The following is a 144179-nucleotide window of genomic DNA, read 5'->3' as shown; positions in this document are numbered from 1 at the left end:
GGTAGGAGTTTGAATCCTGCAAGTGCTCAGTGTGTGTGTGTATGTGTGACTGTGGGGGGGGAGTAGTGTGTGTGCAATTCCATGTGTAAGAGAAGTGTCCCTTTTGGCAACTAGTACAACACAACACATGCTGCATATTCCACTGTCTAAACACTGATGATGTCAGCACCCTATAAGTACAGCAGGAGAAAGCAAGCCTCTTTGTAATGTAAATAGCGAGCTCTGCTACTGCGTCTCACACAAGTGTCATAACATAGTTAGGTAGAGGTTTGAATCCTGCAAGTGCTCAGTGTGTGTGTGACTGTGTGGGGGGGAGTAGTGTGTGTGCAATTCTACGTGTAAGAAAAATGCCCCTTTTGGCAACTAGTACAACACATGCTGCATATTCCACTGTCTAAACACTGATGATGTCAGCACCCTATAAGTACAGCAGGAGAATGCAAGCCTCCCAGTAATGCAAAAAAGCGCGCTCTGCTATTGCGTCTCTCACAAGTGTCATAACATAGTTAGGTAGGGGGTTGAATCCTGCAAGTGCTTAGTGTGTGTGTGACTGTGTGGGGGGGAGTAGTGTGTGTGCAATTCTGTGTGTAACAGAAATGTCCCTTTTGGCAACTAGTACAACACAACACATGCTGCATATTCCACCGTCTAAACACTGATGATGTCACCACCCTATAAGTACAGCAGGAGAAAACAAGCCTCCTAGTAATGCACATAGCGCGCTCTGCTACTGTGTCTCTCACAAATGTCATAACATAGTTAGGTAGGGGTTTAAATCCTGCAAGTGCTCAGTGTGTGTGTGACTGTGTGGGGGGTAGTAGTGTGTGTGTAAGAGAAATGTCCCTTTTGGCAACTAGTATAACACAACACATGCTGCATATTCCACTGTCTAAACACTGATGATGTCAGCACCCTATAAGTATAGCAGGAGAAAGCAAGCCTCCCAGTAATGAAAATAGTGCACTCTGCTACTGCGTCTCTCACAAGTGTCAGTTTTGTACCTACCATAAATGTAGATGTCCGAACAGGATAGCATCTGCAGTCATAACAAATGGGTTGTCCTGTCGTCAGGCAGCCCTTGATCGGGATTCCAAAGTCTGGGTCCGGCTGATGTCGCACTTCACCCGACGTCATCTCTGTTGGTCTTCGGGTATAAAGGCATCAGCCGACGCCATTTTCCTCAGTGTTTCTTGCCCCAGATGCCAGTTGCCCTCTTGGAAAGCTAAATTTGGATAAATGCCAATGTTTCCAAAATGGTAGAAGGCAAACACAAAAAATAAGCATGTATGTACATATATACAAACAAATACACCATAAGAGACTCCCCCCCAGCTAGCTATTAGGAGGGTACATACCCTAGGAGTACCACAGAGGGAAGGAGGGTGGGTAATCCTGACTGCAGATGCTATCCTGTTCGGACATCTACATTTATGGTAGGTACAAAACTGTACTATGTCCTTCAAGGATGCATCTGCAGTCATAACAAATGGGTAGAATACCATAGCCAAACTAGGGGAGGAGGAAGAAGAATTATGGTGTAGTTAGGATCCCTTGCAATACAGCAGTGGCAAACCCTGCTCGGGATCTAGAGTATAGAGGTAAATTGTAATGCTTGGCAAATGTATGCACGGAGGTCCAAGTAGTCGCCTCAATAATGTCCTTGGTTGCCACTCCTCGTAAGAAAGCTGTGGTAGTGGCTGTAGCCCTTGTAGAATGAGGTCTTATGTTCTGTGGAATTGGTTTTCCATGGTAGGAGTAACAGAATCTTATGCAATTTCCTATCCATTTGGAGATTGTCTGTTTGGAAATTGCTTTTCCTTCCCTTCCTGTTGCATAGGCTACTAAAAGCTGGTCAGCTTTTCTGTTACTTTTGGTTCTGTCCAGGTAGTAGCGTAACTGTCTATGTACATCCAAGGTATGCAGCAGTCTTTCCCCCCTGTTCTGTGGATTGGGAAAGAAGGTTGGTAGGTGGATTGCCTGGTTTAAAGACACTCTGGATACCACCTTAGGCATAAATGTAGGATTAGTTCTCATGGACACTCTATCTTGATGGAAGATTAGGAAGGGCTGTACTGCCATTAAGGCCTGTAGTTCCGAAACCCTCCTTGCTGAAGTAATTGCCAGTAGGAAAGCAGTTTTCCATGATAGGTGTTGAAGATCTGCTGTTGCTGCTGGTTCAAATGGAGGAAGTGTCAATTTTTCTAGCACAAAGTTCAAGTCCCATGCTGGTAATGGTGGTTTCCTAGGAGGTTTTACATTCTTGATCCCTCTGAGGAACTGCCTGAGTAGAGGATGCGAAAAGACAGGTTGATCAAGGCTGTATTCTGCGGAAATAGCTGATTCATGTATCTTGATGGAGGAATAGGACAGGCCTGTATGTAGAAGCTCTGCCAAGTACTCCAGGATGTTAGCAATATCTATGTTCGACACATCTTTTCCTCTTTCAGTACTCCAAATGACAAACCTTTTCCATTTTCCTGCATAGTTCCTTCTTGTTGAAGGTCTGCGGGCTTCAAGGATAATGTCTTTAACCCTTTGGGATAAGTCTGGGTTAGTTGCTGTTATGTGATGTTCCAGGCAGTCAGTTGCAAGGTTTTTAGGTTTGGGTGCATGATGTTGTAATTGTTCTGCGTTAACATCAAAGGCATCAGGGGTAAGGACCACATTCTCCCCTGAGACATGCTCCTCAGCAATGGATACCAGTGTTGTCTTGGCCAATTCGGAGCTATCAGAATTATCCTTGACGTTCCTCTTTGATTTTCAGTAGTACCTTGTGCATCAAAGGAAGAGGTGGGAATGCATATGCTGTCAGGCCTTTCCAACTGAAGGATAGAGAGTCCACCTTCCATGCAAGTGGGTGGTATGTCCTTGTGCAGAATTTTTTGAGCTGGTGATTGAGTGGGGATGCGAATAGGTCTATTTGTGGCATTCCCCATTTCTTTGTGATGGCCTTGAAGCTGTCCTGTAGCATCCATTCGTGAGCATCCGAGGTGGTTCTGCTTAACATGTCTGCTAGGGTGGTTTCTTTTCCCGCACAAATATTGCCTGTAACTGGATGTTGTAGCTCAGAGCCATATTCCAAAGGTCCAGAGTCATTCTGCATAGGGGTATGAATGAGTGCCTCCCTGTTTGTTGATGTACCACATGACTGTGGTGTTGTCTGTCCTTATCATTAAATGGCCTTCTTTGAGGAATGGTCTGAATTTCTGGATTGCTAGTTTTACTGCCAGCATTTCTTTTTGGTTTATGTGCAGGTGCAGCTGGTCTGGAGTCCACAATCCTTGTATGCATTTGTCCAACATGTGCGCCCCCCAGCCTAGGTCTGAGGTGTCCGTTGTGATGGTTTGGTTTGCTTGAAAGTTGTGGAAGGGCAAGCCTGGGTTTGACTGGCATGCTTGAGCCCACCATAGGAACTCTTGTTTCAGGCATGGGATTAGTGGGATTTCGGTTTCTAAGCTGTGCCTGTGTTGAGACCATAAATTCTTTAGGTACCACTGTAGCTTTCTCATATGCAGTCTGGCATGGGGGACCAGGATTATGCATGATGCCATGAAGCCCAAGGCCTGCAGTACTTTTCTTGCTGTTAGTTTGTTCTGCTTTGTTAATGCCATGAAGTAAAGAGGGAGTTGTTCTTGTTTTTCTGCAGTTAGGAATGCCATTTGTTTTACTGTGTCCAATTCCGCTCCCAAGAATGTTCTTGTCTGGGATGGTATCAGTCTTGACTTTTTTAAATTGACTGTGTATCCCAGGGCTTGTAGTAAGCAAATGACTCTTTGTAAATCTGTTGTCAGCTTGCTTTTGTTGTCCGCTTGTAACAGGCAGTCATCCAGGTATGGATAAATTTGGATTCCCTGTAGCCTGCAATGAGCGATTACTGATGCCAGGCATTTTGTGAATACTCTGGGCGCAGTAGATAAGCCAAAGGGCAATGCTGAGAATTGATAATGCTCTGATCCTGCAAGAAATCTGAGGTATCTTCTGCAATTTGGTCGTATGGGGACGTGCAGGTATGCCTCCTTGAGATCTAGAGTTACCAGCCAACACTCCTTGCCCAGCATGGGAAGAAGTTGCTGTAGGGTCAGCATTTTGAATTTTGGGACAATGATGTATGTGTTTAAGACAGACAGGTCGAGAATAGGTCTCCAACTTTTCTCTTTTCTTGGTACTAGGAAGAGTCTGGAGTAGAATCCTTTGCCCTGTTCTGTTATTGGTACTCTTTCCACAGCTCTCATCTTTGTTAATTGAGCTATCTGCTTTAGAGCTTCTGTTTTTTGATTTGGAGGTAGGTTTGGCATTCCTCTTTTTACTGGTAAGGTGTGGAAGTGAAACCTGTAGCCTTGGTCTATGGTTTGCAAAATCCACTTGTCTTTTGTGATATAGTGCCAATTTTTCGGAAATAAGGCTAACTTTCCGCCTAAAGGGGCTGCTATTTGCTCCCTGGTAGGTGGTGTCAGAGCCAAGTCACTGTGATTGTCCTGATGCAGTGGCAGTGGTTGTGTCTGTGCCTCGCTGGTTATTGCCTTGCCACTGGCGTCCTCTGTAGGCACCTCCTCTGGATTGATTTCTGCCCCTAGAGCGTCTATTCCTGCCTCTTTGAGATTTTGAGGTGTCTGGAAAGGACCAATTTTTGGCAGGCCAGTTCCTGCTAAACCTTGGGGGCAGAACCTGTAAGAAATCCTTAACTGTTTGTACAGATTTTGCCTTCTCTTCCATTTTCTTCATTACTTGCTGAGCAGGGGTACCAAATAGACTGGCCTTATCCATAGGAGCATCTAACAGCTTTGCTTTAACATGATCCGGCAAGACCTGTTCTTTCAACCATGCATGCCTTCTTATCACTGTGCCAGTCATGACTGATCTAAATGAAGCCTCCAGTGCATCATAGCCACATTTTAAAGAATGGTTACTAACCTGCTGAATGTTATTCACCATTTCTAAAACATATTTCTTATCTAAGTAGTCATCAGAGGACAGCTTCTTAGTTAACTGATCAAGCATAAACTCTTGGTATTGGATCATATGAAACTGACAGTTTAAAGCTCTAGCTGAGAGAGTAGCAGAGGTGTAAACTTTTTTCCCCCATCTCTAAGGACCTGGATTCCCTTTCAGAAGGGAGAGGGTTTTTGCTGAGGTCGAAGCTACTGCCTTAGGCCCCTGGGATATAGTCTCAGGATCTGCAAGTGGGGCCTTGTATAGGTGGTGATGAGTGTCTGGCACCCTGTAAAATCTATCTGGTTTGGCAGGGGTTGGAGGTAAAGTATCAGGAGCAGTGCAAACATCATTAAATGCATCATCCACAACAGGCAGAACTGGAGGTATAGCTAAGGGCCTATGTTGTGGTAAGTGCAGAAAGGTCCTAAGCCTTTTCTTGAATCTGAGAAATCTTGTCCCTGCCATTGGAATTGTTCTCTCATGGCATGTAAGGTTTTCCCAAAGGAAAATTCCTCTGGTGGAGAGGCAGATGGAATGGATTCTTCAGCATCGGAATCTTCATAAGTAGAAAAAGGAGCCTCTGGCTGATCTGTAATGTCTGAGTCATCCGAAGAATCATCAGAGGACACTGGCTCGGGGCTCTGCTCTAGGTCTCTTTTCTGGAGGCTGAGAGGCCCTGTCTGGGTGAGATTGGGATCCCCTAATTAAGGAGATTAAATCCTCTGCCAGAGTAAGCATTTGTGAACTAGAAGTGGGCCTGTGTGAGGGGGGCTTAACAGGCACTGATTTAACAGTTTTAGCTGCTTTAGCCCTGGCAAAGGCCTTTATAGACATGGCTGCAGGAGGCCTAGCAGCACCACGTGCTGGGGTAGAGACATCCAAAGGGATGGTGTCTGATAATTCACTAGGAACCACAGTAGTAGGCAAAACTTCAGAGGCCGATTCAACTAAGGTAGCAGGAGCCTCGGTAGTAGTCATGGATTCGGCTGAAGATTGACCCGTTTTCTCGGTTTCGGCCGAAACCGAGACACTCGCGGCTTGCTTAACCGTGGTTTTGGCCGAAACCGCAGACCACGAGTGTCGGTCTTTTTCTTTGCGTTTTTTTAACAATTTGGGTAGTCTGAGGATCCGACGGCATAATGTACGCAAAATCTGAGCCGAAAAACTGTTCAGCAAACTCCGACTGACGCCTAAGCGTTCGTCGGTTGAAGGAAGCACAGGCTAAACAGGCTGCTACGTTGTGGTCTGGGCCTAAACAAGGTAGGCAGTAAGAGTGGAAATCTTTATGAGGTATTTGTTTCCCACAAGTTAAACAGTTATTTACTTTTTCTGACATCGGCTGAGGCAAGAAAGAGTCCGCAACGGGTACTTAGCTTTTAGAAGTCTTGTAGTATTCGGTAGTAGTAATCTCTGGATCTGACCGACTGGCACTTGCGAACAGCTTCTGCTTCACGCCACGGCAAGAAAGACGGAGGAAAATGGCGGCTGATGCCTTTATACCAAGACCAGCAGAGATGACGTCGGGTGAAGTGCGACATCAGAAGCGGACCCAGACTTTGGAATCCGGCCGACCGAAGGGCTGCCTGACGACAGGACAACCCATTTGTTATGACTGCAGATGCATCCTTGAAGGACATCATAGTTAGGTAGGGGTTTGAATCCTGCAAGTGCTCAGTGTGTGTGTGAATGTGTGGGAGAGAGTAGTGTGTGTGTGCAATTCCACATGTAAGAAAAATGTCCCCTTTGGCAACTACTACAACACAACACATGCTGCATATTCCACTGTCTAAACACTGACGATGTAAACACCCTATAAGTACAGCAGGAGAAAGCAAGCCTCCCAGTAATGCAAATAGCACACTCTGCTACTGCGTCTCTCACAAGTGACATAACATAGTTAGGTAGGGGTTTGTATCCTACAAACGCCATGTGTGTTTTTGTTACACAGTTTGTCCATGTGTGTGGGGTGTTGTTCCCAATATTGCACGACATACATTATATCAGTAATGTCAATGCACACATGATGTATGTGTGTGCCACCTACACATATGTACCTGTGAACTTCAATAGTTCCCATGTCCGAAGCCTGCCTCATGTGAATACATGGAATATGCATTAGACAACTGTATGACTGTGGTGTTCTGTGCAGGGGCTGCATGTGGTATGTGAATATACAGTGTGAGTTGTAGATGGTGTCATCCCACCAGCGAGGGATACACGACTGGTCTGGAGCATATAGTCCACATGTTGGTGATGAACAGGTGCAGCATGTTTTCACCTCTTGTGGGAGTGGTAGCAAGTTGTTCCATAGCAATGCAGGGAATGAATGCTAGGAACCCTTCAGATACGATCTTGGAGCTCGAGTAATGCTCACACTCTATGTTTGGGTAGTTGCAGTCCACCCATATAATGGTGTTTGTAGAGGCCGTCATATTCCCAGTGTTGTCAGGTAGGCAAAGTGGGTTTCCTGGGTATGGGAGGGTGGTGTGTGCCAGGCTATGAACCTGAAGGCAGTCTAACCCACTGTTAGTTGCACATGGATAGGCTCTGATGCTTTGTGCTGTGCCACCAACCTGGGGTGTGTGTATCTGAGGTGCCTTTGGATACATCCACCCTGTTCTGGTTTGGTGCATGTGTAGGGGATGACAAGCATGGTATGAGGTATGACCTGGCAGTGATGGTGTGCACCTGGGAGCCTTGTACCAGGAGTCTGTTACTGCACGGATATTGCTGTACCCCATGCTAAGGACAGTTTCCACGGCATGCATCTTGAGGTTTACACTGCTGCTGTTGAGTAGCATTACTATTAGTGTCCTATCCCGTGTGATACCTGTGTAGGTGGCTATGTAATGTCAGCCTTGCATACAAAGGCACTATGTGTGTAGCAAGAGCCTCTGCCAATATACAACGGCCCATGGGTGACAGGTGCAAGCTGTCCCTAGCAAAGCAATGTGGCTTGTCCAGCATGTAATCCCACACTGACAGGCATTGGATCCCCTTTGAATGTCACCGAAACATACGGTAATTGTAGAAACTGATCATCCTGTCTACATATTGTGGCAGCATTCTTGGTGAGGGTAAGATGCTACTCAAGGTCAGGGTCATACCAGCCTGTGCCACAAGCTCAGAGAGCCCCTCTATGTCCCCTAACATGTAGTCCAGGGAGGTGCGTCACAGGTCATACACACTGGCACAGACAATGACTGAGTCATATTTCTACATGCCTTGGAGTGACCTGTATGCTTGTGTTATGTGGTGGATCATAGTGCCCGACGGGCATCTCAGCATGACCTTCACCTTGTTCAGCCTGGTGAGCAGGACCTCAGTGTACCTGACGATAGAGGTACCTATTACAACTGTAGCAGGTGTGTTGTCAAGCCGTATGGCCTGTGACTGTTTGGCACACAGGCTTTGTGAGCTAAGTGTTGCACGTGCTCTGCTCTGGCTTAACATTTGCTTGTATGTCTGCTTTGCAGGTGTCAGCTGCTCAGGCAGGATGCTATTCTGAGAGTCCAAGAATGTACCTATGTGTTTCTGTGTTTGGATTGCGGTCGTGGCAGGTATATGTGAGACTGGTACTGTATTCACTGTAGTATCCCACTCCACCTGACAGGGTATGCCAGTACTGAGTTAAGAGAGCTTAGCCCCCAGTTTGGCTATGTGGTTGCATCTCTCACATGTGTTCTAAGTGTATGGGAGGGGGAGAGGGCTGTCTGTGTACATGAGGCAGCTGTAACATTGCCACATGACTCACAGATTCACCAACTGGACCAGAGAGTAGATTGACAGGTGACCTTTGCACATGCTACCATAGCATTGTGAATCCCATACTAATTAACGACACATAGGGCCAATGGGGAACAAGGTACTCAAGGTGAGTATGTGAGGGTGTAGTGCTCCTGATTTGTTAGTGCTGGCATATATGAATGCTGTCTTGAGCAAATGCGAGGTAAGTCATATGCAATGTGTTACAGGCAACCTACATGCAAACAGGACAAACAGTGACGTTCTGTCAAGTGAGACATGGACATCAGTATAGTAAGCAATGCAGATGTCACTAGGGATCCACAGAGGCACTGTAAATCTGCACTGCAAGTGGAATCAGTGTTTCAGGAACATAACAAGCAAAAATGCATACAAACAAAGCTACAGTCAGCAGGCCTGTAAGTAGACTATGCTACAACAAACAAGGTGTACGACTTCCAGTAGGTAACAGTGCATATATGCAGGCATTATAAGCCTGTACCCAGACATTCACAGGACAGACGGGCTGGGTCCAGCCCCACCCCCCACAAGTGTATAGAGCATGTACCTTCGTAATGTTGAATAACTGGCCTGATACCCAAGTGCTCATACCTGTAATAATACACATTTCAAATAACAGACACTGAGCCCTCACTTAGCAGTTCCAGACTTAGTATGATGTATGCTACCTGTCCTGGCACCACAGTATCCGTGACATGTATGGAGACTCTCCCTCCTGTCATAGTTAGTTCTGTGTTTTGGGGCTGTCATGCATGGTATGAGGTGTGACCTTGTAGTGCTAGTGTGCTCTTGTGAGTCTTGAACCTGTTGTGTATTACTGCACAGATATCAACATCCTCAAACATCCTCATTGCAGAGTCGAGTTTGGACAGCATGCAACTCGCAGTTGACATGACCATCATTGAGTATCAATATGTACATTTTCGTATCCCCTGTGCTACCTATGTAGGTGGCCATCTCTTGACAGCCTCACCACCAGTATGCAAAGATGTGCAGACAGTACACTATGGTAATTACTATGGGTGTACAAAACAATACAATGACATTCATACTGTAACTGCATCAGGCATGCTGGGATATACCCACAATGATATCATTACACTGTACTGTTGTCAACATTATACTATTACAACACTTCTATGTAGTCACCCTGTGCATCAGCACCATGTTAACCTGTTCCTGCACCAATGTTACAGATTGCAGGAGGTGGCACAGTTTCATCATATGCACAGGGTGTGTACTTGGTATGCCTGAGTCTGCCACTGATACAACCAATTGACATGTCTGTGTGTGTGTGTTGGTGAGGGACAGCAGTACAGATGGGGCAATGTTGATGCAGTGTGTGCATGTATACGGTAGCCCTAGGTGTTATCAATTTGCATGTGTGTATGCATGCACACAGTCCCACCTCATGGCTGCCATATGCAGGTGTTTGTGGACAGCCACAGACTGTACCTGCCAGGTCATACAGATCACTGTCTGTGGCCACGGACACGGTACCTGTTCCTGGCAGGGGTGCTACGGACCGTATCAGGTACTAAGCCAGACTGGGTACTGTCATCAGAAGCACGTGGTTGGTGACTGGAGACAGGTCCCTGTTGGGACTGTCCACAGCCACGTGCACGTGGTCTCCTGGGGCGGTCTGATGACAGCACAGACCCAGCATTGCTGTGGCTGCTGCTGGCACTATGGGAGCGGCCGCTGACCTGTTGTCGTCCGCGACGGCTGCCAGCTGCTGCTGTTGCTGGCATACGGCCATGTCGACGCCTCAACCACCCACCATTGCCCTGGCTCATGGACATGTAGTTGTGGAACAGATCTAATGTGTCCCCCCAACGTCTGTCAATGACCTTGGTGAAGTTACGGATGGCAGCCCAGCCGCAACATCACGCATACTGTCACTCATAGCTGTGCAACATGCTCTCAGCTCCCTCAGACCCTGTCTGGTGTACCGTTCCATACGTGACTGTGCCTGCATTACAGCCAGAAACATAGCTGAGGTTGAAAGACCTCTGTGGGCACGTCTGACAGAGGCGGTACACCCACGGATGCTCCCACGAGAACCCCTGGATGTCTGCCTGTGTGGTACCATGTCAGGACCCTGGCCATGGCTGCTGTGTGGGGATGGATGTGCCACTGATACCACATTACCCTGGTCAATGCCCACTGTATCCTGTCCATCACCTAGGGACATTGGTGACAAAGGATGTATTGGCAGGATGACTGTGCGCATTGATGGGGTCGATAGCTGTGTACTGTCAATTGGCTGACCAATGACGGACCCTGGCACACTTCCCTGTGCCATTACACAGGTATCATCATTATCACTATCCACAGCAGCTGATTCAGGTTCCCTGCTGCACAACACCAGAGCAGCACCAGAACCTTTGGGAGTAAGACAGGAAACACAGTTTACAATGTGTACACAATGTCACCACTGATACACACATGCACACATGGGCACATGCACACATGCACACGCACACATGGGCACATGCGTACATGCACACATGGGCACATGCACACATGCACACTCCTCAGTATATGAGATATCAACACACAGACACAAACACACCTGCAATCAAACACATAGCACTACTGCTTCAGCCTATTATTACTATTAGTATCAAGAGTATTGAAGGTAATGTTATTACACACTCACCAGCATGGATAGGCTGCCTTGCTGTGACACCAGAGGGACTTGCAGAAATGAGACAGTTATTGTCAGTGGGCACAACTGTGCCATTAATACTGTGAGTATGATGCAGTTCAGTAGTGCAACAGTTAGCTTCCACAGGTCTACTGCTGATATTGAGAATATCACTCTTGCACAATAATTACCAAGATTACAGATACAAACCGAGGACACACTTCACACATGCGTAAACTAACAGTGTACAGAACGGTCAACTATACACATGGCATGTTACCTGCAGACTCCGTGTCCTGCTGCTGGGTGGCTCCAGCCACCATCATTACACATGTATGCTGCTGCTGTTGCTGTTGGGCTGGAGCCACAACACTTAGGAGTAGTCCCTCCAGTCTGGTGAGGGGGGATGTCTAGCCACCCCACCACCTGTGGCAAGCTGCTGCCTGTGGATATCCGAAGCACGCTGACGGACATTTCTAATTAAATCACTGCAGTGATGGCATACCTGCTCATATGTCCGGTTATGTGTGCCTATGTCATTTACCCGACGGACCAGGTCTTGCCACAGTGCAGCCCTCTCCTGCTGGTTCTGGCTGGTGCGGGAAAAGAGTATTGTGAAATCCCGCACCAGGCTCTGGTGAATCTCTTCCTCCTCCGCAGCGAAGTACACAGGGTTTCGCTGGTGAACCATAGCCCTGAAAAGGAGAAGGAAAATATATCTGTCAGCAAACTATGGCACACATAATACACATAATACTCGACTGTAGTGATATAACTTAACCACCATATATGGCATCTGTCTGTCTATTGGGGGATACACATGTAAATGACCAGATATCAGTGGTCAGCCAACAACTGTGCAACAGTACCTGGCACACTCCATACGACAGACTAGTATACTGCAGCAGTCAGCACACTGGTTCAGGTCCAATGCACAACCTCACACTGGGGGTTTGTATCAAGGTACTGTATGGGGAACATTATCAACCTATGCACTTCATGCAATGGACGTTACATATTTCACTGGTAATGCACACTACTCTTACTTGCCATAACCCTACCTACACCACAGTCACATACAGGGTAACACAGCACAACATATGGCAATGTAGTATGTGTTGATCGCAATACCTCACACATCTGTCTCTGGCCTCACACCAAGGACACACACTACCATGACAGACAGACAGTCATGGTGAGCAATCACACTAGTACATAACATGCACCCAGTCACTGGCACACTCATTCCACCTCACATATTTGGTTTGCAATGGGTTCATGGGTGTGCATTGTGTCTTAGGTAGGTAGTATGCTATTGGCCCTGGGCCTACAGCAGCATACTGTTATGCTACCCTGCCCCTTGTGACACATGTGTTATGATCGTACCTGCTCCTTACCAACAGTTACACAGGGTGACTCATATGGCGTATTACCTATCTGCATAACATTCAGCAGGGGTATGTCTGACATCTACTCATGGGGAGCCTTGCTTCGTAATTCTGTGTGGTTTACTCCAGGGTATGTCGTATCTGTGGGCAGGGACCTGTACCTCCACCATGTGCTCTATACTGCGGTGACACAGACGACAGACATACGTAATTTGGGTTGTGGATGTTGGAGGTGTTACCATGGGTGTTGGACAACTGTCATGGGTGTGACGTAACTATGTATATCCAGCAATGGTAACCTCTATGTACGTAGTCTGTGTGTGCTCTGTGGTCTTGTCAGTCACTCTGCATAGGTAATGTGTTTGAGTGCATTGACACAGTTACTTGCGTATATCTGTGTCCTTCTCCATATCTGTAGCTGTCATGGGAGGTACATACTGTGTAGGACATTGTGGGGTGTAGAGGGGTACAGTAACCTACATGTCCATAGCTGACACACCATGTCCGCTGACACATTCCATGTACAGGTATTACAGGACTAGTGTGCCACTGTGTATATCAATGGGGAGCCTATTGTACACTTGTTGCCCCTGTTCCCCCCTGACACATGTAGTGGTGGGAAGGCATGCACATATGTGGTGGTTACTGGTGTCAGTGTTTTGGAATGGGGTATGGTACTCCAGTATCCACAATGGTGTTCACTCCATGCCTTTGTCACCAGGCACCTGTTGCAATACATCTGCACACATGCCTCACTCTATATATATATATATATATATATATATATCTATAGATATATATATATATATATATATATATATATATATATATATATATATATATATATATATATATATACTTATATATATATGTATATATATATATATATATATATATATATGTATATATCTGTGTATATATATATATATATATATATATATATATATGTATATATATATATATATATATATATATATATATATATATATAGATATATAGATATATACATATAGATGTGGGGAGAGAGAGAGAGACAGAGGGAGAGAGAGAGTGAGAGGGGGTGGGACAGAGAGAGAGAGATAGTCATATACAGACATATCTGTTGTCAGTCAGATCTGTCTGTCTATGTATATGTATCTACATATATCTATATATGTATGTGTGTATTACATATATCTGTACATACATATTCTATCAATCTCGATGTCTGTGCAGTAAGTGAAACCTGGTTCAAGGCTCCTGAGAGCACACCAGCGGTACCAGGCTATACCTCATATCCTGCTTTTTGGGCCCAAAACTCGGGCCAAAACAAAAAGGGAGGGGGAGTGTCCATATTCATCAAGGACACCCACACCTCCAGGTTAGTGGCAACACATGAAGCATCAGAGACCATCCAGGTGCAAATAACCATAGGCAAACCTGCTATACAACTGGTGGCATGTTACAGACCACCCTCACAATCTCAGGAACCACAGTCAGCCTTCCTGAAGACATTGGAGGCTATGAATGTCCCACCAAACACCATCATATTGGGAGACTTCAACTACCCTAACATACACTGGGTGCATTATTCTAGCCCAAATACCCTAGCCCAAAGGTTCCCGGAATTCATTAATTCAAATGCAATGGAACAGCTAGTCACCTCTCCCACAAGGGGAGATAATGTACTAGGCCTGATCATCACAAACATGGGGACAATGTGCTACACACTGGACGTATACCCCTCACTAGTCACATCTGACCACAAACTAATCACCCTGGATTTACATATCCCACCTCCACCCAGAACACAAAAGACTACAGTGAGAAACCTCTCAAAAGCCGACTTTACACTTCTTACAACTGAGTTGGTATCCTTTAAGCCCACTGGGCCAGTGGAAACCACATCCCACAATGCAGACTCCTTCACAAATGCTTTCTACGGACATCTCCAAGTATGCATGGATCATGCAATCCCAAATAAAACCAATACCCTCTCCACCAAGGGCAGGCGTCCTGTCTGGTGGACCCCAGCTGTGAACAAATTGTATAACAAAAGAAGGTAGCTACTGCACGACAGAGCAGAATTCCATAAAGATAAGGCATCTCTGATCAGCACTAGTAGAAAGCTACGTTCTCTCATACAAACATGCAAGGCCAACTTTGAGAGGAAAATCACTATGGACACTACAGATAACCACAAGCCCTTCTTCTACTATGTTAGACACCTGGGTGGAAACCCTCAGATATGTTCACAGTTAGTTCACAGTGACAAAAACTACACTGAACACAAAGATATTGCCAACATTCTGGCAGACAGGTTCAGTGCAGATTTCTCCCCTCCCTCACCCCCAAAAGAGGAATTACTTATCCCAGCTGAATGTAACCTCCCTGTCATCTCAGATGTCCAGCTGAGAACCACCCTCAGCAAAGCTATAAACACAGCATCAATGGGACCCGACGGTATCCCGGGTTGCGTGCTACGTGAACTCCAAGAGGAGCTAAACCCGCACATAAAATGCTATGTAACCATAGCCTTACTACAGCATATGTACCTGGACACTGGCATACAGCAACAGTAGTCCCACTCCACAAAGGAGGCACCTCTATAGACCCTGGTAACTACCGCCCCATAAGCTTAACCAGCCTGGTCTGCAACACTATGGAAAGACTCATTATGGAACTCATACACAGAGACATTGGGGACTTACAGACACTTGATCCCACCCAGTTCGGCTTTGTAAAGGGCAGATTCTGCCTTTTGAACCGGGTTGACCTTTTCAAAACAGTCACTAGAGCCAGTGACGAGGGCACAGCAGTCCATACAGCCTACCTGGACTTGGCTAAAGCTTTCGACATAATACCCCACTCTGGCATCATAGACATGCTCAACAGCTTAAATGTAAATCCATATGTCACGAGATGTGTTGCAAACGGCTAACGGATGGAAACCATAAAGTCAAAATCACTGGTGCCATGTCAGACTCAGAGCCAGTCACAAGTGGTGTCCCACAGGGCTCTGTCCTGGGACCCCTCATGTTCGGCATTTATTTCTCAGATGTGGAAGCAAACATGGGAGGGTAGTGGCTGACAATGTTCAAAGATGACTGCATACTAGGCGCCATAGTCGATACACCAGCTGACACATACATCCTACAGAAAGGCCTCACTGAAATGGACAACTGGTGCCGGAGTCATGGCCTTAAACTGAATGCCAAATAATGTATAGTCATACCCTTTGGGAAAGACAAAGTACCCACATATTATCACATAGACAGTGACCCACTGAGCACAGACAAAGTAATCAGAAATATGGGGACACAAATCGATACTGACCTCTCATTTGACACCCACGTTGCCAAAGTAGTTGGATAGACTTCCTATCTTGCCCACCTTATCATGAAGGGATTCACATCCAGATCAAAGGAGGTCATTGTACCCCTATACTCCTCCCTTATCAGGCCCATGAATGTGTACTATGCCCCATTTGGTATGTACCTCACCTGGCATTTGCAACAGCTAGGGGGACCCCATAAGTACCTCACCAAGAGGATCAAGGGTCTCCAACAAATGTCATATGCTGCCAGACTAAAGAAACTCCAGCTCTATTCCATAGCATACCGCCTACTTAGAGGTGATCTGTGCCTGACATACAAGGCCATGTCCAATCAGGAATAGATGGACATGTTCCACCTCGTAAAATCCAAATCCCTCAGAACCACAAGAGCTACAGATTTAAACCTCAGCACAAATATGAATAGGACATGCTGTATGGACAGATCCATAACTCAGAGATTTCCCATACGCTGGAACAGAATCCCAGTTCATGTTAGGCAGAGACCCTCACTGACTCTCTTCATGTGAATTCTTGACAAGTGGATGGGAGATCATAGGTTTACACCAGGGGTCATCTCTGTGTCACTACTAGACAGAGGCACAGTAAACTAATGCTATTATGTAAGGGGGTCTTCACTGTGTCACTACTATACAGAGGCACAGTTTTCTAAATCTATTCTGTACACTGTCTGCAGATAGCCTAGTACTAAACTACGACACTGTGAAACTATATATGTCTATGTATTTCTACATCCCTCTCTATCTATGTATACATATATGCATATTTTATATATATATATATATATATATATATATATATATATATATATATACACATATCTCGATATACATACGTATACACGATATATATATATATATATATATATATATATATACACACTCCTTTTTAGTTCCACATATGTATATACACAGTAACGTACTGATGAACATCCATTACTGTACAACCTACTTGTACATTGCACTACAACCTAAATTGCTATGTGAACATAGCTACCTTCACATACAAATGTATGTAGAGCCTTCAGTAACAGTTGCAGTATGTCCTCAGCCCTATGCACATCTTCATATACATAGATACAGACCAATAACACATATGGAGAGTTCACAGTATGTAGACTATTATATTAGTACTTTACATTACCTGTGTTTGTTGCAGCTGTTTGCGTAGGCTTGCAGTTACTTGGCCTGCTGTCAACTTGTTTGTTTTGTTGTTAGTGTTTTTTTTAATTTTTTTCTTTCTTTCTTTCTCTTTCTCTCTCTCTCTCTGTCTCTATCTCCAGAGGGTGCAATGAAAGTATTGCATGTGTGGACTGGGAGTACAGGATGCTTTTGTAGGTATCTGCACATGTCCATGTGATGGCCTCTGCACCAATTGTTAGCCAGCATTTACTAATTGCATGCAGCCTGTTGTGTAGTGATTGCAGTTCTCACTGTGATTTCAGGACAGTGCTATAAAAAGGTCTGTTAGGTAGGCGTAGCCCTTTCAGATTATCAGGGTGGGGACCATGCTGGTTTGCTGTGGACACTGTTCTGTGAGTGTAAGGGTTGGTATGTCTCTCATATTTCAGGCTGTGTTGTAGACAGGTATGTCTCTCATATTTCAGGCTGTGTTGTAGACACTGCAATGCATGTTGTTCTGTAAGCTGAGTATTCCTTCCTCCAGTGTCCTCTTCTCTGTGTGTATGTAAACTGACACCTACGACTAGTAATACTGTGTATATGGGTGTGTGTGCTTTCCTGTGGGGATTGTGGTGTAACTGGTATATAGCAGTGGCTCTTGCAATCTGTTGCTATGGCTTCAATATTTGCCCTTTACATTCACTCCTTGTATGGCTGCTAGGTGTCTTTCCTGTAATGTGTTGCTATGGCTTTCCTATTTTCCATTTACATTCACAGCTTGTAATGCTTGCTATATCTGTTTGGGCAGCAATTCCCTATGTGTTTGTTGTGGTAGGGTGTTACTGCATGCAGTGTGGTCTGGCCATGGTGTGGGCCTTGACACTTACAAGGGTATTTGATCATGCTGCTGAGCAGGTCTCAGATACTCTCAGGTGCATTTTTTATCAGCCTCATGGAATGGTACATATCAGTGGGATACTCCAATGAAATATTCTGATATTCTGCAGTTGTGACTGTGGTTTATTTCAAGCATAGGTATTACTACACCATTTGTGATGGGCAAGTGGTGCATAATTTCAGTAATTCATAGTTACCATTGCATGTGTAGTAACACCTTTAGTACATTTCACAGGGTGTCAGTGGGGCATAGTTGACATTTGTTTTCACATCAGGGACATCCCTGTAACTCAGTCACAGTTGCTATGTCTGGGCTCTTAACTATTCAACTATGGCAGTGTTTATCCTGCTCTGAGTATGTGTGTGGCTTGCCAGATGCTACTGTGACATTATTACCTACTAGCTACCAACTAGCATGGCTTTTTCTCATCACACAGTACTAATTTACAAATCCACTAGATTTGACAGTAAATATACATGACATGCGTTGTGTACTAGACTTGCTATATTCCCTTTACATTAATTCCTACTATTTTATGATGTATTTCTTTCAGCACAATTTTCTTGTATAGCAGTCATGGCTTAGTGGTAAGTCATGCAGACTAGTGTTCCAAGGTCCTGGGTTCGAGACTTACAGAGGTATTTTATTTTGCTGCTGAGAAAACTACAGGTCTTGTCATTCAGAGTGACTAAGGCACTTTTAAGCAGTTGTAAGCGGGTTAGCGCTGGTTTGCGCGGAGGTCACGCATGCGCACTGCCGCTTAGCTTCGCGCACACACGCTTAGCTAAGCGCACAGAGGTGCACTCCTGCTTACTACTGCTTAGAAGTGCTTACTCTTGCGCACACCTGCGCTATTTTCTTTTAAAGAAAAGAAAATGGGGAGATAGGAAATTGGTGAAAAAGGGGGCACAAAGAGAGTAGGAAAACAAGCTCGGGTTTTGCAGGAGGGATGTAGAAAAGGCCCTTAGCTGCCCATTTCTTCGTCAGCAACAGCTGTGCATATGTTTGTAATTTGGTGTGAAATTTGAAACCTTCCACCCCTGAGAGAGGTGTGAGGATAACAATATTTGTTGTACAGCCAACTGTAATTGCCAGTTTACATGTCCAGCAGACATGTGTGAAAAATGGGCAGCTATGTATGGGGCGTAATTTTTTGTGGGTACAGAGTGCCCTTTTTTTTTTTTCAGGTGAGAGTGGTATGTCAGGTACAGGAAGTTGGTATAGCTGGGGAGGTAGGTAGGGGAGGTTAACAGACAAGACAAACAAGACGCATACAGGGGTGGTGTATGACACATGTGGGGGGTTACACAATTGACGGGGATGGATGTTTGGATATCTCGAGCCCATGAGCCCACAGATGGCAACAGTGGAACTGAGATCCCCACCCATGGGCAGTTGCCACTGTGCCTTCACTGCCCAGGACGGGGCTGTGCTGGGGGCTGTGTAGGACGGGCAGCAGGCACGCCCGTGAGTTGTGCCACCCATGCCTCAAGCTGGCGTAGGGGCCCAAGCACAGCGTGCCTGATCTCCCTACGCACCACAGTCCGGACACTACGGAGGGTGAGTGGATGTTCTCCTCCAGCCACGCTTGCAGAGGGGGGATGACCCCATCCCCTGCAGCGCTCCACCTGCAGGTGGCACAGGGCCACCGGAGGAGGGTCCGGCCTGGGCACTACTGCCAGGTACACTCGCCAGCTGAGGTGGGAGACGTGGGTCCGCTGGAACCCGCCTCCCCTGTCGTCCTATGTTTTGCATTATTTAATGACAGTTTGGGTTAGTAACGTACAATACCAGTCACAATTAGTTGTAACAGCATGCATTAGTATTCCCATTAACCAAACACCCATAAATTCAAGCCATTGAACAGCAAGCATAACACATGCATAATTTGAACAACAATACACAAACCAACAACATGCAGGGTTGATTGATGGCAACAGGCCATCAGGTTTGGATGTATGAACAGGGCACATGCGTCAACGTACATGCAAATATGTATGAACCAACAGGACAAATGTCCAGGGGAGTTAATTGTGAATACACATACCCATTTCATGTGGAATGGATTATTTGTGGTTATAGGGTAGGGTGAAGAAATATTTCATTAACAACTTCAAATACCTATACATATGCTGTACATTTCTACTAGCTGCAGATATATACACACTACAGGTCTGACTACAGTTTCCTATGTGTAAACTTATGCATGTTGGTGATAGGAATGTTACTGCTACATTAATATACATTTCATTTTTATTCATACACATTCATATCTGGCTCTGTTCAGCTACATCATCCTGCTACATTTGCTTTATATGGCTCTAGACAACTGTGGATGTTTGGTATTTCATACAACCATACTATCTGCATATTGCAAACTGACAGCAACATATCCAAACTGTGGAACACACATTCCAGCTTCAGTACTTTATTCCACACATTTCGCTGTTTAGTTGTGCCTGTCACATTCATTTCATTCTGTACTGACTGCAGTATACTTTATTCAGGAGTTATTACAACTTTATTGGTGGATTCATACCTCTTTCTCACACTCTCACTTGTTTTATTTTTACAGTTCAGGATGGTACTTAATTCTAGGCTTTGTTGACATGTTTTACTTGGTTATAACAATCCTTTCCAACAGTCTCACTTGTGTCATATTTCAGAATTTAAACGGGGATATATTTCACACATGTGTTTTACTCAGCTTGTGTAGCTGTAATTTTCAGCCTGCTGCAGGTTATGTACTATTATATTACAGGTGTAACATCTTTATTTCAAACTTGCTTCATTTTTATTTTTGGATCACAGGCTGCATCACACTTATGTAATCACACAGTACTAGCAGAATCTCTCTTACACTGTTACTTGCACTTTATATTAATAGGTGACTACACTGCACTCTTTTGCAAGCTGTCATACTTATATTTTTTAACAGTTACAGGGAGAGAATTACTAACCTGCCTGGTGGCGCAACCGCACAAGCCTATCGGCATAGGCTCGACGATTCGCAGAACGACACCTGCAGCTGCAATATAAATGAGGTAATATTGGAATACACATCTCCATAATATCAGCTAGGTTAACTTTCTACATAAATAATTACATGTAACTTACTCAGTAGTGGGGCGTTGGGCATTTGCCGGGCCTCCTGGATCCAACGGTTCACTTGGTCCTGCTTCCATCTCTTCAGGTCCGCATGGTGGTGACGGACCTGTTCACCAGTCCTTGGTATTCCTGTGGCACTGGTGACATCATGTGCCAACCGGTCCCACGCCTCAGCCTTGTATGCTCCCCACAGGACCTGGCCCTGCATGAGTTGGGCCTCATGATCGTGGACGAGGAGCCAAACCATATATTTGGACTCCTCAATGCCCCACCTCTGTGCTCGGAAGCAACTACCCTCTCCTACACCTACCATCCTGACTGCAAATCCGTTCCACAATCAGTTATGCTGTGTATTCCCGCCTATGGGGCTTATATATGCCGATTTTCCCGCACTTATCTGTGATTGGCCATTTTGGAAATGTATCAGCTTCACAAAACCTGCTCTGTCATGCTTCTCTTTCCATTCATTCCTATATATATGCTATTACTGCATTTCTAAGAGCAACTGTCATGGCTTAGTGGTTCAGTACTTTGACTATGGTGCATGGTATCCTGAGTTCGAGCCTGGCCATTGCTTTTTATATTTTATAACTGTCTACACAGGCTAGGAGGTGTGTCTGTGTAAAGGCAGTTTTGATACAGCTTACTCAACGTTGCCCGTCGGTTAGCTTGTTGGCGCGGTGCGCAGCTCCACGCAAACGGGTCACGCTTGTTTACGCGTCATTTGGCTGTCAGCACGCTTATTATGCCCAGCTCAGCTACGGGCACACAGTTTTAGCGTGTTAGAACTCTGCTCAACCCCGGGCACTCATTTTATGCCTGTTAAACCACTGCTCACCTACGGGCACTCATTTTACATCTGTTAAACCACTACTCACCTACGAGCATATATACTCAGCTTGTTAGCGTGTAGCCCAGCTATAGGCACTTCTGACATTTGTTTTTTTTTATTATCACACATTTCTTCATAATACATGGCCCATTTCATTACATTTTACATAAAAATAATTTTATACATGTACATATATGTCAGGGAATTGTTTTGTGCTTATTTCACTAAAAATAAAAATTGATGTTATGGGGGCTCGAACCATGACTGCCTCCTCTTCAGCCGACGTCTCTACCGCTACGCTATTGCTTCTTGACTTATTTTGCATATTTAGATCTTATATGCTTTTCCACTGACTGCTAACTGTGGCTAAGCAATGGGCACGCCCGCGTAAACGAGCGCACTCACTGGCAAACATCTTTCAAACGTATAAAAAAAAAATATAACATATTCATTTTTACATTTTATGTTTATAGTCTGTGGGGGCATGTGTTGTGTTGTGTTTATTGACATTTACGCGGACTCTGTCGTGGGGGTTTACTTTCGGGACTGTTACTCTTCTGGGGGTGTGTCCGTTTGCAAGGCTCGCCCTACGGACACGCCCCCTACTTTCTTACACGGACTGTGTTAGCCTTGGGTGTGAGTCAGCATGCCCTCATGAATATGCATGGCATGCTGACGTCACACCGTTTAACTGCAGCCTCCGTGTAAGCCTTGTAACTCTTACACGGAGGCTTCGTGAATCCTGCCCAATCTGCATAAACATCACAATCAAATGAATTATTTCTAATGACTACTACACTGACTGGTATAAAATTTAAATAAATACAAATGAAATAAAGTCTGGCTTCTAAATTGATATAAAATAAAACTAAAATAAATATAAATCAAAATGTACCTATTAATTAACTAACTACTGAACTAATACAAAGTAAACTCAGTCACAGCTCACAGAGTTAAAATGAAACAAAAATGGCAACCAAATAAAAACTCCAATTTTATGAGAAACAGACCCATAGCAAAAAGCCAAAAGCTTAATTCCCTTCAGTAGTTTCAAGTATGCACAAGCACCAAAAGGAAATATTTCTCCCAGACCTCCACTAATCCCTTCAGCAGTATGTTTGCAAGTATGCACAAGCACCAAAATGAAACATTTCCCTAGGCTCGGTTTTGATCACTTTCCCCTTAATTCCCAATGTAAACTAAATTTTAATGTAGTCTCTCTCTGTTTGTTTATACACCTTTACTTAAGCATTCTGCATACCTCTGCCTTGGATAGTGTGATATTTAGCATTTTGTTTTGGTTTTGCCTTGTGTTGCCCTTGCCCTGCTTCTCTTGTGTACAGAACAAATTAGCCAACAAAACCAAACAATCTATGATCAAGGGAGCAGTGTCAGAAACTCCCGCAGACCTATCCCCTAGACAGTGTGTGTCTTCAACTCAGCAGCTGTGTAATATTTAAAACCGGGAACATTTTTGTCTCAGATAATAACAACTCAGTCACTATTAAGGCTGATTCCTGTTAAAATAATGTAGTTAATGTAACTGCTGGGCTTCAGTGAAACAGTGACCAGTGTTGTGTCTTGGTTTTATAAGCTAAATCTGTGCCCCAAAGATCAGATCCATAATCCATCCCTCGAGCAAGCTAACTATGCGAGTCTGCAGGGAAAATTATAGTGCTAATACAACAACAGTACCACCAAGGCATTGAACCAACCAAGAAAGACAAGTGTAAACTATCCACAGGAATGACAAACTAGTCTAGATAACCACAAAGACCCCCATGCATACTCCAACTGGACTTAATGTTCTAACTTTCTTATATTTGAAAATAAACATCAAACTGTTGTTTATGCGACTTTGTTATGGAAAACAAAAATAAATTAAGTGCTTTCATTCAATCCTTACATTTACAAACAGAAATTGTTCTGAAGAAGTTCCATTTGTAAATGTAATGAATGAAAGTGCTTAACTCTTTTTTGTCTTCAGTAATAAATTTGCATAAACAGCAGTTTGAAGTTTATTTTCAAATATAAGAATGTTAGAAGATTAAGTCCAATTGGAGTACAAGTGTAAACTACAAAAAGCACCATGCATGCAGCAATAATGTGCAAAATAATAAGTACAAATCAAGTGAAGTTACACAATCACGCAAACAAACCGCCCATCATCACTAGGACTAGAAGCACGACTCCGAGCACCTGAAAAAAAAAAAGAGATGCTACTTGGCCTGGTACTACGTAAAAGTTTGTAAAATTACACTGCTGCCTTGTCTCGTCTGTTTTTTCAATTTGTAATAGTTGCTGTCTCTCAACTCTCACAGCTCTAAACGGTTCAACCTCAAAAAAAAAAAAAAAAAAAAAACGCTAACAGCCACATTGCATTTTTTTTTTCTTAAGTCATTCTTTTATCTGGTGGTGTTGGTGTTCGACGACTGCTGCAGTGCTGGTGCTAGACTAAGTGCATTGTCTGAACTGAACATCTTCTTCAGCAGGTTTGATGTAGATAACAAAACGGTGGCAAATAAACTACCTGTTGACATGGATGAAGCAGTGCTGCACCTGAACACAACTGATGTCATCAAAAACTTGAAATGGGTCAACCCGAGGAAAGCAAATGGCTCCGATAACATCATGGGTAGGGTACTACGGGAATGTGCGGAAGATATGGCATCAGTACTCATGGACATCTTCAATACTTCTTTACAACTAGCCAGTGTACCAAAGTGCTTCAAGAAGATGACCATCATTCCCTTACACAAGAAACCACAGCCAACAACTCTAAATGACTACCAACCAGTGGCTTTAACCTCGACAGTGATTAAATGCTTTGACAGGCTGGTTAAAGATCACATAGCCTCAAGCATACCAGAGATTCTGGATACATTGCAGTTTGCATACAGGACGAACCATAGTACAGCGGATGCCATCTCCCTAGCAGTCCATGAAACGTTGACCCACATGGAAGGCAAGAACTGCTACGCAAGACCACTATTCATAGACTTCAGTTCTGTCTTCAATACTGTCATCCCTCAGAATCTGATAATGAAACTACAACAGTTGGGCATCAACTCCCACTTATGTAACAGAATTCTAAGCTTCCTCACGGAAAGGCCTCAAAGGGTTTGTGTGGTCAACAACAGTTCTGAAAGCATAACCCTGAATACAGGAGTACCACTGGGGTGTGTCTTAAGTCCTCTCCTATTCACCTTGCTGACACATGACTGCATGGCCAAACATGAGACCAATAAATTCATCAAATTTGCGATGACACCACAGTCATAGGTCTGGTCAGAGATGGAGAGGAGAGACAGCCTACAGGAATGAAACAGAACATGTGTTGGGCTGGTGTGACAAAAATAACTTAGAGCTGAATGTCAGCAAGACTAAGGAACTGACTGTGGATTTCAGAAGGTCTCAAGAACCACATCAACCTCTAGAGATGAAAGGGATGACAATGGAAAGGGTCAAAAGTACAAACTTTCTGGGAGTACATATCACTGAGAACCTGTCCTGGTCAGTCCCTGTATCATACACTGTCAACAAAAGCTCAGCAACGATTGCACTTCCTAAGGAAACTGAGGAAGGCAAAACTATCAAAGACAATCCTCCAAACTTTTTACAGGGGTGCTATCGAAAGTGCCTTTACCAACAGCATCACTATCTGGTATGGGGGCTGCAACACCTCCAATCGCAAGTCTCTTAGGAGCGTTGTAAGGGCTGCAGAGAAAATCATTGGTTCCTCTCTTGCACCCCTGGAAGACCTACATAAATCATGCTGCATCAGTGCAGCCAGGAAGATATCCAATGATCCTTCGCATCCTGCAAACGGTATGTTTTCCCGGCTCTCCTTGGGTAGGAGATACAGAAGTATGCACTGTAGAACTTCTAGACTTAACAATAGTTTCTTTCCTCTCAACATCAGACTACTGAACTCTTGTGAAAAATGAGCCAGGAGACTGTCAATGCATACTTCTCCTCCTACCACATAGTTATGCTATTTATCTCATTGTACAGATCCTTACATATCCAGGCTTTGTTGAACTATAAGTATTAAGCTTTTTCATGTGCAATAACTTACTGATGTGCATACTTAACGTTGGTTCACACCATACCTTACCGTAGGACTCTATGAAGTACAATATTAATCACACTGTGCAATATTCATGCTGACCATTCCATATGATGCTTAGTTTTTATGTTATAGGTCATGTGTTACTCAATTCTATTTACATGTAAAGTGTGTCTGGTCATTATCTCATTTTATTCTATTTTTACTTTTATGTCATTTATTATTATTATTATTATTATTATTATTATTATTATTATTTTTCTCTGTATGCATGTTTCTGCACTGGGAACGAAGCATTGTAATTTCGTTCAGCTACACTATGGTGTAGTTCTGAATGACAATAAAGTTTTCTTTGACTTTGCCTTGACTTGACTGTCTCTCTGCACTTAAACTAGATACTACTACTAGACTAACAAACCATGAACGGCTTGCCTGCTGCAACACGTGTTGGTTGGTAAAGATAAACACAAATACAGTAGTAAACACCCCCCACCCCAAGCTCACAGCTGTATTCCAACAGGCTGGCAGCCTTCTCACACAGCTGATGTCATGTGCACACCCTGCATGTGACAAGGTCAACAAAAAAATTCATTAAAAAAAAAAAAAAAGAAATTCAGAAATTAAATGGGCCGCTCGGGAATTCGTTCACCCCATTATTTTGACCTCAAAACTGGTCAATACGAGGAATGCGGAACGATTGAGAGGCATCTTTCACTAATCTTAATGTCTATCCATCTCTGTTAACTCAAGTAACTCTTCCCTTAGATCTTTGTTCTTCTAAACTGAGGGCACATTCTTTATTCTATGTTTCCTGTGAGCATTCTACAGAAAGTTCCAGAACATCTTCGTGTGGCATATTCTCTTCAGTTGCATCCTGCGTCATCTGTTGCTTCTTCGTATGGGAAATCACTGGCCTATCAATCTACAACATTGACTGCATCAGAGTTGCCACCATTTCCAGTTCCTTCCATTGCTGTGGAACTACAACTGAACTTTTGTATTGTTTCCTGATGAAGGCTCCAGAGTATCTTCATGTGGCAACTGATCAGATGCTTCCCATTCCACCTGTTTCTCCTTAATTTGGGGACTCACTCTTCCATCATGCTGAGACATTACCTTTGTTGGATTTTCTACACTAAATACTTCACTTCACAGGTAATCCATAAGGAATAGTTGTGTAAGAACGTAACATAACCTTAGATGTCCTTCTCTTCCATGTTGCAGTATTCATAACTGTAGGGAGGTTGCTGCCTGCAGCATCTGACATCCGGCCAGTATACCAAAGTCTTAGGAGCAGGGGGACATGTGACGTTTGATGTCAGAGTGATAAACCGATGTTGGCTATTGAGGTGACATCTGCCTGTACCCACTTCAGAATAGACTGCAGCATACAGTAGTACCCATGGTAAGCAAGAAAGTGGAAAGGGGGAAGCTTTTCAGACTCACATGTGAGACCAGGCCAGAGGGTGCCTTATGGAGGCAAGTGCCTGCTGCTGAGGTTTGATTTGATGGGGATAAAGAGAGAGAGAGAGAGAGAGAGACATTGAGAGCGATGTCCCATCAGGTAGATAAATAGGTAAAGCGGGGGTAGGAGGGTGGGTCTGAATACTGCAACATGGAAGAGAAGGACATCTAAGGTTATGGTAAGCTCTTATACAACTATTCTAAGTCCTTCTATTATTATGTTGCAGTATTCATAACTGTAGGGAGAGTATCAAAGCTTTTAGGTATGAGCCTGGGAGGAGGGATGAGGTCCCTGGTCATGAGAGCATGCAAGATAGATCTAGCAAACCCAGCTCTGGCTCTAGAAACCAAATCTAGTTTATAATGCCCAGTAAATGTATGGACTGATGACCAGGTAGCCGCTTCTAGGATAGAAGCGTAGTCTACCCTCCCAGAAGAAGGCCGCTGAAGAAACAGCTGCCCTGGTAGAATGAGCTGTCACATTTTTAGACAGAACTTTCCCATCAATGGAGTAACATGCAGAGACAGCCTTTGAAATCCACGAAGATACAATCTGTTTTGAGACTGCCTTCCCTAAGGCCCTTGGAAGGAAGTAGACAAACAGCTGGCCAAACATTCTAATGGGTTTACTTTTGCCCAGGTAATACCGAAGTTGTCTGTGGACATCTAAGAAATGTAGAGTTCTTTCAGAGGAATTTGAGGTTGAGGGAAGAAGACAGGAAGATTACTGGTCTGATTCAAAGATAGCTCATTAACCACCTTAGGCATGAAGGAAGGGTTAGTCCTGAGGGAAACCCTGTCTTTATGGAAGTTGAGGTAAGGAGGGACAGCCATCAGGGCTTGAAATTCTGATATCATCCTAGTGAATTATGAGAGCCACCACCAATACTGTTTTCCAGGTATGTAGCTTCAGTGATGCTGAGTGAGCTGGCTCAAATGGGGGTAAGGTGAGTATTTCAAAGACAAAATTTAAGTCCCATGTAGGAGGTATTGGCTTACAAGGGGGTCTGATATAGAGGACCCCTTTCAAAAAGAGCTTAACCTCTAGCCTGGATGCCAAAGGAGGTACCAAAGGAAGACAAGCAGAAATAGCAGACAAGTGGACCTTAACAGAAGATGTACGTCAGAGCTGACTGTAGAAGCTCACACAAGAAAGAAAGGACCATGGGTACAGGAATGAGCAAAGGGTCCTGGTTTTTCTTTTGACACCACCTGGAGAATCTTTTCCATTCTGCCACATAATTTCTCCTGGTACTAGGTTTCCTGGCCTCCTGCAGGACATTGAGTACGTCCTCTGAATATAGGTGTCTGAAGGGGATCAGAACCCTATCAGCCATAAAGTGAGTCTGAGATTGATCACCTGAGGGTGTATTAGGGACCCCCTGTCTTGTGTGAGTAGGTCGAAACGGTGGGGTAACCTGTGTTGACTGCCCTTGGCTAAAAGGTGAAGAAGGGGAAACCAATGCTGTCTTGGCCAAAAGGGAGTCAACAGCAAGGTGTTTGGTTTGTCCCTCTGGATCTTCAGAAGGACCTTCTGAATCAGTGTGAAGGGGAAAAGGCATAAAGATATATTCCCGCCCAAGAGAAAGAGAAGGCATCCACAAGGCATCCACTTTCTAAACCTGAGGATGTGGATCCCTTGTACAAGACAGAGGCATCTGCCTGTTCTGGGAGGAGGCAAACAGATCTGACTGAGGAATACCCCACTTATGTACAAGATCCAAAAACACCTCTCTGTGAAGCATCCATTTGTGAGAGGTTGCAGAAGTTCTGCTAAGAGTGTCTGCCATTGCAGTCTCTGCTGAAGGAATGTACACTGCTTGCAGGTGGATAAGAAGTATATGGCTAGGCTACAAAGTGGGTAAGACTTTGTCCCCCCTGCTTATGTACCACAGGACAATCATATTGTCTCTGATTACTTTCAAGGTGCCTGGTAGGAGGACGTGTTAGAAGATCTGTAATGCTAGGTGAAGGGCCCTCACCTCTTTGATATTGATGTGGTTCCCTTTGCCTGAGTGGAGACCACTCTCCCCTGCACTTTGCTTAGTTTGTGGTGGTGTTGTAGAACTGCCCCCCAACCCAGGTCTGAAGCATCTCTGAAGATTTGCTGTAAGGGTGGAGGTATCTGCAAGAGTATGCCCTAGTTGAGCTTGATGGCTGCAATCCACCATTCCAGTTCTTTTTTCAGGCATGGCAGGAAAGGAAGAGAGATATCCAGTGTGAGAATGTTGTTTCCAATGAGTCTTTAGCACCCACTGAAACTTTCTCATATGCAACCTTGCCAAAGGGAGCATGGGTATCAAGGATGCCATATGGCCCAGGGCTCACAGGAATTCTCTGGCTGATAATGTTTGAAGAGTGAAAAGATTTTTGAAGTAATGGGTAAGGTCTTTTATCTTCAGGCAGGGAATGAAGACTGCCATCTTGTCGGTTCTTATCTTGCACCCGAAGAAGACTAAGTCTTCGATAGAGGTCAGGTGGGACTTCTCCTGGTTCGCTGTGAACCACAAGTCTGCCAGGGTTTTGGTCACCAAGTGTAGGTGATGGTAAATAGTGTGACGGTCCTAGTGAAGTATTAACAGGTCGTCTAGGTATGGGTATATTTGAATACCCTGCATTCTGCAGTGGGCAAGCACTGGAGCTAGACACTTTGCGAACACCCTGGAAGCTGTGGAAAGCCCAAAAGGCAATGCAGGAAATTGAAAATGCAAGGAGCCTACTGAAAAATGTAGAAATTTCTTGTAGCAGGGGTGAATGGGAATGTGAAGGTAGGTGTCCTTCAAATCCAGGGATACCATGAAGGCCTGGTAGGGAATGAGGGACAAGAGCAGATGCAAGGTGAGCATTTTGAAGGTGGGAACCTTGAGACAAAGGCTGAGTACGGATAAATCCAGAATTGGTCTGCAAGGACCATCTTTTCTTGGAACCAAAAACATCCTTGAGTAAAATCCCTTGCTTGTCTGCTGTGGTGGTATCCTTTCGATGGTGCCCCGAGCCTGTAGTTGATCCAGAACAGTGGTGGAAAAGATGAAGCTGGCTTGTAGGAGGTTGGCATATCCCTGGAAGGGGGTAGTGTCCACCAAGTCATAAAATAACCTTTTTGAATGATGGAGAGGACCCAGGGCTCTGAGGTGATCTTCCAACACGAGGGTAGGAAGAGGTTGAGGCATAGGGACAGGAGGAAGGTAGTGGGTTTGAGTCACAGTGGAGAGGTTCTGTCCTGGTCAGGCTGCCTCTGAAAGGAAGTGGTATTTGTGGCGGAAGGAGATCTAGGAGTGGAATGTTATCTACAATGTCTCCATTCCCTTAGTCTGTGGTGAAGCAAAATGAGATGACTGTCTTCTAACAAAGGTTGTCTTTTGAGGGTAGTTTCTATGGTACCTAGGGATACGTGAAACCAGTAAATGTTTTAAATTTTGCAACTCCATTCCCTTTTCTTGTAGGGATTTGAGGAGTTCTGCAGAAGCTGCACCAAAAAGGGCCTTATTATCTAGTGGTGCATCCAACAACTTGGTTTGTACATCCATAGGAAGGGATTGGAGCCTCACCCAGTAGTATCATGTCAGGACAGAGCCTGAAGCTGCAGATTTTGAAGAGGCTGCACTTAACAGAGTGCCTTGTTACCTGTGAGGCGGCAGAGAGTAGGGAGGAAAGTTGGGTCTTAGCAGGCGAGTCTTGTACATCAAGTATGAGAGCTGAAGCATTAGAGAGGGTGTCTAAAACAAACCTGGCCATTTGGGTTTGATAATTTAGGGCTCTGATGGCAAGTATGGAAGAAGTATAGACCTTTTTTTGTAGCCTATCCATAAACTTGCTGTCCTTGTCAGTAAGGAATAGAGAGGTTGAAGGCAGCTGTCTAGAGGATTTGTCAGCCGGGACTGTTATGACTGCAGGGTCTTCAGGGGGGGGTTCTTGAACAGCTACTGTGTATCCTGAGGGACTTTATAGAACCTGTCTGGATGTTTGGAAGCTGGGGATGAGAGTCAAGGGCCTGTGAAGCAGCCAAAAAGGCATCTTGAAAGGCTGGAAGCAAGGAAGGGACTGCAGATGGGGAGGGCTGATCCATTTGTAATAATTCAAAATACCTCTTTTTCGTTTCTGAAACATCTGAGGCCTGCCATTTAAAATTTTCTCTCATGAGAGAGATGGCATCTCCAAAGGTAAATTCTTCCCCTGGAGATTCAGGACTGATTGAGTCCTCTTTCTCAGGGGTAATGAAGTTATTGGGGGATTCAATTTGAGAGCAGTAAGTAAGGGAATCTTCAGAGAAGGAGTATTTTCTCTGATTCTTCTAAGGCCTGCACTGTAGAAGGTGCATATTGAGGTACCTGCGAATGGAGGGCCCGGAATACTCTGAAAAGATTTTTGGGAAAAAACTTCCCATCTAGGTGCAGGTTGTGGTTCTGTATGTTTTAATTTCTGTTTCCTCTTCAGAGGCGTAGAAGGATGGGTCGATTTACAAGCCGATGTCTGGGAGGATGGCAGAGCAGGAGTAGGCCACTCCGACGCAATGAGCTGTGGTTCCCCCTCACCATTAGGAGCTGATGGCTGATCTACCTCAGTGGACGTACTTAGTGTTTCCGCTGAACCAGCTTCCATCATGGTTCCTGGTTCTAGCTGAGAAACAGACCTCCAATGGAAACCTGGGCTAACATCTGCCTTGAGAGTCTCACCAGACTCCTGAGGTGCAGCATGGGTGTCGGGCCTAACTTTTTTGGCCTTCTTCCTAGGCAGCTCGTTGGAAGTACTTACCCATCCTCCATATCTAATGCTAGACGCTGGAGTCTCTGGTTTTCGAGATAAAGTTTTAGTGCAGCCAGACAGCTGCAAAGTGTTTTAGGCACAAATGATTTACAAATATCACAAGACATATGGTCATGGGCCCCCCGAAACAGAATAAGCACTTATCATGCATGTCCTTGTGTGGAATTTGTCTACCACAAGCACACTTCCCCTTTCTAGTTGACATGTATGTCTGAAAAGCTAAAGAAGAGATAACAAACAACCCAAAGGGTACTTATCTGTAGAGGACAGCCGAGTCAAATGAGCAAACTGCTTCCCGAAGCTGGCAATGAGAGGTCCAAAGATCACTGTGGCAGAAAAGTTCTGAAGTGGGTACATGCAGACATCACCTTTATAGCCAATGTGGGTTTACACCTCTGACATCAAACATCGCACATACCCCTGCTCCTAAAACCTTGATATACTGGACGGATGTCTGGTGCTGTAGGTGGCAGCCTCCCAACTGTTATGAATACTGCAACATGAGAATAAAAGGACATCTTCAGTTTCTATTTCTTTAACACATCCATTACTAATCCTCTTTTCTACATTCCCCTTTGTTTTCTTATTTTCTGTATTGTAAAATGTTCCATATCTGGATGCCTTTGCCTGTATTTCTCTACAAATAGCTTTGGTGCTGCTTTTTTGCATTGATTAGTTTTGCTTTCTCCTTTTCATAAATACTGCATAATATTAAATCTTTTTCCTTCCCATTCCATATATTTTCTTCAGATGTTTCTCGCTCCATCTGTTTCTCCTTACTTTGGAGACTCATTGTTCCATCATGCTGTGACATAACCTGTGTTAAACTTTCTACACTAAATCCTTCCCTTAACAGGGCTTCCAGAACTTCAGCTTCATTTGTTTAACTTCTACTTTACTAATCTTCTGTTCTGTATTCCTCCCCCCTTGTGATCTTATTTTTTGTACTGTGAAATTTTCTATATCTGGTGCCTTGGTCTGCATTTTTCTTTAAATATCTTTTGAGCTGCTTTTCTGTATTGATTAGTTTGGCTTTCTCCTTTACAAAAATATTACACCATATCAGATCTCTCTTTCTTTCCCATGTCCATTTTTCTTCTTTACACCTTCAAACATTTCTAGGTTTTATTCTTTACATTTTCACACTTCTCTGTCACTTCTTTTTCTAAATGGCCCAAGGTTTCCTGGTGTATGTAATGTTTTCCATCAATCTGTTGTAATAATTAACACAACTTTGAACTTGAAGCTTTTGACAGTTTTTCTTGTGCAAGTATTTTTCTTTCCTCTAATTTGTCTCAATCATCTATCTGGAAATTCTGGGCTTCTAGCATAATATAAATAATACACAATTATGCCCGCGATGATGGTGTTGCGGTAGCGTTGTTGCCTCACAGTAAGACGCTGTCCGGTTTGATTCTCAGCTAGAGCATCTTCTGCGTGGAGACATGCGTGAATGGGTGTACCTTCATTGAAGGTTGTGCGTCGGCATGTAAAAATCAACTACCAATCATTAGCACACCGGAGTTCCGCTGTGGCGACCCCTAACCGGGAAAAGCCAAAAGACACAATAACTTTCTTATCTTCACTAGTCCATTTTATCATTTTTATGGCTCTTTTTTGGCCGATCAGGTTTTTGTGGACTACAACTTCCTTCTACAACAAGGGAGCCATCCTTTTCCTGACCCTGGCTTAATCCCATTGTAGAAATGTTTCTGCATCTTGAGGATTTTACACTATCATTTTTTTCCCCAGTTCTGGCACCAGTGCACCTACCAGGACTGGACACCTTTTTTATCCTAGAACTTGCGCACCCAGCTCTCATTTTTATTTTTTAACCTACATCTTTCCATGATATATGCGATAGAAAATGCAGTCTATATATCAGTGTTATCTTTGTGAGATTTTGTAAAAACATGGTCCATCTCGTGAAAGTACTCACCGAGACTTGAGAATGAATTAATTTCCAGCAATACTACTCTCCTTTGCTTGCTGATTTTATCAATTCTCCATCCGGACCCCCGTTTGCCTTGTAAGAAGTTGAAAACAATAACGTATATTCAGAGAGTACAACCATAGAACAGACAAGTACAGGAAAAGTGACAAAGACATACAATCAACTCAAATGTTATGGACAACCATAGAAAGATATTTTGCATGATTCTGCCTATTTATTTATGGACTTTTGTAGCTTGCCAAAAGAATACAACTTGAATATAAGCTCAGATGCAATGCCAGTAATATAAACTTTTCATCAGATGTCAGTAGAAATTACCAAGAATTAAAGCAAATTTAAGGCCTAAAAGTAATTAAGAAATAGAATTAATATAATACGTGCATATATTAAGGCCAATAAAGTCAAATCCCACTAGCTGTGGACATGCATGTTTCGGCCTTGTTATGACTTCATCAGCCCAGCTTGCCAGACACCTTAATGGTTACAAACATCAGCTGGGTGTAAAGACCCTGTGTTTCTAAAGTATAGCCAAACAGTCCACTTATGTTGTGCTGATGAGGTCATAAGAAAGCCAAAACATGCATATCAACAGTTAGTGGGGTTTGGATTTATTGGCTTGAATGTATCCACAAAGACTTAAAAAAGAAAAAAGTAAAAGTCATGAACATTCAGAAGCCATACAGCTGAAACATTTGCTGTCCTTAAGGGGTCATCTGCATATATCCCATGGGCCTCTATTACAAGAGGTTCAAGGTATCACACAGTGAAAATTCTAGCTTGGCTAGGTTTTTTTTTTTCTTGTAGTTTTTACTAGATGGATAGATATACAGATATGTGGAGAGAGATCAAAAGATATAATGTACACTTACACACAAAATCATTCCTTAAATTTTCCCTACAGAGTCACAACCTGGATCTACTATATTGTTTGTGGTTAAATAAAATTTTAGTTACATGCTTAAAAGACCATTTCACAAAGAAACTAATGTGTGTGGGATATGATAAGAATGATATAATACTGATAGTGTACAGAAAACATTATCCCCACACAAGAAACAGTGCTAACATTTGGTGAATAATTGTTTAGTTGAATCCAGCTCATGATCTCAACTCATCAAGTATGTTTCTCAAGAACTGCCTCTTTAAGATCTTGTAAATTCAGTCAGTGACATAGTAATGCTATCTGTTCATCTTAGCCTCTACTGCGTAAAGTCGGGATTTATTTCCACAAATAACTAATTTGATCTATTTGATGTCTTTATTTCCGGAAATGACTGATTTTATTTTCATGCAGTCCATAGAATTCTCAAAAATTTTCTCCAACATAGTTAAAAATCATTAATTTTCCATTCCACAGCCTTACTCACAGTCCAACTCCCACAGTCATATGTTATTACTAGGGAAAATCATAGCTTTGATTATACGGCCCTCTGTTAACTATCTGATGTCTTTCCTCTTTAAAATCTTAACCAGATTTGTTAAAACTTTCCTTCCACAAATCGCTGCATATAAAGCTCTTTGACATCTAGAAAATAAAATATGCCACTGCATTTGCTTTTTCCCCACTGATTTACAAAGATTTGATCGGGCTAGACGACAATTTCAGGGGGGTTTTTTTGTAACATTAAGCAACTCCCAGAATCTTATCTCCCTGACCCCAACTCACTCGGGTCGAACATCTGATATATTTTTAATTAGTTACTCTTTATTAATTACACCCTCTTGCAAAATGCATTGCACTCCACATGCATGGTTCTCTACTCTCTTCTGGTGGCTGGCTTGTTTTTTTTAAACATTATTTGCCAGTTTCTGACTGAACTTCACTATTCCCAAACTTACAGCAGGCTCAGTCTAATACCAGAAGTCACAATTTCTTTAATTTGCTGACTTCTTTTATTCAAAATTCACTACCTTTACATACAATACAGGTATTTCATTATACATAAAAAGCAGCTTAACCATTCAATTACCAACAAGCGTAAAATTATTCTTACCACCATATAAGTTTTATTCTCATCATTTGTCATGGTGTAACTAGAGTTAAAACCTTTTTCAGAAAATAAGTCACTAAATATAACAACTAAAGAAAGTCAACTTTAACAGATTTAACAGTTCAACCTTACAAACTATTTACAATGTCTGAAAATCATGCCCCTATTCTCTTCATTGTCTCATATGAGTCATCCCTGTATATTCTCTTTTTTGACACTGTACCCAAGTGTTTGTCTCCTGTTTTTTTTTTCTTTAGCTAAGTCATAGAGACGCCAATGATCTCCAAGCACCGGCTCCATTTTTCATGTGCATCACCCTTCCTTATTCTTTGGCTACACTCGCTCTTCCTTCTCTTCCAACCTTAACACTAGCTTTTGCAAACTCTCAATCTTAGTTGGGTCCCACTGCATTCATCTTTTTGTAATACCTTTTTTTAGCTAACAGTACTATACCCAAACTATCCCATGATACTTGCGTAGGATGTGTTCAACTCATGCTAGTATGAATACTTGCTTATTTATGAGCAGCTGAGATCTCATCACCTTCTGTATCAGCTACTATAATTCCCCCTAAATTTCTCAAGTATCTCACACTCCCAGAACACATGGACCCATGTTCCCCTCTGGCCTTCCTCACATCTCCAGTAAAGCCCAATTACTGCAAGGTGCACTCTTTGTATTCTGCTTGGTGTGTAAAAGTCGCAATATAGGCATCTCTATGCAAACATTTGAATCTCCTCTAAACTGTTGCATATTTCAGCAGCTTCTCCAAAACTAGTAATAACACCTCCGTTTGCAACTCTTTCTCACAGGACCTACTCATTTTATCTACTGTCTGTGTTTTTGTGTTGATTACTAATTTATGCATTTTAGATAGTAAACATTTAAGCAACCCATTCCCTAGCCTCCAATAATATACTTACTACTGGGGTAATCTTCTCCCTGTCACTGCAGAACCACAGCAGTTTTTTCAACAAAAGTTCTATTTTTCAGATAACTCCATTTCTCTTCTAAGCCATATCCTCTCCGATTTCTTGTCCTGTCTTTGCTCTATTACCTTTCAATTGATTCCAGAATACTACTTTATTTTCTTCTCTCCTCCCATCTCCGCTCTTGCATTTGCAACTCTCTGCCACTCTGTTTACTGCCGATACTGAGTTGTTTTTTTTTTTGCTGTCTAGCTCCCCTCTCCCCTTTTTCCTCAATATGTCCTTGGCCACTTTACTCATTTCTTCCAGAAATGTAATCTCCTTGCTCTCCTTTCTATTCCTCAGTAGCGTTATAACCAAATCCTTCTCTAGTCTTAGGTCTCCTTGTGCTTCCCAGATCATTTTGTTCCATTCAGGATTATATCCTTCTTGAGCTACTCTAATTACAAGTGCCCAATGACTCAGTTTCAATTATGTCTAAGTCTAGCACACCCAATCCTCCTTTGTCTTGGGGCATGGTTAGTTTTTCCCATTTCACCTGTGGTTTACGCCCATCCTCTAAGAATTGCCCCTGTTTCCATTTCTAAAGCATCTGCATTTGTAGCATCCACCAAAAGATTTGCCAAAGGTATAGCACAAAATACTGAAGTACCTGAAATCCTTTGGTGTAACGCCAGTGAAATCACCTGCTATCTCTTTAATAGTGCTCTAATTTTCTTCCATGTCTTATTATACCTCACCCTAAAAGATTATTTTTCTTTCCCTCCTAACCATACAGCATAGTCCTCCCCATATTCCCCACATTTAATGTTAGACTCTCGGGGCTTATGTTCAACAATTTGAATCGAGTCTTGTCCCCATTAACTTTATATCCAGTTCTTTTTCCAAAATCTCCAATTATTTCCCATAGCAACTCACTATCTTCCCTTGGTCTAATCAACATTGATAATACATCATATACAAATAAGGTTACTTTCTTTTGCCTCCAATGCTACATACAACCCTTACATCCGATATCCTTACTTGTATAGCTAACTGCTCCAGATAAATTGCAAATAATAACAGGGAGATACTGTTCCCTCTTGTCATTGTCCTCCCTCTCCAGTTGAAATTTGCCAAACAACTAAACTCTTATTTTAACCCTTGCCTCTGTGAGGGTTGCAGTAACTCAGTTATGTTCCTGAGGATACCGGATCTTCACATTAGTTCAAATAAATACTTCAACCTCACCCTGTCAAATGCCTTTTCAGCACCTAATGAAATCATCACCAATTTTTCTTTTAATTATTAAGCAACTTGCATTATTAACAATGCCTGATGTATATTATCTGATGTTTGTAGCCCCCTCCACAAATCCACATTGATCTCCATGATCTTGGGCCACACTGCCACAAACCTGTTTGCTAAAATTACCATAAACATATTACAATTGTGATTTAACACTGATATGAGCCTGTTAGGAGGATGGCATGTCGAGATAATTCCCCTTTCTACACTACTGAAATTACTGCCTCTATCCAGGACCTTGAAGAAGGGATCTGCCTCAATATACTATCAAACACAGAAGCCTAAACTTTCATTATTTGTGTTTTAACCACTGCCTATGCCTCTAAAGGTATGCCATATAACCATGGTGATTTGTTTGATGCCATTTAATTCCATGCAATTACTCTTACAGAGTGACTTTTTCCAATTCTTGCAACTCTTCCTCACCTAGCCTTAATAAACCCACGCTATCTCACCATGCAACATCTTCCCCTACACCTTCTTCATGATCCCTTTTTCTGTAAAAGTCCTCATAGTACTCAAAGTCTTTTAAAATACTTTCCTGCTTTCTCACCTCCTGCCCAGTTGACCTTCCCTTATTTTATAAATACATCCCTTAAATTATTTAGCGTAAATCTAACAGCCAAGGCACACAACATCTTAGAGTTGAAGCCAAAGTAAAGCTTTTCTGCATTTATCATTCTAAAATAAACATTTCTACCTTTCCGTTCTTGCAACATACCTTTAATTTCTCTTACCTATTTTTTTCACAATCCTCCCATCTTTTTTTTGTTTCTCTTGTAAACCTTCCAAGTTCTTGCATTAAAATCTTCACTCTCTCTGTCACTTCTCTTTAACCTTAGTTCTTTTGAAAGCCATGATTGTTACTGATCCATATTGTTTTGTTTAAAATTAATTCCCTCATCTTGTCCTACAACCATTCCTTTCCTTATCATGCTCTACCAAGTACCCAGAAATCTCCAAATGTCTATCAATTCTGTCCTGACCTTGCATTTTTATTTCCACTCTTACCATGGCATAGTCTATAAGTAGGATTGGTTTAGCTCCACTCTACCAAGCATTTCTGTCTCTTCCAAGTTAATATGAATCACATCTATTTCTTGACCACTCAGTGTCGAACAGAGTAAAAAATGCAATGCTGACTTCACTGATCTTTGACCCTACCTCCAACAATGCTAATATTTTACTACTGAGAAATAATTATACAAACATCTGTCCTCTTTGCTCAGTGTTTGCTTCCTGTGCCCCTCACAAGTCTCATGTTTCTCTAAAACAGTTTCAATCCCCCGTGTCCATACATAACCTCTCCTGCCTTGCTATTTGAAAAATTAAATTCAGATGTCTGTGCTGCTGCTGCCTGCTGAAACCGAAGTCTGATTAATGTATTGAACTTTGCAGACTATTAACCTTTTCAGCACTACATATTAACTTTGCGCAGTTACAAAATAAAAATAACTTGTCTATGCAACAGACATGTACAATACTGTACATTTTACCACTTTTAATGTCTCAGATTAAGCTTTTCAGACAGCACGAATAATGTTCTCCAGTATACAGATCTAACAATAAATCAGATCTAACATCATAATCTTTCAATGTTCTTTTTATACGTTTTTCATGAAAGCAGTCTTTTGATGTTGATGTAATGCAGTCTGAGGTAATCTTGTCATATGTTCTTCTGCTTCCCTAGGAATGGGATACTGTTTTTGAAAAGGAGGTATGTAATCTTGATCACTACCTACCCCCACTGGCATTTCCAGCTTCCCACAGTCAATGGGTCCCTTGGACCACAGGTTTGGAAATTGTTGTTGTAAATGTTGCCACACATCCTCACTGTCTGTACTTACATGTCCTGTAGGCTTATCAGGTTTTTCAGGTAGGAAGATTGCACAGCAAATTGCACTTACCTCTCCCTCCCTCGTTACTCTGTCTCCCATCCACAACATACTGTTAGGTAAATCGATTACTATGCCCAAAGGTCCTAAGATATCCATACCAATAATGGTAGCTGAACAAGATGGATGCATTAAAAATATACCTTTCCATGTCTGTCCTTCTTGGAGAAATTTTATGCTTACATCTTGACTACTTACTGCATAGCATCCTGCGCCATTAAATGCAGAAATGCAAACCTTTTTTGTAGGATTTACAGCTAACTGTCATACTGTTGCTTATGTGTCTAATAAGACATTTTGCCATAGTGACCCCTTCACCCAGATATCAAACAACGGTCGTCCATCTCAGCCCTTTTTAAAGGAAGTCAAGAAAGATACCAGGGTATTTTAAGAGAATCCACTCATCCTCACTTTTATTGTCAGCTGCAATCTGGCATACTGCATGCTTTTGTTTGTCATCTTCCTCTGTATTTGAGTGATCTACATATTTAGATTTTTACTGCCACCTAGCTATTTCCTCTACTTGCTCTTCCACGTATTTTGGATTTACAAGAGAAGCTGCCTGAAAATCTATGGGGCATACTTCCCCTTTTCCTGTGTACTGATGACCTTTATAGCTATTTTTACCAATGTAAGGTCTCTGCATTGACTCGTTTTTCTGACATGTCTTGTCTTGTGAATTTTTTGGCTCTGTTTTTGGAAACACACCCTGTTATTCCGTTCATTTACGCCAAGCCTTGTAATGATCACAATCTTGCTTAACATGCCCTATTTTTTTTACAGAGAAAAACATGTTGGCACCTTTTGTTCATTACCTGAATTTGATCCCAGTGCTAGGGATACAGAAGCAAGATCTGGTGGTGCTGATGCAGCTCTTTCTGCTGGTGGTTGGTCACACCACCATTGCCTTCCATGGCTTTTTACTTCACTGATTACCTTAAATGGCTCACCTCCTTCTCCTAGCCCCATCATCGGCCATAGTCCGTCCCCTCAGTTTTTGTACAAAATCCGTTATGGTATCTGAATTTTTCATAAATGCATTTAATATCCCCTGGGACCCCTTTTACTTGCTCTAAGAAGCAATGTATTAACTGTTTTTGTATTTCTGTTTTTGCATGTCTCTGACCTTTGATATATGATCTGAAATGCAAGCTTAAAGTGTTTGCTTTCTTCCATTAACTTATCTGAGAGACGGTGATTTTGAAATTATCTAACAGCTTAGCTGTGAGAGGCTGTCCTTGTATATATACCATTAGAATGGCTGTCATACATACTACTTTACTGTTTAACTGATAAGCAGCTTGCTTTAACTGAATGAAAGTTTCAAAACATTTGGGAATAATAGTCCAGAAACATCTCAGTAATGTATCTGTCCATACATCTGATCCTGCTGTGTATGCTACCCATTCTTCAAATGCAAGCATGCTATAAAATATGCTCTTTTTATCACGACAATGTGATAAACTTTGTAACAATCTAGACTGTGTATCCAGATCAGCTGTAGTTCCCTGTTCTATGATTTGAACTGGCTAGACTTTTTCCAGTTCTTCCTTAAGCTGAGGTATCAAAGTTGTGTTCTGTAAATTAGTTCCTGTCAGTTCAGCTAATTTATTCTCGTTATCTTGTAAACACTGCTTAAGGTTTGACATTTCTGTTTCTAATTGTTTACAGGCTTTATGATAATTGTCAAGAGACTTATTTTGATTGAGGGTCCCTATGCACTTTTGACACAGTTTTTTATGGCATCTTTGAACTCCCTGAACTCGCCCTGTCTGTCTCTTAGGAATTTATTAAACTCTTCTGTCAATTTATCATGAGCTTCGCTTCTGTCCTTGTCTGTTTTTTCTTGCCTAGTAGCTTCATTCCACTGTCCCATGTATTCTTTAAAAGGTGTAATAAGATCTACAGGAGATTCTACTAGTAAGTGATGACAGTTGTTTTAACTCTGAAATTAGCATAGTGACAGGACATAACTGTGTAGTGTCTGGATACAATATAAAAACATTACCCATTGCTTTTGTTTTATTATCAGAAGATGTTTCTTTGCAATTCAATTTGCTAACAATGGTCTGCACTGTACTTTTATAGCATTGTACACAGAAAGCAGTTTTATATGATTCACACAACAAACATTTACTGCCATACCAAACATTTGTTTTCTGAATGTACCAGTCAAATGTTACTACCCACTTACTCAGGGCGTGTATATCCATTTGCCCTAATAAAGTTTTACATTTACTAATATGTTGCCCATAAAATTTGGGAGAGATTACAGAATTTGTATCTGGTCTCTCTCATACATTAAGAGTAGAGTTCTGTTTACACTTTTTACTAGCCTGATTGATGGCATCCATACTGTCATGTAACACAAAAAAGATTTTTTTATCAAGTTCCACAGAGACACAGCTGACCACGCTGCTTACTGTAGATGGCTGGAAAACTTCTGTAGTTACTTAAAAAGCTGGTGAAACAAAGCTGGCAGTTGCAGATTTGAAACCTGAGAATTTACCAATCTGGAGAATTTATGGCACTGCTTCCTACCTGCATGGCAGTCTAACTCCGGATCCAGACATCGGGGAAACTGTACTGCTGCAAACTGGAAACTGAAGTGCTCCTATTTAGGACTCAATCACATACATAAATGTTAGTTACTGTGTCTTTACTGAAGGGACCTTATATAAGGCACCACTCCCCCTGTGTTCGAATACAGGCTAGGCTCGCCACTGAAAAAATTAAATGCAGATGTCTGTGCTGCTGCTGCTGCTTGCTGAAACCAAAGTCTGATTAATGCACTGAACTTTGCACACTATTAACCTTTTTGGCACTATATATTAACTTTGTTTGCAGTTACTCATAAAATAACTTGTCTATGCAACAGACAATATACAGTTTACTGCTTTTTTCAGAGAGCACAAATAATGTTCTCCAGTATACAGATCTAACATCATACTCTTTCAATGTTCTTTTTATATGTTTTTCATTAAAGCAGTCCTTTGATGTTGATGTAATGCAGTCCGTTGGGAACTTTCAAAGTCAGTACTTTGGTATTTTTCTGATGTCAAACAGTCAGTTCATTGTATTTTGTTTCAAGCTGAATAACTTTTAGGGAGTCATTCCTGTTTCCAACCCGGTAGGGAGTTGTTCATTTGTTGCACCTGGATCTCAGGAATTAAGGAGTTATCTTTATCAGCATTTCCTTGAAGTTGTACCAGACACAAAAATGTTTTGTATTACATACAGTTGGATGTCTTCATCTAAGAGCAGTTTAACCCTTCAATGTATATATGCTAGCAAACAAAAATGTACATGCATTTAACAGACTATTTTTCCTACATATATTCTAGCAAACAAAAGTGTACATGCATTTAATTAGCTGTACTTTCCTACATATATTCTAGCAAACAGAAGTGTGCATGCACTGTTGTATTGCACTACTTATATATTCTGATAAACAAAAATATATATGCATGTTATAAATATCTAAATATATATCTAACACTATTATCACTACCAACAGTACTGTCATTTTCTTAACATGAAATCTAAGATGGGATATAAATTCCCACTACTGTCATCTTTTCCCAAAAACTTCTGATAAAGTTTTAAATATTTTAACTCTGTACAATTATGCAAGGCTTTTTCACTTCTGCTATATATTTTTTTCTTTTTTGCTCACTACTGCGTAACATGAAGACTAAGGAAGGTATGGAGCCAAGCCCCCAGGAAATGTTACCTACAGTTATGACACGTGCGGCTTTCAGTTTTGACTTAAGCAATTTGCTGTCAGTTGTACAAGACTAAGGACTCATCAGACCCCATCCAAGATAAACATTTTCATGCATACAAAAAGTACCATACCAAAGAAGTTTGCTTTATAAACTTGTATTTCTAACACAACGTTATATATTGGCTTCTGCAGGCAGATCAGTGAATAAAGGCAGACTGAAAAAGGATTACCAGTATTTTTACCCCTTCAATTCAATACAGCTGAGAAGATTAAAAGACACACTTGTGGCAATATTTATATTGTCATATATTGTCAACAAGTGGCAATATTTTAAGTTATTTACATTTAAGGTCAAAGAAAAATGAAGTTGTGTAATTATGGGCCCTATATTTTGTTAATTTTGTAGGGATATCCCTTTTCATTTATCTTGTTAAGAGGACCCTGACTATGCTAACATTGTCACTGGCGCTAACAATTTTAAAGCCAGCTATGAATATTCTAGGTCATACAATAAACATTTTTTTTGTGTGAAATATACTTCGTCAACTTTTCATTTTATCCCAGTTTGAGATTTTCTACCATTTTTGCCAGCATACCAAAAAATTAAACTGAAAATGCTAAACAATCTGTAGAAACTGTAAATATTAACAAATCACAAAGACTATCCCAAACATTATTAAGAATCATTACCTGCTTCACATGGTTTGCATTTACCACTGTTTTCCTCATCTTGGTATAAACCAGATTCACAAGGCAAAGGTCTGGAACTTCCCCATGGACAGTAATGCCCTCTAAGGCAAGAAAAGACTCTACTCTGGCTCTGTCCAGGTGGGCAATAATAACCTTGGGACAAAAACAAAGACAAATTAAAACAGAATACGGGTGTAGTAGTAAACAAAAAATAAAACTTCAAAAATGTCAGTGCTCATGCCTCTACATAACCAGAAATGTACTGCAGAATTTCATAATGCACAAAAAATTATATGATTACGTCCAATAGAATGTTCTGTGTTTTTATAAACTTTTAATAATAGCAAATACCCCACAGTAAGATGGTGTTACTGTGATGTTTTAGTAACTACAGTTTTGTAAGATAAACTAGAAATAAAGTACAACTGTGCTGCACTTACCATAATTGCAGATGTTCAGTTAGACCAATGTTGCAGTACTGATTCTTTGGTCTTCCTGCTATGCAGAAGCCCGAGACTGACCTGATTTCCACAGTCTTTCCATCATCCCTAGCTGACAGACAGCTGGGTACTGAGGTCCGGTTGTCAGAGAATAAGAGCGGCATCCATTAGCACTATATGCAGGTCTCTCTAGGCTGTGTTAAGCAGTCTGATGGCTGAGGATAACACTACCTTTCCATCTGTCAAAGATTTAGAGAAAAAAGAAGATTTTAATCATGGACTATGAGTATATGGAGGAGATAATAATGAAGAATAAGAGATACCCATCAGAAAATTCCCAGATACGGGGCAGAGGCCAGCAGATAGACAGATGGGAGGGTGGTGGGAGTCTTTCTGTTTTATGTACAGTTTCCTTTGCTCTGGGGTCCACACACCCTGCACTTTCAGGGTCCTAAGTGTGCTCCCCAGGCTATTTCTGAACTGTCTGTGATGATGGCCTTTTCTGTCTCTTGTAGATAGAAGTTTGCCCCTGGATTCTGCATGATGGTATCTTTCCACCAAAGTAGCTCATTTTTTAAGCAAGAGAAAAGAGGCACCAGAGTTTCCAGAGGTTGACAGTGTTTTTCTCAAGTGATTTTAAGAACTACTAGAGTTTCTTCCACATGTAATTTTGCAAGGGAAATCATTCCCATGCAGGATTGTCATATATCTCAAGGTCCCTAGATATTCCCTTGCAGAAATTGCCTGCCTTGGCAGATAGTTTGCCAGAAAGGAAACCTTGTCTTGGGGTAGGATGGCCTTTTGTTGTATTGAATCTTATGAATGTGCCCAGAAAGAGAATTCTTGTCAGAGGCTGAAGCTGGAATGTGCACAGGTTGATAGTGAGGCCTATCTTCTGGAAGCAATCAGTGGTAGCTTGCAAGGCTACATGAAATTCCAGGGTGGATATTCTCTGGATGAGGCAGTCGTCCAGGTAAGGGTAAATGTGCACCCCTAAGATTCTGCAATGGACTTTAACCAGAACTAGACAGGTGAAAAATCTGGGAGAAGTGGATAAACCAAATGGCAAAGCACAGAACTGGTAGTGTAGTCCTGCTGCCACAAACCACAGATATCTTCTGTGCTGAAGGAGGATCTGGTGTAAACATACAGGCTCTTGGAAAGATTATTGGTAATATTTTTTGAAGGGATAACATTTTTGGATTTGAGAATATTTAGGAATTTGTTTAACTCTGACAGGTCTAAGACTGGTCTCCAGGTGTCTTCCTTTCTTGAGACTAGAAAGATCCTGCAGTAGAAACCTGTTGCCTTCTCCCCGGCAGGAGCTGGCCTTGTTGAAGAAGTTCTTACAAGATGGAGAGGAAAAGACCCACTTGGTCTTCTGGAGGCTTTGGCATCTCTAGGAATGGGGTGTTTCCCTGAACTGAATGGAATATCCCTTTTAAATGATGTTTAGGACCCACTGGTCCCTGGTGATGAGCTTCTGCTGATGAACAAAAGAAGAAAGTCTACCTGTTAGAGGGACAGGGGAATGGAGCTGAGCAAAGTCACAAATGCTCTCTGGAGGGGACAGATTCTTTAGATTCCACAGATCTAGAGTATTGATCAGGTTGCCATTTTCTAGACTGTCTTGGTCTCCTTGCTCTGGGAGGCTTCCTCTTATCTTGCTTAGGGGGCAGAGGCCAAGGACTGGAAGGGTGATTCATAAAACCTAAGTGTGAAAGACAAATAAAATTATTTCACTGTTTTGATTTGCTTCCTCCTTTTGTTACATTTCTCAAAACAATTTCTCTGCTGGGAGCCAAAAAAGGATCTCTTTAGCCAGTGGGGCATCCATGAGCTTGGATGGAACAGACTACCCATCCATGTGAAGCAGAGTTCCTCCCTAATCCAATTCAAGTACAACTTAGACAACTGGATGGGAAACTGGAAATCATCCTTAGTTTGGCATCTATGTCTCTAATGGACACAAGCAACCTGTAAATGGTTCATCTTCCAGGCCCATGCTTACATTTAACAAGGGTATCAGAACTTGTCAGACATCTGGGATGCATGGCTAGGCTTAAAAAGGTCCTTGTGGTCATCAGTCTAGTAAACACCTATGTTACTGAAGGATCAGCTTGTGGGTTTATGTTGAGGTGCTTGTGGGTGCCCATCAATCTATAGAAATAATATGCTTTCTTTGGGGAAGGTGGCAGAGAGTCTGGGTGTAGAGAGATATAATCAAAGACATCATCTAGTACCACATGAACTGGAGGAATAGCCATTGGTCTGGGAACTGGCAGACTAAGAAGCTGGCTGTAATGGGTTTGGGCCTGACAGAATTCAGTGACTCTCTTAATTCAAGGTCTCCATCTTATGCAAGGAATCCCCGAAGGATAAATCCTTAGGGAGAGAAGCATAAGACAGGGTATCATCTGAATCAGAATCAGGAAAGGATTGAAGGGGAGGTGTTCAGAATAAGACACTTCCTCCTCATCCTCAGATCCTAAGGTATCAGATTCCCTCTGAAAAGAAACATTCCTCTTTCTTTTACTGGGAGAAGCTTCAGGGGTAGGTAGTTGTGTCTGGCTGGTCTCCCTAGATTTAATAAAGACCACAAATTCCTGGACTATCTTAAGAAGGTCTTATATTTCAACCTGGGTTGCAGTGCCTGAAGTCTGGTTAGTGAGCTGAAGCAAGCTGACTGGTCTGTTTGGTTTAGGTGTCTTTTTAGAAAGGAAGACTGGATGACCATGACTTCAGTCTGATTTCCTGAAGTTTGTTCATGCACAACAGCTAGAAAAAAGAAACTATTTTCCTCAGTAAACAACACGTGGACATCAGAAGCCAAAGCCTGTGGAGTGGGTTCAGACCAAGCCACCAAGCCAAGAGTAACTACAACCAAATGGTCTGCTACCATGGTGGCTTCCAGAGGGGTTGCGCCACAGGGCTCTGGTCTTGTAGTCATCATCAGACCAGCACGCTGCAAAGGTGCCTCACCTGAGTCGCCAGCCAACTTGAACACAGAAGGATCACCGTCATGCGCTGAATCCTTTTTCTTCATCTATTTGCCTTTGTGTTTCTTGGTCAAGGTAGCATCTGAAGCCAAAGAATGAGAAGAGGAGGAACAAATAGGGTATACTCCACGTGGACTGCTAGGATTTCAGCCCTAAGCTTTAGTGCTTTAGCTTGAGACCTAGCACAATTCCAACCACTAGACATGTTGTAATAAGGTCCTAAACAAAACTGACTAAAAGAATGAAAGTCTTTATGCAGGACTTGTTTCCCACACTTCACGAAGTTACTGACCTTTTTAAAAATTAACCAGAAGAAAACTTTCCCCAGCAGGGTACCTATCTGAAAGGTTGTAAGATACTCTGTCAAAAATGAGCCAACCAATGGACTGCAAGCATCTGATGAAAACTTGATAGTGCATAGGACTGCATGGTTAGAAAGAAATGAAGATGGCGCAGAGGAATGCCCCTCTTACACCCTGATGTACAGATGTCAATCACAGGAGATCTGTCAGCTAGGGATGATACAACGTTTCTGGAAATCATGCTAGTCACTGGCTTCTGCATGGAAGGAAGATCCAAGAATCAGTATTGCAACACCGACTATGAAGAACATATGTTATTGTGTATAACGACAAGATTGGCATCATGGGTATTTACTGCCATCTGTTATTCAGATGAGACATTCACCTGAGGCTTTATCTGCCAGAGGTGGTGGTAATCATATTCACAAGGCAAATCTTTGACTGTTGGTGCAGAGGGTTAAGACTGGGAACTGTGGAGTAGGTTCAGGGTGGTACAGGGTTTGACTTCCCCACGCCTCATTTGTCTATCATGTTATTTAACCAGACATTGCTTTCAGGTTGTTTCTGAAAAGGAAAGGTCTATCCATTAAACCTACCTGTTAACAAATGGGTGTCATAAGGGTTTTTTGGGGGGAAGGGTTGGGATAATGGTTAAGATGTGAACTCACAGACACAAGGTACAGGCTTTGATTCTGACCTTTCTTTATTAGCTAGACTTATAAGAGTTTACAGACTGATAGCCTAGTATTTGCCTATGAACTTAGATGGGTATTAAAGACCCCATGAATTTAATAGAAAAAAAGAGCAGGGAAGTTTTATTTCACCAAGTCATTCAAAACAATGAAAAACATAATAAGAAATGGAAATGTACCTTTACACTATTTAAGGTGCATTCATTTTAGCCAAAAATGTTCTGCCTTAAACTTTAACCTTTTTAATTTTGTCTTTTCCAAGCTCTCCATCATACTTTTCTATATCCACAGCTGCAGCTATATTACTTCAAAAATTTCAAAATTCCATTCTTTATCATTTTTAAAATTCCCAGGCACGTGTCAGAATTTTTTACACATCTCATGTTACACAGGTTTTAATCAACTCTCAGACAGAAGCCTTTAACTGGTCCCTTAATGCAGAACTGGTACTGGAAGCTACAGGAAAGAAGCAAGGGAGACATCTTCAGGAAACTACACACAAATGAGCCTGAGTTATATCTTTCAACCTCATAGTGCAAAAAATGTGGACAAACCCTAAAATAATGGAGGGACAAAGGCCTAAAAAAGGTACAGATTTTTAATATTGCTCTTATAAACTTAGAACATTGCTAGAACAACAGGATTTGTGTTAGCATGTATTTTCGGAAGGATGTTGTTGTGTCTTTCGGCTTTTCCTGGTTAGGGGTCGCCACAGCGGAACTCCGGTCCGCTAATGATTGGTAGTTGATTTTTACGTGCCGAGTTACCAGCCCTGACGCACAACCTTCAATGAAGGTATGCCCATTCACGGATGTCTCCACGCAGAACACGCTCTAGCTGAGAATCGAACCGGACAGCGTCTTACTGTGAGGTGACAACGCTACCGCAACACCACCACCGCAGGGATATCAAGTCTAAAACTCAAATGTATGTTATTATTTAGTGACTTCAATCCTCAGTGATTCACCAGAAAGCCACACATTTTATAAGGAACAAACCAAAAATATGAGGCAAAAATCTGGACATTCTGTGAAAATCTGGACAGCTGAGAGCTATGGTTTGCATTTAACAGCTGGTACAATGACAGGGACAGTTCCGAGGTTATGGGTTACAAGGTTCCTAAAGCAAAACCAACTGCCCAGTGGTATCAAGCATGGATTCCCAGCAGCAGAGCCTGTCACACTAACCTGATCACTTCTAAATCTGAGATATCAAAGATAGACAAAGACTCTCTCTGCTGGTTTGATTTGGCTGGACTTCAGCAGACTTTCACTTACTTTCATACTACAGTTAAAGATGACAGGGTAAGAGTATATAATATGTTGCACACATGAGTGGAAGGTATTCAAACAGCAGACAACAGACGGTAAAAGTATGCTGGGATTATCATTTGTTAAAAGGTTAACATGATGTTCCATATAATTCTCAGCAGAGCAGCCAGGGAAGCTCAATGGTCAAATTGTCTGAAGTGACTGGTCAAAAAAAAAAAAACAGGTTTTAGCTCTTCTTAATGGAAAATTTGACTCATTTTTTTTCTTACAGCTGCAAGGATGAAGATGGTTATAAGACTGGGAAGGTAACAGATGGAATGGTAACTAAACAGACCAGAGACATGGTTTAAAAGATGACAGCTTTTTATAATCCTTCCAAATGTGTTGTGTGCAATATGGAGAAAGACAGCCCAGGGGCAGGACATATACTCAAGAGAATGAAACTAAACTTTTTAAATCAGAGAATGATGGCACACAGGTACATAAGTAAAATTATCGTTAACAGTGAATGTTAAAAACACAAAAATAAAAAATCTAGCACAGCTAGACTTTCCACTGTGATGACTTAAATCTCTTGTATTTCAGGTGCCATAAGACATATGCAAATTTTCCTTTAAGGACATCCATGAGCTTTTCTTTTAAGTCAATTTATGGGCAAATTTAGGCCAATTAAGCCAAACACCACTAACTGTGGGCATAGACGTTATTACCTTCCTATACCATCATTAAAATAGCATAAATGGAATATTTAGCTAACAGGTGGAAACACAGGGTTAACGTACCCAACTGATATCCATAAACCTTAGGGTGACTGCAAAATATCCCAACTAACAAACTTAAACAATGAGTAAAAAGGTCACACAGAAAAAACAATCGGTTAAAACACAAAAAGAAAAAATTTAGCATAACTAGACTTTCCACTGTGGGATTCCATAAACCTCTTGTATTAGAGGCAACATGGGATATATGCAAATTATCCTTTAAGGACACCCGGTGTTTCAGCTACATGGCAATTCTGAATTTCCATGACTTTTTCTTTTAAGTCTATTTATACAAATTCAGGCCACTAAAACCAAACCCCACTAGCTGTGGACATGCTTGATTGATCATACAGTAGCAAATAGCTATATGGGATGTAACCGGACACCAAAGAAATGTGTTGCACCTCCCTGGGATCTCAGTTTTATTCAAGAAAAGCTCACTTTACAACCCTTTGAGCCAGCTCATCAAGATAATTTGAAATTCTTGACTTGTGAAACTACTTTACTTACTGCTGTGACTTCAGCTAGATGAGTATCTGAGTTGCAGATTCTGATGGTGTACCAGCCCTTTATTTTATGTAAGGACAGGATAATTTTAAGAACTAATCCTTTTTTATTTATTTATTTCCAGTTTGATGACCGTGGATGTCCACTGGGCTTAAGGAACCCGTTTTCAGTGGAGGCCCGGGGAGAAAAGCTCCATGTTACAAAGTTTAGATACAGATTCAATATAGAAAAGAAGAACAATTTACAATTATGTTTCATGCTAGAGAGCAGCTGTAATTTCTTAGGTACATGTTTCCTTTAGATACAGACACAATATTATTAATGAACATTTTACAGTTACATTTCATGTTAGAGAGCAGGTGTAAATTCTTAGGTACATGGTACAAATTTGATATTTACAATAGGTACATGTGTGTGGTAGCCTATAGATCATATCTAGAGAGGCTAGTAATCATAGCTGGAGAGAGGTTTAGAGGTGGAGAGAGAATTACAGGACTAGGTGGGGAGAATGCAGGTAGGAATGTAACTGAGATTTAAAGTTTTCATAGTTTGCACAGGTCCTTATAGAGGAAGGAAGAGAATTCCATTTTTTTTTTGCTAAGGAAAAGGATAGCAGGAGTTGACCAGCAGGGCAATTGGGTTTTCGGACACAGATTAGGTTTTGGTGAGTAGATCTGAGACTTCTCTGACGGGTGTAGGGGAGAAGGATGTTGCATAGAGCAAAGCGCTTGGGGGGGGGGGTTGAAAGATTAGTTTGTGGGCTGTGGTAATCTGAAGATAGTCTAAATGGTTGGAGAGTTCAAGCCAGTGTAACAAATTAAGGGCAATACAGTGATGGGAGGAGTATTTGGCTTTGGTAACAAATTTAGAAATCTTATTATAACAGACTTCCAATAGTGAAGTGAGTGTGGCAGATAAGTTAGTTAACAGAGGAGTGCCATATATTAGTGAGGGGATTAGATAGGTAGTGGCAAGCATTTGTCTGGTGGAAGGAGAGAGAAATTGGATGTTCCTGTATAGCATACCAAATTTTATATGGGTTTTCTTAATGTTTTGCTGGATGTGAGTGTCGAATGTCAGGTATTCATCAATAGTGACCCCAAGTAGTTTGGCAAAGGGAACAACCTCTATAGTGGAGTTGTTTTGGCTAATGATTTGGAATGAGTTTTTATCAAGAAGGGAAGCTTTTGAGGGAGAGAATAATAGTTTTTTGGATTTATTGGCATTTAGTGAGAGGTGATTCTGAAGCATCCAATTTTCAGTGGTGGAGAAAGCAGCTTGGGTCAGTGTCTGAAGCTCTGGGAGGTTGATGGCACTGCAGATTAATGTGGAATCATCTGCATATTGTACAATTTTGGTATTTGGTATGGCTTTGTGGAAATTGTTAATAAAGATGTTAAACAGCATTGGACCGAGTATGGATCCCTGTGGAACCCCAGTGGGGGTGGAAAGGAAGGTTGAGGTGCCTGTCCCCCATTTTACAGCTTGAGATCTATTGGAGAGGTAGCTAGAGAACAAGGATAAGGTATTCTGGGAGAGATTAAGGTCGGAGGGCTGGTTTAAGAGATGGGTGTGGGAGATGGTATCGAATGCCTTGGACAAATCTAGAAGAACAGTAGAAACTATTTTTCCAGAGTCCCGGGCAAGATTTATTGTCTCTAGGAAGGGGAGAACTGCAGTGGTTGTACTATGGCCTAGACAGAAGCTGTGTTGGGTTGGAGCAATTAGTTGGTTATTGGCTAAGAATGGCATGAGCTGAATGTGAATGCATTTTTCTAGTAGTTTGAAAATTGGGGAGAGGATGGCTATGGGGTGGAAGTTAGAGATCTTATTGTTTTTGTTTTGTTTTAATGCCAAACGTTTCAGAATTCACTTTAAACAATCATATTCTTCTTCCTCTGTTCTTCCCTGAACCTTAAAACAGGGGTGAGAGAATCCTGCATACTCTTGATATCCTCAGAAAACTTGGACACTAGACTGATAAAAGACTTTAAGAGTTTTCACCATCTTTTCATTTCATGTGATGGAGAGAAAAGAAAACACCAGAGTAAAAATAGACAGTTTTCTTCTGGTTAGCCTATTCAATTCATTTTTGCTACTCAAAGGACTAAACCTTCCACTACCAGAACCATAGCTACTTCTAATGCAGTTTGGAAAGTGGCAGTCTCTAGATCAATTCTAGGGACAGCTACCTGGACATCTGCATACAAAATATTACAAGATTCACTCTTTTTCTAAAGCCAGAGCTGGATTGCTACATGAATTCTCCATAGGCTCCTGGTTTCTGAACATCAACCCCCCCCCCCACCATCAAGGTTTTGGCAGTCATCCCATAAAGTTATATGCTATTACAACAATGATCTAACGATGAACACAGTACAGTTATGTAAACTTACTCTAACATGAGATGTACAAAAAGACAATTGTTACAGTAATGCAACCCTCCCTCCTCCATGCTCATAATTTAATTCCTGTTTTTCTTTCTGCTTATACTTTTGGTCATGGTGGAGCTCCTATTACTTCTGACTCACTTTTCTTGTAGCACATAAGTTTCCAAATTGGCAACTTGCCCAGGTGGCATATTATTTTTAAGTGTCCTTTTTCAGAGATACAATGAAGTTCTGAACTTTAGCACCCATATGTATGGATTTTATACCAGCACATTGTGAAGCTTCCTTGGACATAAAATAAGTATGGAAGGTGCCCAAAAGCTTTCATATACAAGCAGGGCATCCAATCTTTGGCAAGATACATCCCATACTGATATACTACTGAAACATTGATCTATTTTAACATCTGCTCTAATGGTAAGTTTACTTAAACAACTGTACCTTCTCACTTCTCATGAAAATGGCCAAAGGCAATTACAACAAACTTCCTCACAAAAGAGATCCACACACACAGGAGAAGGGATCACTGATCGACCCCAACCTACAGAAACTTCATTTGACAAATTGAATGATATAATTTTGATCACACTTAAGCACCTTTTTTTCCAAGGATGTGCAGCAGGTATTAAAGGACTTTAGAAAATATACTATGAGAAAATCCTATTTGGCTGAATGGAAGAGATCTTCTAGTAAGTGCCACAGAAGTAACCAGCATCCATCCAAGGGTGAAGCCCTCTGGTTCTACAGTATCTTTGTGAATTGCTCAGATCAGGCCTTTCTCATTCTTCTTTCAAAATTCATCTTTCAGACATCTCTGCCTTTTTTCAGGTCCTCCTTTTCTTCCTTGTTCCAACTGAAACCATCTTTGAAAGGGTATTACATATTCATCCACCCTGCAAACAAATGGCACCTCATTGGGATCTCAGCATTGTCTTAAGAAAAAAATCACTTTTCCACATTTTGAAACAACTCATCAGGAAAACAAAGTTTCTGATGTTTTACTTACTCCTCTAACTTCGACTATAAGTATTTCTGAGTTGCAAGCTCTTAAGATGAATGAACCCCCTTCTCATATTTCATACAGACACAGTAACTTTAAGAACAAACTCATCATTCATGCCCAAAGTGGTTTCAGACTTTACTTTAAATAAATTTATTCAAATTCTGGCATTCTTTCCACAAACTAAGAACAGCGGAGAGAGAATTCCACATACTCTGGATGTCCAAATACAACTCAGATACTACACTGACAAAACAAAATACTTCAGAGTGTCTGACCAGCTCTATTTCTTTTCATGGGGAAAAAAAGGTCAACCAATGTCAAAACAATTTCTTAACAGTTGCACCATTCAATTAATTTTCGTTAATCTCACCACTGTAAGTTCCTCCTTAAGGTCAATGCTCATTCTGCCAGAGATCTGGCTACTTCTAAGGCATTTTGGAAAGAAGGTGGACTCTAGAACTCTTCTAGAGGCAGCTACTTGGTCATCTTTACAAACATTCACTAAATGCTACAAGATTAATTTTTTCTCCGGTGCAAGATAAGAATGTGCTACGTCTATCCTCCAAGGGTTTCTGGATTCCAGTCTTTCCTCCTCTTTCTGGTGATCTAAGTTTTGGCAGTCATCCCATACAACTATATGCTACCAGAGTATAATGAAAACAGTGATCTAATAATGAATATGGTATGGTTGTATATGTAAATTTACAATAACAGTAGATGTTCATATAGATCACCATTGTAGTACTAACACCCTCCCACCTCCCCCAGTCTTGCCTCTATTATTTTCCTTCCTGGAGATATTTTTTGTCTAGGATGAGGATCCCTATCCTTTGCCCCCTTCTTCTTCCAACACATAAATACATAAAATTGCAATCTGATTTGGTTTCTTTTCTACTCCCATCTCCCTTTTTTGAGGGAAAAGGAACAAGAATTTTGGTGCTCATATATCTGCTTTTATACCAGCACACCCTCAAGCTTCCTTAGATATATGGTGTGTGCGGAAGACACTCAAAAACATACTGGCCAGATGTCCAATCCTCCCTTTGAAAAAGTGATTTGAAATAAAAGAACAAAGGAGGATCTAAAGGCAGTTATGCTGAAAAGTGATTTTTTTATAGAAGACAAAGAAAATCCTGAATTGAGTGCCGTCTTATTTAGATCCAGCTACTCACAATAGAGCTTACAACAAACTAGAATAGAAAAAAAACAAAGTAATCCAATTCCGATAAAACTGTTTATTCCAATGGAATCAAACTAAGCGCTTTCACCCAACTATTCCGTGGGTTTCATCAGAGTTATACATACACCATTCTCACTCTCAATATATACTTAATGCCATTCATCTGTATCCAATGAAATAACTGTTTCAATTATTTTTTAAAAACACTTAATTATACCAATTAATTCTTAAACAGTCAAATTTTAAACTTGTATAACATGCACCACCTCATTTCATTAATATAAACTTCATAACAAATGTTAAAAAATGTTTTTTAATACCACATATAAATGACCCTTACGTATGTTAATTATTCAACCTAAAAAATATATATATATATATATATATATTAACATTAACCCTATATCAAATTATAAATACTAAAATTTTTAAGAATATTTCATATAACATATTAAATTAATGTAGTTACTAACTTCCTAACCTCTACCTATCCACAAAACATCTACAAAACTAGATGCAGTATGATTTATACTTTAGTATACTAGAAATGGAGATGTGTTCATTGATGCCTGGCATGTTGTTAGCATTAAGTCTAAGTTGCCACAAGCATTCCTTCATTTCTAATAAGTTATTCACATCTCCCTCATTGTTAATGTTGTGTGGAATCCTGTCAACTACAAAAATATAAACCTTTTAAAATCCTCACATTTGGTACTATGTATATATAAAGAACTGGATAACTTCTTGTTTTTAATGTCCCTAGTGTGTTCCATAATACGCTCTCTAAGTTTCCTGATGGTTTTGCCTATATAGAATTCTAGACATGATAGACAAGTCGCTATGTATACTACCATCTTAGTGTTGCAGTTTACATGCCCAGGACATTCAATGGATCTATTGAAGTCCTGTACCATAACATAGGGACCGTCGTTAATAAACTTACAGGTTCTACATAACCCACATTTCTTCATTCTTGAATTCCTATATGGTTGATTAAAGTTGTTACTTTCAAAATATTCCTTAAGATTCCTTCCCCTACTATATGTTATATTTGGACCTTTACCCAAAATATTCATAATGTCCAATTTGTTACTGAATATTTTGTCCCATATTTCCTTTATTGTATTGAAAACTATTCCTGTGTTTTCATTATATGGTAATATTAATGTTTCCATCCTATTCTCTTTTTTACTTGCATCCACATTCATTCCAAACCTTAAAATTGGTTTGAAATTCTTGGTCCTTTTGACCATCACTTCCTTCTTCATCTCGGATACTAAATACTGTGGGTAACCTCTATCTTGAAACATTTCCATCAACTTATCTACCTCATTATTGAATACCACATCATCATCACAGGGTGCAGAAGCTGAATCCATACTGATTTGAGAAATCCAAGTATAATCTTGCTAACTGAACCACCATGACAGTGAAAGCCATGCATCCCAAAATCCTGAGAAACTCTCTTGCTGAAGTCATTGTTTTATGAGAAAATTGCAGAAACTAGCAGTGATAAAAAGTTGCATTTTCCAGCAGAAGATAAAACATAGAGATTTCTCTAGTAGACAACCTAGAAAGTCAAGTATGTGAAAAGGCAGATGAATTCTCCAGACTGTGGTGAAAACCAAGGTTTTGAAACAGATCTTTGACAAATATTAGAGAATCTTGACAGTTCTGTAAAGAGTCTGCAAAAATAAGGCAATTGTGTAAATCTGTAAAGTTGTGAATGCCTTAAAGTCTGTAGAAAGCAATTACTGGTACTGTACATTTTGTAGATATAACTGGAGCCATGGAAAGACAAATGGTAAAGAAGAGATTTGAAAACTGAATTAGAAATTAAAAAAAAAAGAAAAAGAAACTCTTCTCAGTACGGTATCTGCCTCATGTATAGAGCCTAAACAGACCACATTCTGTCACACAAAAAAAAAAAACACTCACAACTCCAACTAGTAGGATGAACATATCTGCTCTAGGGATCTCAATATCTTTTGCAACATAAACAGAACATGCTGGAGAAAAAGGTATGCATCACAGAGAATATGTCTCTTCTATGGACATGTCTTCTACTCTACATAAAGACAACTACTACTCTTACTGTGTTCAAACATATTTTGGATGAGTTTATGAGAAGCTACAAATTATCACCGGTTTAGCACCCATATCCTTCAAGGATAGAGACAACAAGTAAATATCTCAACATATCCTTGCTCTACCTGCCTCTGGGTTATTCATATGCAAAATACAAGGGCTGACTTTTAATGTGGGAATGCAAGGCTAGGCTTCTTAACATCCTTGCAGATCAAAAGCCTAATAAGGAGTTATGAGCCTATAAAACTTTAAAAAGCGTTTGAAGTTTCTGTGAATGGCTATGCAGTGATAGTTGTCTTTTAGATCCAGTCTTACCAAAAAGCACATGGGGGAATCATACCTCTCAATAATAGTTATGTATTCACCACAACTTGGTATCTGTGTTATCCGTAGTCACCATTCATCACGTATGGGTCTAGGATCCAACACTGGATCTGAGCCAGCACACTAGATAACAGCTTAGCTCAAGCTCCTCCCCTTCCATAATGCACTGCTGCCCTCTAACCCCTCAGATCGAGTTTGCCCTGGAGACAGATGACAGACAGAAAGAACCCACCACCAGACAAGGTCCACTCAACTACTGCCAATCCTTCGGGGGGGGGGGGTAGGACCACGATGGATGGTGATTACGGATAACACAGATACCAAGTTACGGTGAGTACATAACTATTAATCTGATGTTATTCTAGTCACCATTCCTCGTGTATGGGTCAGAGTTCACAGCTACCCGATATTCTTGGGTGGCTTCATGGAAGGACATGCCAAAGAACAGTGGAGCCAAAGAAAGCCCTTCCTCTTGAAAGTAGGTCAAGTTTGTAATGAGAAATGAAGGTATGTGGCAAAGACCAAGTCACCGCTGCGCAAATGTCATCCAAGGATTAAGGAGTTATGAAGGCAGCTGACATAGTCACTGACCTGGTAGAATGAGACTTAACTGGTCAAGGCAACGGAGAACCACGAGAGGAATATATGAAAGAAATGCACTGAAAAATCCACTGGGAAATAATAGTTTTCAAAACAGCTTGGACCCTTCTGTTACTTGAAAATGCTACAAACAGTTGGTCAGAGAGACGAAAGAATTTAGTTCTGTGCAATAAAAACAAAGCTCTCCATGAACATCTAAGGTGTGTAAAATGTGTTCCCCCTTATTGGTGTAATTGGGAAAAAAACACTGGGAGTTGGATAGATTGATTAAGGTTTGCTTCAGTGGCAACTTCCTGCATAAAGGAAGGGTTGGGTCTCAAGGCCACTCTATCTTTATGAAATATCAAATAGAGAGGCCTGATAGTAAGAGCCTGTAATTCTGAAACTCTCTTTGCTGAAGTTACCACCACCAAAAAGGCAGTCTTCAAAGAAAGTAATCTGGTATCAAAGGATGCATCAGGCTCGAAATTGGGTCTAGTTAGAGATTGCAGCACCAGAGCAAGATCCCATGGTGGAGAAGGATCCTTGACTGGAGGACGCAGCAAAAAGACACCTTTCAAAAAGGCTTTGCATAGGCAAGAGGAAAATGTATGTTCATTACTGAGACGAAAATTCAAAATTGCTGCTAACTGGACTTTGATGGTAGAGAAACTGGTGCCCTCCTGAAAAAGGGAAGTCAGGAAGAGAAGAATGCAGAAATAGGTGCCCAAAAAGGATCTAGATTCCAGCCTTAAGCCCATATAGAGAATCTATTCCATGTGCTTCTATAAACTCTCTTGGTAGACAATTTCTGAGAAGCAAGGATAATGTCCTTTACAGGGGATGCAAGCCTGGACTTAGCAATAATTACTGGAATTGGCCAAACCAAGCTGTCAGACGGAGGGTCTGCAAATTTGGAAGTGGATGGAGCGACAGATGGGTAATCAGATCCGGTGTCGGATCGAGCACCCAAGGAGGACGCCTGAGATGAGACCATAGAAGAGGAAACCACACCTGTCAAGACCAAAAGGGGGCAATGAGGATCAACTGCATCCTAAGGTGTCTTGCTTTCTGAAGTGCTCTTGGAATTAAGGGTAATGGTGGGAAGGCATAAAGGAGACCCAGAGGTCAGTCATGAGACAGAGCAACCCTGGGGGACTCCCCCTCTGGGGGGGGGGATCAAGGGTAAGTAATTGCTGCATTTGTTGTTGAGAGGGGAAGCAAACAGATTGCAGCTCTGTTGACCCCATTGATGGAAGATCTGCTTCGCCACTAATGGTTTCAAGACCATTCGTGAGAGGTCAGAATAGCTCTGCTCAGTTTGCTTGCAACCACATTGGATGCCCCGGGAATGTGTTTTGCAAGGAGAAAGCACCGAGGACATCGCCCACAAACATACCCTTATGGCCTCGCCTCAAAGCAGATAAGAACATGTGCTCCTTGCTTGTTTATGTGCCACACAACCGCCATGTTGCCTGTGTGTACTGCTATTGTCCCTAGAGAAAGGCAGTCCTGAAATGCTTGCAATGAAAGAAGGACTGCTCTCATCTCTAGAACATTTTTGTGTAGATTGGTCTCTAGTCAAAACCGGGGGGAGAAAAAGATCTGCCCGCTAGGAGGTCTGGAGAGTGCATCCACCACAACAGATGTCTTTGGCATATTAGAGTGAGCCATACAGGGACTGACAGAGGATGAGAGAGAGCAGACCACTGAACTGCCATGGTCCGCTGCAGTACTCTCATGTAATACCTGGACATCAGAACCAGATAAATGGCAGCCACCATAAAACCTAGATCCTTTAGAATAAGAGACACTGGAGGCCGAGTCTTCTCCAGTAGAGACTGAACATGAGACCAAATAAGAAGGGGGTGCCACAGGGGGAGGGCTGCAATCTCTGAGGCTGAGTCCAATTAAGTGCCTATGAATTTTAGTTGTTGAGATGGTATCAAAGAAGACTTGCTGAGATTCACTGTTACCCCCAACCGATTGAAGAGACAGAGAAGAAAGTGTGTGCTCTCCACCAGTTGATGCTGTGTGGGAGCTGTAAGGAGCCAATCATCGAGATAGGGAAACGCTTGGAATCCCTGCAGCCTGAGATGCATTGCCACCACTGCCATGCATTTGGTGAACACCCGGGGGACTGTGGTGAGTCCAAAAGGCAGGGCTCTGAATTGGAAGTGATCAACCCCTAGGCGAAAGTGGAGAAATCTCCTGGACTGCCTGTATATTTTGATATATTATGCATCCTGGAGATCTACAGAACACATGCAGTTGTTCTTGTGCAGAAGAGGCACAATGGGCCATCCAAAACTTCGACTTCTTGACTGATAGGTTTAATTGACTGAGGTCCAGAATGGGATGCAGGTCCCCTGTTTTCTTGGGTACGAAAAAGAAGCGGGAATAAGTTCTGGATCCTCTCTGTCCTGTGCGGACCTTTTGGATGGCTATTTTTTGGATGAGGTTGGTGACTTCTAGACGGGCTGACCCTCTCTGACTGGGTGGCACATCTGGGAGAGTTCTGCTTCTTGGTGGGGGGGGGTCTGAAAAGGGAATGTAGTAGCCTCTGGATATGATTCTTAGCACCCACTGTCCATTTGTGATGTTTGCCCAGACTAAAAGGTGCAAAGCCTACTGACCCCCCGTTGCCTCCAGGGAGGGACAGTCGAGTAACACCTCAGGGGTGCTGGAAAGGTTTCTCGGAGAAGGGCTCCACTGAACCTTGGTTTTGCGGGCCTTCTCTGCCTCTAGGGTGGCGTCGACAACTGAATCCTTTCCCGTGTCCCCGGAAGAGGAATCTTCTTGAGCTTCCTGAAAGGAAGACTGCAACTTGTGGAACCACATTTTCCTGTTCCCCTTTTGGGTCTTGGAGACGGACCTTTGGGGGGTAGAGAATTTGATCCCTACAGCTGACAGCAGGTCAAAGTTTCCTTAACACTTGGTCAAAAGACAGTGGAACCATCGAAAGGAGCATTGGTGAATGACGCTTTAAAGGCTTCTGCAAACCCATATAAATGCAGCCAGGCATGAAGCCTGATGGCAATGCCTTCACCTGCCGCCCATGAAGCACCCTCTGCAGGATTGGATAATAACCTCATGGACAAATTAGCTACTGACGTAAGAGTGGCCAGCTTGGGAGAGACAGATTTAAAGTCCTCTGCAGGCATGGACTCTGAAAGGAAAGTGGTGAGCTCCTTTATCAATTCCCTCTAGAGACGGGTAAGATGAGTCAGGTAATTCAGAGCTCGCAGGCTTAAAGAAGCCGATGTGAACACCTGCTTTCCAAATCTGTCCAACGCTCTTGATTCACAGTTGGGAGGATGGACAGATGAATGTTGCTCCCCCAACTCTTTCTTGGTAGCAGAAGCTACCACAATCGCATCAACTGTAACTGCCTTGGACCAAAAAGCCTTGTCCGATGGTGGGCTTAAAAATTTGTCTGCTCTTTTGGGTACTGGCTCAAATGTATTGGGTTCTTTCCAGGCCCTGCTGGCAATGAGGTTGATTAATGGGTCAGCAGGGGGGACACCCAAGAGGTAGATGGGCCCTTACCGAAAGCCTCCAGGAACACAGCTTCCTCAGAGGGCGGGAGCTGGGCAGACGAACTGCCCTTGGCCTTAAGAATCTCCAGTATGCCTCCAAAGGAGACTTCACTGGGTGGTGATCTTGGGGACAAGTCTCTTTCATCAACATCCCTGTCCTCCATGAGAGACAATCATGGAGTCTAGATGTCTTCTTTTACATGTCCTCTTCCGAGGCACTTCCTCCATGGGAGGCTCAGGGGAAGACTCAGCAGAGGTGGGGACCCCTATGAGGGAAACTCCCCCCTGGAGGCTAGATCCGATGGGCTGACCAGGAGCAGGATGAGGGGGTCCGCTCAAATTCTGGGGCTGGGATGGAGCATGATGAGCTGGGGAGGCCACTCTGGCAGTAGAGCATGATCTTTCCACTACCCAGAACACGGAGGGACGGGACAAGGCCCCCTCCTCTTTCCACACTGATAACACAACAATGGAGGAAGGAGCAGACACTACCAGAACCTTCAACCTTCCGGACAGTGCCGGTCTGGCGTTATCAAGCTCCAAAGCACTGAGGGGCAGAGAACGGTCCGAAAGGCCTGGACCCAAACCAGCCCCCACAGACTCTGGGGCGACAACCTGGACCAGTGGCCCAGCCTGTCCCAGGGGAAAGAGAGCATTGCTGGCCATAGACTCTGATGAGTTAGGGATAAGAGAGGTTTCAGTAGTCCCCATCGTCTCCCTGCTGGGTGCCGGCTCCCCTAAGTCCAAACCCTGGGAGGTCAGACAAGGAGAAAGAGACCAGGGAGTGGGAAAGGGATACCCAATCCTGTGGCTGAGGAAGCCAAGAGCCCCAGTTCAATTTGAACACTCAAGAAGGACCACATCATCCTGTCCATGTTGGAGGGGAGGATACTCCTGGAGGATCATCAGGAAGCCGAGGACCTACCCAGAGACCTGTGTCGGGACCCCAAGGGTCTTCTTCGCTGGTCTGGGTAACGGGTTCGACATAGAGGAGAAAATAAATCATCTCCTCCCACAGGATCTGAAGGAAGATCCTCAATCAGGATGGGATCCAACACAGGTCTCGGATCAGACTGTAATGGATCCTAGGAAACATGATGGCCAGAGGTAACAGATCTCGAATCCGAAGGCCTCGATCCAGAGGACTTGGATCTGGGAGTCAAACCCAAAACCCTCAGATCTGAAGGGTTGGAAGCGGAAGCCCTATATCAAGGAGTTTACTCTCTAGAAGTTCTTGGAGCCAAGACACTCGGTTCCAACACCGCTAAGGCTGGAGTCAGGACCGGGGATCTGGGGTCCGTCAGCCTAGCTGTCTTAGAGGAAACCTCCCCTGAGAAAGAAGAAAAAGGTTTCCTCTTATGTCTAGAAGGTCCTGACTTGGAGGAGGATTCCTTAAACAAGGTTCCCCCCTGAACCAGGCCTTTTAGAAGGTGCTTGTTACGACGGTCGACCAGGGCCCTGGGGGTGAATACAACCTACTCCAGGTGGCCGGCGCCAAGACAGTAGAGGCACTTCTCATGCGAGTCGGAAATAGACATCTTCCAACTGGACGAGGAGCACCGCTTGAACTCCCATGGCATGTCTGACATAGGAACAACCAAAGCCAAAGGAAATGTTTAAAGAAGAGTCGGTGAACACCAGGCTCTAAGTCAAAAATCCTGACATCTGTCCAGCAACTAAACAATAAACTACTAATAAACTGTTAATAAACTTAATTAATAAAGTGTCAAAAATTAACTATAGCACTGAAGAGGCAAGAAAAAAGGTTCCTAATCTTCTACTCTGGTCAACAGAATAGGGGGGTAAAAGGAAACCAAAACAACCGACGACCCAAAAAGAAAAACAACTGACGGGAGAGGAAAGAAAAAGCTACCAATAACTAGACTAGAGAACTAAAGCTTAACAGGGAAAAACTGACAAGAAAACCTAAATTAGAAGAGTTACTTACAAAAAATATGAGGAGCTGAGCTATCTGCGTCTGATCAACTAAAGAGGCAAATGAGATCTGAGAGGTTAGACGGCAGCAGTGCATTAATGGTGACTAGGATAACATCAGATCTGTATAGATTTTCACAGATTTTTGCCTCATATTTTTGGTCTGTTTCTCATAAAATTGTTGTTTTCTGGCAAACCACTGGCAAATCATTGAGGACGAAGTCATTAAATAATGACAGACATTTCAGTTTCAGACTTCACACCATTCAAAAAATTAATGTTAATCCCACAACCTTTTTTTCTATCAATCTTCTAAGTTTGACAGAGCAAGATTTAAAAAGTGTCACTATTTTGGGGGCTTTGGCTCCCCATTATTTATGGCTTTGTCCAGATTTCTTGCTCTATGAAGTTGAGAGGTATGGGGGGAATAAAGGGAAACAGACTGGAGGGTAAGCATATTGAATTTTGGAACTTTTAGGAAAAAGATTAAGTAGGGGAGCCAGAAGCTGTTAAAGGCTGGAGGGTGGAGGGCAAGCAGTCTATATCACTTCATTGAAGTGATACTTCAACGAATGGCATTTCATCGGACTCAGCAGATCTATTTTTGACCACAGTCCTGATAGCATGCCATGCACTTTATATTTCCCAAGTGGAAATACTTAAGTTGTAGAACCTTCCAAAGCTTGGGTACTTACAAATTCACAAGAAAGTGCACAGTGGGCTGTCAGAAACAGACAAAAGTCCTACCTTAAGGATCACCTAGCATGCAACATTATTAACTTAAACACAAAAACAGCACCTATGTGACTCACTCAAAGACAAACTAATTCAAGTACATAATATGTAACTGGTCAAATTACAAAATGCATATATCAGCATCATTAATATACTTTTATCCTAAATTTGGATGTACAAAAGCCTGTTTCTCTGTGTCTTTTACTGTCACCCCCAATTCAAGGTCAGCAAAAAAATGTCTCACTGGTCAACACACTCTTCATTAATGAAGAGCATGAGATACACATACTCACACAAACAAATACTAAATTCTTTCAATTAATTTTATACCAGCCACATACAGCAGACATACATGAAAATGTGATAAAGCCCTAACAACTACTTACAATGAGTTAAATAACATGAGTAGGAAAAAGACAATATAATTATGTTAATGACTGCTACATGAAAATAAAATCCAGAGGATTATGATTGGGTCTCTGACCATAAACAGTTTATCATGTGTTCAAGACATTGATACAAATGACTCATGCAATGCTGTCCCCTAGTGCCTTTTTAGGCAGACTCCAAATGATGGGTATTTCATCATAACTAACATATCAGTCTCAAAACTAGATCACATTAAGGTGGCCCCCTCAATGGCTCAAGTCTAAACAAACTGCATGATCGGAAGACACTATTACATTTGGAAAAAATCAATGTCTATGCACTGACTGAAACTTGGTTTAAATGTAAAGAGAGTACTCTGTGTATACCAGGCCCAGCGGCAACCATAGTGGAGTTTCCACATCTGCCAAGGAATATATAATTTCCAGGCAGCTCAAACTGAACTTATTGAACTTTAGATCACTCTAGGTAGAATTAATTGTCAGCTACTAGCTTGTAACAACAGCCTTCTTTTCCGCTAATGACCACTTAAGATTCATCAGTGGTCCGAATAATTTCCCATTTAGAAAGTGTTCCCATATTTTGGGTGACTAACTACCATACCTCTCAAGCTCTTTCAGCAGGAAATCTAGACAAAACCATAAGTACTTGGGGTCAAAGGCCCACAAAATAGGGATATTTTTAAATATTGCTTTTACAAACTTAGGAAGTTGATAGAACAGCAGGTTTTGCATTAGCGTGGGTTTTCTGAAGGGTATGAAGTCTGAAACTCAACCATCTTTCATTATTTTCTGACTTCATTCATCAACGGTTTGCCAGAAAAACAACTTTTATGAGAAACGGACCAAAAAATGAGGCGAAAATCTGGAAAACCTGTAAAAATCTGGACAGTTGAGAGATATGCTACCACTGAAAAAGCCGGGATCAATGTAAGATATGCTTAAAATTTTCTAGACTTAATAAAAAAAATAATCCAGTGGGTAGCTGGTAAATAAAGCTGCTAGAAGGTACAACACTCTTGACCTGATTCATACAAATATAGTCACCTCTTACACTAAACCACTAGTATCGCCTTCTCCAGTGAAGTTTGTCTATAAACTTTTGACATATTGTGTTTACCTCCCAAAAGCACACACAGCAAACCCACTAAATGTTAAGAACTACAAAAATGCCAACCTCAACCTACTATGTGAAGAAATATTCATTTATGATTGCACCTTCTGTGACCTTAATACAGCAGCAAGCTTCACAAAGGAATTAGACACCTGTTTAGAACAATTTATAGAGGTAGCAGTCCCTACCATAAAACTTAATACAGGAAATTCATAAACAAACCACACTGGTGGTTCTCCACCATAAATAAACTATACAACAAAAGTAAGAAACTCCTTATATTATTTAGCACACCCAAAATTCATCTTTCAAGGATAATAAAAAAGCATTACAAAAATGCTGAAGAAATTCATCCTGTTCACTAAAGGAGCACATGAACTTTGGCTTATGAGCTTAGGCTGGGTTCTGAAGCAAAAGATAATTGCAAATCCTTCTCTTTCCTCTAGAAAAATAAAAAAAAAAAAAAAGGAAAGGAAAAAAAAAAGGTTTTTGCTATATATATATATATATATATATATATAAATAAAATGGGTCCCCCTATTCTTAACCAAATGACATTACCAATCTTCTTGTAAACAAATGTAATGCAAACTAAAGCAGTGAAATATCTGAATCCCTTACTCTCTCAAGTATCTCTACAGATCACATACTGAAAATGCTACCCAAAATCAAAACTACTTCCTCTATGAGACCCAAACAATATACCTGGTTGAATCAAAAACACTGCTAAAAAAAAGTTATATACTCACCAAAACTTGAAATCTGTGCTATCCAATTTCATTATTCATCACGGATGGGTCTTGGATCCGAGCTGACAAAGGGAGCGATAGCTCCTGAGCTCGAGCTCCTCCACTTACTTCCTGTTACCCACAATCCTCAGATCGAGTTTGCTAAATAACTAACCTGGAGGGGACGCTGCTCTCACCCAGGAACAGCAGAACCAAATCTGCCAATACTCCAAGAATCCCCTGATTACCAGAAGGAGAGGGCCGGAGGGTGGGAATGTGATGAATAATGACATCGGATAACACAGATTCCAAGTTATGGTGAGTACATAACTCTTTATCTGATGCTATCCGTGTCACTGTTGATCACAGATGGGTCAGAGTCCTCAGTTACCCAAAATCCTAGGAGGTCTCAAGGAAGGACATGCTGGAGCAAAGACGAACCACATGAGGCTCTACCCCTAGATACCAAATCCAACTTGTAATGTGCTACAATGGTATGAGGGCTTGACCAAGTGGCAGCAGCAAAAATGTCATCTAAGGATGTCCTTGCCCAGTAAATGTGAACTATGCAAGAAACTATCCAACGAGAGATGGATACTTTGGAAATGGCCCTATCTCTCCTGGCTTGGGAGAAAGCCACAAAGAGATGATGCGATTTTTGAAAATCCTCAGTCCTCTAAGTAGAAACGTAACTGCCTATGGGCATACAAGCAGTGTAGCTGATACTCTCCTTTGTTAGAGAAACTGGGAAAAAAGACAGGAAGCTGGATATACTGATTTAGGTAAGTTTCCAAAGCCACTTTTGGAATGAAGGAAGGATTGCTTCTAAGGAAAACCCTACCCTTATGAAAAACCATGAAGGGAGACTTTGTACAAACAACTTGCAGCTTTGGAAACCCTCTTGACAGAGGTAATCGCCACCAAGAAGGCCGTCTTCCAGGATAGAAACTTAATATCACAACTTGCAACAGGTTCAAAGGGGGGGTTGTGTCAGGGACTGCAGCACCAAGGTAAGATCCCAAGGAGGAGACGGGTCTTTGAAGGGAGGCTTAAGCAAGAACACCCCTTTGAGAAAGGCCTTACAGAGCCTGGAAGAAAACATGGGACTATTGTCTAAATGGAAGTTGGAGATAGCTGCTAACCGCTGCTTAGTCATCGAAAAACTAGCCCCTTGCTGGAACAGAGAAGAGTGGAAGGATAAGATATCTGAAACCAGAGCCGAAATGGGATCTATGCCCTTCTGACAAGCCCAAATGGAAAACCTTTTCCATTTGCTGGAATAATCCTTTTTAGTGGAAAGCTTCTGTAAAGCTAAAATAATATCCTTCACTGGGGAAGGCAACTTGGTCTGGCTGACAATCATTGGAACTGGAGGTACCGAGCTGTCGACGTCAGGTCGGGAGGGGGAAGTCCCCATGGATGGGAAATGAGATCTTGAACTGGATGCAATATCCAAGGCAGATATTTCTGAGACCAGACGAGGGAGAACCACATCTGATGATGCCAAAAGGGGGAAATGAGGATGAGTTGAACCTTCAGGTGACAGGCTTTCTGTAGAACGTTTGGGATGAGGGGTGTTGAGGGACAGGTGTAGAGGACAGCCGATGGCTAGTCATGAATCTGAGTAACTCTGTGTGACTCCCCTGGTGGGGGGATCAAGACAAAGAATTTCCTGCATTTGTGGTTGGTTGGAGATGCAAACAGATCACAGCACAGAGATCCCCATCGATCAAAGTTCTGACTTGCCACCGATTGTTTCAGGGACTACTGATGGGGACTCAGGATAGACCTGATCAGCTTGTCTGCTACCAAGTTGGAATCGCCGGGGATATGTGTTGTAAGAAGAACGTGGCCTGAGGCCATCGCCCATTCTCAAACTCTCATGGCCTCTCTGCACGGTGGGTAAGATATAGTGCCCCCTTGCTTGTTGTGTGCCCCCTTGCTTGTTGATGTACCAGACTACTGCCATCATCCCTAGCGGAAGGAAGTCCTGGAAGGCTTACAACGTTAGTAGGACTGCTCTCATTTCGAGGACACTGATGTGCAACTTGGTCTCTGAAGGGGACCAAGTGCCTTGGACCGTTTCCCCTGGAAATGCCCCCCACCCCAACAGGGAGGCATCCGTGGTCACTGTGGATTGGGGTAGTGGAAGGCAAAATGGTCTCCCTAGCAGGAGATCTTCGTTTAGGACCCACCAGCTCAAGTGTTGCTTCCAAACCCGAGAAATTTGAATCGACATGGACATGGAATGAAGATGAGCCGACCACTGTAGCACCAGGGGCCACGGCAGCACTCACATGTGATACTTGGTGGCAGGTACCAACTGGATAGCTGCTGCACACCCCGGGGATCACTTCTGTGGCTCTGCTCACCAGGGCACAGGAAAATAACTTTCTTGGGTGGCGTAAGCCAGGGAACCTTGTTGGCTAGGCTTACTTAAACCCTTGGGCTGATAACCTAGTACCTACCTATGAACCTAAAAAAGACCTGAAGGATGAGATGGGCAGGGACACTGTCCCGATCCAGGAGAAGAAGAACTTGCTCCCAGATTGTGTCTACTCTGCACAGGAAAAGAGCTACAGTCTCTGACACCATGTCCAGAAGAACTTCTATGAATTCCAGTTTCTGGCACCGAGGAAATTGAGATTTTGGAAGACTGACAGTAATGCCCAGATCTTGAAAAAGGTTTAGAGTGAACTCTGTGGCTAGTGAAAGAAGATGCTTTGTAGGAGCCGTGATGAGCCAATCGTCCAGGTACCGGAAGATCTGAAACCCCTGCAGCTGGAGATGGGCTGCAACCATTGCCATACTTTTGGTGAACACCCAGAGGCTGAGGTGAGACCAAAGGGCAGGGCTCTGAAATGATAATTAATGGCCCGCAGCCGGAAGTGCAGAAATCTTTTGGAGAGCCTATTTTTATGTGACAGTACACATCCTTGAGCTCTGTCGAGCACATCCAGTCATCCTTTTGCAGAAGAATGGACTGAACAGTGATCATCCGGAACTTTGACTTCTTGACAAATAAATTCATTTTGCTGAGGTCCAGAATGGGGCGCAGGTCCCCTGTTGTCTTTGTTGCTGAAAAAAAAAAAAAAAGTGAGAGTAAGTACCAGATCCTTGTTATCCTGTTGGGACCCTCTAGATGGCTTTTTTGAAGTAGGTCTTGCACCTCTGAGAAAACTAACTCCCTCTGGCAGGGTGGAATGTCCGGAAGTGACTTTTGGATTGGAGGTGGGTGATATAATGTATTCCCTGGACACAATGTTTAGCACCCACTGGTCTGAGGTAATGACGGCCCAGGCCAGGTGCTGCAAGGAGATATGACCCCCGACTGCCTCCAGGGCAGGGCAGCGCTTCAGGAGCACAGTGGGGGCTTCTCCGAGAATGGTTCTCAAAAGATCTGGTTCTGCGGACCCCCTCTGCCCCTGGGGAGGCATCTGCCATTGAATCCCCTTCCCCTGCCGGAAGAAGAGGATTCCTGCAGAGCGTCCTGGAGGGAAGACTGAATCCTGCGAAACCATAGTTTCTTGTTACCCCTCTGAGTCTTAGAAAAGGACCTTTGGGGAGTAGAAAACTTGATACTGACCGCTGACAAGGTCTTACCCTCCTGCTCACTGCAGGTCAAAGTGTTCTTGACCGAGAGATTAAATAGAGTACATCCATCGAATGGGGCATTAGTAAAGGACGCCCTGAAGTTGTCTGCAAACCCGCAAAGGAGAAGACAGGCATGATGCCTAATAGCAATGCCTGTACCTGTCGCTCATGAGGTGGCCTCGACAGCGTTCCAGATCAAACTCATCGAGGCATTAGCTACGGAATTGAGCGTGGATAGATATTCAGAAACCACCTTGAGGTTCTCCGGAGGCAACAACTCCGAAAGGGAACAGGAAAGTTCCTAGACCAAATCCTTTTGCAGCTGTGTAAAGTGTGCCATATAATTCGTCATCCTCTGTCCGAACGTAGCTGAGGCATACACATGCTTCCCTAACCAGTCAATTGCCCTAGACTTTCTGCCAGGGGGATGGACCGTACAGCTCTGCTCTGCGAGCTCTTTCTTGGTGGCTACGGCAACCACAGTAGCATCTACCGGCACCCCCTTAACTCCAGAACGGTTTGTCCTTGGAGAGGGTTAAGGAACTTATCTGCCCTCTTGGGGATCAGTTCAGCTGTGTCCGGCTCCTTCCATGCCCTGCTAGCGACGAGCTCATCGGCAGGGGGAGACACCCAGGATGTAGATGGGCCCACCCAGAATGCCTTCAGGAACGCAGACTCTCAGAGGTCAGGGTGGGGGGAAGACCAACTGGCTCGTTCTTTTAGCATCTCCAGTATGTCACCAAAGGACAGCTCCTCGGATGGTAGTCTGGGGGACCTGTCCTCTTCCTTGAAGTCTGTGTCTTCCATTAGAGACTCCTGAGGGGATTCTAGGTGCCTCCTCTTGCACATCCTCTTCCAAGGAGGCTCCTCCACCATGGGCTCAGGTGAGGACTCGTAGGAGAAGGGAACCCCTATGGGGGTTATGCCCTTCTGAAGGTGATCCCAGGGGGTCTGACCCTGGACCGATGATGCAGGTTCTCCACCCAAAATGGCACCAGGCTGGGTAAGATCCAAAGCTGAGGAAGAGGCTGCCGACCAACTGGAGACTGTCCTATCACCAGGAAGGCAGACAGACTGGATGAAGCCCCACCTTCCTCCCCATCAGCTGAGATCGACTAGGGTGGGAGGGGAGACCCCAGCACATTGCTGACGTCTCCGGATGATCTCAGCCCCAAGCTATCCAAGGCAGAGGCCCCAAAGTGAATGGTCCAACAACTCTGGACCGGAACCCCCCAACATGGCTCCCGGGGATATCTCAGGCCCAAGGCAAGGCCAATGCAGCAGGCAAGTGGGTTGAGCTAGCTAGGGACCCAGAAGGTGTAGGGGTGGGGCCACCACCTGACGCCAATGGCCTCTCCTTAGACAAGCTCTGACCCCAGGGATCCGAACTCCCAGGAGTCGGGCGGGAGGAGAAGAGATCAGAGGTGGGTGAAATGCCCTTTGGCAAGGGGCTAGGGGACGGCAGCAGATCCAGTTCCATTTGGGCTTTAAAACAGCTCCTCATCATCTGGTCAATATCCGATGGGAGCAAACTCCTAGTCGATCGAGAGGAGACTGAAAATGGCCAGAGTGTCTGTGGTCCTTGGAAGAAGACCTGCTAGACCTCCTCGGATCCGAGAGCTTGGAGGTGGCTGGGGAGTCAATAATAACAATAAGCTCCAAAGGAGCCGACGGACCCAAAGGCCTGGATGGACCCAAAAGGACAGGCTTTCCTGCTGACAGATCCAACGAGGTTGTCGGAGCCAAGGGTGATCTCAAACCTGTTGGATCCGAGGACCTCCAAACTTCAGAGGAGTCAGATCTGGCAGGGGAGCCGAGGCTTTTGCTGCCAATGACCCTGGATCCGATGTCCCCAAGGCTGGACTCGGACCCGGAGCACATGGATCTGAGAGTCTGGGGCATTTTGCAGGGGGACTCCCAAAAGGAAGAGGGCTTACTCTTGGGCTCCACACTGGCCTTGAAGGGGGAGCCAGATACCAGGGGACCCCCTTTGGCCAAACCTTTCAAAAGAAGTTTGTTCCTATGGTCTAGGAGAGCTCTAGGATTGAATCCTGCACAGATGTCCCACTCACTCTCTAAATGGGGCTCTCCTAGACAGTAGATGCACTCCCCATGCATGTCGGCAGGAGCAAGTTTCTGACCACATGAGGAGCAGTGTCTATACCCAGAAGGCTTCTCGGCCATCACGAAAAACCCCACAACAAAAAGACACACTCATACATCAAGCACTCTCACACCAAAAAGAGAAGGAGAAAGAAAAGGGAAAAGGACAGGAAAACCCTAACAACAGTGACAGATTAACGGGGGGGGGGTGGACAACTAATAACTCTAACAACTAGCACTAAAATAGAGAGAAAGGGGAGAAGAAAAATATAGAAATAAGTGGGAAAAAGAAGTTATGTTTTACCATAACGTTCCATCTGAGTTATTGATCTTCTTCCATTCATCACTGATGGGTACGGTTCCGAACCCTCGGAACCGAGTCGGCCAAATACCAAGCTAGCGTACACTAAACTTTCGAGCCACGCTACTACCCACAATGCCCTTCATCCCATACCTCAGATCGAGTTTGCAGAACATATAGTAAAAACATATATTAGAAACAGAAATAAAGGCAGAGGCCATCTCTGCGCAAGCACCCTAACACACAGAAATGACCCGAAGATCCAGCAGGAGCCTTTGGCGGGGGAAGGTGGGAGAGTATGATGAATGGAAGAAGATCAACAACTCAGATGGAATGTTATGGTAAGACATAACTTTTTTATCTGAAGTTGTTAATCTTCTTCCATTCCTCACTGATGGGACCGAGTCCCTAGCAACTCCAGAATCTGGGTGGCCCTCATGGAAGAACATTCCTGAGAACCACAGAGCTAAAGGCAGCTCTGTCGTTCTCAGGAATGTTCTGAGAACCACAGAGCTAAAGGCAGCTCTTCCCCTGGAGATCAGATCCAATTTGTAATGCTTGATAAAGGTATGGGGTTTAGCCTATGTGGCGGCTGCATAAATATCATCCATGGAAGCCCTAGCATGAAAGGCGACAGAAGTGGCCACAGCTCTAGTGGAATGAGGTTTAATGCGGCCAGGAGCTGATTCCTCCTCCAGATAATAAACAAAGGAGATGCAATCCCAAAGCCATTTAGACAAGGTAACCTTAGACACTGCCGATCCCATTCTAGAGCCGCAAAGGCAACAAAAATCTGATCTGACTTACGAAATGACTTTGTCCTGTCCAAATAAAAACGTAACTGTCTGTGGACATCCAAGGAATGGAGACAGTATTACCCTTTGTTGGTATAATTAGAGAAAAACACGGGCAACTCAATGGACTGATTAATAGAGAATTCTGAAACCACCTTGGGTAAGAAAGTGGGATTGGTGCAAAGTGATACTCTGTCCTTATGGAAAATCAAATAAGGACTCTTAATGCATAATGCTTGCAGCTCTGATACACTTCTGGCTGAAGTAACCGCCACCAGAAAAAGGTCTTCCAGGACAGAAATTTCACATCACAGGTTGCAGCCGGCTCGAAGGGAGGAAGAGCCAAAGTTTGAAGCACAGACAGATTCCATGATTCCACAGGTTGCCTAATGGGAGGTCTAGAATGAAAAAGTCCCCTTCAAGAAGGTCTTACACAGATGAGAAGATATAATAGGAATTCCATCTGAACCATCATGGAAATTGGAGATGGCAGCTAGATGCACCCAAATCGTGGATGCAGAAGCCCCGTTAAGGAAAAGCTTGGTCAGGTATTGAAGAACCGTAGTTACTGGAACAGAGACAGGATCCAGAGACAGCTCTTGTGCCCACAAGGAAAAGCATTTCGACTTGTCTTTATAAAGTTTTCTGGTAGAAAGTTTATGGGAGGCCAAAATAATATTTTGTACCGGAGAAGAGAGTGATTCAAGCCTGGCTACTAACGGAAGTGGAGCAACCAAGCTGTCAGTTTGAGCGTGGTCAGATTTGGAGACGACAACCCTTGGGGGTGAGAAATGAGATCTTGATGGAAGTCCAGGATCCAAGGAGGTCGGAGCAGGTGTGGCTGAAGGAAGGGGAACCAAACCTGTCAAGGCCAGAATGGAGCAATTGAGAATCAAACGCGAGTCAGAGCATCTCTCGGGGACTGCCCCTGCGGAGGAAAAAGGGCAAAGTAGCTGCTGTACTTCGTATTGGAGGGGGAGGCAAACAGATCACAGCAAGGCTGGCCCCAGCGGCTGAAAATTTCCTACACCACTCTCGGGTTGAGAGACCACTCGTGAGGAAGCAGGATGCATCTGCTCAGCCTGTCCACAGTCACGTTGGATCTCCCCGGGATGTGTGTAGCAGTCAGGAAACGGTTGGAAGCTATCGCCCACTGCCAAATTCTCATAGCATCGCGGCAAATGGGGTAAGATCTGGTCCCTCCCTGCTTGCTGATGTACCAGACCACAGACATGTTGTCCAACTGGACAGCAATCGGCCCAAGAGGAAGAAGAGGATGGAGAGCTTGTAACACCAGTAACACAGCTCTGAGCTCTAGAACGTCGATGTGTAAGTCAACTTCTAGAGGAGACGACGTGCCTTGAACAGATTTTCCCTAAAAGTGGCCCTCCCACCCTATCAGGAATGCATCCATAGTCACCGTGGCGTTGGGCTGAAGAGGTTGAAAGGGGTGACACCAAAGACTTTCGTCCATTCTCATCCGCCAAAGGAGATCCTGTTTGCAGAGATTGGTGATGAGGATTAGTGCATTCAAGGGATGATGATTGTGTGTCCATTGAGTTTGAAGAAGCCACTGTAACAGGCGAATATGAAGTCTGGCCAACGGAACAATGGGAATGGTTGCCGCCATGGAACCCAGAGCCTGCAGAACTTCCCTTGCAGACACTTTCCTGCTGTCAAGTATCACTTGCACTTGTGTTCTCAGTCTTAACAGCCTGTGATGAGGAAGAGATATTAGGCTGAGCTGAGTGTTGAACATAGCCCCTATGAATTCCAGTTGTTGTGAGGACCAGGCTGTTTTGTGCAAAGAGAAATGCGCCCGACTGGTTCCAGAGGAAAGTAATTGGGCAACGCTTCAGGAACAGTGATAGGGTCTACCGGAGAAAGAATCTCTGGAGCCCTGATTCTGGTAACCCCCTCTGCCCCTAAAGGGGCATCTTCCACCGTCAGACCCCCCTCTGCCTCTGGAGGAGTCCTCGCCACGTGCGTCACGAAAGAAACCTTGCGACTTCTTGTGCCACAACTTTCCACTCCTCTGGTTCCTGGAGGAGGAACGCTGAGGTTTGGAGAAGCGCAGGCCCATGGCAGACTAGGTATTTCCATCCTGCTCGCACCTGGCCAAAGTATCCTTGACCTTAGAACTAAAGGGCGCGGAGGGCTCAATAGGGGCATTCAACAAGGAAGACTTGAAGGAATCTGGTAGGTCAGAAATGCGCACCCAGGCATGACGTCGGACAACCATGCCAGCACCTGCTGCTCTAGCTGCTCCTTCGGTTGCGTGGGAGAGCAACCTCAAGGAGGAATTCAAAATCGCTTCAAGGGTGGCAAGTTGGGAAGCCACTTTGCCATATGCTCCATCTGACACTTGACCAGCGAGGCTTCCAGAGAGTTTGGAAATAAGGTCTCTCTGGAGTCTCGTAAAGTGTGCCAGGAAATTCAGCGAATGCACAGCAAAGGTCGCTGCAGCAAAAACTCGCTTCCCTAACCTGTCCACTGCCCGGGACTCCCTGTTGGGTGGATGAACAGCAGGACTCTCTTCCGCCAGGTCCTTCTTTGTGGCCGCCGCCACCACCACCACCACAGCATCTACTGGCAAGCCTTTCGACCAGTGGGGTTGATCCTCTGGAGGAGAAAGTACTTTGTCTGATCTCCTGGGGATAGCTTCTACTGAATCTGGACTTTACATGCTCGCTGCATGATGAATTTGACCAACTCATCTGCAGGAGGGGTCACCCAGGAAGTAGTGGGCGGGGAACGGAAAGCTTGTAAGAATACGGATTCCTCCAGGGAAGGTGTGGAAGATTTCCAGTCACCCCGCTGACTTCTAAATCTCCAAGATATCCCCAAAGGAAACATCATCAGGAGGTGATCTAGGGGTACCTTCCCCACCATCGTAATCCGTATCCTCAGTAAGGGACTCTTCAGGTGAGTCCATGTGTTTCCTTTTGCACACCCTCTTCCAAGGGGGCTCTTCGGTGGGGATGTCCGAAGAGGCCTCGGAAAGGGGAGTGCTTTGGATTAGTGGTCCCCTGCTAATGGCCAGTGATGGCTGAGTTAAGGGAGGAACCAAAGGTGGAGCTGAAGGAGGGGGATTGCTAGCCACCAGTGCCCTTTCCATAATCCGGAAGGCAGGCCCACCCGTAAAGGGATGGGAGCCCGGAACCGAAGAGGACTGAATTGGAAATGGGGTCACACCCCGCTCCAAATGGCCCACCCCCGAGACTGGAGTTTGATAGGGGTTTGATGCGGATATAACTATCGGATCCGACACGGGAACCGAAAAGGCCATCGGTGCCGGGGCCAGAACCGAATATTCCACCCCCGAAGCAAGGGGTTGAGTAAGGTGGGCTGCCGTCGGAACTGACACCCACCAGGGCTTAGATGCTTCAGGCATCATAGTAGCTGGTGCCGAAGGAAGGGGTCCCATTGAAAGCAATGGGCAGGGGCCTTGGAACCAAAGGATCCCCATCAGGAGAATACAAAAGAGTTGAAGGAGGAAAAATCCCAACACCCAGAGCAGAACAGGGTCTGGAGATTCCTCTTGCAGTCAGTACCTGATCCACGAGATGAACAATGTCTATTTCGGACACGCTTCTGGCAGACCTAACCGATATCCCGGAAAGGGATTCAGGCCGGACACAGTTTATATAAATCAAAACTACTTAGCTGGAGAGCTCGTGAAAACGCTGCTATATGGCTGTACGGCAAACGAGATCTGAGGTATGGGATGAAGGGCACTGTGGGTACTAGTGTGGCTCGAGAATCTGGTGTACGCTACCTTGGTTTTTGGCCGACTCGGTTCCGAGAGTTCGGAACCGTACTCATCAGTGAGGAATGGAAGAAGATTAACAACTTCAGATAAACATTTATCTAACCAAAACCGAGCTCAAACTGCAGGAACACATCCATTTATGATTGCAGTAAATGAGATCTGGGGATTATGGGTAAGAGGAAGTAATGGGAGGCGAGGAGCTCGAGCTCAGCAGCTGTTGCTCACTTTGCCGGCTTGGATACAAAGTCAGATCCAAGACCCATCCGTGATGAATAATGACACGGACAGCATAAGTTCATCCTAACATACTCTTCAAACTGTTTAACTTATGTTTAGCAACTGGTTTTGTCCTCGATGAGTGGCGCACAGCATTGCTGATGCCCCACTGCAAGGGTGGCCTTGCAACTGACCAGGGTAATTACAGCTCTATCAACATTACAAACTTCTTTTTGCAAAGCTGTGGAATGTATTAGAACTGACTCACAAACTGTGATATGAAGAATCTTATTAGACTTGATACCCAACAGTGTGGCTTTCTGAAGAGAAGATCCTATCTATTTAGTCTGGTAAATGTCTTCAAAAGGGTTATAGAGGCTGCAGATGATGGCCATGCTGCAGCCTCTGCATATATTGACCTGCCAAGGCCTTCAACAAAATTCTCCATGTAGGCATGGTACAAAAACTAATTGCTTTAAAAATTAACTCATACATGGTAAGATTGATAGTAAACTACTGAAAGACAGAACCCATGCAGTGTGAGTTGCTGACACCTCATCAGAAAATATGAAAGTAACTAGCATTGTTCATCAGGGCTTGGTGCTGGGACCCCTCCTTTTTGGTACTTACTTCTCAGAATTCTCAGAAGAAAACCAAGACCTTTGGCTTACAAGGTCTGCAGATGATTGAAAAACATGAGTTGCTGTTAAGTCACTCTATGATAACCTTTTTGAATCTGAATATTTGTATAGAAATTCCTTTTTTTGTAAATATGTTGTTAGGTATTATAGGTTTATCGATGACCTAATTTTTCTTGTCCAAGATGGTGAGGTTTTTGTTGATAGTTTTATTTCAGAATTACATAATAATAGATTTTTGTTAGAATTTGATGGTTTTAAAATGGGTGTGAATGTTTCTTTTTTGGATGTTGTGTTAAACATTAACGATGGTAATAGATTGGAAACATCTGTTAATAGAAAATTTGATGAAGGCACTCATTATGTGCATGGGATGAGTTGTCATCCCCCTCATACAGTAGAAGCTTTACCATATGGTGAAATGTTGCGGGTGTCTAGATTATGCAATGTTGAACCTATTCTTCATCGGGAACTAGATGCAACTATGGGAATGTTTAAATGCAGAGGTTATAGTGATGAACTGGTTCAGAGAAGTTATGATAGATTGTTTAATATAGGTGTTAGGAGAATTAATAATAAAACATATAGAAAATATACCTTAACATCTAGTTTGGAAATTAATAAACAGCATGAGATTTTACATTTTGTGACTACATATAGTAAGTTTAGTGCTGAATTGGTTAGGCTGGTTAAACATTATTGGGAATATTTTGTTTCAATTAATAATGTAGCAATATGGTTAGAAGGTAGATTGAGATTTTCTTACAAGAGAGGCAGGAATATCCAAAATTTCTTGGTGAATAGTAAATTTTTTTTGCCCTCTGTTAGTCTTGTTGATAGTATTTCCCTCAGGGGTACTTTTAAGTGTGGCAAATGTAGAGCATGTAATTTTGTAGTTAATAGTTTTCCTTATATAAATAATGTGGGCTTTAATACATGTAATTATTTTACTTGTAATTCTGAAGGTGTGATTTACGCACTTAGATGCCCATGTAATAAATTTTATATTGGGGAAACCAAAAGGGCATTTAAGTTTAGATTAATGGAACATGCTAGGGACATTGTTAATAAGAAAGAGGAAAGCTCTGTGGCTATGCATTTTAAAAAATTTCATGATAGTAAAAATGAGGGGTTACAAGGTACTGTTTTGGAAAAAATAAGTTTGTCTTGCTTTGATACTTGTAACATAAAGCATTACTTGCTTTCTAAGGAAGCTATTTACATTTTAAAATTTGGTAATCTGTACCCTCATGGGTTAAATGAAGAATTTAATTGGAGGGTGTTAACTTAATTGTTTTTATTGTTTAATTAATTTGTGATTGCTATATATGTACTGTGCATTTTGTAAGTTCTTTACTCCTTGAAGGCTTAGGCCGAGACGTCAGAGGAATAAAATGTTTCTGCATTTTGTGGATTACTTTGTGGTTTTCTTTGCTGCTTGTTGCTTTTTGCTACCGTGTTGCTACATATGGTACAAAAACTAATTGCTTTAAAAATTAACTCGTACATGGTAAGATTGATAGTAAACTACTGAAAGACAGAACCCATGCAGTGTGAGTTGCTGACACCTCATCAGAAAATATGAAAGTAACTAGCATTGTTCATCAGGGCTTGGTGCTGGGACCCCTCCTTTTTGGTACTTACTTCTCAGAATTCTCAGAAGAAAACCAAGACCTTTGGCTTACAAGGTCTGCAGATGATTGAAAAACATGAGTTGCTGTTAAGTCACTCTATGATAACTAAACCCTCCAAAATGAACTCTCACTAGTGAACTCTTAGTCTACTAAGAATGGGCTCATACTAAATGTTAACAAGTACAGCATGATCACTATTGGTAGACACCCCCACTCCCAATACTGTCCAGACAATACATCTCTACAGTAATAAAATGTAACTAGGGACTTACATACTTAAGCTGACAGTTTATTTCTTTTGACCATCATGTGACAATGACTGTCAGGAAACTAAAGTTAGGTACTCACCAGAACTATGCATCTGTGTTGTCTGTTTTCATTCTTCCTCAACTAATGGGTCTCAGATCTGACCTTGGATCTGACTCGGCTGTTTTCTTTTAGATTCTTGGATCTGACTCTCAAGCTCATCCCTTTACCCACAATGCCCCTTAGTGCTATATTACCTCTAACTGAGTTTGCTGCTGCTAAGTATGCTTAGGGCATAAGTAACCATAATAACAGTAAGAAACAGCAAAGGTACAGAATAGGGGCTCAGACTGGAAACAATGGTTCCAATGCACCTTGTCAGGTCACTCCCAAAGGATAAGGATGGGGGAAGGAGGACAGGAAGTTGAGGAAGACTGAAAATGGACAACACAGATGGATAGTTCTGGTGACTACACAATTTTACTTTTACTATCTCGTGTTGTCATTTTCATTCATTCCTCAATGAGTGGGACACAGTCCCCAGCTATGGTAATCTTGGGTGGCCTTCATGGAACAATGTCCGAAGAACCAAATGCAGCGCTGTTCCTGGAGATGATATCCAATTTGTAATGAGCAATAAAACTAGGAGAACTGAACCAGGTAGCCACAGTGCAAATATCATCAATGGAAGTCCTGACCCAAAAAGTAGATGAGGTAGCCATGGATCTAATTGAATGATTTTCTGAAGGTTTGGGTACGGAGAATCTCCTCAGAGAATATACAAAGAGAATATAATATGTTATCCATTTGGCTAAAATAACATTGGATACTGATTTTCCCAACCTGTTTCTGGTAAAGGAAACAAACGGTTGATCAGTTTTCCTAAATATTTCTGTTCTATGGAGGTAAAAACGACATTGTTTGTGTACATCTACAAGATAAAGCATGCATTCTCCCTTATTGTCAAATTCTAAGAATGGCAAACTGATGACTTGATTTATATTCGACTCAGAGACAACTTTTGGCAAAAGGGAAAGTTTGTACGTAGAATCACTCTATTTTTGTCAAAAATCAAATAAGGCAGTTTTGAAGAGAGTGCTTGGAGTTCAGAAACTCTCCTTGCAGATGGAACAGCAACAAGAAAAATTGTTTTCCAAGAGAAGAATTTTAGATCTGACTTAGCTGAAGGCTTAAAATGAGAGTGAACTGAAGTTCACAATAGAACATTAAGATCCCAAGATGGAGTAGGATCCTTTATCAGACGTCTGAGCAGAAGGGTAACCTTGAGGAACACCTTACATATTTTAGAAGAGGCTAGTGGGGAAGAATTATGTCCTATGTGGTAATATGAGATCGCTGCAAGCTGAACTTTTACAGTGGAGAAACTAGCACCCCCTTGAAAGACTGAAGCAAGAAAATCTAACACAACAGAAATTGGGGCGGTAAAAGGATCCAACTTTCTCTGTTCTGCTCAATAGGGAAATCTCTTCCATTTACTCTTAAAAATTTTTCTTGTAGAAGGTTTCTGGGATGAAAATAAGATTTGGTGATCCTGAGAGGAAAGCCTAGCCATCACTGGAACTGGAGAAACCATGCGGTCAATTTGAGGCCTTGAATGTCTGGATGAATCATCACCAATGGATGTGATAGTAGACCTGGACTGGGGTCCAGTGTCTAAGGTGGACTTAAGAGATAAGACCACACCTGCTAAGGCTAAAAGGAGACCATGACAATTACTTTGCTCTTCAACTGTTGTGCTTACTGGAGAAACTTGTTTATTAAAGAGAGGGGAGGATAAGTGTACAGGAGACCGGAGGGCCACGCATAGACTAGAGCATCTCTTTGTGACACCTCTGAGGGGAATTTAGGGCAAAGGACCTTGTTGTTGAAGGGAGAAGCAAAACAACTGCAGCAAGGTTGACCTCAATGATGAAAAAACATTTCCATCATTGCATGATTGAGAGATCACTCATGCAGTATCAGCATGGTCCTGCTGAGCTTGTCGGCTAAAAAGCTGGATTTCCCTGGTATGTGTGTTGTCTGCCTGGATAGCAATTTTCATTTATATATATATATATATATATATATATATATATATATATATATATATCACCGAGATGACCGCCGACAGGATGAATCCCCGACAATGGTAAGTAGTGTGGACTGGGAGTTAGTCCTATTCCCTCATTGTAATGCGATTTCGGAGTTGGTATATTTAAGTGGGGGGGGGTGCAGGGGGCTTGCCCCCCTGTTATACATGTTGTGATGTGGTTTTTGAGTGTTTTACGGAACCGGGAATGTATTCCATTCCGGAATACATTGACTTTCCCGTTCTTAGGGATTCGTCCTGTCGGCGGAGTCGTCTCGGCGATGTGTTCTTCGTTGAAGTGCGCTTTCGTCCATCTGACATGTACCCATATAGAGAGAGAGTCCTGAAAGGACTGCAGCCCTAATAGGACCATTCTCATCTCTAAAACACTGATATCCAATTTGGTCTTATTTACTTATTTATTTAACATTTGTTTACTGGAAAACTCCAACTGGGACAGAGCCCATTTTCAGCAGAGGCCTGGGGAGAAATGTTCTAGATGCATGTCTCTGGAATGTGGGTGGAAACCAGAGCACCTAGAGGAAACCCACACAAATGCAGGGAGGACATACACACACTGCACTGAAGTCACCCCAGCCAAGAACTGAACCAGATAACCTCTTGCTGTAAGGTGGGAAAGCTAACAGCTGTACCACTGTGCCACCCAGGGACCAAGTGCCTACCTTGATCAGTCTGTCCCACCCCAACTGGAAAGCAAACCACATTGGACTGCATCCAAAGAAGGAAGTCTTTGCCATTTCACAAAGTTTTTATAGAAGTTTCAAAGAATGCTGAAGCATCGACCAGTGTACAGCCAGGGTCCACTGAAGAACTCTCATGTGAATGTGAGCTGTAGGTAGTAGGAAGATCATTGCAGCCATCAAACCTAAAGCTTGAAGAACAAATCCTGCTGGAGAAGAGAGATGCTCTAGAATCTGTCTAACATGCAATCTTAGCGTATGAACTCTGCTTTGGGGTAAAAACGCAAACTGTCTAACAGTGTTAAGGTGAGCTCCTATAAACTCTAAGAGTTGAACTGGCTGAAGATGGGACTTGGAAAGATTGACCATGATCCTTGGAATGGACACAACTAGACTAAGTAATCCCTGGCCTTCTCTAGAAGTTGCTTGATTGATGAGGAGCCAGTCTATACAAGGAAACATCCTGAATCCATGCAGTCTGAAATGAGCAGCCACCACTGCCATGCATTTCGTAAACACTCTGGGGATTGTGGTGAGACCATAGGGCAGGGCTCTGAACTGGAAATGACTGGCTCCCAGAAGAATATCTTTGAGAATGCCTATTTATTTTGATGTGATAGTACGCATCTTGACACATCCTGTTGTCCTTCTGTAAAAGAGGCAGAATGGATTGTACCGTGACAATCCGGAACTTGAAGTTCTTCACAAACTGATTAGATGACTGAGATCCAGAATAGGTCTCAGGTACCCTGTTTTCTATGGCACTAAAAAGAACCATGAGTAAATTCTGAATCCTAACTGGTCGGGTGGGACTTCTTGAATTACTATTTTTTCTAGCAGCTTTTGAATTTCTAGAGCTGCCAACTCCCTCTGATTATTTAGAACATCGGGGAAATATCTCTTTTGTGAAGGGCTTTGTGAAAAGGGAATGAAATATCCCCTAGATATGATCCTTTGTAACCGAGAATCTCTTGTGATGGCTGTCCAAGGATTTAGGTGCAAGGAGAAGTGCCCTCAGATTGCCTCCAAAGAAGAAGAGTTGGGCAAACTTTCAGGAGCACTGAAAAAGGCCTGTCCGAGAAAGAGTCTCGGGACCCTTGGTTCTGCAGGCCCCCCTCTGCTGTGAGGACAGCGTCTCCAATTATTTCTTCTCCCTCTGGGAGAAACATCCCCATGTGAGTCTTGAAAAGGTCCTTGAGATTTTTAGCACCGCATTTCTTTTACCACCATGTTGATTCCTGGAAAAAGGTCTCTGTGGGGTCGAGAAATGGATTCCAACAGCAGACAAAATCTTCCCATCTTACTCAGTGGGGGAATGTGTGTTTTTCACTGTGGGCCCAAACAGGGAACATCCATCAAAAGGAGCACTGATGAATGAGGACTTAAAGGGCTCCACAAAATCACACAGACTCATCCAAGCATATCTCCTAATGGCTATGCCTGAACCAGCAGCCCATTTGGAGCCTTCAGCTGCGTGAGAAATTAACCTCATGGGCACATTCAATATAGATTGTAGGGTGGCCAGCTGGGAGGAATAAGTTTTCTCTTGCTCTGCTGACAAGGACCCTGGAGTAGACTTAGAGAGTTCATTTATGAAGTCCCTCTGTAACCTAGTAAAGTGTGTCAGGTAATTAAGCGACCATAAGGCAAAGGTCACTGAAGCATAAACATGCTTTCTATATCTGTCAAACGCCCTAGACTCTATTAGGAGGATGAACAGCAGAGCTCTGTTCAGCTAGTTCCTTTTTGGTGGCTGCTGCAATAACCATAACATCTACAGGAATTCCTTTACTACAAAACTGCCTGTCTTAGGGGCTTCAAGGATCTGGTCAATGAAGGATAGGCTCTATGGTGTCTGGTTCCTTCCAAGCCTGGCATGATACAAGGTCTATAAAGTCATCCCTAGAAGCTTGAAGGCATCTAGGAACACTGAGTCTTCATGAGAAGGCCTTTAGGGTGAAGAATCACCTTTCTGGGACAGGATCTATAAAATGTCGACATCCTCTGATGGTGACCTTGGGGACCCTTCCCCCTCATAAAAATTGGTGTCTTCAGTCAAACATTCCTGAGGGGAATCTAAGTGCCTCATATTACACAATTTCTTCTGAGGAACCTCATCAGTGGGATGCTCTGGAGGGGTATCAGAAGAAATGTGAGGTTCCTGAATAGGAACTGCCTGGAAGCTTTTACTGGCTGGCTGTCCCTGTGGAGTAGGATGACAAAGCTTAGAACTCAAACCCAATGGAGGAACTGGGATAGGATCCAAGGAGATGAAAGTTGAATATGCCCTGGGATGGGAGAAAGCTCTCTCCACTACCCTGAAGACAGAGTGGCCAGTAGAAGTAGAAACCACCCTCACTGGAGCCAACTCTCTCAGCTCAGCTGATTTTCCACTCCTCCAAGATCTCCCTTCCAAGGAGGGAGTCAGACCACAGCTGTCCAGTGCTGAGGTGCCAAGGGTAATCGACAGCTCCGAAAACCTCACAGTTGAAGTCATCCACCCGGATCCGGCACCAACACTTTGGTTCTGAGACTCGTCATGCTCAGTGGATAGTGGGAGTCGAAGAAGAAAGTAGTATCTTTACATCAGAAATGGCAACTCTTGGTTCTTCTCAAATCAGATGGCTCTGAAACTACAGGTCAGATCGGAGAAGGAGTCACAATAGGATGCCAAGGTGGTTGAAGGTTCATGGATCCAATGGGAGATGAAGCTGGTAAAACTCCCATCTGGATCTGTGCTCTAAGGAATTTCTTCATTATCCTGTCCACATCTGCCTCAGAAAGACTTCAGCAGGACCTGACTGAGGAAAAGGTGGAGGGAGGATAAGATGATTTCCTAGGAGACTCCTGTAAAAAGGGAGAGCTGAGCTTAGGAGACACCAACTCCGGATAAAAACAGAGACTCCAGATTAGAGTAGATTTAGAAACTATAACTTTTTTAACTTTAGGAGGTGGCTCCGAAATTGGAGTGGATCTTGGAGACCACGCAAGAGAGCACTTCTTATGCTCCCTGGGCTCTAACGATTTCTGTTTTTGGAGGGGGTTTGAGTAGAAGTAGAAGCTGTGGAAGAAGAAGAAGCAGTAGGCAAAAGGCCCTTCAGGACCAACTTATTATGTCTGTTACTAACAGCCATCAAGTTAAAAAACACAGATTTCACAAGGCAATTCTAAATGGCAAAGGCCTAAACAATAAACGCACTCCCTGTGGGCATCAGAAATAGGTATCTTATGCCCACAGGAAGTGCACTTTTTAAACCTGGTAGGCTTCTCTGGCTTACCAATAATAAATACTAACAAGCCAGCTACTAATACCTAATATAACATTTTTTTTTTTACAACAGCTCGAAAGTTTAACAATAGTAACAAAAATTACATTAGAAAATATGGCAAACAAAGGCCAATACCAACTATGGTAAAAGAAATACCTTTAAAGGGTAGAGAAAAAGGAACAGAAAAACTACCGCAAGGAGTAAAGAGAGGAAGGATTATCTAAATAAGTGATATACTAAAATGAAAAGAAGATAAATTCTGTTTTTTACTCAGAAAACCTATCAAAGGCAACCCAGAGCTCGAGAGAACGCAATCCTGACTAAATTGTTAGAGCAGCAAACAAGATCTGAGGTAATGTAGCGGTATGGGGCATAGCAGGTAAAGGGAGGAGCTCGAGAGTCAGATCCAAGAAACTAAAAGAAAACATCTGAGTTGGATCTGAGTTCAGACCTGAGACCCATTCATTGAGGAAGAATGAAAATGACAACATCAGATAACCTTTTATTCAGCCCAGCTAACTGCCAAAGGAAAATCATCGAGATTTGAAGAGGTAATTAGTCTCTTATACTCAACATTAATCAGGCCAATTATATAGTAAAATACTCCCTTTGGGATGCATTTCAATAAACATATTAAACTATTAAAAGGGGTCTATATCACTTCGACGAAACGGCAGAAGTTTGAACACCATATGTTCGAACTTCTAACCTTGAAGTGCAAAACCATCGAAGGCTTAGAACAGCAATTTTTTTCCCAGGGAAAAAAACTGCTGTTCCAAGAAACACACACACAACACAAGCACACCAAAAAAACAGCAATCCACACACATACACTTAAAATCCTACATCTAACCCTACACTAAACTGTACATACACTACTATATATCCACTTACCTTAACCCAAAACCTAACCCTAAGGTCCGTCACTATCACACACTCACTTGACCCGCCCTAACCCTAACTCACTTATCCCGCTCTAACCCTAAAGTCTGTCACTATCGCACACCCACCTAACCCGCGCCCCAACCCTAACATCCGCACAATGGCACACTTACCTGAACCCAACCCGTAACTTTCCACCACAGTGCTGAAAATAGCGAAGCCGCAGAAACTGCCAACCAAATTCTTTCCCTGGGAAAGAATTTGGTGTTCTGCGGCTTCGCGATAATCAGTTTTCGAACTTCACAGTTCGAACATATAGTGTTCGAACTGCTGAAGTTTCAACGAACTGATAGGAACCCATTAAAAGCCCTCAAAAGTTCCTAAAAAAAGATCTTGTGCTTAAATCCCTTGAGCTACCAAGAGATGCTGGAGGCTCTGTGCCTTTATTCAGTGTCTTATACATTTATGAGAGGAGATATCTGCCCTCAATTATGATCCCATCACAGACCCAAATGTACCGGACCTCTTGTTTCGCTATAAGTAAAATATCTTCAATAACAGAACCAGAGATCTAAATCTTCACCAACAGATAAATAAAACACACCAGAATGTTATGTTTATAACTCAGCTCCTCCTACATATCTGAAATAATCTTCCACTGCATGTTAACCTGTGAGACTCATTATTTTACTTTAAATATAAACTAGATGACTGAATGGGTCATCATAAATTTACTCTAGGATTGATTAGTATGCCCCTCCTGGAAATAAAAGGTGCTGCCTTAGGGAGAATAATGACAAAGTGAGAATGGTCATGAGACAGTGGCCTTGGAATATGTATAACTCTGTGAATCCATAAGGAACTCAACCTGAGGGCGAAGTGGCAGCAAAATATCTCACATATTTTCCTTCCTGAAAGGAAAACTGGGTAGGTCTCATAAGATGTCTGCCACATTAACAGGCTCAATAACGTCTAGCACAACACTAAGGAATTCTGTCCTGGGTTACCTTTAACAGGTGCCAATGAGGGGGGTAAAAGCAAAGACAGAGGAAAAAACATAAAGCAGTATGCATTTCTGCCCCTCAGACTCTAGTCTCATGCCACCATAAATGCAACACAATTTAAGCCCTGCATGTACACGTTTGGGACCCAAAACAGCTATCCTGCAGATGACTACATTATGTTATATAGGTCTTATGGCAAGGAATAGGCCTTAGAAATACAAAATATGGACTAGAGTGATAGATAATAACAGGAAACAGGACAGTAAATATCATGACCATACTGTAGTTGTACCAACAAACCTTCCAGCATAGTAAAATCAAGCCATAGGAATCTAAACGTGTTACTGCACAATGTCAGGCGTTTAAATAAGAAGCTCCACTCCATCCAAGCTCTCCTCACCATGCAAAGTACAGACATTTGTGTAGTTACCAAGACATATTTTAAACTCACAGACAGTACCCTGGTAATGCAGAGATTCAGTGCCTTCCACAGATTTATAACAGCACAGACAGACTAAAGGTGAAGGTGTCTTGATTTGCATCATTAGCAAACATAACTCTATGTTGATTAAACAGGACGACCTGCTAGCATTTCTCCAAACACAAATTATCATAGACAAAGTCCTGTACCATATCCTAGCAAGTTACAGGTCACCATCCATGTCTCAGGACACCCATAGCTCATATTTACTCCTAATGGAAACACTCACCAATCAACCAAATACCATACTCATGGGGGGCTTTAATTACCCCTATAAAGGCTGGAAATTCTATCCAGCTCTAAATTTGCAAGTACACAGATTGCTGGACTTGTAAACACAAACACTCTAAATCATATAGTGCATACATCCACTAGAAGTACAAACATACTGGACCTGGTACTTACAAATATGGGAGAATGCTGCACTTCACCTACTGTCATGTCCTCTCAGATAAAGTTAGAGCACAAAGTGCTTTCCTTTGAATTAAGTCAGTTATGTGACCCCAGTAAACCCTCTCACAGTTAGAACTATTCCAAGACAAACTTATTTTTATTAAGTGATAACCTCTCAAAATACTAAGCCCCTCCAAATCCAGATAACATAGCCTTCTATGCAGAATTGTTCACAAAAACTCTGTACAACCATGGTAATGGTACCATAGAGGCCGCTGTGCCTACCAGAAGTAAGCCCAAAACAAACTATAAACAAACTACCCTGCTGAAATCCAAAACTAAAACAGGTTGTCCAACAAAAAAAAAAGACATAGCTAAAATTAGGAATAACAGCCAAAAAAAACATATCATCAAACTAAATAGTCAACCAAGAGGGCCAATTAAGTCCAAGTTAATTATGAGGTAAAGATGGCTTCCTAGGCCAATGACAACCACAAGGCCAGCTTCAGTTGTGTCAGAAACATCAAAGGTAGCATACAACAGTGTGCTGAACTGGTTGCAACTGGAGACACACCCGTGGAGCTGGGAGATATAGCAAATCTACTGGCAGAAAAATTCAGCTCCAACTTTACTCCTCATAACTCACTCCCAGCCACCTCCCAGGAAATACTAACATAACCCCCTCCCCGACTATCCATCAGGAGCAGGTTGTAGCCACACTCTCTAAGGCTAAGAACACAGTTTCAGTTGGTCCTGATAACATTTAAAGCTATTTAGGAGGCTTCCTTGGATATGAACTATCAGGGCCACTGGAGTCACCATTCAAGTATAGCCTCCAAACAGGCTCTATGCCAGGTGAATGGAGGACTGCATTATTCATCCCTCTGCACAAAGGTGGACCATCAACAGATCCTATGAGCTACAGACCTATTAGTCTGACCCATTAGACTGATTAGTCTCATATGCAAAGCCATGGAAAGAATTACCATGGAAATGATTAACTATGATATAGGAAACCTCCAGACACTGGACCCCACCAAGTTTGGTTTCATCAAAGGCAGGTCATGTCTACAAAACCTGGTGGATTTCTTTAAGAAGGTCACAAAGGCAGTAGATGAGGGCAAAATGTCGCATACTACCTACCTTGCCCTGGCTAAGGTATTTGATATCCCAATCGGGCATTATAAAAAAAAAATGCTCACAAAGCACATGGAGCAGCTGGAGAGACCACAGGGGTTCCTCAACAGGAGAATCCAGGACCTCAAACATCTACTTTACACAAATAGGCTAAAGGCCGGGTCACTCTACTCAGTCTCCCACAGACTCCTCAGAGGTGACCTCTGTCTAGCATTGAAAAGCAATCTCAGACCCCATCTTGATGGGACTGCTCCATATCCGCAAGTCAAGCTCCACTCAAGTAACCCACATGTACGGCCTCAACCTGGTCTGTGACATCAACAGGACTTGTTGGTGGGAAAAATTTGTGTCCCAGAGACTCGCCCTTCTGTGGGACAGACTCTTGCTCCACGTCAGAGTACCTCATTAAGGCTTTTTAAGCACAACCTGGATAATTGGATAGGGAACAGAAAATACATCCCTGGGATTCCAGCTGTGTCCCTGTTGGACAAGGGTATCGGGTGCTGACTTGTTGGAACATGGGCTAAACTCTTGGCTAGGTTTGTAAGGGCCTCAGGGCCAATAGCCTAGTAACTTCCTATGATCTTATGCTCAGAATTGGGCATAAACCCCTATTTAACATGCTGGATAGCCAGATGGCTCAGACAGACCACCTCCACAAAGAGGCCAGTCAATGGCCGAGTCCCACAGGGCTCTTTGCTGGGTTTACTCCTCTTTGGCATCCACTTCTCAGAAGTCAAGGCCAACATAAAGGGTCTCTGGCTGACCAAGTTTGCAAACAATTGCAAACTGGAAGCAATCATTGAACCCCCCCCCCCCCAAAGATAGCAACATCTTTCAGGAAGGTAACACAAATAAATGAGGTGCCAAAGCCATGTCTTAAAACTCAGTGTCAAAAAATGCATAGTTTGAAATTTGGCAACTCTGGGAAACAACCTCATTAATAACCCTCTCAAGTGTAGGCACAGTAGTCAGGAATTTGGGGACGCATGTAGATAGTAACCTGGCCTTTGACCAGCATGTGTCTAATGCATTAAGAAAGTCATTCTATAATGTTCAATTTATAAGTAAGGGCAAGGCATCTAGGTCCAGAGAGGTCTTTGTGCCACTGTTATCAGCCTTCATCAGAACCATCATAGAGTATTACGCTCTTTTTGGTATGTATCTGACCAGGCACATGCAACAGCTGGAATGGCTACAGAGATTCCTCACAAAAAATAAAGAATACAGAACATAAATACAATGTCTTATACAGACTGGCAGACTGCTGAGAGGTGATCTATGCCTGGCACACAAATCATCCTTGGATCCCATTCTGCTGGGCCTTTTGCCTATCTACAGAATGAACAGCATCAGAACTGTGAGATCTAAGAATTTAAACTTTGTTTGCAATCTAAATAAGGCATCTTGGAGGAACGGGTATGTATTTCAGAGAATTCCCATTCTCTGGAATAGACTTCCTATCCATGTGAAGCAGAGCCCTACCCTAACCCTATTCAAGTGTAACCTAAGCAAGTGGACAGGAAATCAAAAATTTACCCCAGGTCTGGCATCTATGTCTCTGATGGACAGAGACAACCACTAAATCATGTCCCATCTAACATACACTATTTCGAATAACCTCTAAGCCACAATAACTCATGGTATACATTTGGTTGCATGGCAAGGCTTATAAAGGCCCTAGTGGCCGTTAGCCAAGTACACACTTATGAACTTATGGGCATTCCTGGAAAGCAATATGAAACCTTACCTGGTGGGTTGCTATTTGATTTCAGATCCACAGAATGGCATGGGCCAATACAATAAAATGAAAAAAAAAAAGATTAAAGGCCAGTCCCTATCTTGGTAACAAGTAACAAGCAGGAAAAGAAAAGGGACTAAAGTTTACATTGGTCATACACCCCACTACATACCCTTTGCAGTGATGGCAATTTCTAAGCATCTCTGAAGTCACCAGTACCCAAGAAGATCAACGTAAAGGGGAGAAACACTGACCATCACTCACCTTATAAGCAAGCAATATCAAAGGCAAGCACCTCCACACCTCCCAGAACTGATTCTGCACCATACACTGATACAGAAAAAGGAACTCTACAATTTCCCTTTTGCACCACTGAAAATACTGTGACTTTAGGGTGCAGAACAAAAGCATTTTACCCATTTCAGATGGTCACAGTTATTCCCCCACCTCATTAAAACTATGAGATCTAAGGATCTAAACTTTGTTTACAACATAAATAGGACATGCTGGGGGAATATGTGTGTATTTCAGAGAATTCCCATTCTCTGGAATAAACTTCCCATCCATGTGAAGCAGAATCCTTCCCTAATCCTATTCAAGTGTAATCTAGGCCAGTGAATGGGAAATAAAAGTTTCCCCCCAGGTCTGGCAGCTATGTCTCTGATGGACAGAGTCTCTGAAGTCATGTAACTCATCCCCTACCCATCTGCTTGACTTGGTGGTAGCTTAGGTGGATGCCACAGCACCTATAGAAAAGAGCAGCAGAATTTCCTAGATGTCCTGGCCAAATTTTTCCTAGTAGTACTACAACTATCACCTTACGTTCCCCTGAAAACGGGGCCATTAGTCTAGTGGGACTAACCCGATCAACAAAGACTAAAAAAGAGAAAGATAAATTTCAAACTAGTCTGTAACCATTCACTTGAGAAAAGAATTGTCTGCTAACACTACCAATGTGTGAATTCCAATTCGTCCTGGCAGTGTAGGTACATCTGGTCGATAATCTTGACAGCTAATTACCATGGAATTTGAATTCCTAATAGCATAACTGTTCCCAATTCCAGTAGGATTGTTAGGTACCACCAATTAGAGAAAACAAAATCTGAAAAACACAATGACAAATTATAACCAAATAACAGTTTCAAATCAAATTTACTGAGTGCCTTCATCAGCTTCACCCTGGTACACTTGGCATTTCCTAAAGTCGTATAACCTTCCACATAGATTTTAACATGGTAGACACCTCCCCTGTTGTTGCCCATTTTTGGCTGTCAGCAGCTTGATCATGTAGACCTCATCCCCTACCCCTTAGAGCATTAATGTCTTTGATAACTCAAACTTAATTCATCATAGACATGACACTGCAGACACCCTGGCACTAAACAGCACAGCCATAGCATGCTTATACTTTAGAAAATGATTGCAAAGTCACCATCATGCCCCAGCACCAAAATAGTGACTAGTAGAGTTCAGTACAGCACCACACAGTACACTAACCATCACTGACGCCATTCCATAAATGACATATACCACGGAAACATAAATATAAAAAGCTCATATTTCACCAGTGTTTATGTGTACACACACACACACACACACACACACACACACACACACACACACACACACACACACACACACACACACACACACACACACACACACACACACAAAGACACAACTGCAACATTGTTCACTCTAAATGCTAATTTTGTTTCTGATTTTAGCAGTAAAATTTTCTCATCTTTCTATGGTCCTTGTAATATAAAGCTTTTCAGTTTTTCCACAAAACTAAATTTCTGGAACTGGCAGTAAATTACTCCGGATATTTTTCTTGCCTCATAAACACGTATATATCTTCCACAGTGAAGTCAACAGCCATTCAACATAAACTTCTCAAATGAGTCTAAACAATTTAACTCAAAAGAATGCATTACATTGTGCTCATTCTGTTATTGATAATCATGCATTCAATGCTATTTTCTTCATTTCCGAGAACACTGGCCGTTAGTCTGTGCTCTCTCTGGCATGTCTGCTTTAACTAACCAATTTAAATTTTAACTCTACTAGGTTGTAGCTGTAGAATTATGAAAAAACTTGCCTCTAGATAACTGTGGTGCATTCTTTCAGCATCACTGCTGTAGAACTTTGCTGACAAGTGAATATCACTTTTTACCTTCTTATTTGCGTATTCCCTGGATTTTATTACCACTTCAAGCATTAAACAACATAGCATATTCTACTAAATGTAACACTTTACTTTGGCTGTACAGTTTTCACGTTACTACAAACACACACATGCACGCACGCACGCATATGGAAACTAATAAAAACCAAGAGACTCAGCAAAACCCATATGGGCATAGGGATTATATGCAGAGCTCGTCCAGAAGACAACCCAGCTGATGAATGAAAAACTAAACACTATGGGGCAGGAATGCTAAGTACAACTGTGCTGTCTCTCACTTGTGCATAATCCAGCATCTTTCACTATATTTTGAAACAGCAACCCTACTCCCCCAACCATATTCCCAAGTTCTTCCTTTTCCTCTTACCCCCTTCTGCTTTGCTGCATACTCTTTTTTGGAACATGTGTACACATATTTCTTTATCTTCATAAAACTTGAAAATAAATAAATAAATAAAAAGGCATGTAAAATCATCAGTTATTTTTTAGTAAAGTAATAACAACGAATTTAACTTAAGATGAGAGAGGAGTACTTCCCTACATGGAAGGGTAGGCATCCGCTCCAACTTGTGATACACACTGCCTCTCAAGTCCATGGCTAGCAGCTGGCTGATCCAGGTTATTATACTAATTAAAAAAAAAAAAAAAAAAAAAACTCTTCTCAACCCCAGCCTACAATCAAGGAAGTGTTACTTTTTACTGTCCAATACATAAAAAATATAATATTATCATTGCTTATATTAACTTGCCTCTATAATATATTTAATTCTTTCTGCTAGATAAATGTTTGCAATGGCTTGGTTGCACAATTGTGCTATCCACAACTGCAGTATCGCTGCCGCAGCATGTTGCTGACATTGCAGTGCTGCCCGCAGTTGTAAGCAAATCATAATTTAATGAGGAAAACTGCACTTTTATGGCACCCCTGTTATGTCAGGGTTTGTTTTCTTTCCATTACATAATGGCATTTGAGAGGTATGACATTAATAAAGTTTTGGTCTGAAAATTCAAGAAGTGGCAAAGTAAGGACCATTAAGTTCTTGAGGCAACTGATTTATTTTGTGTTTTTTGCTGTGTTGTATTAAGAGGCAAAGAGTTGTGCCTGTCTTTAAAGTGGTCAGTAGTCAATACACCAACGAGGGGTGCAGCCATACTAGATCTGGTCCTCACTAATACGTGACAGTGCTGTACATCCCCTACTGTAATGTCTTCCCTGGTAAGGTCAACCAAAAAATCGTCTCCTTTGAAATAAAAATAAATTCTGGACCCCCAGCTAAACCTGGAATATTCAAAAACTAACACTACCCTCTTGCTATTAAGTGATAACCTGGCAAAATTTCAAGCCCCCATAAACTCTGAGAATACTGCTTGCTTATGCAGAACTTTTCACAGAAACCCGTACAAGCAAGTTAATGCTGCATAGAGGTAGCTGTACCCCACCAGGAAGAAGTACAGAACTAACTCAGAAAAACAAGCCACTCTGGTGGAATCACAAAAATCAATAAGTATATAGAAGGAAGAAAATCATGGCAAAAATTAGGAGGTGCAGCACCCACCAGGATAAAAGCATTCTCAAACTAAACAAACATCTCAGAGGACAAAATAAGGTCTACTAAAGCCAAATTTGAAGTGTCTCTGGCTTCCCGGGCCAAGGATAACCACAAGGTATTCTTTAGATATGTCCGCAACCTCAAAGGCAATACACAATTGCGTGCAAAGCTCATTTTAAATGGAGTCACCCATACTGAGCCAGAAGATATAGCAAACCTACTGGCCAATAAATTCAGCTCTAACTTTACCCCTCTCTCCCCCCCTCAACTTTCCCACAGGAAATACCATCTAATATAACTTCCCCTGCTATCACTAGGGAATAGGTCCTTGATGCTCTCTCTAAGGCCAAAAAAACTGCATCAATGGGCCCAGACAATATCCCAGGATGCCTTCTAAATACTATGAAACATCACATATCAGGCACCCGGAATTGCTATTTAACTATAGCCTCCAAACTGGCTTTGTGCTGCATGAATGGAGAACAGCCAAAGTCATCCCTCTGCACAAAGGTGGCCCATCTACAGACCCTGGAAACTACAAACACACAAGTCGCACTAGTCTTATATGTAAAACCATGGAAAGAATTATCATGGAAATGATCAATAGTGATATAGTAATTCTCCGGACACTGGACCCAACTCAGTTTGGTTTCGTCAAGGGCAGATCATGCCTACTCAACCTGGTGGACTTCTTTGAGAAGGTCACCAAAGCAATGGATGAGAGCCAAATCATTCACACTGCCTACCTTGCCTGGCCAAGGCATTTAACACAATACCCCACTTGGGCATTGTTGACAAACTCAAAAGATTAGGTACAAACTCGTATATCACCTGGTGGATAGCCAACTTTCTCACAGACAGGACCCAGGAAGTTAGAATTGGGGAGTCCACCTCTACAAAGAGGCCAGTTACAAGTGGAGTCCCTCAGGGATCAGTCCGTGGACCACTAATTTTTGGCATTTACTTCTCTGAAGTCAAGGCCAATGTCAGTGGTCTCTGGCTGACTAAATTTGCAGATAACAGCAAATTAGGAGCTGTCATTGAATCCCACACTGACACAAATGTTCTCCAGGAGGGGCTGACACAGACAAACAACTGGTGTCAGAGCCAGGGACTAAAACTAAATGCCAGGAATTTTACTCCTGGTAACTATCATATTGACAACACACTCCTTAGAGTTGACCCAATAGTCAGGGACTTAGGGAAACACATAGATAGTAATCCAGCCTTTGACTATCACATGTCTACAGTAGTGAGGAAATCCTTCTGTATTGTGCAACTTATAAAGAAAGGTATGGCATCTGAGTCCAAGGAAGTCATTGTTCCCCTGTATTCGGCATTCATCAGACCTATCATTGAGTACAATGCCTCATTTGGTACGTACCTAACCAGGCATATCCAACAATTGGAACATCCACAGAGGTTCCTCACAAAGATAATACAAAACTTAAGTAAAATGTCATATGCAGATCGCCTCAAGGCTCTATCCCTGTATTCAGTCTCCTACAGGCTTTTAAGGGGAGATCTGTGCCTGGCATACAAGGCATTGTCAGACCCCACTCTGATGGACCTCCTGCATATCTGCAAAACAAACAGCACCAGAATTACCCTTTCTAAAGGTTTAAACCTTGCCTGTGATATAAATAAGACTTGCTAGAGAGACAGATACGGATCCCAGAGATTACCCCATCTCTGGAACAGGTTTCCCATCCATGTGAAGCAGAGTTCCTTCCTAACCCAATTCAAGTGCAACCTGGAGAACTGAATGGGGAACAGGAAATTCTTCCCTGGTTTGGCACTTATATCTCTAATGAACACAGGCAATCTATAAATGGTTCATTTCCCATGACCATGCTTGTAAAGGTTTTATCTCCCAAGCCCCTGCTTACACTTATCAAGGGTATCAGAACTTGTTAGAGATTTGGGATGCGTGGCTAGGCCTAAAAAGGCCCTTGTGGTCATTAGCCTAGTAAACACCTATGAACCTATGCAGGGGCACCCCCCCCCCCCATCCTATTGTTCCAGCACCCTTGGGCTTAACAAAGAAAGAAAAGAAAGAAAGATCTCCACGTTGATTCCTTTTTGTGTATTAGAAAAATCCTTGAACAGAAACACTGTTCTCTGTGAGACTGTAGCACAGGTTGTAGGACTCCTTGAGATTACATATGAGAAATAATTGGAGGGAAGGAAAGGGCCTGATTTTCTGAGTGCGGAAAAAAACCCTAGGTTTGGCAGACAGGAGTCTATCTGCCATTTGTATCCATTCTAGATCATTTACATTACCTATGAATTTGTTGTCATGTGAATCCAGTGTAGAAGATGAAGAGAAAGGCTCTCTGGCAAGATTTAGAGAATGGTCAGAATAGGACGGAGGGTGAAGAGAAAAATAGGCTACTTTCTTGGTCTGCCCTTGGGCCTGGGTAGCAACCCCCCCCCTTTTTTTTTCTTGGAGTTGCCTTGCCATTAATTTTGTGAAGTTGTTTCCCAGACTTTTGGGACTGATTTAAAAGTTTCCTTTACAAGAGCTCTGAATTGGAAGGGTAATTCATGTCATACTTCACAATGGGGAACAGAATAATCTGCCTGACCTCTAGGACAAGCTTATTCCTCTCAGCAAATCTTTATAAAACCTCAGCAGATGCACCAAAGAGTACTGCCTTATCTAATGTAGCATTTAGGCGTTTATATCACATTATCGAAAGATGAAAATAGCGTACACTATTTCATCGAACCTAAAATATCTAAACCAGATAATATCGAACATTCAGAACAGCAAATTCTTTCCTTGGGAAAAAATTCGCTATTCCGAAACACATACACACAACACAAGCACACCTAAAAAACATCAATATACACACACATACACTTATAATCCTACAACTAACCCTACACTAAACTATACATACACTACTATCTATCCACTTACCTTAACCCAAACTCTAACCCTAAGGTCCGTCACTATCGCACACTCACCTAACCCGCGCCCTAACCCTAACTCACTTAACCCTCCCCTAAACCCAATTCACATAACCCGCGCCCTAACCCTAACTCACCTAACCTGTGCCCTAATCCTAACAACACAATCGCACACTTACTTGAACCCGACCCGTAAATCTCCACCACAGTGCTGAAAATAGCGAAGCCACAGAACCGGCCAACCGAATTCTTTCCCTAGGAAAGAATTCGGTGTTCTGCAGCTTCGCTATTTTTAGCGTTCAATTAAAATGGGTCGATATTAGAACATTCTGATACAGACCCGCATTTAGAATTTGTGATTCAACATGCTCAAGTAAGTACTGGAATTTAAGTCATGTACAGCTGATCCAGTTGCATCTGCTTGGGATATAGCATCAGCAGTATCATAAGAACATTTTATGGAATGGTTAGTGACTTGCGTAAAGTACAGATGTGGAAGTAAACTTATTATAAAAGTATATATTTGAATGATGACTACTGAAACAGCCTCAGCTATATGGATTATATATTCCACAAGGTACAACCAGCAAAACAGAAAATACACCCCTGGGATCACTTCATTGGCTCTGCTTGACAGAGGATCACTTAATTAATCAATGGGGCGATGAAAGCCGACACACTCTGGTTAGGCTTATAAATGCCCTCGGGCAGATAGCCTAGTACCTACCTATGAAAGCCTCAAGAGCACCTTATACATACATACATACATACATACATACATACACACTCACACACAACAAAGAGAAGAAGGCTAAGGTTCTGAAAGCATCAAGTCTAGGAAAATAAAAATAAGATTCCACACCCTGACAACACAACCATATAAAAATAAGTCTGACCAGCCTCATATGCAAAGATATGGAAAGACTTATCATGGAACTAATTAATCAGGACACAAGGAACCTCCAAACTCTGGAACTGTCTCAGTTTGGATTTGTCAATTCCCCACTCAGGCATAGTAGAAATGCTAAACAAATTGGGAATAAACCCGTATGTCATCCACCAGATTGCCAACTGGCTCAGAAATAGGATGCAGGAAATCAAAATGCGGGAAGTTACCTCTACGAAGAGAGCAGTCACTAGTGATGTCCTCCAGGGTTCTGTGCTGGGAACTCTCCTGTTTGGCATCTACTTTTCTGAAGTAAAAGACTCTCATGCCAAGGATTAAGCCCACCCTTTGTCTCCTGGTTCAATAATTACCCATCTGGTAGACAAAAGGCAGTAAAATTTCACTCTGACATCTCCTCTTTTCTTCCCATAACCATGCGCATTCCCAAGGATCTAGCCAGAGCCAACGCCTATTTAACATCTTCATAACACAACACAGGCACAAAGTGCAATAAGCATATTAATCCTACTTCCGCATATAGCACAAGAAGTCCCAAAGTCACAGATGCTGAGCCAGTAAAGCAGGCATCAACCAAACATTCTTCTCATAGGTGACACCATTGGAAGACATACAGATGTGCCTCTTAACAGGCTGTGTATGGAAACAGTCATTTTTAGTTGTTTGTTTAGTGCCAGGATACATCGGATCAAGCACTCAAGTCCTTGAACAACAAGTACCAGTTTGACTCTGTCATACTTCAAGCTAGTGCCAATGACATGAGGTGTACCTCCCTGGATTATATAAAGAGAGACATGATGGAGCTCCCAGACTATGTATCCAGGGCAGGTATAAGCAGCTTCCTTCTCTAAGGATGATGCCACAATATGAGCAAAACATAACTGACTTCAATAATTTGTTCAGTTTTTGGTGTCATTCAAAGGGAGCCCAATATTTCTCAGTCTGGGAGGATATGTTCGACAGACCATGCTGCTTCACCAATGACGGCCTGCATCTGTCCTCACTAGGGTTTCAATTATTTGCAATGATGTTGTCTACCTCCAATGTACATTTTTAGGAAATGCCAACCTGATAAAGCTACTATCAATGAGAAACAAGCAAAGGAAAATATGAAGATGTTACTGATCAATGCTAGTAGGCTGAACAAGAAACTCCACTCACTACAAGCCCTTCTCACCCTGGAAGACACTGATGTCTGTGTAGTGACTGAGACATGGTTTCTGAGCAGGGCAATAATGCCTTTCGCATGTTTAGACCAGCTACTGCATGGGGGTGGGGGGTGTCAATGTTCATCCAGAAGAGACTCACATTAAGAATGGTAAAGCAGCATGATGTACTAGAGCATCTTAAGCTTCAAATAACAATAAGAAAGGTCCCTTCCCATATATTAGCCAGCTACAGAACTCCCTTTATGACAAAAGAAAGCCACAATGCATATCTACAGGAAGTAAACCCACTCAGTATTAAACCTAATACCATTTTCTTAGGTGATCTAAACTATCAAACTACAGACTGGGAAATGTAGACCACTAATAGTACACAAGTATAGAGATTCCTGGATAGATGCAGCTGTACCACATAGGAACAAGGCAGGGCAAACCCCAGCAACAAACACACATGGTGGAACCATAACATCAGCAAGCTTTATAATAGAAGTAAAGAATTTTGACCAAATATAAGAACAGTGATTCTCAAAATCTTAGAGGCCTTGCTACTTATATAAACAAACAACTCAGGAGCTTAATAAAATCCAAAAGCCAGTCACTAGGCATTTTTTAGTTATGTTTGAAATCTCACAAGTACAGTGCGGCAATGCACTGAGCTGTCTGTGAATGATATTAGCTACACTGAAGCTAAAGATATTATGAACCTAGTGGCTGATAAATTTAACTGCAACTTTACCCCTCTCTCCCCTCAGTCTATTCCTCAAGATATACCTGAAACTGGCTTACCTCCAGATATCACACAAGACCAAGTCCTAAAAGTGTTACCAAAGCTAAAAATAATGCATCAGTGGGTTCTGACAATATCCCTGGATGCATCTTAAATAGCATGAAGCAAGATTTAACCACACCCCTATTAACACTGTTCAATCTCAGCCTCAATACAAGTTTTGTACCAAGTGAATGGAGAACAGATACAATCATTCCCCTGCATAAGGGAAGACCTTCCACAAACCTAGGCAATTACAGAACCATAAGTCTGATCAGGCTCATATGCAAAGCCATGGAAAGACTTATCATGGAATTAATCAGTTGTGATATAAGGAACCTTTAAACACTAGACCAGTTTCAATCTGGGTTTGTCAGTGGAAAGTCATGCTTACTCAACCTGGTGGATTATTTTTTTAAAAGGACATCAAGGCAATGAATGAAGGCAAAATGGTACATATTGCATACCTCGACCTGGCCAAAGCATTTAACACAATTTCCCACTCAGACATAGTGGAAAAACTAAACAAACAGGGGCTATACCCCTATGTCACCCACTGCATCGGCAAGTGGCTCAAAGATAGAACACAGACAAACAAAATAGGGAAAGCTACTTCCACAAAGAGACTAGTCACCAGTGGAGTCCCCAAGGTTTCTATGCTGGACACTCCTGTTTGGCAACTACTTTTCTTGAAGTAAAAGTCAATACCAAAGGGCTCTGGCTGACTAAGTTTACAGATGATTATAAGCTAGGAGGAGTCATTGAATCTCCAAATGACTTAGTCAACCTGCAGGAAGGTTTGTCTCAAATAAATAACAGATGTCAAAATCATGGTCTGAAATTAATGACATTTATTGCATCCTTTGAGAAGTCATCTACTCCAGGGAACTACTATACTGACAATACTCCCCTAAGAATTGACCCATTTGTTTAGGATTTGGGAACTTGTGTGGACAGTGACCTAACATTTGACCAGCATGTGTCTGCACAGCTCATAAACAAAGAAATTGTATTAAGATCTAGGGATGTCATTGTCTCCTTTTACTCATCCTTCATTAGGCTAGTCATTGAAATATAATGCCCCCTTTGGCATGTATATGTCCAGACACATCCAACAACTGGAATGCCCACCCAGACAACCTACTAAAAGGATACAAGGCATGAACAACATGTCTTACATGGACAGACTCAAAGCTCTGTCACTATATTTGGTATCCTACATTCTGGCTAAGAGGTAACCTGCGTTTGGCATACAAAGCATCTTCTGACTCCATTACTAATGGACTTACTACACATCAGCAAGTCAAATGGCATCAGAAATACTTAGTCTAGGGATCTAAACTTCTTCTGCAACATCAACAGAAAGGTTTGGAGGAACAGGTATATTTAGGACAGAATACAGCTGTTGTGGAACAGACTCATCATCCATATTAAACAAAGTTTATTCCTGTCCATTTTCAAGCACAACTTAGATCAATGAATGGGAAACAGAAAATTTATCCCAGGAGTGCCCCCTGTACAACTAATGGGTAAAGGCATTTTGAAAATGATTTATCCCATGCATGGGTCCCCCCAAATTATTTACGGTATGATCCCAGTTATTCTTATTAGAGGTAATATTTAACCATCGACCATGGTATGGGTGAGGCCAATCTATAACCAAACTGGATAGGTTATTATGAGCACAAAAAGGGAATTTGGCTAAGCTCAAAATGGCCCACAAGGCAGCTAGCCTAGGACTTACTTAAGAACCTATGAATGATATTCACAAAGCTAGTAAACACTACACTATCATACAATATGCAGATGACTCTACATTGATCTGTTCTGGCAGGACTAGAAAAACTACAGCAAATGACACAGGAGTCTTTGTTCTCTGTTGATTTAAAGTTAAACAGCTCACGTCTCCTACTGAATCCCCCAACCAAAAAAAAAAAAATCACTGCTGTTCACACCCAGGACATATAACAAGTCCCCCTTTTATTGAAGTCTTCCGGTAACACCACATCAGAATTTGCTGCTCACATCAAACTACTAAGAGTTGCTATAGTCAAAAACATGAAATTTGACCTCTGCATAAAATACTCCAGAAAAAAAAAATCACCAAAACCTTGGCACTCTCTGTAGAATTAAGCTCTACTTAACTGAGGCTGCAAGAAAGCTAATTGGTATTACACACCTTCTCCCAGCCCTTCTATATGGTGCTCCCATCCTCAGCCACCTTAAATCCACTCAATCACATCTACTAGAGCAGACATAGAACAAAACTGCTAAATTTCTAACAAATATTCCCCACAAATCCCATTACTGCTTAGCTGTAAAACATCTCTGCTGAACAGAACTTCCTCACCACCTTGATTACTCCTAACTAATAACTGCACACTCACTCATATACAATCCAGAAAAATGCCCAAGCCTGGCCCAAACTCTCCCACAATACACAACAAACAGAAATGTACCTTTAGGTGAGAAGAATCTACTGAATGTAACCAGATCCAACATCTTATCAGGTTAAACTAATTAACCAATTAAAAGCAATGTTTGTAACTAACTTAAGCACTTTTACCACATTTCAATCCCCAAAACCTTTCTGCTTCTCCTATCAACTAGATCCGAATTCTCTCCTTCTCCATCTTTAGTCTTTTCATTGTCTCCACTTCACCTTCCCCCTCTCTCTGTTCTCCTAACTGTAATGTTATACCATGCCAACATCTCACCACAACTATCCTTAACTCTTGTATACCTCAGGAGTGCTTAAACTCATTTGTTAAACTAAGTTATGGTCTCCCTGCAGAAGAACCATATACCTGTGGATAAGTCACTACACCAGATGTACAATCATGAGATAATGTTTCAGTTTTTGTTCCTAGATGTTTTTATTCTTCCTCTGCCTGTACTGTTCAAATTTAAGTATTTTACATAATAACCACATGCCTCTGGATAAATTACTAAACCTGATGTATAATCATATATAATTTTTCAGTGCCTGGGTTTTTAATTTCTTATTGTTTCTCTAATTATTTCTCTGCTTATTCTTTATTTTAAACTACTGAGGGTTTTCTTCCCAGGCCTCCGTGGAAAAGGGGCTCTGCCCAGTCAGACCATTCAACTAAATAAATAAATAAATAAAATTTTACACTAGCATGCGCGTGAGCGTCCACATATATATGCTACATGTGGAAGGTATTCAAAAGCTATCATATATGACCAAGACGTTTTTGGGAAGATATGTCCTTGCAATAATGATCTAATGACAAACATTTTACTCTTCTCAGATACCTTAAGTCATCATATACAGAGGAAGAAACAAACCACACAATTAACTGTATATGCAGAAAATGGATTCCATAAACAAGAAGGTGATAACCCTTTTTCAGTTGTTGCAAGGCCACATGTGGTTTACTGTGTAAGAGTGTTTGTGAGTGCACTTGTAGGTACCCTGTCAGACAGTTTTATGTCGGTCAGAAGGAGGAACAATAGCAAGGTTACTTGTAACAGAACAGTGTTCACTTCCAAGACATATAACTCTGTATAGATATATTATATTTCTCAACCACTTTCCTTTCACCTTTATCCACTCTCAAGATTGCAATCTACCAACCAGCACTGTGCTGGATTCTCAACCTGACATTCACATCATATTGCTTTGTGTTATTAGTATGCCAAATTATGCTGTACTATGCTTGTATGTAAAATGTTGCATTCTTAACCTGACGATTATGTTTATATTGAGTTGTATATGTATCTATTTTTAACCTGATAATTATGTTTACACTAAATTGTATATGTATGTATTCTTAACCTGACAATTATGTTTATACTAAGTTGTACATGTATTTAATAAGTCAGTGGAGCTTTTCTCCTCGGGCCGCCACTGAAAATGGGCTCTTCTTGGCCCAGAGGACTTCCTTGGTCATTAAACTGAAATAAATAAATAAGCAAGCCACTAATCAGATGTTGCCCCATGCAATTCTGTCATGTCTCTGAATCACACTATCACTATCGCACTACTGGGCACTGCAGCATTGACCAAACAGAACTAGCAATGACATTGTTTATGAACCACAGCCATTAATTCAAACTACATTCATTATTGGACTGTAGGTTCTTACCAGTACTTATCTTGATTGTACTAATAATGTTTGTAAACTTACTACATGACAGTTCTGCCAGGCCCAACTATTTTCACACGTTGTGGCTTCCATGCCACGCCTGTCCTGTTAACTGTTGTTACATATTCAGACCTCTTCATATTCAGTCATCCTACCAACAATACAGAGTGCACATTAAAAAAACTGATTTCATTGGCCTCCTTACTTCACTGCAACAACCTGATTCTTTCATTGTCATTACTGTACAGGCTCTTCTATTGTATGGTATACAGTGTATTAGAGTACCATAAATCAGTGTTTGAAAGTAAATGCTTATCTGATGTTGGGATCTTTGCCTTGTTCAACCATCTTTAAAATCTCTTTGTGGCAACAACATTTTATTAATGCTGTTTACCCCAAACTGTCTGATGCTCACCAGGTGTTTTAGTAAATTAGTGTGTAGCAAAGTAAGTATACAAAGAATCTTAGCAGCAGTTAGGTAAAAATGTACATGCACCGATGCAGTGGCTTTCACTTCCTGGATAGCAAATCTCCCCCACTACCTTGCTTGCGGATCTTTTATAATGCAGTGCAGTGGAAATTTTTATTTATTTATTTATTTTATTTTACATTTGTTTACCGGGATGGTCTGACTGGACACAGATCCATTTTCAGCGGAAGCCCGGGGAGAAAAGCTCCACAGTAAGTAACAAATAACCAAATTAATTAACAATTTTGAAAAAAACACTATGAGAAGAAAAAGCACCATGAGAAAAAAATAAAAAACAATATGAGGAAATACTATATAGGCAAAATATGGAAATACAAAGGGATAAATATATAGGCAAATATGGAAATACAAAGAGATAAATATACAAAAACATATTTAAACATAAATATTCCTGCGATAAGTCTACAATTTCATAGCAGTTAAAGTTTCAATAAGACTGTAAAGAAATTTTTACAGTGGTTGAGATGGGCAGTGAGTTTATGGAGAGAGCGAAACAGAAGGAATTATATGATGCAGGGGCATATCCATTTTTATATTAAGTGTGATCTAAGTGAGTTTTTAAAGTGGGTAAGAGTAGAGGTCGAAATCGGAGGAGAAGGGAGGTTATTCCAGATTCTAGCGATGGTGTGAGAGAACAGAGCTTTTCCTGTGGTATTGTTAGCTTTTGAGATACAGAGTAGAGATTTGTCGGATGAACGGAGAGGGCAATTTGTATTATAGTGGGTGAGGAGTTGGCCTAGTGCTGGGGTTTTTTCAGGATGTCTAACAACACTGTAGGCAATGACTAGCTGGTAACAGTTTAGTAATTGGGGAAGTTCTAACCATTGTAGATCCCTTAAAGCCTGGCAGTGGTGGATTCTGAAGGTGGAGTTACTGGCAAACTTGGCGATTTTATTATAACATGTCTCAAGTCTGGCAAGGTCAGGTTTTCTGACATGGATGAGGATGGGAGCGGCATATGTTAGATTGGACAGTAGGTGAGTTTGGGCAAGGGAAATCCGAGCTTGTTTTGTGAGGGATTTTCTGTGTCTATATAGTGTTCCCATTTTTTATGGACCTTTTTGATTGTTTGTGAAATATGGATGTCAAAAAGTAGTTTTTTGACAATTTCAATGTCTAGGAGTTTGGTGTGGTCAGAGGAAGAGATAATAGTACCATTTTTGAGGAGATAGTGAAGGACAGAGGGGTAGGCATGGATTTGTTGGGGGTGAAATGTAGCAATTTAGTTTTATTAGGGTTTAGGATAAGTTGGATTTGAGTGATCCATGTTTCGACAGAGGTAAAAGATTCCTGAGTGAGTTGTTGTAGAGTGATGATTGATGGTGCTGAACAAATGAGCGCTGAATCGTCTGCGTTTTGTATAAGTGAGGCATGCTGTGTGGTGGTGGAGATTATTAGTAAATATGGAGAAAAGAAGTGGGCCTAATATTGAGCCTTGTGGTATGCCTACGGTAGTTGGGAGCAAGGGGGATAGTACACCTTGCCATTGGACAGATTGTTGCCTTTCAGACAGATAACTTTTAAACCATGCTACAGTGGATTTGGCAAAGGATATGGAGGCCAAGGTGTCAAGTAGTAAGGAATGTGAGACCATATTAAATGCTTTGGAGAGGTCTAAAAATATTGCCGATACAAAGTTATTATTTCTATGTTGGTTGACTAGATTGGTAAAAGAGCAAACCAGTTGTTGTGTTATGGTGTTGCCTGAAACCGTGCTGTGTGTGTGGGAGAGAAGATTATGTGAGTTTAGGGACTGTGTCACTTGAGAATGTATACATTTCTCAAGTATTTTGGATAGGGGAGATAGTTTGAGTATTCGTAAGAATTTCCACCTTTATGAAGTGGAATAATATACGATACCTTCCATAGTTGTGGGATGTAAGATTCTTGTATGGAGCGGTTGATAAGAATAGATATAGGGTAGGATAAGGATTCAGCAGCTATTTTTAGGAAGTTGGCTGGTAGACTGTCGGTGGCAAGGGTGGTAGGTTTCAGTTTTAGGAGGAGTTTCTTAATTGTGGAGGCTGGTACAGGTGAGAGGGGAAAACTTGGGATACTCTCAGGGCATTTGGTTGGGTTATATGTAGGGCTGTTTTTGGATAGTTCAGAGGATAAATTTAGAATAGTCAGTGAAGTGGTGATTAAAATTGGGAGGCTATGTCCTTATTGTTCATGGTGGTGTTTAGAGTGGATATGGTAATTTTGCCTGGTTTTAGGAGAGAGTTGACAGCATGCCAAAACTTTTGGGGATCTCTTGAGTGTCTATTTTGGATATCAAGGAAGTAATTCTGTTTGTCTAATTTGGTTTGTCTCTGGGCCCAATTTCTAAGTTGTAGGTAGTTTTATTTGGTAAAAATACTGTGTGAGACAGTGCATAAATATCCTGGTGCAGTACAGTAGTATATAATTTAGAGTGCAATATAATGGGTACCACTGTGAGGCCACAGAGTGTACGAGTATGGGTATCCCATATCATGTATGCCATACGAATACCCTGGACCTTCAGACTTAATCATTTACCTCCTTATTCATCCTTAGTTACTCCAACTCCATTTTTAAAATAAATCTGTATTCAGTTACTACTGTCAACAAGAGATGACAATCAGCTCTAACCCAACTTCTGTGGCCAGCCTTCTAGCACTTGGAACTTTGAGACAATGTAGCAATTGCCTCATGTTTACTAAAAACCTCCTTGCTCTTATCAGACAGACAACATTTGTATTTGTGAGACATGTAAATACTCAAGCTGGAGGCAAGTCCAGTTTCTCATTACCTACATTTTTGTCAAACAACACACCACTACCATCTCACAACCAATGGTAATGGTAAATTCATGTATGCTTAAGTCCTAAAGAAATAATTTAACTAAGTCTCCTGGGCATTATATTCATAAACATCAGCCACATAGGGATACTCCCTTTATTGCATTCACACCTGCACCTTTCCCCATCCTCTCTTGGTAAGACACCTTAGCTGTAAGCCTAAACCCATAATGTTTTCAATTAATCCAGTTACACATGGGAATGTTCTAGTTACAGGTGACTATTCCTCTCAGCAGAACGGACAGGGATAGGGTAACAGCTGCCCCTCTTGCAGCAGGAATCGGGATGTGACAAGGTCCCTTAGATCTCACTCCTTTAAATATGACCATGACTTTGTGGTTGCCCATGTGGGAGTGAACAAACTTTGATGCTCTACCCTAGGGGAGATGCAGACAGACACATGGGCAAGTTCTCTTATGTATTTGAGGCAACAAAGATACTTGTCTTGAGCAGAATGCTGTCATTTTTCAGAATGATGCCACAGTTCAAGAAAAATAAATAAATAACTGACTTTAACTGGTTTGTTAAATGGTGTTCCAGGAACATCCAATACTTGTCAGCATGGCAGGTTATGGTTGAAAGGCCAGCATGCTTCTGTAGTGAAGGCCTTCACCTCCCTCTTGTGGACTTCTACATACTGGCAAGAACACTTGCTGTTCCTCTAATGTCTAAGGCGGGCACATATGCAAATTATAATCCAGGCAGCAATGCTCAATGCTAGGAGTTTTAAAAAATGTCCAAGCCTGAGGTACTCTGACCCCTGAACACATATTGTTACCAAAACAAGGTTTTATTGTACTCATACCTCTCCCTCTATATTGTTTATCATTCATTCAGAACATCCATGACCTATGGGGGTGTATCTCTAGTCACGCTTAAGCTTATTATAATGCATCACATTCAACATGAAAGTAATCTAGAACTCTTAAAAATCCTTGTAACATTAAATGAGAACAAACTACTGCAGTATTTCTAACTGCAGCTCTCTAATAATGACCCCCTACCACAATAGCTTAAATTAGCTGGAAAATAAAAAATAAAGCACAGCTTAAATTATCTGGAAACTATACTTATTAAATCCAATATGTTATTCTTACGAGACTTCTGATACTCCTCCATATACTGCAAAACCTATACAACTAATATGCGTGCACAGAGATTTCCATGCTTTGTTAATGCTAATTCCCTTTAACAAATTTTCCTCTGCCACACTAGAGGTGCAAATATTACTGATCTCATCCTTAAAAGTATTATCTTGCTATGCACCCCACCATTTGCCATCCCCTCAAATCAAATCAAATCCAACCACAAGGCTGTTATCTTCTTCCTCAGATCTGGACTTACCATGCTTACAAACAGGGTTCGGACACTTCTCAAGAGCCAATCTTGATATCTGTTGGCAGCTTGGAGAAACTCAAAAGTACTAATCCCCTTGGGGACTGTCACTACTGATCATTCTGCAGACACAGCCAAAGCTGCTACACATACTTCTGTATTCTATTCACATCTAAACTGTAGTATTGAGGCATCTGTCCATATATATCACAAGTATAGTGGAAAAAGTACAGCTGCATAAGTCCTACTTACCTGTAACAGCAAATGTTGATAGAACACACTGCCTTACTGTCATTTGTGGTGGTAATGACCTGATATGCTTCATCTGGCAGTCTACCAAAGCTCACAGTCCCTCCAACTGCCTGTCTGGACCAACCTGGCAGTACAAGGACTGCCGTTCAGACCCAAAGACTGGACCTTTCAGTTTTCAGGGGACCAGCAGGAAAAGAAGATGGAAATGCAAGCACTGCGAATACCTACTGCTCCAAACACAAAACAAACATATACAACAATAAAAGCCAATGAGCATAACTCAACAGCAACTCCAACACCAAGCTATGTACATCCAAAAAAGGGTGATGTTGGTTGGGTACTACCAATAAGGCAGCATGTTCTACAAATATCTACTTTTACAGCTAAGTACAACTTACCCAACTGTACTATGTTCAACAAACACATTGCCTTACTGGCATTCCTGTAGATCCCCAAAGCTTATTCAACCTGGAAGGAGAAAGGATAAGGGTGAAGGAGCCCCTGGAGAATGGTTCTAGTGATGCCTGCTCTGGATTTAGAAAATGCATCCACCTTATAGTGGTTTGCAAAGGTATGAACAGAAGATTGATACACTGATTGAGAGTAAATTCCGAGACTAATTTTGGCATGAAAGAGGGATTAGTGCACAACACAATTCTATCCCTGTGGAAAATCGCAAAGAACGTTTGCTCCACCATGACAGCCTGCAGATCAGAAACTCGTCTTGCAGCTGTCAGAGCAATAAGCAAAACAGTTTTTCAAGTTAACAGCTTCAGATCAATCTGAGTGGCAGGTTCAAAAGGTGATAAAGCCAATTTTTCCACAACGTAGTTGAGATCCTATGAAGGAGGAATTTGCTTGCAAGGGATCCCATATACAATATTCCTTTCATGAACAGTTTTACAAGAAAAAGATGGTGATCCATTGATAGACACTGGACGCATATGATAAGCCATACTGAACTAGTGTACACAAATATTCCAAGACCAGAGAGATATGTTAACCTCAAAGGATCCTCTGTTCCCATTTAGGCACCATTTAGAAAACCTCATCCATTTCCATTTAGGCACCATTTAGAAAACCTCATCCATTTGTAAACATAACATTTTCTAGTAGTAGGTTTTTTTAGCATCCTTTAACACCTGCTGCACATCCTAGTGAAACAAGTACTTAAACAGAGTCAAGACTGATTCATTCAGGCTGTCTGCTGTAGTTGCTCCAAACTGGGATGCACCAGTTGCTCCTGAGGTTTTGGGAGCAAATCCAGAGTGTGAGGAAGCCTGTGATAAATTCCCTTGGCCCATACAATTAGAAATGAGAAACAAGAATAACCACAATTATCTTTGGCATTTTTGTTTCTGAATTTTCAGAATTACCTTGTGAATCAGTGAAAAGGGTGGAAACGCACACAGGAGCATTCCTGTCCAATGAAGAGAATGTGCCTGCCCTCCAAACATGGCTGCAAGGATGTTTGGAATATAATTTATCCATCTGTCTGTTTTGAAAGGAGGTGAACAGGTCTGTTTAAGGCATTCCCTACATCTGGACTAGATCCTAGAGCAACACTGCCTTGAGTTGTCACTCGTGTGGGTCTGCCCAGGATCTGCTTTGTCTGCCATAATGTTTTGCTCTGACAGGGTGTAGGATGCCCAAAAGAGCCAGATAATACTGTAAAGTCAGCTCCCACGCCATCTCTGCCAAATGGCACAGAGGGTATGACCTTGTACCCCCTTGTTTGTTGAGATACCACATCATTGTGGTGTTGTCTGTAACCACAAGAAGAGAGCCCAGAGTCCATAGGTGGTGAAGGACTTTCAAAGAATGGATCACCACCAACATTTCCTCGATGTGCTTCTGTGCATCAATGGGACTCTAAGTGGTCTGTTCTTGCACTCCCATTGAAACAGCTCCCCAAGCAAAGTCAGACAAATCTGTCTGGGCAGATTGTACTGGAACAGGTGGGAAGAAGGGAATTTGTGGACTGATGTTCTACTGCTCTCTACGACTGCAACTCTCATCTGATGAGGGGCAGCACCAGTAACTGGGATTCCAGGGAACGTAGATGCTGGTTCCAGCAATTTCGTACATATCACTGAATTTTCCTCATGTGGAGATGGGCCAGTGGTATCATGAGAATCGTGGATGCTAGCAGTCCTAGAATTTTTATTAATTCTCTTGCTGAGGTGACATTCCTCCAGGAGAATTCCTGAAACATCATCTCATAGGACAGGACGTTGTCTTCGGGAAAAAAGGCCATTCTTTTGTCGGTGTCAAATAAGCACCCCAGGAAGGAGAGTTTTTGCGAGGGTATCAGGCATGACCTCCGAAGGTTTAACACGAACTCCATGTGAAAGAGTAGGATCAAGACATTCTCTGAAACACTTGGACACACTCTGCACAGATCAGTAAGTTGCCCAAATAAGAAAAGATATGGATCCCAAGAGTCCGTCAGTGAGCCACTAGCGGAGCAAGTCATTTCGTAAACCCTTGGGGTGCAGTGGATACCCCAAGGGACAATGCAGACAACTGATAGTATGAACCAAACACAACAAATCTCAAATATCTCCAGAAGCAATTAAGTAATGGGGATATGATGACAACCATCCTTCAAGTCCAGGGTCACCATGAAGCAGTGGTCTGGCAGAAGAGGAAGCACAGTCTGCAGAGTGAGCATCTTGAGCTTGGGGACGTCAACAAAAGTATTCAGAAAGGATAGGTTCAACACTGGTCTCCATGACATCTCTTTTTTGAGAACCACAGAAATTATGGAGTAGAATCCTTTCATTCATGTTCTCTCTCTGAAGGAGGGATCAGTTCTATGACCTCAAGTCCATCATTTGATGGAGTGTAGGAGGGAATAAGAAGGTCTGGTCCAGCAGATGAGGCAGAACCCCCATGAATAAAGGTGAATGTCCTTCCACTGCCACCTGTGACATCTGCCAATGATGTTCAGCACCCACTTGTTAGACATCGCTGATGACCAAGCCACCTAGTTAAGAGCTAAATTTTGAGATAGGTCACCCAACATGTGCTGTGCCTCAGCATAATTTTACATTGGAAGCAAAGTTATCCTTTTTTTGGGATAATTTTTTCCCCTCCTGTTAGGCTTGGTTGAGTTCTTGTCCTGCCATTTCACTGCAGTGCCTTGGCTTTGTTCAGCTGGGTCTTCTGTTTGTTGGGTCATTGAAAATTATCTTGCTTAATAGAAAGAAAGTTTGGGAATATGGAACATTTTCAACATCCCTTGCATCAGTTTATCTGTATCATCCTAGTGTTTAAAGATATGATTAGCTGCTGTACCAAACACACAATCAGAATCATGTGGAGCATTCATAATTTATTTTTTAACTCATCAGAAAAGTTTTGGCTGTGCAACCAAGCATACCTCTTTACCACAACTGACGTTGCTGCATTTCTAGAAACAGTATTGTCCCTCTCAGAGGCATTGTTTAAAGCCTGTTTAGCCACTTGAGAACCACTGGAAACAGTATCTTTTACAGAGACATTCAGCTTAGCAGGTAACAATGCAGGGAACCCGTCTAAACCATACACACACATCTCAACAAAAACTTCCATAAAAAACACTGGTAGTTAACCAAGTTAAATGTTACCATGCTGAACTTAACCAGTTTCTTCCCTGAGATTTTAGTCACTTTTCTAGTGTGTCTGACAGGACTGAATTTGATAAAAACATAGTCTTTTTATTGGAAGAGATCACTGAGGACAGAGAAATAGAGTCTGCAGACAAGGGGGGTTGGAGGCCAGGCATGGCCAAGCAAACCCTGAATTTCCTAAACATTTTTTTAAGCAGGAACTCATTCAGCAGAGGATAATTGCAAGCTTTCTTAAAAACATCTTCCAACCCTGGAATCAATGGAAGGAAGCTCATCACATCCGAGGCATCATCCTTCAAAAGATCAGACACCCTGCTCATCTCAAAGGCAGATGATGTTTGGTCCCAATTGAATACATCTCTAAATCCAACTATAATTTGGGAAAAAGAAAGCCTCTGTTTGGGTTTCTGAGCCTGTTTATCCTCACAGGAAACTGCCTGATCATACTCTGACACTTCTAAAATTTCAGATTTGGGATTATCTTTAAAGTCAGGATTCCTGGGTGGTTGTATGGTGATGGTGAGAATAATGGATCTAGCCATAGCCACCAGCTAGGGAGAAAACACAATCATAGACTGCTGCCTTGCAAAGTAGTGGGTCTTCTGTCTCCCTTTTGCATGCACTACACAAGTGGGAGAATCCCCAGAGGGGAAGCGTATCAACAATGGCAACAGCTTGTGCATCCTTGACTTGCACCTAAAGAGTTTGGTTCTCCCATACATGAACCGGAAGAAGTGTCTGCCCCTTGTGTCATGCACAGTTGTGGTATTAACACCACATCAGGGGACCCGGAGGTAAAAGAAGGCAAAGGGTCTGATAGCCTGCCTAAGGCTACTGTGGAGTCACAAGCCGTAGGCTGAGGCATATTTCTTGATTTACGTTTATGTTTTTTAGGTGCACAAGGGATAGATGGTAGTGGTGGTGGGGACACCGTATCCAAGTCCATCAAGTCAGGGGACAAAAAGCTAGCCACAGTAATACCAAACACTGCCTGTACAGTCAGCCCAATAAAAATGGACAAATCTCATAATTCTACCTCTAAACAGCAATCTGAAGTCTATTTCTTCAGGGATACTATTCTGAACTCTGCACTGAATAAAATGACACTAGTTCTAGTAACACAGTTCAAAGCACAAAAATACAAAATGCATGTCACAAAAGTCCCCTAATTTTAATAAAAAGGCTAGCTTCCGCTGTAAATGATTAGGAATAGCATAAAACAGCCTTAGACAATAAATAAAACACAAACATATGAAAAATTCCTGATAGAAATTTTTAACATACAAAATGGCACCAGAATTGTGATTTAAATGAAAAAAATTGTTTAAAATGCTGTAAATCTGCCCAATCAGCTTAAATAATCATAATGTCAAAGAAAAAATGCAAAATCAGCAAGTTTTCCTCATCAAAACTTTCAAAAGAAGCTTTTAATTAAAGGAAATTACAGACACTATTAACTTGTGACCCTGGAACCATGAGGCAATGAGACGAACTGTACTAAAATGGTCTTAGTAAAGAATCTCAATTAAACATTTACAAATGACCATAAAACACATTACAAGGATTAAAAACCCACAGAAACCAATAATTAGCTTATAATAAACAGCACAAACCTTATACTGCAGGGAAAGTAAACCCCAAGCACATACAATTTCCCAATGAGAAAAAAAAAACAAAAAAAAAACAATCAAAGCAGAATACATTATTCAAACACTGAGAGAAAAAGGCAGGAGGAGGAAATAAAACCCAAAGCGATTTCTGATCTGACTTCAGCACCTGAAGAGATCCAGAACAAGAAGCAGTCTTCCAACAGATCCTTCTCTTACTATAGCACTAGAAAACTGAAAGGGCCTGTCTGTCAGTCTGAAAGGCAGTCCCTATACTGCCTGGTGATTGGTCCATCACACCCACAGACAAGAACAGGGAGGGACTCTGAGCTTTGGAAGACTGCCAGCGGAAGGGTAACTACACACTACTACCAAAATGATGAAATCTTAAATAATGCTGCAAAAATTGTCATTGATACCAGCTGTCTACCTGCTATGAGTCAGCAGATATTTATAGCTAAGTAATTATATAGATATGAACCTATCATAATATGAAAAGAGCCTGCTGGTGTGACATGTCTGAATGAATGAATACCCTACTATGGAAAAGACTATTTTGTATATCAAACAAAACAATATATGTTAGGCACCTTCAAAATAAGTTTTAATGATGGGATACGTATTTACCCTGGGTTATGCAGTATGATTTTTCTTAACCGGGTGAGCTGATTTTATTTACTAGTTTACAGGATGTACTGACTATCATCTACTTATTAAGTTATGATCCTAACTGTCAGCAGTCAGTGTGACTAGGCATAGACACACCTGAAGGCAACGGTGAATTCCAGAATGTAGTGAGAGCTGTATTACTAGTAGAAAATGTGAATGTTTTCTTGACTTTGTACCAAAAATTGCTTAGCTCACAGTTAGAATACTATATGCAATTGGGGAGACCACACTCATGTAAATACAGGAGAAGAACAAAAGACTAAGCAGAGAATGGCAAATGAAACAGGATCTACAGATAAAGGTCTGCTGAGTAAGATAGCTAAATGTACTATCTGACATCACTGACAGTGCCAGTCAAGAAAGGTGAATGTGTCCACATGGAGAGATATGTGGTGCTCCAGCCTGCTTTCCCAAAGAAAGCCTCCATCTCTCTTCCCAAAGACTATGCATTCATAACAGGAAACCCATTTCATCCCTACTGATTTTTTAAGGTAAAGCAAAACTAACTGACATTCTTGTTTGATATCAGAACAATTAATTAGTTTGAGGGTGACCCTCCCCAATGCCAAAATTATAAGCAAGAGCATGTGCAACTGTGACTCTCCTGATTCTTTTTAATCTGTACAATGTGGGGGGGATTAACTATCGTCTCGATAAAATTCTAAATCTGAAACAGCTCAAATTTGGGTGCAGGAGTCCTCCAGTTCTCTATTGGGTCACCTATGGAATACAATGGATACCCTCAGCCAAAAACTGACAATCTAAATGAACACATTAATACTGGGAGCTTCAATTATCCACAAATGACTAGGACAATTAAATCTCCACTAAAGTCCACACAACTCTGCAGTGACCTTGTATACCCAAACTTCTTGAAGCAACTTGTGAAAAATACTATTGGGGAAACTATACTGAATATTGTCCTAACTAATATACCCTGTTGTATGGTCAGATTTGACTGACACTCTCTCTGCTGTAAAACCAGGACACAGTAAAATCCGTCAAACTCCAAGTCAACATTTTACACAGTAGCAACACTTTGGGGGGGGGGGGTAAAACAAAATGGAAATAATTAGTTTTAATAAACAAAATAAATTATGGCATCAGACACATTTTGAGATTTTTCTAAAATCCTGCACAACCAGTCATATTCTCTTTACTCTTTTCACACCTAGTCTGAGTGGAACTTCCCACATCCTGACACCTGAAGAGTTCTAGCCTGGACAGCCTTCAACTAAGCTAAAATTCAGTGAATGTAGTTTTGCAACCTAGCTGTAAACAAATCGATACATCTAAAAAAATGATAAAAGTTACAAAAAAAAGTAAAAATGTGAGTTATTCATGCAGTGCTAGTTAGACAGAAACTATTAGTACAATTTTTTTTCAGGATTCTGTGTACTTTCATTTGATACCATGGATTACCATGTAAACACCCCCAGTACAAGTTATTAATACAGTAATCAACATATGCCATACATAATATTTTCATAAAAATATCAACATTTTTGTAGTACAAAGTACCACATTGGTGTAATGAGCCATTTATAACATCTCTGGTGACTTGGCATGTGAGATACTGAATCACAACCTGCCCAAATACACAATCCCAGATATATGAACATAATTATAATTACGTTAATACACACACATATATAAATATATATATATATATATATATATATATATATATATATATAATTACTTAGCTATAAATATCTGCTGACTGATAGCAGGTAGACAGCTGGTATCAATGACAATTTTTGCAGCATTATTTAAGATTTCATATGGTACCATGGAATGCAATGTAAACATTCTCTAGGTCAACTTATTAATATAATTATGAACATGTGCCATACATTCATATTTCTAGGAAAAAATATTTTTTGTGGTACCAAGTACCACACATTGATGTATGGAACCATTCATGACCTCACTGGTGAGTTGGCAGGTGAAATACTGAATCCCAATCTGTCCAAGTATACAATGCCAAAGATACATACAGAAATATAATAAATTAGGATAATATGCATATTTTATATTACTGCACAACTATAAGTATCTGTTGATTGGTAGCAATTAGACATCTGGTGTTAGTGATAATTTCTGCAGTGTTATTTAAGTTTTCATTTGTTCACATGTTCATAGGTAAGTACTAGGCTTGTTGCCCTATCTGGTCATTTTAAGCCTAGCCAATTTCCCTTTTTGTGCTTGAAATAACCTATCCCAATTGGTTATAGACTGACTTCACCTATTCCATAGTCGATAATTATATATTATCTCTAATGAGAATAACTGGGATCATACCATAGATAATTTGAGGGGACTCATGCATGGGATAAAGCATTTAGGAGTTGCATCTGTCCATTAGTAGTACAAGGGGCAGTCCTGGGATACATTTTTTGTCTTCCATTCAGAGATCTAAGTCTGTACTTGAAAAAGGATAGGGATTAACTTAGTTGTATGTGGATGGGGAGTCTGTTCCATAGCAGTGGTATCCTCAGCAAAATACACCTGTCCCATCAAAACCACTCTGCTGATGTTGCAGAAGAGGTTTAGATCCATAGACCGTGCATTTCTGATGCCATTTGACTTGCTGATGTGGAGTAAATTCATCAGTAATGGGGTCAGAGGATGCCTTGCATAGCAGACACAGGTTCAACTCTCTAGGATAGACAGTACAGTGACAGAGCTTTGAGCCCATGTAGGACATGTTGGTTAGACCTTGTATCGTTTTGGTAAGTTATCTCTGTGGGAGTTCCAGTTGTTGTATGTATCTGGAGAGCTACATGCCAAAGGGGGCATTACATTCAATGATGGGCCTAATGAGGGCTGAGTAAAGGGAGATAATGACATCCCTAGATCTAGACACGATCCTATGTTTATAAGCCATGCAATTTAGAAGGACTTTCTTACAACAATAGACATACATTGGTCAAAAGGTAAGACACTGTCCATTTAAGTTCCCAAATCCCGAATAACTGGGTCAACTCTTAGGAACATATTGTCAATGTGGTAGCTCCCTGGGGTAGATGACTTTCCAAAGGATACGATAATGCATTTTTGGCATTTAGTTTTAGACCATATGCGGCCGCGGTGGTGCAGCGGTTAGCGTTGCCACCTCACAATTAGAGGTTCTCCGGTTCAATCCTCAGCTGGGGTGCCTTCTGTGCGGAGTCTGCATGTCCTCCCTGTGGTCGTGTGGGTTTCCTCCGGGTGCTCCGGTTTCCTCCCACATCCCAAAGACATGCTGTAGGTGGATTGGGCACTCTAAATTGGCCCTAGGTGTGAGTGCATGCGTGTGTGTGCCTTCTGTGGAAGGTTGGGTGCCGGGCTGGCAACTCGACACTGTAAAACTCCACTGCCAGTCATGAGCGGACAGGTGATCCGCTGTGGCAACCCCTAACCAGGAAAAGCTGAAAGAAGAAGAAGAAGAAGTTTCAGACCATTTTGGCATCAGTTATTTATTTGAGACAAACCTTCCTGCAGGATTGCCAAGTCATCTGGAGATTAAATGATTGTTCCTAGCTTGCAGTCATCTGCAAACTTAGTCAGTGCCCTTTGGTACTGGCTTTTACTTCAGAAAAGCAGATGCCAAATGGGAGTGGTTCCTGCATAGGACAGTACCATGGTGTATCATGTAAACACCCTCCTCTTCACGTTAGTACAATTATGAACATGTGCCTACATTCATAATATTTCCAGGAAAAAACTTATAATTGTTATGATATCCAGTACCCCATTGGTGTAAGGAGCTATCTTGACCTCTATGGTGATTTGGCAGGTGAAATTCTGAAATCACAACTCATCCAAGAGCACAATACCAGATATATGAACATAAATATAATAATTATACTAATATACATATTTGATACAAAATATGTACTCTGGTATCAGACAGACAGTTGGCATCATTGACAATTTTTACAGCATTATTTAAGCTTTCATTTGATACCATGGAGTAACAAATAAACCTCAGCAACCTCTCCCAATTAGCTCCCTCACTCAAGATACCACAAACTAAACTGCACTGTACCGACCATTCCTTCTCAATTCTTGCACTCAGACTCTGGCAATCCCTCCGCCTCCATCTTAAAGAAGTCTCCTCTTTCCCCACCTTCAAAGCTCAACTCAAAAGACATCTTCATCAACAATTTGCATTTATATCACGTTATCGAAAGATGAAAATAGCGAACGCTATTTCATCGGCCCCAAAACATCTAAACATGAAAATATTGAACATTCAGAACAGCAAATTTTTTCCCATGAAAAAAATTCACTGCTCCGAAACACATACACACAACACAAGCACATCAAACAAACAGCAACCACACACATACACTTAAATTCCTACATCTAATGCTACACTAAACTAAACATACACTACTATCTATCCACTTACCTTAACCCAAACCCTAACCCTAAGGTCTGTCACTATCGCACACTCACCTAACCCGCGCCCTAACCCAAACTCACTTAAACTGCCCCTAACCCTAAAGTCTGTCACTATCGCACACACGCCTAACCCACGCCCTAACCCTAACTCACTTAACCCGCCCCTAACCCTAACGTACAAACAATCACACACTTACCTGAACCCAACCCGTAACTTTCCACCACAGCGCTAAGAATAGCGAAGCCACAGAACGTTAACCGAATTCTTTCCCGAGGAAAGAATTCACTGTTCTGCAGCTTCGCTATTCTTAGCGTTCGCTGAATAGTGTTCGATATCAGAACATTTAAAGTTTTAATACTTCGATGTTCTGATATAGACCCAAACATTTGACTTCAAGTGCTTTTCCATTGGACACATAATCTAACTCCCTCCTCACCTGCATCACTTGTACTTTGACACTCTGTTTTTAGCTGCTGCTGCTTCCCTCTCATATTTACCAGCAAAATTAATTCACATTTGATTTTCTGCTCTATTAATATTATTTACATATCTTATCAGTGGTCTATGGGATTATGCACCTTCTGAGACTACACTGTGTTTGTGAATTGGTTCTATTTTTTTTTTTTTTTTTGTGAATCTCTTAATCCGGGCTGTGGCTGCAAATGGCCTATAGTGATCTGTGTGCTATCCTGGTAAACAAAAAATAAATTGTGAACATGACATACTTTCATAACACTTCCAAAAATGTATAATTTTTGTGGCACATTGGTATAAGGAGCCATTTATGAAATCTCTGGTGATTTGGCATGTGAAATACTGAATCACAACCAGTCCAAGTGCACAATGCCAGCAATATGCACAGAAATTTCATAAATATGCTAATATACACAGTGACCAGTGCATTCCCTTTGGAAACTGACACAGAGCAAATGTAGGCTAGAGACTTAGCTAAAAGGCCTGTGTTCAACACATCTAGACAAAGCAATCAAATAACTGGTGGGCAGTGGTCAAAATAAGAACATCTGTGATAATACTACTCAAACATACTGGAAAATATAACAGAACAACATATTTAGCATAACTGTGCACTCTAGTAACAGCTGCAGTATCATACTGTGTGGGAGTATGCCCTAACCACTCCTTATCACCCCGCGGCAGTCTTGCAGACTCCACAGCAAGCCTTTGGGAAGTGTAAGGGTGCTGCAGTACATGCATAACCTCCCAAACAGGTGTAACTGCAGGGAAGCCAGGCAGCTTCCCTCCCTCCTAGATGGGTAAGAAAGTGTCAAGTAGCCAGATTCCATCCATCCGTAACCTCTCTTTCCCATTTTAGCACATGGAGTCAGGGTGTCACTTCAACAGTGACAGCTATCTACAGCCAATGTTCACACCAATGGGTGGCTAGTTCTGCAGTCCCCCTCTCTCCCATACTCCCCCACCTCATCACTCCATCATCTGTGCTGCTAGTTGAACATGGGCTGTCTGGAGTGCACTAAGGGGGTATATCCATATCAGCCAATTCTCGACAGATCTCATCTCTAACGGCACCACCTCTTCTGATCCCAAGGACATTGCTAATATTCCTGAGGACAAAATTCTCTTCCAACTTCACTCCCCTCTTAACTTCTCTTCCACTCTCCATTCCCTCCATTACTCCCTTCCCAACATCACTATGGACCTAGTTCTTTTTGCACTTTCCAAACTTAAAAATACCAGATCCATTGCTCTTGGCAATATGCCTAGATGATAGCTGAGAAGAATTAAATCCCAACAAGCAAAACCCCTTTTTGAGCTCTTCAGACTAAGCCTCTCTACCAGATACATCTTCAAGGTGTGGAGAGCAGCTATGTGGTGTCCCTGCTTAAAGGTACCCTTTATCAACCCTAGAAATTACTGACCTATTAGTCTCACCACATCTATTTGCAAAGTTTTGGAATGTATTAAAACTGAACTAATAAACAGCAATATAGGTGACCTTATATATCCCTGGACACACAAAAGTCTGATATTTAGTAGTAAGGAGTGAGAATGTGAGTGTCTGTATGTTGGAGGGCTACGGTAAGAGGCAAACAAGGAAAAAAAAAAGTTCTGAAAGAAAGGATAAAAGTGAATGGATTGGTTGTATCTTCTGCCATAGCTCTCTTATTTCCTATAATTTTAATAGCTGCAGCATTCACAAAAATACACAAGCAAAGTGAAGAGAAAGCCTTCTTTGGGGACACAAGGCTGAGTTAGCCACATCAAAGAAAGCACACAAAAGAGATATTTCACAAACATCAAAAGATTACGATTTAAAAGTTAAAAATGCACGATATGACAGTAAATTACCCATCTGCCCTAACTAAAGGGTTCAGATAATAAGGGATTCTGAGCAGGACAATATCAGATGAACAACACCTGCATCCATGAAGCTACCTGGAATAAAAAGGACTGCCAAATACAAGACAGACAATCAAAAAGAAAGTCACTCTTCATACAAAAAGAAATTATAGTCACTTACCTGGACTAACTTCATAAACAACTGGCAAAAAGAATGAAGGCATTACAGCTGATTTCTTTGCAGAAAGGGAAGGAAACAGCAAAGGATCAAAAGGCCAAACAGCCATGCTGTTATTTTCTGGATTTGTAATGAGCAGGAAAATTTATACACAAAGAGATGTCTGTTTTTTCTACTGGCTGGTCGATGGTGATGTTAGACATCACTCCATGCAGACAGGCACACCCCCTTTTTGGCTTTAGTCGAGGTTTACAGAATTCTTGACTACAGCTCTAAGGTACAATACTGGAAATTAAATTGAAATAAACACATTCTCATTACTGCAACTGGATGAGTAGTATGTTGTATAAGGCAAAAAAAAAAAAAAGAAATAGGCTAACACCCACTCCACATACCTCATAGTCCCAGTACATCTACACCACCAAGACCCACACACAGATACACAAAATCATTCTCGGAGGCTCTCAGTATAAGAATCTACCTAAACAACAGAGACCTCCAAAGCAGAAACACAAGCAATCGCCAGCCCTCACCACAACCCAAAAGACACATGACACAGACAACCTCAAAATGCATTCACTCGAGGCACTCCTTAAAATGGAGAATATTGATATCTGTGCAGTGACTGAATCCTGGTTCAAGGCTCCAGAGAGCACCCTTGCACTACCAGGATATAACTCATACCATACCTTTCGGCCATCAAACCAGGACTGGAACACCAAGGGTGGTGGTGTGTCCATATTCATTAAGCAAAACCACACCTCCAGGCTAGTTGCCCAACATAATTAATTTGAAATTATCCAAGTGCAACTAACTCTGGGCAAAACTGCAATCCATATTGTAGCTTGCTACAAATCCCCCACCATGCCCCTGGATTCCCACTCCTCTTTTCTTGATACAATAAAGAATATCAGGGTCCAACCTAACACCCTAATACTGGGAGATCTCAACCACCTCACCATTAACTGGGAAAACTACTCTTGTACCAACTCCTTTATTCAATGCTTCCTAGAATTCATAAACTCCAATGCCATGGATCAACTTGTCCACACCACTACCAGGGGCAATAATATCCTAGACCTAGTAATTACCAACATGAGTGACAGGTGCTCCACACCTGAAGTCAACGGCTTGTTGGTGAGATACAACCATAAACTAATCACCCTAGATAACCACATCCCATCTCCACCCCCCACTAAGGAAACCACAGTAAAAAACTACTCCAAAGCCAACTTTGTGCTTCTTTAGGCAGAAGTGACCAATTTCACAACACCCATGCAGATGGACAATACAGTTACCAACTGCCAAATCTTATACAAACGCACTCTCATCTTCATGGGTGCATGGATCGTGCTATCCCTAACTGAACCAAGACGCGGTCTTCTAAAAAAAAAGGAAACCAATCTGGTGGTCCCCTGTTATTAACAAACTCTACTGTTGCAAAAGATAATGAAATCCCAAGAATGGAGGAGCTCCCCGGTCAGCCTCAGCAAAAAACTGAGATCCCTCATAAAATCCTCCAAAGCGAACTATGAAAACAAGATTGCCACTGACTCTAAGGACAACCACAAAGCATTCTACAGCTATGTCAAGAATCTCAATGGCAACACCCATACCTGCTCTGAATTACAGCACAATGGCACAAAATTCACAGAACCAACTGATATCGCCAACATCCTGACTGATAGGTTCAGTGCCAACTTTACCCCCCCTCACCTCCTAAAGGGCCCATATCCATACCGGATGAATGCAGTGTCCCTGCAGTCACAACGAACAAGTGAAAACTGCACTATTGAAAGCCAAGAACACGGCATCCATGGCACCGGACAATATCCCTGGATGCGTTCTACATGAACTCCAGAATGAACTAGCCCCCCACCTAAGCATCATGTTCAATCATAGCCTCTCAACAGGCTTTATGCCCACTGAGTGGTGCACGGCAGCAGTCGTACCACTCCACAAGGGGGGAGCCACCACGGACCCCGGGAATTATCGCCCTATTTGTCTGAACAGCTTGGTCTGCAAGGCCATGGAGTGTATTATCATGGAACTCATAAACAAGAATATTGGTAACCTCCAAACTCTGGACCCCACCCAGTTCAGATTTGTGAAGGGCAGATCATGTGTCCTGAACCTGACCAACTTCTTTGAAACAGTCACCAAAGCCGTGGACGAGGGTAAGGCAGTCCACACAGCCTATCTTGACCTTGCCAAGGCTTTCGATATCATCCCCCATTCTGGTATCATAGACAAACTCACCAAGCTGGGTATAAATCCATATGCCACAAGATGAGTCACCAACTGGCCCACAGACAGAACCCACACTGTAAAAATTGCGGACTTCAAATCTGACTCCAAACCTGTAACAAGTAGAGTACCACAAGGTTCAGTCTTGGGTCCGCTCCTGTTTGAGATCTACTTCTCTGAAGTACAGGCCAACACAGAGGGCCTCTGGCTGACAAAGTTAGCAGATTACTGCAAATTGGGTGCCATAGTCGAGTCCCCAAACAACGTGGATATCCTGCAAAAGGGCCTCACTGAGGCTGATGCCTGGTGTCAGAGCCATGGCCTCAAGCTCAACGCCAAAAAAATGCATTGTCATCCCCTTTGGTAAAAACCCTGTACCCATGGACTACCACATAGGCAGCAGCCCGCTTAATGCCGAAGGTGTGATAACAGACCAAGGGACTCTAGTGGACAGTAGCAACTCCTTTGATAATCACATTCACCACAGTAGTCAAGAAATCCTTCTACGTGGCACACCTCATCATGAAAGGGTTCTCATCCAGGAAAAAAGAAGTCATTGTCCCCCTCTACTCGTCTCTCATCAGACCCATTATAGAGTACAACGCCCCATTTGGAATGTACCTTACAAGGCATCTGCAGCAGCTGGAAAGACCACAAAAATACCTCGCTAAGAGGATTATGGGACTCAAACACTTACCCAATGCTGACCGCCTCAAAAAACTCCAGCTTTACTCCGTAGCATAATCGCCTACTCCAAGGTGATCTCTGCCTAACATACAAAGCTATGTCAAACCCTGAGCTGCTGGACATGCTACACCTAAAGAAATCCCAATTCCTCAGAGCCACACGCTCTAGAGACCTAAACCTCATCACCACAATTACCAGAACATGCTGGAGGGATAGATTCCTGTCCCATACTCTGGAACAAGCTACCTATCTATGTCAAGCAGAGATCGTCACAAGCACTCTTCAAGAGAAATCTCGATGAGTGGATGGGTAATAGGAAATTCACCCCGGGAATCATTTCGGTGGCCCTGCTAGACAGGGGCACAGGTAATTAGCATCCTTTGGTGGTGAAAGCCAGGGAACCTTGTTGGCTAGGCTTACATAGGCCCTAGGGCCGATAGCCTAGTACATACCTATGAACCTATAATATAAATATTTTGGCAGTTTGATCAGATATCTGAAAAAGACAGTCTGTCACCGATTTTTCAATTATGAAGAATACTTTTTTCTATTTAACTTACAATAGTTTGACCACAGAAGTTTTCCACATTTAAGCTTCTGTAAATTAAATTTAACAGTTTAAAACACATTGCAACTGTGAGAATGCCCTGATGTTGCCTAGGCATTTTAGCCATGAATTAAAAGTTAAGAACATTAGTGGTGGAATTTTAATTATTTCAAGCGTCTTTTGGCTTAAAAAAGTACAAATAACATTTTCAGAATTAAAATACTCATCATTACCCCCCCCCCTCATTTTTCTACAAGGAGTCAGGGTATTGTATCAACTGTACCACTCTCTTATCTTCATTGACGGTCATACCTAACTGTTGCAGGTATTCTGTCATGTAAGCCATACATCTTTTGGTAGGATTTCCTTTTCTCTCTAGCCTTCTTCTTCTCTCTCTCTCAAATCTTCACCAAATCATCTTTTGCTTTCCCGAACATGTATCCAAACCACTTTGATCTGTTCTCTTGACCTTCTCTATAACTGGAGCTATTTCATCTTCTGCTCTGTAATTTGATCTGTCCAAAAGTGTGCATCTCACCACTATCTCAAGCAGTTAACTTCAAGCTTCCTAAACTAGTCTGCCTTTACTGCCTATGTTTATGTGCCATACAGAAGTACCACTCATAGCCGGCCTTAGGCATAGGCCAACTAGGCGGCCGTTTAGGGCGCTGCTGTAGTAGGGGCGCTTTCCCATTATTTATTTGGTATAGGTAGAGCAGGATGAGGGCACTGAGTGGTGTGGTGGGGGCACCGTAGAGCCCTTTTGCCTAGGGCACTAGTTGACCTAAGGCCGCTCCTGGTACCACTGTTTTGCGCACCTTACTCTTCAGCTTCTTTGGCATTCTTTTACCATACACTACCTCTGACACTGACAGCTGGCTGGAGCATCTCTTATTCTAACTCTAACCTCCTCATTCAGATGTCCCTTCTCCTCAACCACTCTTTCCAGATCTATCTCAAGTTTCAGATTTTTTTTAATTCCCCAATGTTCTGCCATGACAACTATCCTGTCTGTATTCAGTTAAATCCCATGCACCTTCAGTTTTGGATTCTAGTCTTCTATCATTTGCTAACATTCCTCTTCAGAGTTCGCCTCCAATACCTCATCATCTGCATGCAGCAGCTTTGTAGATCTGTACCCTCTAACCTGTGTGCTACTGTAGTCCCCTCCTATTCAACGATGCGTGTTTAGAGCATTCAGACAAAGGGTTTACAAATACAATTAACTTAAAATCTCTGCTAAGAACAGTAGCAGATGTGAAAGGTCCACTATCAAGTATCTCACCTGCCTTTGAAATAAACTATTTTTTTTTTAATTTGGAAATGCCTCCATACCCATACTTAATGAAAAAAAAAACAATTATGTGTACATAAGTTTCCATACAGGTTAACTGGGTTTACCTGCACTGAAGACCATCAGGCCTCAAATGTGATACTAATAACACATGCACTTATTATTTATACCCTCGAAAGGGAGACAGGATACATGCAGCATGATGAAAACATTCATGTTCAAGGAATAAAAGTCCGTAAAGGCAGCATACAGCTGAGAGGCAGAAGAATAAACACAAGTGGTGACATAAAGGCAGGAAGAGGGGCCATATAAAGTCAAGAGGACATCTTGGAAATAAATAATCAAAGGAAATTATAGGTACTTAACAAGACCTGTCTGTATATGTTGTCAAAGCTAAAACGTGAAATTCAAGAAAGCAAGACACAAACAAAGCAATACTAATGCAATGTAGGGAGTAATGTAATACTGGTTAAAGAAGGACTGATTCATATCACTCAGACAGGATAATAATAATCATGGTAGGTAGGCCAAATATTTGATTATACAATAATCATACATTTTTTTATGATCTTGAATGTCATTATTCATATGTCTCTGCATTTCAAATGAGTCATGTTTTAATGATCCATTCAGTGCTGTACTAACTTCTGTTTCATTTATAAAGAAATATGTAATGAAAGAGTCTCAGGACAAAAGTAACAGTACAACAGTAAAAGTAAAATATTTAACCAGTTTTGACAGCTTGTCTGTGGAAAATGTGAGCAAACTAACTAAACTAATAGTGTGTGTGTGTGTGTGTGTGTGTGTGTGTGTGTGTGTGTGTATGTATGTGTGTGAACTGTTACTTGTGCCTTTAAAGATGCTGCAGTGATAACCAAGTTAATTAAATTAGCTACGGAAATGGAAAACTAATTGCCTGTTACTGTTGCATAAAAGGCAATAACCTGAAAGCAGGAACATAGGAAGTTATTTCCTCAAGTGGGAAGATCACTCTGAGTTATAGCAGGGGTTGTGACTGAAGAGTCCTGGTTCCTGGAATTGGATGGCTTGTACGGAGCCTAAAGATCAGGCACAGTTTGTGCAGAGCTGGAATGAAGGCCCAGCTAAGGACTGTAGCTGTGAACTCTAACTTACAGCCTGTTTTTTGGAAAGGGTGTATGAGACCAAGCCTGAATGGAATAAAACTGGTGGAGTTACCTCTAAGATTAACTGAGCAAAGCCATACACAGGTGTTCTCATTTCATCTGTAAAACTAAAATGTGTTTTTATATATCTTTGCCTCTAGTGTCGGAAAGAGTTGACACTGGGGATGTATGCATACCTCTCAACATTCCCCGATTTTCAGGAACATTCCTGATTTTGGGTCAAAAGTTTGCTCTGCCTCTCTTAAAACTGGTGATTTGGGAAGAAAGAGAGATGATTTACACGATAAATAATGACAATTGATTTATAGACTTATTTTACTTCAGAAAATGCATGTTAATTCACATTCTCTTATTTTGTCAACTTTTAACATTAACGGGAATATTTTAAAAAGTATTCCCGATTGTCCTTGATTTCTGGATTTGTCCCTGTTTCTGGAGAAAAGAGTTTGAGAGCTATGACACATAGGTTTTACATAAACAGCTGAAGGCTGCATCTCGACCACTAGTAATCGTTACCACAATTTTGAAATAAGCAGAAAGGTTTATTTAAATGAAGCGCTTTTCGTCCCACAGAATTGTGGGACTTCTTCAGATAAAAACAACTTACAGGCCGCTACAATATATCTTGCACTTTAGTCACGAGTGCACAGTTAGCCATACTGATAGGCTGATAACATGCAACATGGTGAATTTAATACAAAAATAGTATAATTAAAAGTAACAATACAGATATTGTGCTGTCATCCATACATACATGCATTAATTTCTGTAAATATAAATTCTAAAATGTTATTATACATGTAAAATCATTTTAAATAATTAAAATATTAAAGTTTTTTAAAACCTATTGAAACAATTCCAGTATAAAATCAATGCTAATAGTTACAACCGAAAGTATCAAGATATGTATATAAATATAAATACATATGTATTAATCGTCTATACATACACATCGCTGTTTTTACAAAAACATTATAGCGCCTGAAGTACTAAATCTATAATTAAACATTAAAGATGTTAATATATTTAATATATAGTACTACTTAACTTCAAAAAATGTATGTGTTTTTTTCTAATGCTAATGCTTATAACCTAGTGTGTATCTACCCGTAAACCTACCTATTAAACAATGTATCTAGTTAAACTCTTCAGCTTCAAAATACAATAAATACAGCATATTTCATTTAGTCCTGGGAATGAACATGCATTGGTGCGTAACTGCCAATAGAGTTCCAAAACTTCCAGATGAACAGAATCAGCCCCCCCCCCCCATATAAATGAATACAATCTACACCTCTAAATAAAAATTTGTGGTTGGGGGTCTCTGAAATGTGTTTCGCTAGAGCGTTCTCCAGTTTACCTTTCCTAATGTGATACAAGTGTTCATAGACACGCTCACGTAGCTTCCTGTCTGTCTTCCCAAAGTAAAATGTTGCACATTGTTGACACTGTGCTACATAAACAACGCCCTTTGACTGGCAGTTAAATTTGTGTTTCACCTTGTAAGTTTTGTTTGTAATGCTGAAGGTCTCCCCTGTAGCCATATGGGGACAATAATTGCACATATTGCATTGAAACATACCCTTCCTCCATGGGATTCCTAGAACCTGTCTTTCTGTAATTTGTTTTACATTTTTGCCCCTCTTCCAAACTATCCTTGGTGTTTCTGGTAGTTTCCCTCTCAACTCGTTATCATTATGTATCAAAGGCCAATTTTTTTGAATAATAAATGGAATGGCTTCACTGTCAATACTGAAGGGTGTAATGAATTTTAACCATGGTATGTTGTCATCATTATACCAATTCTGAACTCCAGGATGTGGTACACTACCAAGAATTGGCTGGTATATCCCTTGGTCTCTTTTCCCCGTGACTTCTTCAATGAGTTTGTCAATGAGTTGTCTGGGGTAACCACGTCTAATAAACATACCCTTCAGTAATTGACACTCATCCAGAAAATCAATGTCCCTTGATACCATACGTGCAGCCCTGACCAGCTGGCCTTTCACTACTGATCTTTTCTGGTACCAGGGGTGGTTGCTACTATAATGTAGGAAACTATTAGAGAAAGTCTCCTTTATGTAAATTTTTGCTTTTTTGGATACAGAAGGGGCAAAGCATTAGGGTCCCATTTCAATCATTATGTACATGAGACATCTAATTCTAACATATTATTTCAGTCTAGCCTAACAGCGGCACTTCTCTTTGGATGTTTTCCATGTGGACATTGTTCATTGTGCCAGAATGGATAAAACTAAACAATTTAGCATCCGAAATACTGGCAGGGATTTTGACATCAGATTTTTTGCAAATTGTTCCAGTGAATGGGTAATTTATCTAGCAACCTGCTCGTGTCTGGCATTCTATGTTGGTCAGACGTCCAGGCCAGTTAAATACCTCATTGGCGAACATTTGAGTGACATCAAACACAAAAGAATCAGCAATGCTCTTTACAGACATGTATTAATACATCCCACTGCAACCTTCAGATTTAGTTATTGACATTATACAGGGTGATAAAGGAAATAAGATTGGCTGGCACATTATATTGAATTAGAAAGAAAAAAGATGGATATCAGGCTAGGTGGTTTGTTTCCACCTGGGCTCAATGAGCAATTATGACCAGCCAATCAATTGGAATTGCTGTCTTCATTTTGTAATAAATATGGCTTTTTCTGAGTTCCTTCTTTACACTGAGGAAGACATTGTTATTATTGCCGAAACCGGTCTGTTTTTTTGCCATTACATGGATTAAATTACTATTTCTCAACCACGTTGTGCTGGCTCCTTCTTTTGGACCAACGTTCTAAACTCCTCAGTCCTTTTTAAATAAAAACACAACTGCATATGGACGTTTAGACAATGCAAGATATACTCTCCTTTAATAGGGTAATTAGGGAAGAAGACCAGTAGTTGAATCAACTGACTGAGACTAGCTTCAGAGGCCACTTTACGGAGAAAGGAAAGATTCGTTCAAAGAGACATTCTATCCTTATGAAAAATCAGGCACTGTGCATTAAGCCACTTTTCATGAAATTCCAACACCCTCTTGGCAAAAGTAATGGCTACTAAAAAGGCCATCTTCCAGGAAAGAAATTTAATATCACATGAACCAGCTGGCTCAAAAGGTTTTTGAGTTAAAGACTGCAGCACGAAAGTCAAATCCCACGGAGGAGACGGATCCTTAATAGGATGTCTAAGAAGAAAACTCCATTCAGAAAGGCTTTGCACAATTTGGAAGAAAAGGTAGGTTCATCGTTGACATGGAAAATTGAGATGGCAGCCAACTGCAACTTAATGGTAGAAAAGCTTACCCCATCCTGTAAAAGGGAAGATAAGAAAAACAAAATATCAGGATTAGGGGCTGAAAAGGGATTTAGATTCTTTTGTCTGGCCCAAATGGACTGGTACTGGAATACAGCTTCTTTGTAGATGGCTTTTGAGGATCCAACATAATGCTTTTCACTGGGGAGTAGGCGTCCAAAAGTGCTGCCAACACAGAAGGAATTGCAAACAGCTTAGGAGACTCCACTGTAGAAGCGCATAGTATCTCTTTTGGATGTCAGAGACTTGGGAGCAATCCCATTTTAAGTGCTCCATCATATGAGCAATAGTATCTGCAAAGGATAAGTCTTCCAAGGTGGAATACAGGCTCAAAGAATCTCTTCTTCACATCCATAATCTAGAGGAGAGGAATATGAGAGGACTATGCAAGGGATTCCACCCAAGTATATAGATCTTCAATAGAGGCATCCAGATCCCTTTTCCTCCTAACCGGCATGGAAGACCAGGGAGGAACAGGGACTGATACCCCTTCAAGAGGCTTTAATGCCAACAAAGCACTGAACAAGCCTTGAGTAAAATCCTGCCATTCAAGTGGGGGATCCCTAGCAATAGGGGTGATATGTTTGATCTTTTTTTTTTTTAATTAAGCAGGAATCCAGCTATAACAACCCTCAACAACTCAGCCCCTTGATGGGATTCAATGAGTGTAGTAAGAAACTCTTCCTGGACAAAGATTTGATGAACTCCACTCAGCCCCTTGGAAATAATTGGCCATGGTTCTCCCTCAACATCCAAAGTAGACATCTAAAAATCCTCAGAGGATGTGTGAGAACTCGGTCCCATACTGGTCTTTGATGGGGTCACAGCAGAGGAATTCGATGCAAGCACTGGACATTCTTAAAGGTTTTCACTAGCTTTTAAAGAGACGTCCAGTGGAAGCTGGACAGCAAGTGGATCAGGATTATGACTCACGATGGCAGGATTGTGACATAGCACACTCAGCCAATAACTTAAGATATGTGAGAGGGAAGACAAATGGCTATGGAGGGTTTTAGGGGCAAATGCTTTACAGATAGAGCACTGCATATGGTTGTGGGAAGCACCTAGGCTAAAAAAGATACTGGCTGTGACAGTCTTATGGGGAAACTGCCTCCCATACTGACATTTTCCCTTCTTGAGTGACCTGAGCACAAGTACCAAAAAAAAAAAAAAACGAAAAAACAGAGAAGAAACCCCAATGGAGCATTTATCTGAAGACAGCTTGGTAACCACCACAGTAGACAAGCATACAGCCTGATGTTCAATAATGGCATTCGGACTGACAGCAAAGAAGTTTTAAGTATTTCCACGTCACCTTTATGCACTATGCTCTATATGGGGAAAATATGTGTGACACATGGCACCTATAAAATCTAAATGCTTTGGTATACTGGCTGAACTTTGGGTTTTCCTTAGCAGGAGATCCCTTCAGTGAAGAATATTACAACAGTGATATGGAAAAACATCTATATCTATCATTAAGAAACTTGGAATATGTGGGAAGAGTGAGCATCTACAGACACAGTGCAGCAGGCTAGTGCACGTAATAAATAGATAAATTAACAGTTTGATGAGACTATGGGGTGGGGAGAAGACAGCAGGACAATGACACACGAAGAATGAAAATTAGAGAAGAAAATCAGCACAGAAAGAACAAATGAGACTAGAACTTTGTTATGGTTCGAAAGCAAAAAGATCTTGTGTGTCACCACTTTTACCAATAAGGGAACAAAAGAAACAATACCACAAGATGTCAACATACTAACTGTAGGTGAACTGATTAAAAAAAATGAAATAAAAATCAGCACAAGACAGATGTCCATAAAGAAACTTCCAAACAGTATTAGCACAAAAACAGATGACAAAAATAGGAGGACACTTGGCTTCCAAGATGGCTGCACAGTGATTAACAGCTTAAATTTCAGTCCTCCCAGTATGAAAAAAGAAGCTGAGAAAATGGAGTGCCGTTGAAACTGTTATTTGTGTAGAATTCTATTACAGGCTAGTAAGTGCGCTGCCCGGATGCCATGCAAAAAGAAATTTAGAGAACCTGAGAGAAAATCAGACAGAAAAGGTAAAGGGAAAACACTGGTTGGGAAGTATCCTGCAGCTGTTCAAAAAAGCCGTTCAACCTTTAGCCTTGGTTCAAGAGATGGCTTCCAGTAATTTAGAGGAAAAAATAAATCAAAGGTCCTGAGAGGTAATAACAATAAATGAAACAATGAAGGAATATATAAACTCAAATAACAAAAGGCTGAAAAAATAGAAGCTTTAATTAGGTAATCAGATGAACTGATAAAACTGCAAAAATTAAAGGCTGAAATGAAAAAACGGCTGGCTGAGTATGAGGCTTCTCAAGAAGAGTTGTTTCAAAAAATAATACAGCTAAAAGACAGTGTGTGCACAGAAAACCTTAGACTTATCTCCTGTGCCACAGAAACTGGAAGAACAAACTAGTAATTTTATGGAAGCACAAATAAGCAACTGGACTGCTGTTCCACAGGAGGATTTGTTAATTGAAAGGGTACATTAAGTGTATGCTCCAAGCTTGACCATGAGAAAACAAGCAAAGACCGGTACCGGTATAGATGCAATCATACTAAAATAAACAGCTGATCCTGACAAAACTGTGTAAGAAGGGAAAAAGTATTAAAAATTGGAGACAACAGTGTGTTTGCGGAAAATGATTATTCACTCTGCAGCAGGCAGAGAAGACTCAAATTCATCCCAGTAATCAGAGAATGGTGAGTGGCAGGTGTGAGATTCAAGCTGCTATATCCAGCTGTCTTCAGAGTATTTTTCCTAGAGGATTAAACACATGCAGGAAATGCTAAGGAAGAAATGAAAAAAAAATATCCAACAAAAAGTGAGCCAACAAGCAAAAGACTCTGCTTCTCATTCTTCCTTCACATTCTTCTGACAACAAAGTTCATAGAGAGAATTTGCTAGTGAAACATTTTCCAATGTTCTAAAGGAAAATGCTTGAGAAACAAAGCATTAAAATTGACTAGAAGAATCCAGAGTTCCACTGACTTGTACCAGAGTCTAGTGTTGGGAGATGGAGATGACCAGTAAGAAGACCACATTACTGAAATTAGTGAATAAATGTGAGATTATAAATCATCTGTAACTTTTTATGAAATATGGCTCTGCAAATAAAAGTGCCTGAGAAAAATAATTACTTTTCTTGACTGTTACACCAGTGGGTGGGCTGTAAAGCAGTTAAACCAAATTATGTTTTAATGTTTAGTAAGACTCTAAATAGAAAAAAGAAACAGCTGTAAGTAAAACAATTTTACTAGTATTTGTATAAACATTTAATGATATAAACTGCATGCTATCTTGTAAAATATTCTGTATAGAATGCAGTTGGTTATTTTAAATGGGGGGGTCTTTTCAGTGACTGTTGTATGTGTTAAAGATGTTAAAGTAAATAAGTATCTGTTTAATTCTAAAATAATATAGGTTTTACGGTATAACTAGAGAAGAAAGGCTGAAAAGAAGCAGTTTTAAGTTAACATAATGTTATAATCTTAAGACTGCTGGAGTGGGGTGGGGTACTCATTATATTATATGTAGAACTAAGGTGAAAATTTCCCTTGTCCCTACAAGGGCGGATGTCTAGATTAATCTCCCTGGCTTCAGCTACAAACAAGTTATGTGTAAACAAATAGGCTTGAAAAATAAGACAAAAGGATGAAAACCATGAAAAAATGACATGCTTCTTGCAAATGCAAAGATCTTAGCTTGCATTTTTTTCCCCACTTGCATATTTTCTCAAGTATAGACAAGAAGTCTGCTGCTGAAGGCAGTTAGCCAGGGGAAATCTGTACATTATGTTCTGAGTGAAATTTACAAAGATCCTTCATGCATCTACAAACTGTTTTTTTCCTCACTGCTGACTACTTTTACATGGAGACAAGCTGCCTGCAGGTGCAAGCAATTAATTTTGAGAGTTCTCGGTATTCTCTGCTGAGGGAAATGAAAAAAAAAATGTACAATGACAAACAATTCAGTGAAAAATAAAGTCTGAAATTATGGGAAGTGAATAAGACATAATAGCCACCCCAGCTGCCTTAAAACTTTAATGCATTTAAAACAGTGCATAATTTAGTTTTATTTAAAGGTAGCCAGTGCACCATTTCTTAGAGCTAAAAGTTAATGTTTTCCAAAAGCATGCAAATTCTTTTCACATTAGGGAGGGGAATATAGATAAAAAAAGAACAGACAGCAATCTGTGAAAGTGGGAATACAGTCTGTAACATGCAGTTTAACATAGATGACCTTAATTTAAGATTAGGTTATGTCTTTGGGTGCAGCTATCAATTTGAGCAAGTGCTCCTATTTGGATGGTTAAACATCATTTGTTGAAATATACAGTTTTGAGTGTTTGTTATATGATATAAAAGGAAGGAGGTGTTCTGAAAAAGTATTTAGTTTTTTGTTTGAGGTTTTTTGTTAAAGCAAAATGTCTTGAGAAATGTGACAAAGGTGCAAATGAAGATAAGAAACAACTGTATAGAAAATCAGCCTGCCAAACATTAGTGAGTGCACATAAGACAAATTATAGAAACAAGATAGAAACACAGATTCAAAAAAATGTCATGTATAACTGAGAAGAACAGCTTTTTATCATCCTGGCTACTCTATCCATACTACCTTGGAATGTAAATGGCCTTACAGGTATAGACAAAAAGGACAGAATGATGAATTGTATTAAGAAATAATAATGGAAATATTAATGCAGCAGGGGATGCACTGGGAAAGAAATGAACATGTGAATTTGACATAGACAGGATTTCAGGATGGATATTCAGCAGAATATCAGGAACAAAGGAAAAAGTAGAGCAATGATACTGACATCTAGAGGGGCTGCCACAATGACTGAAGTGGGGGGAGACAACAATGATGCATTTGTGGTAGTAATGGGCTACTGGCAAGTGAGGAGGATTACACTGGCATACTCCATCAAAAAATATTTGAGAATACAATTTTGGTAGAAAGAATTGGCTTTCAGCAGGGAATATTACTTATAGGTAGGGAATAATGAGGATGCATCTCAGGGACCTAGAAGGGAAAATATAACAAAACGAGGGTAGACTTATGAAGAGATTTACAAATATTTGGCCTGGAAGACATGGATTCAGTAGTAGGAACTCAGACAGAATTTACATGGTATTCCCCAAGGTATAATAATTGGGTAAGACTGGATAAAAATTATATTTCACAGGAGCATGTGCATTTAATTGAAAGTTTCAACACACATTCAATAACTATTTCTGATCATGCACCAATAACAACTAAGATGTATATTTGTATCTGTGCGACTGCACATCAACAAGCAAGCGGGAACCAGGTCATATCCCCTTTGCAGACTAGCCATGTTAGCTTGGGATACAGCTTCATTACACTGTCTCACTCTACAGGCATCCTACATTCCGTCACAACAAAATCGTATGGCAGACAAACTGAGCTGGACCAGGGCAGATCCTCATAGATGGACACTAGATCCAGGGGTCATCCAAGATTTGATCTGTCTGTGGGGAATTCCTCAAGTAGACCTCTTTGTCTCCTCTCTGAACAATCAACTGGCAAATCTCTGTTCCAGGACTCCATGCAAGAAGGACTAGAAGACAGTGTATTTTTTCTTTGGACAGGAATGCTCCTGTATGCCTTTCTACCCTTTCCACTAATATCCAGGGTACGTCTGAAGATGGATAAGAAATCCTCTAAAATCACTGTGATGACTCCCTTCTGGCCCAGGCAAATGTGATTCTCCCTTCTTTTGGAAATGGCCAGGGGCAATCACCACAAGTTTCCTCACAGATAGGATCTACTCACATAAGAATAAGAGTGTCTGATATACAATGACATCAATCATCTTCAACTGACTGCCTGGATGATATGGTCTTAATTCCTTTTAGGCATCCGTTTTCTGAGAATGTGCAGTAGATACTAATGTAGGAAAGAAAGCCTTCTACTAAAAAAATGATATATTAGCAAATGGGAAAGTTTTTCCAGCTGGTGGCAACAACATAACCAAGCTTCCATTCAGGGCTAGTTGTTCTCTGATTTTACAATGTTTTACTATCATATGTCCTTTCTTATTCCTCTATCAATGTTCATTTATATGCCATTTCAGCATGTCTGTCCATGGATCCTCCTCTTTCAGGGCAGTTACATGTCAAAATGTTCCTGAAAGGGGTTTGGCATAAGTGGCCTCCAAGTAAACTGGTGATCCCTGCTTGGGATCTTAATTTTGTGTTAGAGAAAGTAATACTTGCTCCATTTCAACTGGCTAATCTGGCTGACTTGAGGTTCATAACATGGAAAACAGTTTTGTTGATTGCTCTGACCACTGCAAGAAGGGTATCTGAGTTGCAAGCTCTTATTGTGAGTCACCCTACCTCACTTTCCACAAGGACAGGATTCCTTTGAGAACTAACCCTTCTTTTATGCATAAAGTGGTATCCAAGTTTACTTTAACTGAAACTATCCATCTCATTGTCTTCTTTCCTGAACCTAAAAGTGAGGGAGAAAGGATATTCTATATCTTGGATGTCCACAGACAACTCAGGTACTGTCTTGACAGAACTTAATCTTTCAGATCATCTGATCAATTGTTTATTTCTTGTGAAGGTAAGAAGAAGGGACAACAGGTGTGGAAACAGACCATTTCCAAAAGGTTTGTGTAAAGCTATTACTTTTTGTTATACTCACCATGACACATCTATTCCAGGCAATGTTAAGGTCGACTCTACAAGGACCATGGCTTCTTCTGTAGCCTTCTGGAAAGGACTGGATTCTAGAATTATTCTAGATGCTACTACTTGGTCCTCTATACATACTTTTACAAATAACTATAAGCTGGATGGCTTCTCTAGGTCTAGATCATGCTTTGCTAGGACCATTCTCCAGGGGCTCCTGGTCCCTTCTCCTTCCACCTCCCAAATATAGTTAGTTTTGGTAATCTACCCATATAGCTAAAGCTACTGCAGCAGTGATCAATATGAAGAATGCACGTACAGTTGTGCAAGTTGAACTTACCATAAAAGTAGATGTTCGAATGATCACTGCTGCAGTATCTGCTCCTTCACTCCACCACCCCCCCTTGTTTTCTGGTGGGTTTTTTTGTTTTTTTTTTTACTCCAGGGTGTGGACATTTATTTTTTTGTTATTCCTAGCCTTTTCCTTTCAGGGCTTAGCCTCCATCTCTCTCTCTCTCTCTTAGAAGGAAAGCTCTGAAGGGCGTTGTGCACAAATTTGTCTTTTAGTCAGTTCAGCTTGAGCTGCTTGTTTGGGCATGTAGTAAGTGGCCTGAAGCTTTGAAAGCTGGCCGGCTGTTATATCCTTGGCAGGATTTGCTTGTGGTTCTCTGTTACCTATTTGTATCTACGTTTACAATGTAAGAATTTAATGTGTTTTAGAAAAAGAACATACCATGACTGCCTTACACGGAGCTTCAAGTGCCATGGCTTGAGGAAGACACACACAACCAGAGAGAGATGGAGGGGAAGGTAACCTTAACCCATTAAGAAGTTTCTACTCATAAATCACTTAATGGTAAGACTGTGTGTATTATATCCAACACTGAAGATCCTCTTTGGTGGTTCCTTGTTTGGGTCAAATCCCAAGCAATAATCATCAGAGCAGAATACGCTACAGGACTTCTCAAGCACAGAACTCAAAAAGCAAGGGTTCAGGAGTATTCAGTTATCAAATTAATGGTAACAACCAGAATCCTATTCAAGATAATACTTGGTCCAAGTGGCAATGAATATGCCATCAGTGGGAATGTTTTTATATCAACCACTGAGTGGAAGCAGCCATTCCCATACTGGAGTGGGTTTTAACCTCAGTATTATCCAGGCAGGCACTGACCACCTAGAACCAAAAGATTATGTAGGTGCCAATCCACTTAGAAAGTGTTTCTTTACATCAGTGAACTCTTTTGCATCTGGAAAGGCAACATACAGCTGCTCCATTTTTCTGAATCATTCCCCTGTGTCAATTAAAACCTGAGAATATGGTGTGCTTTTTCTCCTAGTTTCTTCCCCTGCTAAGACGGCAGGAAGAGTAAATAACTGGTTCAGAACAATTTTATAACCACCTTTTGAAAGGAATATGGGCTTCATCCTGAGGGAAAGCGGATCACCATGAAAGACCAAATAGGGTTCTTTGTATATGAGGGCCTGGAGTTTCAAGATCCTCTGCACAAAGGTTACGGACACCAGAGTCTCTGTTTCCTATTAAATGAAATTCATTGCCCAAAGCTATCCAGATTAGACAGTGGATAAGCAAGTCTGTCAGTCATGAAGCTCAGATCACATTGAAGGGAGGGTTCCTCAAATGAGGCCAGAGATATAGCATTCATTTAAAGAACAGCTTTCCTAACGATTGCTTAGTCACAATCCTGATATGCATAATCAGTTAACATGTACATCTTGGCCATGCAATAACTGAGACCCAAATCATACAGGTATCCAAGATACATTTAAGATCAACTGAAGCAAACCGGTTGGGGTAGTACTCACAACAGCTATGACTACCCCGGTCTCTGATTCCAAAGCTCCAGAACAACAAGACAGGCTCAGATAATCTACCAGCTCATTCATTCCTCTAAAGATATGATGTCAAAACTGAAATCTGCTTCCAGCAGCAGGTACAGGTCTGCCAGATGGAAGACTTAGCAGCATCAACAGCCTCAGAGAAATTTGCTGGCAAATATTTCATTATCAGGAGATCCACAATAGATGCCAGGTGTTGAGGTGGAGTCATCTGACATCACAACTGTGCAAGGCATCTTTAACAAGGACCATGAGTTTTCTTTACTGTTAGAGACCCAATTGCCTGAAAAGTATTCCCTTCTTAGTCACCAAGAGATAAGAATGATATTCAATATTTCTTCTCTGAACCCTGTCATTCAGTGCAAAATGGCAAGAAGAAATGTAGAAATCTCCTTTGTCTCAGGATGGAGAATATGCTCACGGTCAGGTACCATTAACGTTGCTGCACCAACTCTAATTAAGGAAGAACTGCCTTCTCCCAAGTGGTCAAAGACTTACCTCTGGTTCCACAAGGATGTAACCAGACAGATCTACTTCGATCCATTTAATTTACATTTTAGTGAAACTGACTTAACCAATCCCACTTAAGTGAAAGTGCGTTTAAACGAAAGCGCACTTTTGCGATAATATTTAATCGAACCAAAAATAAATAAATAAATAAAAACAAATGAAAAAATCCAACAAAAGCATTTATGCAGGGGGGGGGGAACTCCCCCACACCCCCACTATTTATATATACAAACTCTGAGCTAGCACTACAGTGGAGAAAAGGGAATATACCCTTTCCTCACTGTACCGCGATTTACCAAAGCTACTCTAGCAAATTATTTTCATGAAAGTGCATTTTCGTTTAAACGCACTTTCGCTTAAGTGGGATTGGTTAAGTCAGTTTCGATAAAATGCAAATTCAATGGGTCGAAGTAAACCCAACCAGACATGGTCCTGAAACCACAGCTCCATAACAGGAAGACAGGCTCAGATAACCCACCAGCTCATTCATTTCTCCAAGGACATAATCTGATAAGAGTGATGCCTCTGACTATGGTTGACTATAAGATCAGTACCACATCCCTTCCAACACTGGTGGTCTAGGCCAGGAACCTGTGTTATGTTAGCTAAGGTCAGTCAGTCAGTCAGTCCCTCCAAAGCACTCTCAAAATATAGTAATGAGATGCTTTAGAAAGTCCAGCTCTATATCTAGAAAAACAAAGCAGTTAACAGGATTCAGAGAACTACCAAATCATGGTGACCCTCAGAGATGGCAATAAGCACCCAATGCAGTGACACTGCCATACAGTCTCTTGACAGGGTTACTAAGAGTCAGCAATTGAGATAAGGGAGCATTTTGTGATCTTTATTGTACAAGGTTTAAGCTACTCTGCTCAACACCTTGGTAAATACTCTGGGCAATGAAGAAAGTCTTAATGGCAACACTACTATTTTTTTTCCTTTTGGTGATGCTCACCTACAGTGAACCATCAAAATCTCCTGCATGGTCTCCAAATGCTCACGTGCCAAAGATATCCATCATGTCTAGCAATATCATCTTAGCAACTGCAGAAACAAGGGCATGAACCTTTGCAGGGTGCCATCAGAAACCACATGTAATGGATGTCACAGTTGAAGCTGCTATCAACGAAAAATACAGCTTGTCCATCGAACTTAGGAAGAAGGCAAGTTCCTATAGCCCCTTTAAGCAGTATACTCTGGGTCTTTGCCAAGTAGGTTGCTGAAAGGGACTGGTATGCCAGAACAGGATGCAGGGTGGAGTGGTAAGCTCCAGACCCTGCTTAAAACTGATAAATCCAAGAGTCCTTTGGAACTTCCAAGATGGCTGCACATTGAGTAACCACTTAACTCTAACTCTCCTAGTGTGAAAACAGAAACTCAGCAGAGAAGGCCAGTAGACTTTTGTGTTTATGGGTAAATTTCAGTAACTGGCTAGTAAGTGCACTGCATGGATCCCACGAAAAAAAGAAATACACAGCACCTGGAAAAAATCATCTACAAAATGTGGGGAAGAAACACTGACTGTGAAAGTTCTGCAGCTGTTCAGAAAAAAACAATGCAACCTCCAGACATGACTTCCAGTACCCTAGAGGAAGATATAAAAAAAAATGCATACAGACCTGGTTAAGATAAACAAAACACTGATGGAGTATATCAACACAAACAACAAAAGGCTGGAAAAATTAAGAAGCTTTAAACAGATATTCAGATGAGGTGATACAACTGCAAAAGTCAGAGGCTGAAATGAAGAAAAGCCTGCTGAATATGAGACTGCTAAAGAAAAGATCTTTCAAAAAATAATACAATTAGAG

The sequence above is a fragment of the Protopterus annectens genome, chromosome 8.part0 (genome assembly GCF_019279795.1).
Source record: "Protopterus annectens isolate FY-2018-M chromosome 8.part0, PAN1.0, whole genome shotgun sequence".
Taxonomy (NCBI): domain Eukaryota; kingdom Metazoa; phylum Chordata; order Ceratodontiformes; family Protopteridae; genus Protopterus; species Protopterus annectens.
The sequence above is the reverse complement of the archived record's forward strand: the minus strand, read 5'-3'. Positions refer to the sequence as shown.